This window comes from Bactrocera dorsalis, chromosome 3 (assembly GCF_023373825.1).
Source record: "Bactrocera dorsalis isolate Fly_Bdor chromosome 3, ASM2337382v1, whole genome shotgun sequence".
Lineage (NCBI taxonomy): Eukaryota > Metazoa > Arthropoda > Insecta > Diptera > Tephritidae > Bactrocera > Bactrocera dorsalis.
Genome location: NC_064305.1, coordinates 85085855 through 85230033, shown reverse-complemented (window position 1 = coordinate 85230033; position 144179 = coordinate 85085855). Strand labels below are relative to the sequence as shown.

At 35.2% G+C, this 144179-nt stretch overlaps 1 protein-coding gene across 3 annotated transcripts; it reads right to left on the bottom strand.

Moving 5' to 3' along the window:
* Window positions 1-54034: 54034 nt before the first annotated feature.
* Window positions 54035-135792, bottom strand: LOC105227737 (protein dead ringer). Of its 3 annotated transcripts, none has more exons than XM_019990857.3 (11): window positions 134462-135792; window positions 101043-101347; window positions 100793-100931; window positions 98295-98712; window positions 98012-98112; window positions 82957-83029; window positions 67917-68118; window positions 57736-57883; window positions 57067-57650; window positions 56172-56938; window positions 54035-55793 (listed from the first exon to the last, which is right to left on the bottom strand). In XM_019990857.3, exons 1-11 carry the CDS (start codon window positions 134537-134539, stop codon window positions 55399-55401), a joined length of 3210 nt encoding a protein of 1069 aa, XP_019846416.2. In that variant the 5' UTR covers window positions 134540-135792; the 3' UTR covers window positions 54035-55398. The 3 variants fall into 3 exon arrangements, with proteins under 3 accessions (XP_019846416.2, XP_019846417.2, XP_011205532.2); XM_019990858.3 differs by having other exon boundaries at window positions 56172-56935; XM_011207230.4 differs by having other exon boundaries at window positions 67917-68100.
* Between the last annotated feature and the right edge of the window lie 8387 nt (window positions 135793-144179).

Sequence of the window (144179 nt, the reverse complement as noted above, 5' to 3'; positions counted from 1 at the left end):
TTCAATAATTTCTTTCCCGTTGCTTATCGTCGACAAAACGTTACGCGGAAACAAGAATACAAGAGTGTACCCTGTAGGGAAAAAGAGAGAAAGAAATTTCTGGACGCGATATGTTTTAGACTATATTCACACTGCTCCAAAATATTAGCGTGACTTGTTAAAAAAAAAAAAAAATCCGCAAAAATTCCGAATTAATTTTGAATTATGTTGAGCTCCAAAGAAGATCCGTCATGAGTCATAGCGCACAAATATCCAAAAGGCCATACATTTTTGTACTACTCTAATATTTTCGTATAAGGAATGTACGTACATATGAATATACATGTTTGTATGTACATATATAACCACATGCTCTGGCATGCCATCATATCTTTAATATCGATAAAATATAATTTCCGCTATCCATTAAAGTCACATACTGACAACGCACCGCTCGTCACTTTATGGCTCACAAAAGCACTTACACATACTCATAAATAACACGCATATACACACATGTGTCATATTAATATTTATGGTTCAAAACAATCAATATTCATGGCCATACTTTCAAGCGCATGAAACCATCTTTATAGGTTAGAATTTTCTAGCGTGAACGAAATTTTTATTTTCTAACTGGCATTCTAAGGTTATATGCGTGATGAGGCCAAGGGCAAATAAGATATTAAGGATTTATAATTTTCGTTAACCGTCACATAACGCTTCTGAAGATGCAAGGTGAGGTTAGCTCCGTTCCCACAACAGTCGAGTCTACGTGATCGGAACGGACATGGATTTTTATCTGGATAAGAACTGTGAACTCGGCAGATTTCTGCCGCTACAACAACAACAACTTAAGGTTAAAAATATTTTAATTTCCGACTCCGAAGAAGTTCTTAGATATTTCCACCTCGCTTTCCTCCATACAGCTGCGGCAAAAGGCTGCGCCCGAGCACCTGAGCCAAACGTACAGTGTCCAGTCAGAATACCTACAATTGCGACGATTTGGTAAGAGCACGTAGTTCAGAGAATTTCTAACGGTTTACTCTACGGTTCACCTAAGACTAACTTCATACCGAAAATATCGGTTAATGATTTTCGAACTTCCGGTCGATTTCATACCGTAAATGTTGGTCTGAATATAAGATCTACTCACAAATATAAGTGAACTTATATCAGACATGAAATGACAAAAATTTTAATCATGGGTCCACGAACAACCTCAGTCATCCATATAATAAATTTTAGTTGTATTCGCCAATGTGGTCTGATTGGTTTTATGGGATGTAGATGTCCACTTAAGGGATCTAAGCTGTAGTGATGGGTGACCCAAGTTAGTTTTTCCAATAGCCTTTTTTGACAGATCACGAACTGAAGCCGCTCGACCTCTTCAAGAGACATTACAACGCTCTATGGGCTCTGAAAGTTCCAAAAAGATCTAACGTTTTCAAGCCAAATTTCATTCAGCAGTGAAGCCCATTTCTGGTTCATTAGATATGTTAACTTGCATTTGGGATGGACGAAGGGCAACCTGAAGAGATTGAAGAGCTGTCCTGCATAAAAAAGGTTTGGTGTGGTTTGTGGGCCGGTGAACTCATCGGTACATATTCCTTCAAAAATGATGCCGGGCAGCACATAATCTTCAATGGCGACCTTTATTGCCCCACGATAATCGACTATTGAAATTGAAGTTCGGGATCTCGGCGACATTTGGTTTCATCAAGACAGCGTCACTTCTCACACATCGCATTAGTCAATGGATTTATTAAGAGAACATTCATTGAGCAGATATTTGGACGTTCTGGTTCGGTCGATTAGGCAAAAAGATCGCGTGATATTATACCGTTAGACTTTTTCTTGTAGGGAAACGTAAAGTCTAAAGTCTATGCAGACAATCTCACTTCGATTGCGCACCTCATTCGCCAATTACCAGCCGAAATACTCGAACGAGTCATTGAAAATTTAACTCAACGTATGGACTATGGAGGCGACTATGGACTTGCCAATATTTGAAAGAGATAATCTTCAAAAAATAAATGAAAAAGAATTTTCTTTCCATTGATTAAACATTCCCCATTAAATTTGAAGTTTTTGTGTTTTTTCTTTAAAGAGGTAGTGTACCTCGAAAAGGATCGTTTAGAAAATGTGAACTTGAACTTAATATTTGAAAATAACAAATCACTCGAAGTTTCTTCGAAAATTATTCACTCTACTTCTCGTGAGAAATCTCGATTTCTAGTGAAAGATGTCATGAAAAATTACATAGAAAAAGTCGGACAAACAACACCTGAGGGTAGCTCATAGAAAATCCAGCAATAAATAATAATCAGCAACACATACATATGTACATATACCCATAATACATAACAGTTTCCAAAAGTGAAGCTTTTGCTTCAATAAGCGAACAAAAATATATACTTCCCAACAACAAACTTCGAAGGAGCTGTTATCAAGGCACAGCAGCCCACAACCACTCAACCTCGCAACCAAACTTTTCGCAGCCTAAAAACGAGCATCGATTTGTGTTAGCGCTATTTGTGGCAAGTATTTGATGTTATTGATTTTGTTTGGCCATAAAACCGGAAGAAAACATTTCCGCAGTGAAACGGCGGATTTGTCGAGGCTTTCCTCGACGCCAAAATAGCAACAAAGTAGAGCAATCTTTTGAACACGGTATTAAGAGCGCACTTGGGTGTATATTTATGTATGTATATACATATATACTTCATATACTAGTACTAAGACGCTCACAAATATAAATGTATGTGTTTTTGTACTGCAATAAAACACAAAATAGGTTACTCGGCAACTCACCGCCCTCCACTAATTTTTATTCATGCCAAGAAGTTCACCGCTACATGCCTGCGGACATGCCAAGCCAAGAATACCTACACACACATACATCTACATACTCACTTGCGGAATGCGTGCCCTTAAGCAGCCGAAATGAAGCGCCAAAAATTTTCCCCACTCAACTTTAATTTGAATTTATGGCCTTTACCTAATTAAACCGCCTTCAACGCAATGTCGACCGAACTCACACACAAAAGCACCACTGCATATATACACTTTATATATACTTATGTAGCTATAACTCAAAAGGTTGCAAAAGGGTTTGTCTCTCTGGCCAAGGGAAAGACAGGCGCGCCCAAGTCGGAAGATAATGAACGACACTAAAGAATTTCATAAAGTTTGGGCTCACAAGTTCGAGTTTGGGAAAACTTTCACGCGCTTGATGAATGTTTGCCTTTTATTGTAGTTAATTCTTTTCTTGTTCATGACTTGCGCTTTTTTGCAGGTAATTTTTTGTTATGCGGTTTTATGTGCAGCCCGGGGTCAAGCTAATGTTTACAAAATGGCGTTGGGAGTGAGCTTTATGTCAGTGGAAGCGCGAGAGTTATATAACGGACAAGGTGTTATTAAGAAAATGAATGCCTACACTTAGGCGCGGAAGCAATTAATCCACTTGGCCCGCTAAAGTTGCAGGTGATAAGCAAATCGTGCAGGAATGCTTACAGTTATTAACTTGCAGGCAGTGAGAAGCAAAGAAAGCGTGATAATGGAGATAATACCGAGCTCAGCTTAAGCTGATTTGACATAAAGTTGAGACGATTAAAGCATCAAAACAGGAAAACGTATTATTTTATTTTAAATCAGGCTGAGCATTAATCCACTGGTTGGTTTGAAGAGTGAAAAAATATATTAATTTTCTTTAAGTAATCTTATAAGTCCTGTCGAGTTCTGTCTAATAATACCTTCCTTCAAGGCGCCTCTGCTAATCAATGGACAGAGAAAGAGAGCACTATATTCCAGTTACCTTTATCTTCTTCTTTATTGACGTAGACAGCCTTTACTCGGATATAGAGGAGTTTACAACAGCGCTTTCCTTCCTTTTCGCTGCTTGGCTCTAATTGGATATTCCAAGTCCTTCACCACCTGTTCTTTCCAACGGAGTGAAGGTCTTCCTCTTAAAACCCTTTCCCCCAACCACACGGAAAAAGTAATGAAATAACAGTCAGGTCTACGTATCCGGAATGTACCTGTCAACTCGGCAAAATTCTGCCGCTACAGCAACAACAACAGCAATGAAATGAGGCATACCCAATATATATAAATTCTGTATCTGGAATCAAAATTTGATCAACTTCAAAAAAGAAAGCAATATTCCTTCAGTTTCAAGTAGAAGGAACAGTCTATGTTAGTTCGAAATTTCTATGCATGTATTTTCATCAAGAAGAGTTATTTACGTGATCTTTCAGCTGAGGGTATGAGATGAGCTAGTACAAAGTATTATTCTATGTATTTTTCTCCTCATTTAGGCTATGAGAGAAGATTAGCCTTGTTCTACAACTTCTTACTGAATAAGAAAGATCTGATACTCGGGTTTATTGGAAATATATTAGATTCCCTTACAAAATAATGTATAATTATAAGCACTTACAGGGTTGCTATGACTTGGTAGACATATGTACATATCTTAAGCGGAGCGAAACAGACGCGAATCAACACATTCCTAGATTTATTTTGCAAAAAACTGTTGCTGCTTCTGACTAATATTTTTTGTGTGCTAAACTTCTCCTCCTTGCTATCCTTCACCACTTTATCTCTAGTTAAACTCATTCAAATACCGAGTTGCAGAAAAGTTAGAAATGCATGAGCTCATTAATTAATTTGCTTACAAAATACTAAGTCAAACTTTACTACGACTATAGATGTTATACCCAGAACAGCGTAAACAAGATTTGCCACGTGGTGTGTAATACCAGAAGGATACATCGCATATGCTATAAAGTATATAGGCGAATTAGAACCCCAGTTTTTAAGATATCGATCTGAAATTCTGCACACGTCCTTTCGTCTTAAAAAGTTGCTTATTTGTCTGAAACGCCGATATCGGACTACTATGTATAACATATAGCTGCTATACAAACTGACCGATTAAAATTAAGTTCTTGTATGAAAAACTTTTTAAGTTAACGAGATATCACAACGAAAACCCGTATGGGCAATTTTTTAGAGCAACGCTGTAATCTCCAAACAAATATTGGAGATCGGACCCCTATAGCATATAGCTGCCATACAAACTCACCGCTAAAATCAAGTTCTTCTATGGAAAACTCTTTAAGTTAACGAGATAGCTTCACGAAATCTGGTACGAATTTGTTTTCTAGTCAATACTACAATCCGCGAATATATGGTTCAGATCGGTTCACTGTAGCATATAGCTGTCATATAAAATGAGCGTTCCAAAACAAGTTTATGTATGAAAAACTTTTTATTTGAACAGATATCGCCTCAAAATTGAACACATAATATTTCAGAAAGCAAAGCAGCAAGCTCTGATTATATTGTCTGGATCGGTATATTTTAACATATAGCTGTCATACAAACTTAACCTTCAAAATCATGTTCTTCTATGAAAAACTTTTTAATTTGAAAAGAAAGCTACACCAAATTTGGCATGACTAATTATTCCAGACAAGATAACAAAATCTGAAAAAAAATTGTTCAAATCGGGCTACTATACCACATAGCTGCCATACAAACTCACCGATCAAAATCAAGATAAAGATATTTTTATACACTCTTCTAATAAAATAAATGCTCTTGTGAAGGGTATTACAGCCTCGGTTAGCCGAAGCAGCCGTTGCTTCTTGTTCTTGATTTTTTATACTCTCGCAACAAAGTTGCTAAAGAGAGTATTATAGTTTTGTTCACATAACGGTTGTTTGTAAGTCCTAAAACTAAAAGAGTCAGATATAGGGTTATATATACCAAAGTGATCAGGGTGACGAGTAGAGGTGAAATCCGGATGTCTGTCTGTCCGTCCGTCCGTCTGTCCGTCCGTCTGTGCAAGCTGTAACTTAAGTAAAAATTGAGATATCATGATGAAACTTGGTACACGTATTTCTTGGCTCCATAAGAAGGTCAAGTTCGAAGATGGGCAAAATCGGTCCACTGCAACGCTCACAAAATGGCGAAAACCGAAAATCTATAAAGTGTCATAACTAAGCCATAAATGGAGATATTAAAGTGAAATTTGGCACAAAGGATCGCATTAGGGAGGAGCATATTTGGAAGTAATTTTTTTGGAAAAGTGGGCGTGGCCCCGCCCCCTACTAAGTTTTTTGTACATATCTCAGAAACTACTATAGCTATGTCAACCAAACTCTATAGAGCCGTTTCCTTCAGGCATTTCCATAGACAGTTCAAAAATGGAAGAAATCGGATAATAACCACGCCCACCTCCCATACAAAGGTTATGTTGAAAATCACTAAAAGTGCGTTAACCGACTAACAAAAAACGTCAGAAACACAAAATTTTACGAAAAAAATGGCAGAAGGAAGCTACACCCAGGCTTTTTTTAAAAGGTAAAAATGGGCGTGGCGTCGCTCACTTATGGACCAAAAACCATAACTCAGGAACTACTCGACCGATTTCAATGAAATTCGGTATATAATATTTTCCTAACACCCTGATGACATGTACGAAATATGGTCGAAATCGGTTCACAACCACGCCTTCTTCCAATATAACGCTCTTTTGAATTCCATCTGATGCCTTCTCTGTATAATATATACATTAGAAACCAATGATCATAGCGGAATAAAACTTTACTCAAATACGGTATGTGAGCTGAGGTATCCCTTGTGGAAAAATTGTTGTGATCGGACTATAACTTTTCAAGGTCCCTGATATCGAACACGAAGAACTCAGTGCCCAACCTAACCTAACCTAATTTTTCACCGAAAATATCGGTAAATCTCTCAGAATTTGATTCTAATTAATTTTACAGCAAAATAAAAAAATATGTAAACGACGGATAATGAAATCTCGATTATCACTTTATCGTGCGAGAGTATAAAATGTTCGGTGACACCCGAACTTAGCCCTTCCTTACTTGTTTTCTACTGTTATTATGCCAGATCGTTACTCCCCCACTCATCAAGTCTGTTAATTTGCATGCAACAAATTAATTAAAACTACTTAAATGTATGAAATGAGTAAAATAAGAGGCGATTTGTTTACATAAGCAATTTAAAATGTAGAAACCAAAACATATGTATACACATATTCACATATATACGTATATACGTACTTATATGCGTTCAAACCGCTTGACAGATGTCGAATTTGCATATTGATGAGCCGAAATGCCAAAACAGCTACAGAAAATTATTAGCAACGCCACAACATACACGGCACTAATTACTCGAATAACAAAGCAAAAGCAGAAAAGCAATAAACGAGCAACAATTGAAAAGCAAGTATGAAAACCAAATTCATGTGTGAGGCAATGTGAATAACAAGTCTTTGTGTGTGTATGAGTGTTTTTATGACTAAAAGTCAATATCGAGACAAGTGAAGCTGAGCAGTTTTAATTGCTCGACAATAAATTTATTAATAAATTGCATAATTCACACGAAAACCACAAAAATTCAGCTATTAAATGCGACCACGCGCCATAATTGAGCATTCAGCATTGATTTCAGGCGCGCACACACACACGCACATACACTAGCATACACACAAGTGCCGAGCAAGCGCGCAAACAACCGCAAAATGGCAAATAATAATTAATATTTAGCTAATAAAATGGTGCGTAAACTTTAGTAATGAAAACAACAAAAACAATATAACAAAACAAATAAATTGCCTGTTGAAATAAAAACGCATGACTTGCGGCGAGTAGTGAGAGCAAACAACAATAAAGCAACTAAAACAAGAAAAAACTTTAACTTCGGCTGCAGCGAAGCTATAATACCCCACACAGGTGTAATTTAATGGCTTAAAGGGGTATAAAAAGATATTTTTCGGGTTTTTGATGAGCCAGTTTGTATGGCAGCTATATGATATAGTAGTTCGATCTGAACAATTTGCTTGGAGATTTTAGGGTTGTCTTGGATAACAATTCATACCAAATGTCATGAAGATATCTTATCAAATAAAAAAGTTTTTCATACAAGCACTTGTTTATAAACAGTCAGTTTATATGGCAGCTATATGCTATAGTGGTCCGATCTGAATAATTTTTTCGGAGATTTTAGCATTTGTTCATATAATAATCCATACCAAATTTGGAGGAAATGTCTTGCCAAATAAAAATTTTTTCCATACAAGCACTGGAGTTTGATCGTTCAGTTTATATGGCAGCTATATGCTTTAGTAGTCCGATGTCGATGGCTCCTACAAATAAGCAGCTTCTTAAGCAGAGCAAAACGTGTGCAAAATTTCAGCTCGAAATCTCATAAACTGATGGACTTACATATGACAAATTTCATGGCAAACTTCAAATATCCCGTACAGGGTATAACAAAATATTTATTGAGCAACAAAAATTATTTGAGGTCATGCCTGTTGCTTGAAAATTTTTGTTTTTATTTTTATTTCTTTTTTTTTATAAAATAATTGAGCTGTAAAATGCGCAGCGCGACCCCGGTGACAAGAACAATAAAAGCAATAAAACAATAATGCGTACAAAAGCAACAATGACACTAAGAAAAAACAAAAACAAATAAAACGTAAAACAACAATAAAAACACAAATAATAAATTGTTGTGTTTTTGATAGCCAGTCAGTAGTCGTGTGACGCCGGCAACAACAGCAACAGTCGCGATGACTGTTGACGCGTTACCAGCCGTTGTGACGTCACGTCAGACATACAAAATGCGAATAAATGAATGATGGGAGAATTAATAAAGAAATGGAAATAAAAATAAAAAGGAAAAGAAATAAATTAAATATGACAAGAACAAATTAACGGCGCAAGCAATCACTTGCTACTACCCAGCAACAAGTATATTAGCAAAAAACGAAAATTGTAAATTCATACAACAACAAAAACAATATGACAGATATGTAGAGTCTTAAAATGTTATCATAGACTGCTGCTAAGCAATTTGCTTAATAGGAATGAAGCGAAAATTTGTAGCGCCCAGACAATTATGCGACTACAATAAATACATTAGGGTAGGTCGAAAAAAACTGGTAATCTTTTTTCGTTGGATGGCGTAAAAATGTGTGTCTGAAATGACGAAAAATAATTTAAATAAATAAAAATACGAATAGTTTTTTCTTTGGTGTTTTGATGCATTTTTACAGATTTTTTTTTAGTGAAAATGACATATTTTCCTTATAAGGAATTTAACGATCTACAAAAAGACCTAAAATAATATTTTTCCAGTCGACTTGTTCAAAAATTATTAGAAGTCAAAACTCAATCTTAAAATGTAAAAAATACTTTTTAAAATTTTTTTAGATAATTTGCTGAAGCTATTTGCGAGCGCCCACTCGAAGTGTCTTTACCAGATTTGTAATTTACTATTTATATGGAGTACATTCCAAAGAGACTTCAAGCATAATATTTCACTAAAACTTCTCGAATTTTCTTTTTTTGGAACTAGTTACAATTTTGTCAATATGTAACTAGTTGGTAACTAGTGACGCAAATTTGAAAAAGCTCTCAATTAAATTGTTCCTCAAAACTTCTCGAATTTGTGTAATCTCTATTTTTGTAACTAGTCCCGAATTTGTCAATATGTAACTAGTTGGTACCTAGTGACGCAAAAACTTGCACAATGAAATTTTGAATCTGTTTGCATCGTAATAAGTTTTAAAGTGGTTATAAAATGTAGAAATGATAGTCTAGTTCGTCAGAATAATGCTTTTTAATCTGATTGTAGCGTAACTACTTTTAAAGTGTTTACTATATGTGGAAATGATAGCCAAAAAGGCCCAAAATTTTGTGTAAAAATACGTTGTTTCAAATTGACAATTAGTTCTTGTGATAACTTCTAAAAGAGAATTTTCTTTAAGGTTTCTAATATTATAATACTTCTCGAATATAATTACTATTGTCTACATTAATTATGCTTTAAATCTCATTACTCTCGTGCTGGTACAAGTTCACTTCGATACATACTCGTGGTCTTCAGCTACTACTGGGGTAAAGTAGATAAACGTAAAGACTTTGGCTCCTGGAACTGAAAAATATTTATGCAAATGCAATGCCTTGACGCTAAATATTTGACACTTCCACGGAATGGGTCATCATTTATGCCATTGATGTAATGACAGGAAAATAAATGATGAAGAAATAAAGAAAACGCGGCGAGCGTATAAAAAGCAAACGTTGAACTTTGGCGCGAAGTTGTGGCGCTAAAACGGATAAAGAACAAAGAAAATATAAAATGCAATGATTCACCATAAAGTTGAGGTTAGTCATAAATAATAGAGGCGAGCAGACGCAAAAAGTCTGATTTCTTTTTATAAAGCGTAGTTCAGACAATAAAGAAGAAAAAGAGTTCAGGCTGTAATGGAATACAGTGAGCTCAACAGGTTACCAAATAGATTGATTTTTCGAATGTTGCTATACTTAAGAGAATACCGAGATTATAAAACAGACATACACTTAATAGAAGATTGTTTCCTGGTTAGTGATGTCAGCTCAGTTGTTCAGGGTAAGTATTTTATAACAATTTTTGAAGGTATAAATTTTGAGAACATCCTCCTTTCTTAATATACTCCCTCCAATGCCTACTAAAAACCTAAAGACCTATATAATATTGACTGGCAAAATATCCTAGTAGAACTTTTTTAATGTTCTGGGTGTGAACCAAACTAAACTTAGCAAAGACCTGTACCGTGAACTTGATAAGACTCTGACGTGAGTTTATGTATACATATAACGTTAAAAATCTACCAAAAGACGCACCAAAATCAGCCGAAACCGAAATATCCAAAATTTGCTGAAGGCCATTCCCATCCAAGTCTTATAAGTAGCATATAGAAAGTTTTATTAATCATTGTCGTACTTTTTATTGGCTCAGAAGGTTATAAGCGAAATCCAAACCTGTATTATCGAGTTCCCGATAGTAGGGTCTACGTAACCGGAATGATCTTGTTTTTTTTTCCAGCCAGGACTTTCCAGCCGGCAGTATTTATGCAAATTACTTAAGGAATGTATTCTGCCGCTATAGGAACAACATACATATATATTAAAAGCAATGAATTTTTGTCAGACCAGATTAAATGTAACCAGATAAAAAGCCAAAATATTGCATTTGAGGTCACGGAAAAACGATCTTCCGAAATGAAAAAAGTAAGAAAAAATTTTTTGTAGTCACAATTTTGGAAATCACGAAATAACCAAAAAGTATTTACTTCGATTTGAAATATTTACATACATACATACATCCATAGATACATATCTATATACATACATATACGTACATATCTATAGTATGTAAACTATGTGGTTGCTCACCCCAATCAAATATTATGGAATATTATCTAAATGCAAACAAAATTTTATCAATTTAATGTATGTTTGTTCCACTTAAAAGTGATATTACGGAATTCACTGAAAGTTTTCTCTTATCTCAACGCCCAGGCACTCGTAGTTTAGTCGCCTTAAACGTTTCTAAAGCAAATTGAGCATGAAGTGTAGTCGGCCGATTATGACTGAAGCCTAAAATTAGATAAAAATAAATACACTTTACAAATCACACACACATACGCGCACACACTGACATGAGTAGGTATTTAATAGTCAATAATGAGTAAATTGTTAATTTATTATGTAAAGAGACTTTAAATTAAAAGAAACTCGCTTTGTGCGTTGTTAGATACTTTCTAATAAATTCATATTGGTTTTGCGCATAATTTGGGCGCTTAATGAGGAAAAAATTCCTATTTAAGCAGCACTTAGTGGGTAAATAAAAGTATTTATTCGCATTTATTGTGGCGCTTAAGAGCTTTGAACCGTAAATTTTTAATAAAAACACGGCCCGGTAAGCGCTGAATGAGCGCTGAATGAATGCTTACTGTGGCTTACTTTAAATAGTAAAACTTAAAATATTATTTGTTAAAGCCGTGAGTACTTTGTGGAGGTGGTTTAGTCAATTAGTACATTTATGCCTATGGAAAACATATATGTATGTTTGGCATTAAAGCGATTACGATGGCATTACTTAAAAGTTTAAATTTCGTTTAAAAAAATCAGTGCTTAATCCAGCTTATTTCACGATTAGAACCATAAAACAAATTGGATAAAAATACCTTACGGAGCATGCAATACGTTGTACTGAACAAGTTTTTACTTAGCATTAATTAAAAAATAACTAATTCTTTTTAAGTGGCAACTCCATGCATACAAAGCTACATATATAAATTTCTAATTGTAAGCATGATATACTTGTAAAATAGTTGGAAATAACCACCAAGAGATTTTTCTCTAAGTGCTGTTTCATTACAAAATATGTTTTGCTAACAGGTGGCAACTCCATTCTGCAAAAAAATTTCAATAATGCAACATTAATTTAAAGAAATCAAATTTTCAAATTTTTGCAAATTTCAGTAAAATTCCATAGCAGGGTTGCCACATATTTAAAAAAAAAATATTCGGAAGATAGGTACTTTTGGATTTGAATGAGATAGAAATAACCAGCAAAAGATTTTTCTCTAAGTACTGTTTCATTAAAAAACATATTTCGCTATTAGGTGGCAACTCCATTTTGCAAAAAAATCCATTAATGTAACATTAAATTGAGGAAATATTAAATTATTTTGCGAATTTCGGTAAAATATCCTAAAAGGGTTGCCACCTATTTTAAAAAGATATTAGCATGTTGCAAGCTTTTGGATATACTAAAATAATAAACGGTTCAACTATTATACACTTGTAAAATTCTTTTTTTTTTGAATAATTTTCCAGGAAATATATCTTTTAAAGCAGAAGGTGGCAACTTTTCTACATGGCAAAAGTAAAGATCAATATTTTACATAATATATAGATTTTATAAATGATTCGTTTTTCAATATTTTACCAAGCAACGAAAAACTTTGCAGAATCCATAGAAATATACAATTTATATTAATTTTGAAAAAAAGACGCAGTGATCTTTTTCACGGTTAGTTCGAAGATCAGGGGCAAGATTTGATGGAGGGTTTCCTAACGAGAGCACTGAAATTAGATTCAGGCTATCAGACTACTGTAGCTGTCTTCAAGCAAAAGTGTTTGCCATCAAGGCAACCGTAGATGTACAAGTATTGCGTCGAAGTGCAGTCTCTTTCAGGGAGTTGAGTATTCACTTCGAGAACAGAGAGGTAATACTGGCCTTGAGCTTGCTGGCAGTGCACTAAAATTTAATCAATAAATATTGAATCCCATTAGCAATAGCCTTATGTTACTTTGTTTTCAGACAGCTTTGGAACCCGGATCATAGAGTAATCGCTGGAAATTGCAAAGCTAATGAGCTCGCAAAAAGCTTTACTACAAACTCATTAGAGTAAAAATGAGCCGGTGCTCCGCTGACCTCTCACATTCTCCGTGGAGCTCTTCTGAGATCAGTAATCATTGATTAACAACTAGCGTCAGATCCGTCTGAGCCAAAGTGGACCGTAAGAGATCCATTCGATTACTAAATGATAAGCGATAAGAACTATACGAGTATACTCTTCTACTGCTACACATTGAGTGTGGCTAAACATTTTGGAGGACGCAAATTGTTAAAGCTGCATGGAGGAAAGTGCAATGGGAAGAAGAAGGCACTTTCTACTCCTCTGTCCAACTTTCAACACACTAAGGTTCATGCATCTTGGTAGTCATACTTTTTATGAACTGCACAATTGAGTGGAATAAAGGGTGATTTTTTAAGAGCTTGATAACTTTTTTTTAAAAAAAAACGCATAAAATTTGCAAAATCTCATCGGTTCTTTATTTGAAACGTTAGATTGGTTCATGACATTTACTTTTTGAAGATAATTTCATTTAAATGTTGACCGCGGCTGCGTCTTAGGTGGTCCATTCGGAAAGTCCAATTTTGGGCAACTTTTTCGAGCATTTCGGCCGGAATAGCCCGAATTTCTTCGGAAATGTTGTCTTCCAAAGCTGGAATAGTTGCTGGCTTATTTCTGTAGACTTTAGACTTGACGTAGCCCCACAAAAAATAGTCTAAAGGCGTTAAATCGCATGATCTTGGTGGCCAACTTACGGGTCCATTTCTTGAGATGAATTGTTGTCCGAAGTTTTCCCTCAAAATGGCCATAGAATCGCGAGCTGTGTGGCATGTAGCGCCATCTTGTTGAAACCACATGTCAACCAAGTTCAGTTCTTCCATTTTTGGCAACAAAAAGTTTGTTAGCATCGAACGATAGCGATCGCCATTCACCGTAACGTTGCGTCCAACAGCATCTTTGAAAAAATACGGTCCAATGATTCCACCAGCGTACAAACCACACCAAACAGTGCATTTTTCGGGATGCATGGGCAGTTCTTGAACGGCTTCTGGTTGCTCTTCACCCCAAATGCGGCAATTTTGCTTATTTACGTAGCCATTCAACCAGAAATGAGCCTCATCGCTGAACAAAATTTGTCGATAAAACACATTTCGAACCGAACACTGATTTTGGTAATAAAATTCAATGATTTGCAAGCGTTGCTCGTTAGTAAGTCTATTCATGATGAAATGTCAAAGCATACTGAGCATCTTTCTCTTTGACACCATGTCTGAAATCCCACGTGATCTGTCAAATACTAATGCATGAAAATCCTAACCTCAAAAAAATCACCCGTTAGTTTTTGGGAGCCTTAATGCATTTGTGACAGGCTCAAGGCGCATTGTCGTTATGCGACGATGTTTTTTTATCCTTACTTAGGACCCTTTTAATATATTTCAAGCAGAGGCCTTTGTTTGGAAAATCCTTGGAGATGGTGGACAGCCAAATAGCAATCAATACAATCACCTTCTTTTTCATATCGGGCAGAAGTGTCTTGGAAAACAAGGCAGCAGTGGAGGAACAACCGCCTTTACTTCTACTGTATGTCTGGACATAAAGGTATCAAATGTAATGAGATTGTGGACAAGAAAGGCAAGACTACTGCTCATTGACTAGATCACATGTTTTCAAGCCAAATTTTGTTCATCGATTAGGTCTATTTCTGGTCCAATGTCTATGTAAGCAAGTAAAATTTCCGCATTTGGAACGAAAAGCAATCTGAAGAGTTTCAAGGGCTGCCATTTCATATCGAAAAAAACGGTTGGGTGTGGCTTGTGAGCCGGTGGTATCATCGGCCTATATTTCTTCAAAAATGATGCCGATGAGAACGTAACCGTCAATGGCGATCATTATTGCGAGATGACAACCGACAACATGATGGCTGAAACTGAAGCTCGTGATCTCGGCGACACTTAGTTTCAACAAGATGGCGCCACTTCCCGCACATCGCATCAATCAATCGATTTATAAGTGAGCAATTAATTTCACGTTTTCAGTCGTTCGATTGGCCACCAAAATCGTGTGATACAATACCGTTAGACTTTTTCCTGTCGGGATATGTAAAGTTTAAAATCTATGCCGACAATGCCGCTTCGATTCAGACCTTGGAGCAAAACATCGCGCGTGTCTTTCGCCAGTTACCAGTCGGAAAGCTCAAAGGAGTCATCGAAAATTTGACTCAACAAATGAACCATCTGAGACGTAGTCGCGGCCAACATTTCAAAGAGATAATCTTCAAAAAATAAATAGCAAAGGATGCTATTTCGAATAATAATAAACATTTCCCATTAAACTTGAAGTTTCTGTGTTTTTTCTTTAGAAAAGAAGGGAGCATAGAAATGGATCACCCTTTATAACTGCTTCTTACACATATTTTTAGCTGATAGTACTAGAAGAGGTGCAAATTAGGAGGAACAGATTCAGATAAAAGGAAACAACTGCAATCACCAAGATTTAATTGTAAGTTTACTGAAAAAAATTAAGTCAAAACTAAAATAAAAATTTAGAAAATCAAAAACGAAAAAACACAGTACCTTGAATGCGTGAGAACAACTTAAAAAGCTAAATACAGCTATAACAAATACAGCAACAAACAAATAATGAATAAAATTCAAAAAAATAGAAAGAACAGCAAACTGATTCGCTTGTTCGTTTCAGCGAAACAAACGAAAAAAAAAATGAAAAAAGGTGTGTAAAACACAAAAATCATAGCATTTCAGAACACGACAAATGAAGCAAAATACAACAGCAACAACAATGCTTTGAAACATTTATTGCAAAATGCGAGAAAAAGTGAAGCGATTTTTCGATTTTTTTTTTTGGTAAAATGTTTTGTTAGCATTTTTCTGCAAAAAAGGAAAATAATGTAAAGCGATAAAACACACACGCACGCACTGCACATATCAACAACAGCAGCAATAATTGCAAAATCGCTGGCAGCAACAAGTACAACAAACGCAACGCAATCGAAATTAGCAACATAAATGAAATCTGTATGTCTTCATATTGTATATGTGAGTGCCTGTGTTTGGCAGTGCATGACAGAAGCAGTGAGGTAATGAAGTGCGAACTAAAGGCAGCAAAAGTAAATCGAATAAAAAAGCAAAAAAATCGACTGCAAGCACAAAGAAGTGAAGAAAAGCGACAAAAGAACGAAACACAATTGACTCTAAACGTAAATGAACTCGAAACCGCAACAACAAAACGCATAAGCGATGCCAACCTGAGCGCGAGAGCACCAGTGAGCCGGATACGAGCAGATATAAAGATACAAGATAGTAGAAATACTTTGGAAAGCCGCCACAGTTGCCAGACAGGTGAAAAGGAATGCAGCCGAAAGGTGGATAAGAGAGGCACAACAAAACTACACGTGCAGCGGACAAACAGCTGAGCATTTGATATGGACAGTAAACGATCGTCGAAAAGAACATACTTCCTAGTAATTAGTTCTATTTTTTGATACCGCTTATATCTCTGCTAAATCACACATTCTTCGCATGAAAGCGCCGCGCACCAAGCACATGTGACAACGTCAATGGAAATGAAAAGAAAATTGAATTGAAGGCGAAAACAGAACAGTAAGTAATTTTGAAATCAAAACAACAATCACCAGCACCCAATCAAAGCCGCTCTGACGCTAAATGCTACAAGCGGCACAACAACAATGGCAACAAGGCATAATGTCGTCGAATTGTGACGACAAAGCGGTGCTGCTTCATACATATGTATATAACATACACAAATGTACATAGCATATTAGGGTGGGTCAAAAAAAAATTTTTTTTTGCTCTTTTGCTTGAAAAAATAAGAAACCGTTATCTTGAGCAATAATCAATGCCACATTTCGTGAATAAAATAAAAATTTGCATAAGAAACTTCATTTTGATAATTCAGTTTGTATGGCAGCTTTGTGCTATAGTAGTTTGATCTGAATATTTTCTTCGGAAATTATACCGTTGGCTTAGATATTAACTCAAGCTAAATTTGGTGAAGATATCTCGTCAATTAAAAAAGTTTTCAATACAAGGAAATGATTTTGATTGTTCAGTTTGTATAGCAGCTATATGCCATAATGCTCCGATATTGGTGATACCGACAAATGAGTAATATCTTAGTGAGGCAGGGACATGTGTAAAATTCAGATCGGTAGCTCAAAAACTGAGGGAATTTAATGTTTACAAAAAAAGGTTAATTTTTTCTGATTTTTTTTTATGTGACTGGTTCAGGTCGAACTCCTACGTCCTACATTATTTTACCGCTAACTAAGCAAAAAAAAATTTAAAAAAATAATATTTTTTTTTTTTTGCCCACCCTAATGTATATGTACATATGATAAACTCATATAGCATACTCAAAGTGCACATATATATGCTTGTATGTGTGTTTATGTCAATTGTTTACGTTTATTATATCTACGAGATACACGTACTTAAATATTTATACACCACTCACTGTTGATTTTTTTTTTCCTTTTTTTTTAACTCGGCCGCGCTAAAATTGCTTGCACAGATTACGCACGCTTCAATTTCGTAAGTCCACAAATGCTGACAACTACTATATAGCATGTAGGTGCCAACAACAACAGTAACATACAACTAAGCAAAATTTTAAAACTAAAAATATTAAATTAAAAAATTTTAAGAATCAAACAGAGCGAACAATTGGCTTGCACCACGACGTAGTAGGTGCCCTTTCTACTCGTGTTAATGATGGGGAAGTATTTCGCCAAATTATGGCAGATTAATTTTAAAATTAATTATATTTTTATTTTATTTTGCCAACTCATGTGGCATGTGGGTCTATATATTGTAAACTTGAAAATATTTACAAAGGTTTGCTTACGTAGAAGACTCTTTGAGCTAGTGGTATATAGCGTATTTGGTTCTCGAAATATTTTACAGTGTTTTCTATAAAGATTGCGTTATAGTAAATAATCTCTCCAAATTATAGAGAAATATGATGACTTTTTGATAGGAAAATCAACAGCTGCTCGGAAATGAACCAAAATATAAAGCGAAGTTCCATCAAAAGACACTCAAGTTTTATATGGAAATATTTCACTATCTACTAGATATCCCGCATTATATATACATATACTATATCCGAAAGACTACTATATACCAGCTCAAAATTTTATCCGTGGTGACTAAAAAAGGATCATCCACTGCTACAGTGATTCCGATCTTCTCAGCGGGTGAAACAATGAATTACGGTCGAAAACAAAAATTGGCCATTTCAGATGATCCTTCCGTTGAGCCAAATTATCGATGACCCGCTCGAACATTTCGGCTGGTAACTGACAAATGACAAGCATGATGTTTTGCTCCAAGGCCAGAAACGAAGCGGGATTGTTCGCATAGGCTTAAAACGTTACATATCCCCTCAAGAAAAAGTCTAAGGCAGTGATATCAGACGATCTTGGTGCCCGATCGACCGGCCCAAAGCGTGAAATTATCTGTTCACCGAAGTGTTCTGTCAATAAACAAAATTTGGCTCGAAAACGTCGGGTCTCCTTGGAACTTCTCAAAAGCCCATAGAGCTTGAGAAAGTCCAGCGACTTCAGTTCCCGACTTGAAATTCCCCAAGTCGTTCCCTACGTCAGTCCGATTTGGTGCGAACGGCGCTGAATCGACTCTCCACGATCTTCATATATGTATGTACACTCTGAGGTACGGCTTCTATATTTTCTTCAGTCGTGCTGGACGTGGTATATTCTATCGAATATTATCCAATAATGAATGCTCGGTCTTTGATCTCACGTTATATGATTTTCAAAGCTATATCTTATCGAGATATGAGAAAAAATCAGTAGTTCTTATCAAAGTAGCAAATGCACATCTTAGAAAATCTGGTGAAAGAACATTCGTCAAGAGAACCGACAGACTGAAACAGTTTTCTTAGTGGATTCATTTAATTGCAGGAAAAATCTAAGCTATTATGAAATAGGCCTGTTACCAGCCTTCGACTCTTGGAGATATTAAAAACCTAATCAGCAATTCTTTAAGCTTTAGCTTTCCGATTATTCATTCATCTCTTTGTATAAAGCAGTTCATTCACACCGACTATCCCACCTCACAGAATCCAGCACCGTTTGCATTTAGTGGCTTCTTCTTATTTTCTAACCTACAGATCGCTTTGGCATATGTGTAACCTCTGCATAATATTACTCAAACTGTGCGACGCTCGGCGGGTTGCTTACAGCTGTTTTGTGTCTAACATTTCGCAGTTATTGCATTAACCTGATTTCTACTCGTTTTTTACTCTTTCTTTTTGCATTCTACACGCTGCTGTTTGCTTTTGTATGTTCATTCATTTCTTCACCGTTGAATAATTGCAATCGTGCATGTTCGTACAAACTTACATACTCGTAAGTGCAAACTTGGTTTCGTTCAACTCGCATCATATGACCCCCATTTCGTGTCATCGTGTGTGTGGCGCGCCGCTTGAGTCGTAGAATGTGCGCTTAAAAAGGCGTTCAGAATTTTTGTGACTTGAGTGATAAATGGCTGCTTTTCAGCTGACTATGTATGTATGTATATTTTAATTTGCTATTTTATGAATGAGTTCTAACATTGAGGACCACCTGCTGTAATGAACATCTTGTGAGATCGTCGTATTTAAATTTAAATATTTTAGTTTGAAGAGAAAGCTGTAGATTGGACAGATTAGTGGAGGAGGATTGTTTAAAGGTAATACAGATATATTCTACTATTTAAAGTTAAATAAGCTATATTTAAATATTTTCGCTTGCGTATTTACTGTTAATGAAACTCAGGATCGTTCCTTGTTAAAAAGGAAATATAAATATTAAAATTAGAAAATGTTCTCCAAAGAATTGAATTTACAAGGATTTGAATTGATTTAGTCATGTCCCTCTGTCGGGCTGTGGTCTGTCGGTCTTTTTCACTCAAAGAAACTGCTCATTTGTCGAAGCCACCGATATCACATTACTATAGAGTATAGCTGCCATACAAATTTACGAATTTTCGAAATCAAGTTCTTGTCTGGACCACTTTTTTATTTGACGATATATCTTCACGAAATTTAGCTTAGATTATGGACCAAGGTTCATTGCTTTAATCTCTACATAGAGTTCAGATCGAACCACTATACTATGTAGCTGTCATCTAAACTGGCCGATCAAAATCAGGCTAGAGATATTTGTATACCCTTTTATGCTATATGGAATTCGCCGTAAAAGGTATTAATAGTATGGTGCATCCGAAGTTATCGTTTCTTCACATAACAATTATTACGGCATTAAACTCAGTGTTGCATTACACGTGATTACGCTATTAATTACTTAATATTTCGATATTTTTCCACTCACCTGTCTGATAGCCGCTATAATTGAGTACATTTAATACAAAATTGTGCAATCCAGCAATTAATTGTAGTTATATTTCTGCATAAATTCGAAGAACTCACTTATTTATGCACTTAAATATATAAATATTTTATTCAGGGGATTTATTTATTTTTTCCTGTATTTTATAAACATTTTTTAGGGGGTTTCTTTTATTTAAATTTTTTTTTGTGCATTTAGGATATATTTTTATTTATTATGTGTATTTAAAATTGAATTTTTTCACTTCTTTTGTTTAATTTTTAGCACAAAAATTTATTTTTTTTTGATATGAAGATCACACAAATTTTTATTTAACGTTTTTAGGTTAAATTTCCTAAAGAAGATTAAACACAGATTTTTATTAACCGATTTTATTTTCAAAAGCCGATTTTTACTTTTATTTCATTTATAACCTTATACAATTTTTTTTCATTTGTTTAAGTGGAATTGCCTTCAAAATTTAGAATTTTTTAACTTATAAAAGCTGACCAAAGATAAAAAAAATTCCATTACTTTAAAAATTGAGAATTTTTGCATTTTTTTATTAAATTTTGAAAGTTTTTTGGTAACGAAAGAAAGTTTTGCTAATTTTCTAAGAGTTCTATTATTTTTGATTGAAGCCGTTCTATATTTTATAACAATTTCTAGAATTTCTTTAAACAAAATATCAAATTTTCGAAAATTGAAATTTTTTCTTTTGATTTTTGGAAATTTTTTGGTATAAACGGTTTAGAGGAATATAAACTAAAAACAAATAAAAATTGAACTTTTTTCCTTTTTAATTTCTGTTCTGATTCAGTTAATGCTTGCTATTAAATTGAAAAAAAAAAATTAAAGAAAACTGATTTTAAAATAAAAAAATTTAAAACTTTTTATAAAAATTTAAATTAAGCAAAATTAATTTTAAAATAATAGAAGTTTTAAAATTTTTATTTTGGTTAAACAATTTTTTTTTTATTTTTTTTATTAAAATATAAAAATTTAAATTAAACACAATTAATTTTAAAATAAAAAAAAAATAAAAATTTGTATTGTGGTTAAAAAATATTTTATTTTATTAAAATATAGGAATTTAAATTAAAGAAAATTAATTTTAAAATAAAAAAATTCAAAATTTTTATTTTTGTTAAAAAAATATTTTTTGATTAAAATATAAAAATTTAAATTAAGTAAAATTCATTTTGAAATAAAAGAAATTTCAACATTTTTGTCTTGCTTAAACAATATGTTTTTTTACAAAAATTTAAATTAAGGAAAATTAATATTAAAATAAAAAAAAATATTTTTTTTGATTTAATACAAAAATTTAAATTAAGGTAAATAAATTTCAAAATTTTTTCTTGCTTAAGCAATATTTTTTTGATTAAAATATAAAAATTTAAATTAAGAAAAATTAAATTTAAAATAAAATAAATTTAAAAATTTTTTTCTTGTTTAAACAATATTTTTTTTTTTATTAAAATGTAAGAATTTAAATTAAGGAAAATGAATTTTAAAATAAAAAAAATTTCAAAATTTTTATTTTGGTTAAAACATATTTTTTTGATTAAAATATAAAAACTATTTTATTCAACATTTCTATTAAAAAATATGTTTACATATTGTGCTTTCAGCTTATTTTATTTATTTAATTTATTTTTTTTTTAATATTCTATTCTCAAAATCTCCGCTTGCATTCGGATTGATTCTTAATTGAGAATTTCTGATTTAATTCAAGTTGAAAGCAATCAAACACAGATTTTTATTCACTTTTTTCCCCTCGGATCACTTATTACACATCACATAACGAGTATGAGAGCCGAGCATGCATCTAAGAGCGCGAGAGAGCCAAATATCGCGCGCTTGTGTGCGCCAATGTTTTACTCTTTCTACAGAAGTACACAATGCCGATTGTGGCTCGCAAGCAAAAGATCAAAAAATAGTATCTTAAAAAATATATTTTTCTAGCGGCACAAGCGTTGTATGCTCATATGATTATTTGTGTATGTGTGTGCGTATTTTTGTTGTTTCTTATACAGCAAAGCGGCTGGTATTTTTAAAAAAATTTTGTTTAGTTATTTAGCGTTTTATTTGACGGAAGTTTTCGGCTTCTGTTGTTTTTTCCGAAGCAAAATTAATTACTAAGCGGTTGTTTGGGCCAAAGCGCACAGTGTGCGTGAAAAGTATGCAACACATAGCACTATTTAATTATTTTTGCAACTAAATTTAGTTCCTAGTTAAAATTTTTTTTTTTGGAAAATTTTTTTTAAGATTTTTTTTTAATTTTAGAAAATTTGTGTTTTTAATTTGTTTTCAATTTTTTTTAAAAAAAAACTTTCGAATAATTCAACTAGAAACGCTTTTACGCGCTCAGCGTTGTTGCTGCTGTTACCGCTGCCGCTAACAAAGTCACACCAAAAACAAAAAATAAGAAGATAAAGAAACAATAAGAAGAAGAGCAAACAATTACACAAAACCAAATAAGAATTTTCTATAGGCAGAAGCATCAATACTCTCACACTCACGCACATACATATAGCACATTCATAGTTATACATATATGTATGTATGTGGGTGTCAGAACACATGAGTGTTGCCAACAAAGAGCCAACAAAAAAAAATAAATGCTCACAGACACAAGCACGCCTAGCGGCTTTGCTTACAGCAACAGCAACAACAACAATAATGATATTAATAAAATAAACAAATGCGCGAGTTAAACGCGCCAACAACAACAACAACAGCCGCCGCAAACGAAGCGTTAGCGGCACTGAGCTGTGCGCTTTACAGCCACTTTCAGGTGACGGCGCGACACTGAGCTCCGCTCCATTAGCACTGCATTGCACCGGCTACGACGCGCTGGGTGGCACGTCGCGGGACGATGGTGGGACGACGTGCGCGTATTGGCTTTGTTACAAAACCGCAGTTACAACGAACGCTATGTCTCAACACACACGCACACATGCACACGAGTGTACGACAGTGGCACGCTCAGGTATGCAAAGGCGGCGGCGGCGCTGTGTGTATGTATGTATATCTACCTGTCAGCTTGTAATTTACTATGCAACGTTGATTACATTGACTACTTTTGCTTGGCTTTGGCGATACCCCTCTACACCACAGCCGCTTCGTAGATACTTGTGATGGTACGTGATTTTTGCCTTGTGCTGTTCGTTGGTGCGTTGAAGGCGGACGCGTTGCGGGTGTGTTTACGAGCCCGAAAAGGGCTTTGGGCGAGGACGGAATGTCAGTGGAATCAGAAAAATTTATAAATTCTCTGAAATCGCACGTTTACCGCTAGAATCTGGCGTAGTTACCGTGACTTGGGCGTAAACAAGCGGGATTTTGAAGGGCCTCGCAGGAATTCGAAGTTTAGCACGGAATGCTGAAAAGTAGAGCTTGCCATAGAAGCGTAAAACTTTGGGTTAGGGTTGAGGGCTGAAGACTTGGGCTCGGCGGAAGGCTTGAGCGTAGTACTTTGGGTTAGGGTTGGGGTCAGCTTACAACTGCAACATGCTTTCGCTATCTTGAGGGCACGGGATCTTTCTGTCCACCATAAATGCGAGTTATCTTTTTCTAATTGTGAATTTAGTGTTTAACAACTGAGTAAATATACTCGTAAGATAAATAATCTCACCAATCCCAAGTTGACACTATAAAACTGGAGTGCTGATTGTAAATACAACCCAGTGAAAGAAAGAGTGGGGAGATTGAGGAGGAGGATCCGAGCTCGGAGTTCACAGAATGGTTTGCATAAATTTTTTGCAGATATTTTTCTACCCAACAATTAACTACAATCATACCCGTCCCCGGTTATCTTTCTGATACCCTGACAGATGCTATTGTTCTGAAGATATTCTAAGCATACTAGGTTTATTATAGTTTTTCCAAAGTGTTGTGCTCTTCAAATAAGATATTATCGATGAGAACTGCCTTGTTCTCAAAACCACTTCCCAAATCTCTTTCTAAATAAAATCTGAAAAATTACAAATTTCTCTCGAAAACCACTTAAAAACTTTTGAAAACACTTGGCAAACACCTTACAAATTTATTGAAAGGATCGATAAGATTATACCTGTCGTTTCCCGGATACTGGCGTCCACGTTTCATAAAAAGACCAGGTATCCTTCGTTATATTCTCCAAAAAAGTTACACTTCGAACGCATAACCAAAACTATTTTAAGAATTTTTGAAACAACAATCATACTCTAGAAACCTGCTCGAGGAACTATAATCTAGGCAAGCTAGGGAATAGTTAAATGAACCTTGCCCAGAAGTTAATAGCTGATTTCTTTAAACTTTTCAGTTGTTACAAAGATCATCAGGAACAACTCGGAATATTTACGATTTAAGAATCATTATCGTTCTAAACACCGGGACTTAGAGAAACAGCACCAAGACATGATGTTAGAAAAATATGTTTAGGGTTGAACTACAACGGAACGGACGAGGTTTTAGAATAGTCATGATGTGTCCGAGGCCCTTGGGTTAGGAAAAAGTTATAGTATTATAGTTTTCCATAAATACTGGCTGGCCTGTATTCGAGTATCGTAGACCGCATACAAATAGAGGAAATCTGGAACCAATCATATCAAAAGCTAAGGTTTTTTCACGGACTTTCTTTGAGTTGCAATTCGAAACCCAGACATAGACGAAGGGAGACTCTTCTTTTTCAAATTATGAACTTCATATAATCAGCTCTGCATAGCATGACGTCGGCGCTTCCAACACTTGTTTTGAATTTTTTTCTGATTCCTCTCGTTCCAGGCCAATAAAAATATTTATAAATCAATTAAAATCAAAGATATCAAAGGGAGAGCGAATCAAGTTGTCCAGATTTCACACATAAGATAATTGAAACAGCACCTTCTTTCTTAAATTGTATAAACTTAAAAGAATTACGGTAACTTGTCGTTTATTTGGAGATTAGTCAGCGCAATTATACCCCCCCACCACACAATGCCAAACGGACTTGGACACCCTCGCTTTTCTCTTAGCATTCCGCCACTAATTTACGCGCTTCGCCACAAAACTAAAGATTAACCTAGGTCGTGAAAAGCAAAACAACAACAACAAACACTACTAATGGCTTAAGCCAATGAAAGAACCGACACTATCGCCCTCGGTAGCAGCTTCCATGGCGAAATTAACACAATTACCGTAATTCAGCTGAAAACTCTGCTCACTTTTATTGGCCGAGCTTGTACCGCGCGCTCGTAACGCGCACATTAACAAGGGATATCGCCGATAAGCACTTCTTTGTTAAATATAGAGGCACGCACAGCGGACCGGACTGAACGCGCTGATAAAACGTGACAGGCTAATGGAACGCTAATGTCGTCTACGCCCCGTCAGCGAGGCGTGAAATATTAACCGAGAAGCGTTTGTTTTCGCTATGGTCATGGCTTCATGACTTCAGAAACTCTGTTTGCTGTAGTGGTTTTTGTTGGATGTGTAAGTATTGGCGTTAGAGCTGCAAGTGCAACGCGCCCCCCACGCGGCTCAAGCACAACTCAGCGGCGTACACGCAAATCCGCAAACGCAAGACAATTTGTCACGCCGCGCTTGGGTATCTGCAGCCGTCTTCGATGAACGTCCGCCGTCTGTCGGTCAGTCTATTTATTTGCACGCTTGCTGATACCTTTGCTATTTGCCCGTTGCGCGGCGAGTAAATTAGCTTTGTCTTTGCACTTCGGGTCGTCGTTCTTTCTTTATTACATGCCTTCTTTCTTTGATCGCTTGCTGGCTTCTGCTTGTTTCTTGCCAGTTTAGCTTCACTACACTTCACTTGGATTTACTTTTCAATATATACATCTATATTTTTTTGATTTTCTTTCTGCTTTGCTTTGTTTCGTGTTTGTGCGTTCTCGAGCTAAAGAAGCGCGCGCGAGCCCGCTCTCGAAGCGTTCGAAATGTGTTGTGGATATCTTTTATCGTTTCGCCGCGATACGTGTATCTTTAAATTCTGTCAGAACGCAACTGAACTCAAAGTGTGCGGATAATTCGCACACAACCAACGCTGGAGCTCATTGCCAACCGACGTCCGCAACTATTAGCAGCCAGCTCTGCTTGTTTGCTCTGCGCGTCGTGCTCTTCGTGGTCGACGTTGGCGCTAACGACGATGTGAACGGTCGCATTGATTGTTGGCATAGAACGACGGAGCGCAGCAATGGAGTTGCCATATTAATGGTATTGGTTTCTTTATATTGAATTTGATAATCGTTTAGTTTGTATGGTAGCTATATGCTATATTGATCCAAACTGAACAATTTGTTTGGAGAATGTATCGTTGTCTTATACAATAATCCGTGTCAAATTTCTTGTAGATATCTCGTCAAGCAAAAAAGTGCTCCATACAAGCTATTGATTCCGATCGTTCAGTTTGTATGGCAGCTATGCGATATAGTGATCCGATAACGGCGGTTCTGACAAATAAGTAGCTTCTTGGGGAGAAAAATATGTGTGCAAGATTTCAGATCAATATCTCAAAAACGACAGACAGAAGGAAATGCCTAAATTGGCTCGCCCGCTCCCTCTCTTCGTATATAAAGTATACATATATACTCTTTAATGTCTCCTCAGTTTCGTGCTGGATATTACTAACTAATTGGCAAACTCAATATACCCTGCTCAGGTTATAATAACATATACACATAAATATTTAAAATAAGAGACAGAAATCAAAAAAATATGTATCTCGAACAAATGGTGTGCATCCAAAACTTGCGTAAAGGAAGAATTCATTTCCAAAATATTTCGTATAGACAATTTCTATATCTCTCTCAAAATATTCCACTCCTAAATATCCATCAAAAACCACACTCTGGCAGCGCCACTTATTGACGAAGCCGAGTGTAAAGTTGTTGCTGCTAACGAGTTGGAGGTTGCTGTTGGGTATTCTGGCGCGATGCTCTCACCTTGCTAACCAACAGCGCTCACCCACAAGCAGCCCGCTGCTACATAGTACACGCAAGCACATACACACAGCTACCTTACATGCCGGTGTCTCTCACGCAGCCGGTGCTTGGCTACTCAACTGCAGCTTGTTGCTTGGCGCTGTATCTTAAAGATATACAATTTACACTTCAACCACGCCGCCATAAGCAACACACACTCTGTTGTAAGCCAAAAACACCACTTTGATTTTGCACTCTCTCACGCGTCGCTTGAGAGCAGCGCAGCTTTGAAGGTAAATATTGCTGAGGTGAAATGTTTAGCAACATCTGTGTGGCAACAATTTCTTAGAATTTCTGTTTTGTTTGAAAGTAGTGGGGATACAAAATACAAAAATACAAAAAAAAAATTTAAAACTATAAAAAATAATTATGTTATATTAAAGTAAATGCTATTAAATGTTAAAACTATATATTTACTGAAATATAAATGACTTAAAATGACATCTAAGCATATTTTGCCGACTTGTTGATGCTTTGCAGCTTCTTCGAAGGATAGTAACATATGCAAAAGCGGAAAGTTAGAATACGTAGAAGTGAGAATTGCATAAAAAAAATTATTTAGCATAAGTTGAACAAGTTTTTTTCTTTTTTTAATCAGAAGAATTTATCTGTTTTTTCTGGAATTATTTGATAGCCTTGAAATCGGCAAATTTTTGCTTTTCTGGGCAAATCTACCACAATAATGTATTTATATATATTGTAAGATATTTTGGCAATCATAAGGCCTATTCACATTTTGAAAAAATCCGAAATTTGGACTTTAATTTTTTTTATTAAAAATCGAGTTTTTTTTCGAAAATAAGTCGATATAAGGAGAAACAATAAATATTTTAAATAAAAAACGGTATGTTTGTGACATAAAAAGCTAAGTTTACAGCAAATTTGGTAGAAGAAAAAAATAAAAAAACTTACTAACTGGATTATGTGAATTTTTATCATAAATTTTGAGGTTATGTGACATTTTTGTGTAAGCAAAAGTTATAGATCTTTTCTTTACCTACAACATTGCCATATAACATTTTTCTAAAAAGGCTGGCAGTTTTCCAGAAATCGAAATTAACCATTCTTAACTCCTAAAAATTCTGGCACACCCAGCACTCCCTCTCGGTTTCCCCACCTTAGATCGCCCAAAAACCATTTTTCCTTAAATTTTTGCTATTTTATTTTTCGTATCCGGTGGGTTTCAACTTGCTATGAATTTCTTTCATTTTTATCATTTTCAGTCTTCTGCACCAATATTTCATTTGAATGCAATAAACCCTTTTTCATGTTACTCATACGCCCTAACTGCCGGTAGTAAAATCCTAGCAGTAGTAAGTAATGTGAATAATTGTCTGTATATTCATATGTAGCGACAATAAAAGTTAAATGACATTTTAAAATAACATGACATAATTCTAAAAATATTTCGAAAGCAGCTTGGCGCTGAAATGTTTACAAAATTAGAATAGCTCATATTAATTAAGTTGGAGCAGATAAAATTATGGCATTGCCAACTGTCACATTAACTTGTATAAACAACATTGAGGTCAGCGCTGCAAGCATTTGCTGATGACAACCAAATAGAGTGGTAGTTGGATATGACAATGAAAATTTTGAGAATAATATTATAAATTAATTAAAAGAAAATTGTAGAAATATATACATAAATTAAATAATTAAATTAAATATAATAAAGCTTTTATTACTTGATAATGGTACGAAAAAGGCATATGGGCAGAAAATCTAAAAAATAAGGATTTTTTACACTGGCCTCGTATAATAAATTTTTAAATAATTTCTATAATATATATAAAAAAAAATTTTTTGAGAAAATTTGCGTAATAAACTCAATTTTAACTTATAAATAAGAGCTTTATTTGCCAAATCACAATTATATTTATATATACAGGGTTCTAAATAATGCGTTAAGGAGCCCGAAAATTTTAGTTAAAAATAATTTACAGATATTAATTCCCAAATTTAGTTTAGTTAATTTAGTTTTTTAATTAATTTCATTTTTTTAATTTAATTTTAACTTCATTTAATTTTTTAAATACAATTTTTTAATTCATTTAATTTTAATTTTGAATTTCTAATAACAACATATTTTAAATATAGTTTTTATATAATTATTTTTTTTTTTAATTTAATTATAATTTTTTAATTAATTAAATTTTAATTTCATTTAATTTTTAATATAATTTTAATATAATTTTTGACTAATTAAAATTTATAACAGAATTAAAAATTTAATTTATTTAATTTAAATAAAATTTTTAAATTAATTAAAATTCAATTTATTTTTAATTGTTTACTTAATATAATTTTAATTTCATTTAAGTTTTAAAACATAATTTTTTAACTAATTTAATTTTAATATTCAAATTTTAATCGCAACAACAGAATTAAAAATTCAATTTTAATTTAATTTCATTTTTGAAATATAATTTTTAATTAATTTAATTTTTAATTTTTAATCGCATTATCAAAATAAAAAAAAGTTAGTTTTAACTTATTTTAGTTTAAATAATTAATTTAATTTAATTTTTTAATTAGTTTAATTTTAATTTAATTTAATTTTTAAAATATAATTTTAAATTAATATCATTTTAATTTATTTTAATTTTTAAAATATAATTAGTTAATTAATTTAATTTTAATTTTTAATCACAAACAAAAGGTTTCAAATTAAAAATTGAATCCCAAAATCGGAATTAAAAATTGAAGATATTATTTTTTGACCAAATTTTTTTTCCTAAAAAATTCTTAATCCTATATATTGCATATACATATGTATGTACATGAATTTTTATCAAAAATTTAAAATCGCCAAAAACACATTTTCACAGTTCATTGCTTGCATTATTTCAATAAACTGCGTTGATTGCGTTTGAAAAAAAACTACAAAAAAAATTTTTTTTCAATGCACTGTTCAAGTGCAGTTGGCACGCAATCAGCGAAGCAGACGACGTAGAATCATTGAAAAATATAATTGAAATGAAAAAGATAAAAAAATCTTTGAATTTGCATGCAAAACTCAATGCGGTGCGCTGAACTCTGCGTTGCCTTAACTTTATATAATTTTTTTCGGATAAAAATAACGCTCCTGCAACCGAAAATAGCCATAGAAATAGAGTCACGCATATTTAACAGCGAAGCGCTATTTTGTCAGAAGTATATAAGAATCTAACTCAACGCATTTGTATTAAATTAAGCTAGCTGACACTCTCTCCCTAAAATATAATTGCTCCCAGTTGCTTAGTTTCCATCTACTGAACTCTTCTTCACACACTTCACTAAAAGTACATTGCCATTAATTACCGTTAAACAAGTGAAAACATTTCACATGCTTTAAGTAAATATATTTATACGTGATTTACTCTTTTTTGCACATTGCTTTAATTGCCATCATTAACTCCGCTGACTGCACGACACGCTCTCGTTTACTATGAGCGCTCATACCCTGCAAGAAAAAATTTCAACTTCGGTTGCGACGATGAATTAATAAAAAAATCCTCGCAAGAACTTGTTTATGAGCGATCGGTTTGTATGGCAGCTATATGCTATAGTGGTTCGATATCGACAGGTCGGACAAATTAGGTGCTTTGTTGAGTGAAAAGTTGTGTGGAAAATTTCAAATCGATATTTAAAAAAATGAGAGACCAGTTCCACGGAATCGTTGGGCTCCGCAAATTTGATAAGGTGGGAAAAGGGCACCCTAACTCCAATTTCATAGGGCTGGGAACAAAAGCATTCCAGCAGAAACAGCTTGGAGAGAAGCTCGTTATCTCCCTTAACCGGATACCAGCCTCGCTGTGTCAATGTTCAGTACGGAGTTTAGTGTTCTGATACATCTGGAGCTACATCATCTGCATTTCATATCAGTGCGGCATAGTTTAAGACCGGTCGGCCGATGGCCTTCTATGTTGCCAACAACGTTCCCTTGTCTTTTCCCCATGACCTGCCAACTAGCGACTTGAATATTTTCTTGCGGCTCTATACTTTGGCAATTATCGCGGTTATTTGAGGAGTGAAATATCACAAACTGTCGAATGATACACTTAAAATCTTAGGATCAATTCCCAAGACAACTGGTTCTACGTTATGGGAATTTCTTCTTCTTCTTCTTAATTGGCGTAGACACCGCTTATGCGATTATAGCCGAGTCAACAACAGCGCGCCAGTCGTTTCTTCTTTTCGCTACGTGGCGCCAATTGGATATTCCAAGCGAGGCCAGGTCCTTCTCCACTTGGTCCTTCCAACGGAGTGGAGGTCTTCCTCTTCCTCTGCTTCCCGCGGCGGGTACTGCGTCGAATACTTTCAGAGCTGGAGTGTTTTCGTCCATCCGAACAACATGACCTAGCCAGCGTAGCCGCTGTCTTTTAATTCGCTGAACTATGTCAATGTCGTCGTATATCTCGTACAGCTCATCGTTCCATCGAATGCGATATTCGCCGTGGCCAACGCGCAAAGGACCATAAATCTTTCGCAGAACTTTTCTCTCGAAAACTCGCAACGTCGACTCATCTGTTGTTGACATCGTCCAGGCCTCTGCACCATATAGCAGGACGGGAATTATGAGTGACTTATAGAGTTTAGTTTTTGTTTGTCGAGAGAGGACTTTGCTTCTCAATTGCCTACTTAGTCCAAAGTAGCACCTGTTGGCAAGAGTTATCCTGCGTTGGATTTCTAGGCTGACGTTGTTGGTGGTGTTTACGCTGGTTCCAAGATAGACGAAATTATCTACAACTTCAAAGTTATGACTGTCAACAGTGACGTGAGTGCCAAGTCGCGAGTGCGACGACTGTTGGGAATTTACTCGAACTTTATCCACCCAAAGGCTGTTATTTCAGCGATCTATCGCAGTTGGATCGGTTAGTTTTAAGTTAAGATTGTTCTGCTGTCCTCTTAAGTTCTGACATTCGACTTACAGGTGTGAACCACGTGCGACTAAGGCAGGTCACTTGGTCATTTGTAGTTGCGAAGTCTTTTTTGCGCAGAGCGGTCTGTTTAAAAGCTGGATCTCAAAGAAGTTGAACGTGTGGTGATTGTGAAAGTACTTATTGGTCTTGCCCTATTCATGCGGACAGCTAAACTCGTTCCCGGCAACAACTATCAAAGTAGTATGGAAGAGGGAGAAGAGGGCATAATGGAAAAAACTAGTCTACGCGTTTCCTTGAAACATTTTGGTAGCCACAAAATCGGCAAATTAAACGGTGGTATGTCTGAAAGTATGCGCTCCAAGTGTTTAAGTCTTGACCTCTCAAACGGGGGATAGTCAAAAGGAAGTGTTGTGTTGTTTCTACCTCATCTTCTTCCAAACAGCTTCTTCAAACGGCGTCTGGTAAGATTCCCAACTTTACAGCATGGACGCCAATAGGGCAATGGCCTGTTAAAACCTCCACAACTAGAGAGAAGCTCGCCTTACTGAAGCAAGCAAATTACTAGATCTCCTGCGATCAATCTTGGGCCAAAAGGCTTTTGCAACAACGTAAGTACAGATAGTTGCCCAGCCTCGCGGAAGTCCAGCTATTCAGTAGTAGAACACAAGAAGATGTGAGAGCACCGACCCGCTCCCATTCTACCGATAGCGGTTCTAGGATGCCATTCCTTGCAAGCTCATCAGCTTTACAATTTCCTGCAATTCGCGTGAAGCCTGGCATGGGTGCCAGTCACCAGTATCACAAAGATACTCGATGCTATTGATCGCGAGGTTAGGCACTCCTCGACCTCCAACCATGAAGGCACTGTAAACGAGTTCAAGGCTGGTATCGCCGCTCTGCTATCTGATTGAATGGTCACTTCTCTAAAGGAGTCTACACTCCGGAGCAGCAGGTCTACTGCTCCCTTAATGACTGCGGTTTGGAAGATACTAAAATAGTCATGAAGTCTGAACCTGGAGTTGATAGAGAGCTCCTGCAAGTAAAGCCCTCCACCAACATTCCCCCCAAGCTTAGACACATTCGTAAAGAAGCTCACTGCCAATCTATTCTTATTATTCTCATCCATAGCTATCCATCCATAGTCGGGTATATGGGCATAGAGGGAGCTTGGTTCTTACTTGTCAAATAGTTAGGTTACGAGTATTCTACCAAATATTTTAGAGGCCTTCACTTATTCGAATCGGTCAGCGTTTCCTGGTGGATCATGTGAAATTATAATTTTTTGGGTGAATGCATGAATGCCTTTGGTCTGTGTTTGTTTTACAGTTTTTTGCATGTTGAGCGCTGCTTTTATTGTTGTGTGCTGTGCTAAAAATGCAACAGATATGCATATATATATGTGTGTGTCGGGCTTTCATTAATTCGGCCATACTAACAGCGTGTGTGTGTGAGTGAGCGCGACGGCGTTGTTAATTCACCGCTAAATCTCGCACAACTACTTAACTAATGTTGCAATTTTTTTGATGAGATACTTTGCACGTACTACTTAACTAATTGGTCATGCATGCAGCAGCATTGTTGGAATTTCTATGAGAATGCGCTCAACTGCGTGTGCATGTAGACAAACCGTCATACATACACACAATACAAACAAACTGATATGCTTTGTGAACTTGCTTGTATACATACATATATAAATTGGTTCGGTCTTTCGCGTGCAACACCAAACAAACAGCCGTACATACATATAAATAGTAGGTTTTTATCTGCTCCTTATCATTTCGACTTTGAGCAACACTGGCATTATTAATAACGAAAAAGTAATAATATATTCCGTGCATATATTGGCATTTTGCTACATGCAAAGGTTAAGCGATCATTTGTTTGTAGGTGGTGGTAGCAACAACAAAGCAGCAGCGTTTAATTTGGCATTCATTTAACGCCAATAATAAATAATTGTAAAATATAAATATTTTTGTCATACCAATAAAAACCTTGTCTGATGGCGGCACATGGTTGCGCACATATGTATATACATAAAAACACTTAGAGTAATGAACTTTTAAGGCAATTTTAGCATATCAAATTTTGGTAAATACAATACTTCAAGGCTCCTAAGGGCTACAAGACAGCAAAGTAAAGTCAAGTAAAATAATCCGCCGATCTCAATATGCTTACGTTTCTAGATAAATAATAATAAAGAAAGCCTCTAAGCGCTAATTACGGTTAACATATAGGTGTTGCATTTCGAGATTCTCCACTTTTTTAAAGACTACATGTGTTTCATAACTTCTTCTTCTTCTTTGATGCCGTAGACACCGCTTACGCGGTTAACGCCGAGTTTGCAACACCTTCTCCACTTGGTCTTTGCAGCGGAATGATGGTCTTACACTTCCACCGCTTCTCTCGGCGAGTATTGCATCGAATACTCTTAGAGTTGGAGTCATTCGAACGACATGACCTAGCGAGCGCAACCGCTGTCTCTTAGTTCACTGAACTATGTTAATGTCATCGTATACCTCATACAGATCATTGTTCCATCGAATGCAATATACACCGTGGCCAATGCGCAAAGGACCATAAATCTTCCGCAGAATCTTTCTCTCGGAAACTCATAACGTCGACTCGTCAGCTGTTGTCATCCGCCATACCTTTGTAACATATAGCAGGACGGTAATGATGAGGGATTTGTAGAGTGTGGTCTTTGTTCGCCGAGAGTTGCCATTTGCCTGCTCAGTCCGAAAGAGCACCTGTTGGGAAGAGTTATTCTGATTTGGATTCTGAGGCCTTTGTTGTTGGTGTCAGTGCTGGTTCCAAGATAGACGAAAATATAGACTTTACATATCCCCACAGGAAAAAGTCTAACGGTGTGATATCACACGCCGACAATCGATTCCATCGGTTGATGCGATTTATGGGAAGTAGCGCCATTTTGTTGAAACCAACTGTCGCCTAGATCACGAGCTTCAATTTCAGGCATCAAATAGTCGGTTATCGTGGCAACGGTTATGTTCTCACCGGCATCATTTTAAGAAAAAATATGGACCGTTGATTCCACTTTCTGAAGTTCTCCACTTCTTCTACTGAATCCTTAAAAACTTAGAAGATTTCAATGCAAAGCGTATCCCTGCTGGCTCTTTTTCTGCTCACATAACGAAGATGGATGAAGCCCCTCGAGAAGAGTGAACTTTTTTACAAATGGGTCCCAACTCAGTTTTCCGTAAGGAGCGTTGTCTCAAGCATAGTTTTACGCTACCAGAGCAAAATAGCGTTTCTTTAGGCAGAGATGGCCAGCATTAATTAGTAGTAAGTAAAAGTATTGCTTCGTGGTGCAGCCTCTTTCAGGGTGGTAAGCATTCATTTCGACAGCAGAGTGGCAATACAAGCGTTGAGCTCCCCCACTGTGCCGTCTCAAAGTAAGTCAAAGGGTGTCTGTGCTCATTATCAATAGCTTCAAGTAACTTTATTATCAGACTTGCCTGTGTTCCTAGTTATAGCGAAACCGGCTCGAAATGATGCCCTCGCAAGAAAGGGTATCTTCCAATTTCATCGTTTTGCGAAAGAGTTGTGTCTTCGTTGTGCTCTTGCGCCTATCGCAATCTCTGAACTTCGCGTGAGCTTAGCATGTGATAGTCACCAAATAACTTCTGGGTGACTGCAGGAAGCTTTTGGTCTAGTGGGGATTGCAGGAGAACCAGTAAACTCTTATTGCACAACTGGCTGATCAAAATAATATAAATATATTATATTTTTTATGCTATAAGAAGTGACCACATGAAGGGTATTATAATATTGGTGATTTTTTTCTTGTTTCTCTGTTACCCACCACAACAACTCGTCACTTTCTCCCACAGCAGCCAATTTGTTTCCAAAACTGTTTGGTTGAATTTAATTTCTGTATTAAAATTCTTTGTACTGAAACTTGCGAATTTTTTCAAAGAATACCAGATTTGTATTATTGTTTTTATTGTTATTTTTGTTTCTTTCAACACATTCGTCTAGTCGGCTATAAATTCGATTCAACATCTGTCCGTGGAAACATTTTAATTTTTGTTTTTAGCATTCAGATCGTTAAAATCCGCAAATCAACAATGCAAACGCACGCACACAAGGACAAGAAATTCACACACACACACATACACACCCAGGCGTGTATTTGTGGTTGCAAAGAGCAAGTTTTTTGCGATTTTCTATATTTTTGCCAAGCTCGTCCATATGCCAGTTGTTATTGCTGTTGTTATTATTGTTGTAGTTGTTATTATGCCACAAATGCACGGCGAATCGGCTAATTTATGGCTTTATTTGTCCAAATGTTGATCAGCAAGCATAAAACTGAACCGAATACATTGTACGGGTAGATTTACGAGCACGTCGCTTTATTATGTGCTAAAAAGTAGTGTAACCTCCAGCGGTGAAGGTGTTCGCTTGGAGGATAATTGCGTGTAAACAGCCTGTTATTTAATGAGCGCAAAGGAAAATTTTGCGCAAATTTAGAATTCCTATGAATATATGCGAAGACGCTTAAGTTTGTGCGAAATTTATTTCTAAAAAATAAATTAAAAAAATTAAAAAAATAAAATTAAAAAAAAATAAAAAAAAAATAAAAAAAAATTGAATGTATATTACAAACGACCCACTGTGCAGCGCCGACTGTTTCAACAAAAATATTTTGGTTTGTTGTTGACAGTTGTGTTTGCCAAATTTCATTTCAACCAGCTGGCACATACATATAAAATATTAATACTACATAACATTGTAGATACATATGTCATATATATATGTACGTCCGTCTGTATCCAGTGATTTGTCTGAATTTATTTACAAAAGTATTTTGTCGACTTGTCTTACTTAATGTCTTTCATTTCAGGGCTTTCTTAAATTAATTTTGTAGACTTTCGCTACTAAACTTCTCAGATGTGGTTTTTGTTGTTATTTTAAGTTTTCATTGCATTTCATAAGATTTATATTGTTTGCGTGACGTCATCGGCGGTCGGCATTTTAGTCACAATTACTAAAGACTTTACGACTTTTTCATTCCTATAAAAATATATATAGACTTCAGCATCTCTATTTTTATACATTCGCACATCAGCAGCGCACAGACACATATCTTAAGCTATTTTCTGTTCAAAAAATATTTTTTTAATAGCAGAGATTATACAAGGCAATAAAGAGTCATTTAAATTTTTTTATGAGAATTTTGGTTTTCAATTATTATTTCATTGTCATTCATTAACCAACTTCATCATTAGCTTCAAGGACACATTTTTAATGCATTTCGTTTTGTATTTATACAACAAACAACTCAGAAAAACATGTTTATATGTCAAATGTTGCAGCAACATCTCTCGAAAATGTTGCGCAACAAATCAATATTGCTCAGCCATGGAAAAATGTTGTGGAGCAAGCCAAATTCCAACAACAACGACTGGCACATTCAAGTTCACTACAAACCAACACATATGCTATGAGCCTTCGGCACACACATACACCAACACATACGCAGCCACCAACTGTTGCTTTTGCGTATGTACAAACGTTGCAAGCAGCAGCTAAGCAAAACAAAGCGGCCCGGGAGGCATATTTCGCGCTTCTATGCACTTGTTGCTCTTGCCACTGCATACGCAGCGCCAACTTTACAATAATCCGGGACATGTGCAGCAATAAATAAAGTATGACTGTGTGTGTGTGCACTCGCATGTTAGCTGAATAGACAATGTTTAAATCCAGCCTGCTGGTCAATAGCTACTTGTATTTACCAATACTCGCATTTGTAGGGCTAAGCGCTTGCTTCCAGGCAAGGACACATACACATAGCTAGGTATATATCAAGGATAAGGGATATTTAATGCGAGCAAAATTGCAGGGAATAATAAAACTGGAAAAGCTGCTGCAGTCTTCAGCTCAGTCGGACTTTAAAATTTCATTTTGTGGTCAGCAATTTCAAGCTGCGATTTATTTAATGGAATCATAAACATATATACAGAGAAAATAATAAGAAAAGTGAACTTCAGCTTCACCGAAGTTATAATAACTTTCGTAAATGAAATTCTTATGACATAAAGGGCATAAAAAGACCTTCTTCTTGATTTTTATCGCTCTGTTTGTGTGGAAACTATATGCTATAGGTGTCTGATATCGGCGGTTTTGACAAATGAGCATCTTCTTGGAGAAAAAAGAACGTATATATAATTTCAGATCGACATCTTAAAAACTCAGGGACTACTTCGCGTATATACAGCCATACGAACATGGCTAAATCGACTCATTGAGGTGATCATTTGTATATGATATATATTCTATGGAATTTCCAACGTTTCCTTATGATTTTGCCTCGGAAGACGAAGAATGACCTAGGCGGCTAAGAAGATGAGAACTAGAAACATTACTCGATGCAGATTGTGGTCAAACACTAGAAAAAGCCGGGGTGTCACTTGAATTCTAGCGAAGAGACATTGAAAGATGGTTTGGCATGTCAGAAATGAGGCTTAAAGGCTGCAAAAGAAGCAGCTTTTGAATCGGCTTATGACTGGTGTTGAAAAATGGATTCATTACGACAACCCTAAACGTAAAAAATTATATATGAAACCTACTCTGTATTTGGTGGGATTAGTAGGAAGTTATGAATTATGAGCTTATACAAGTAAAACCGGATGACACCATTAATGAGGAAACCTACCGATAGATTAGGTTAGATGGCTGATCTCTCAGCATTGTGGGTGGACCACTCATAGACTGTTAGTACAGCCCTTTATGATGTCAAAAAATCTGTTTTGGTCTTTTATTTCCATTTCAGGTATGGAAATAATTCTATCTCATCTTCTTCCAAACAGCTGATGCAGTTGGCTTCTGGTAAGATACTCAATCTTACTGCAATAATTCCAATCAGATAATGTCTAGTTAGAACTCCTACAACCATTGCATAGCGGACCTTGCTGAAAACAGGTTCCTTAAATCTGTTGAGATTTGGCTGGGTCCAGCTATATGGTGCAGAGGCTTGGACGATGACAAAAACTGATGAGCCGACATCGCGAGCTTTCGAGAGAAAAGTTCTGCGAAAGATTTATGGTCCTTTGCGCGTTGGCCGCGGGAATAGCGCATTCGATGGAACGATGAGCTGTACGAGATATACGACGACTTTGTCACATGTAGTTCAGCGAATGAAAAGATAGCGGCAGCGCTGGCTAAGAAGTGTCGTCCGAATGATTGAAACCACTCTAGTTCTGAAAGTATTCGATGCAGTACCCGCCTGGGGAAACCATAGGAATATGAAGACCTACACCTCTTTGGAAAGATCACATGGAGAAGGACCTGGCTACACTTGGAATCTCTAATTGGCACCAAACAGCTGCTGAAAATCGACCAGCGCTTGCTGATCTGAGGCCCAACAATCCAGTAGGGACCCACACGAAGCTAACAGAGGTCCTACCTTAGCAAACTGATCAGCCTCACAGTTTTCCAAGACATTCGACATTCACATAGCAACTCATCGAATTGAAACGAGTGATTGCCGAACAACGCCCAGAATTTACAGCTAGACACGAAACAATATCAACGCTTGACCTCGGTAAAAGCTGTTTGGAAAACAGCGACTAGAGAGTTTTACCTCATCTGTATTATAGCTCAGATTTTGACTACCATATGTTCCGGTCGACGCAGAACGACCTAACGGGAATACCATTCACATTAGAACAAGATGTCAAAAATATCACAATTCTTTGAAGGGCTCCGGCTTGACGGTTCTTTTCCGATGGCATCCAAAGATCAAATGAAAAAGTCCTCAGCCTTACAGTTTTCTATTTTTTCTTATTATCAGAATAATTGAAATCTCGCTTCCAACTATCTCAATAAATTTCATAGATTCTTCTCTTATGATACTATTTTTTTTATCTTCCCATTACAATTAAGAGCTCGCATTTGGAGAGCCTTTCTTAGAGGTGTCTAAGAAGATATTTTCCAGAGTACGAAGCAAAAAAATTTTAATTTTTTGATCCGCCCTTATATATACAGGTACATATGTATGTATATCAGTAAGTGTATTCGATACAAAAACGATTTATTTTTCAAATATTCTTAACTGGACGTTGCCATTTAAATTTAAGAGTCAGCTTAGTTCGTATTATTGAGAACATAAAATGTCTTCGACGTATAAAGAAGGTAGACGGACCCTTGTGTCTACCGTCTTTTGCTGCTACCAAACCGAATATTAATTCAAGGACTTATTTTCCACACACTAACACACATTCATTTGGTAAAATACTGTTTATTATTGCTTATATTTCCAAAACTGGCAATTTCGGAGCAACATGCAGACTTGCTAAGCAAAAATTCCACACAAGCACTCACACTCACATACAGAGTACATACTTGCATACCTTAGATACACCATACATTGCCATTTAATTATACTTGTAATGAAATTCCATCTGCCTCATCAATGTCAGGCTCATTATGGCCTTGAACATGCCAAATAGCCGGTTGTGCCCCATAAATGTAACGGTACCTGGTTGTAGATACGTTTGTATGTATGTACAGAAGCTGCGTTCATCTGATAAGCTGACTATGGCAACGCAGGGGATTGTGTGTGTAGCATTGTGTGACCGTTAGAGGGCTCACAACAGACCAGTTCGAAAGCCATGCATGCGAACTTGTGGCTTCGCACTCCATTAATACCATCATTTGGTTTTCCCCCTTTCAACATGTGGACAGTTGCAAGCTTTAGGGTTATTAACAGTTTGCCCAATAAGCAATGAGTCGAGGTTAGGGGTGGACGGGATTGAAATATACTAAATACGGAAGTGTCTATTAAATTTGGAGAATTTTGTATTGTTTGTTGATAGCATAAAATAGTATACAGATATCTCTTGAGAAAACAGTACTCCCCGGTGACTTGTGGTCCATAGTGGATACTAATTCAGTTCTGTTTCGGTTTCTAAATTCTGACTTTTCACACAGTTACTCCGATCTCGGATTGATTGCAAAGGGTATGCTTCGTCTTCGCGTAAAAATTAAAGGAACCGTGGCTCAGAAAGCTTCTGAAACTTGCTTTAGGCTTTCTATAACAATAATAAGCTAGTATAATCTAATTAAAATAAGAATTATCTCTCTTATTTTTCAACTTCAAGCTATTTTCATTTCATAAAGCTCCACAAAGTTTGCTACATACCAAGAACCACTTCATGAGTTACGAATGTCATCCCCGTTTCTGGACTATTTGTTGGCTTAATTTCGCTCACTGGCTTAAACAAGTAAAACTCCCACTTGCACGGCGCGTCATCCCTATTTAGCGCTGGTAACCTCAAGGGAATTGTTCAAGTCGCCAAGGCCGCGCACCATAATGGTTACCATTGTTATTGGTTCCGCGTCATACAAAGGCGCCTCTTCCACTCACCTTGAGTTCGCACTTAGTTTGCGTGTAAATCCTTGCGCTCATACCCGATTCAACGGTACATACAATGCTCTTTTGTGAGCGTCCTTTCGAATGTCGCTAAGCTAAACGATTGAAGGGGTACTGGTGGATGTTTTGACTGAGAAACAATGAACATATGAGAGGATTTAGTAGTTAATGAAGTATGTATGGTGATAGATATTAGCTAAAGGAAGCGAGTACATGTGATAATATGCCATTCAACCGTCACATTAGTATGCCTTCTCCTTCAAGTGATACTCCGAGCTATTTCGCAATTCGGTCTAGGTTTTAGATCCATTTAGCTCACTCGTTGGGAAATTAATTTCTAATAAATTTTTAGTCATTCCATTGCACTGATAAAAGCTTCTTCTTCTCACAAATATAGATTATTCAAAAGCCCAGAATCTTTCTACAGCTTTCTACTCGAAAAACTGCAATACTTTAAACCAAAATAAAATCGTAAACCATCTCTTCTTCATTCAAATGTGAGGTCGATCAATATTCATATGTCTGCGGTCCTTCAAATTGCTGTTATCCTTCTCTCAGTTTGATGACATACAATTTGTTCCACTTAAAGTCGATGTTACTCGTAACTCTACTAACACAAACACAGTTAATATACATACATTCATACCTATACTCGTGCATAATTATGCTTATAAACACCAATTTCTACGTAAATATTTGTCATTAGCTCGTCTTGGCCTCTCGTCGAACGCAGTTAATGAACTTTCGCATCATTTAATGGGTCTTCACATTTTAAATAATTATTAAAGCACTCGCATAATAGGAAATTAATTTCGCTCATAAAGTAAATGAGCTGCTTTGCAACGCTTTTAATAAAGTCTCGCATATACATACATATACGAGTATATGTACGAGCAGCGCATAAACAAATTTCGTTTATTGACAAAAGCCAACAAAAAGCATTTCATTATAATTTCTATTGTGTGCTTATGTGTATCTGTGTGGGTGGCCAAAAGTGAGGCATAAATTTGCATTTGCCAATTAGTATTCATTTATTCCGCACTTTTTGCTTTCATTAGTATCCAGCTCCATAGTTGTGGCATAATTTAGAGGTATTAAAGGAACTTTTTGAAAATATGAATGAACTTATTTGTTTCCAAGTACTTATATTATATATTAATTATTCTTATTTAGTGACTTCAATAACAAGAGATACAAAAAGTATGATAAAATGCTGTGCTTGTCAACAGACGTCTGAGTTTAAGGTTATATTCGCTTCAGAGAGAAGAGTAGATTGTTTGAACAGAACTTCACATAGAACTAATTGAGACGATGGTATGCGAGGTTTGTACAAAAATGTAACGCCAACTTTGTATTTCTTAAGAAAGTGTTTATTTATTCACGGATATATATTTTGTTTCCTTCAAAGTAATCAACCCCAGATAGTTATATGTACATATATCACTTCTGCCATCGTTTTTTCCAAACTTCAAACTTAAAACAGTCATTTTTATGAAATTATAAAGATCATCCTTCGATGCAGTTTTCATCTCCTCAATTGTAGCGTAGTATTGTCCTTTCATGAGTCTCTTTAAATTTGGGAACAAAAAAATGCGTTGAGGCTAATCGACTTTGCCGGGACCCGAAATGTGGTTATCTGTAGTACTAGATTGCAGCATAAGAAGATTCATCAAGCTACCTGGCAGTCTCCGGATCGAAAAACCACCAACCAGATCGATCATGTTGTGACAGACGGAAGACCCCACAAACTGCGCCAACTACCGTGGGATAAGTCTCCTCAGCATCGCAAATAAGGTTCTATCGAGCGTATTGTGTAAAAGACTAAAGAACACCGTCAGCAAACTGATTGGACCTTATCAGTGTGGCTTTAGGCCTGGAAAATCAACAACTGACCTGATATTCTCCATTCTCTCTTTGCCAACAGGTTCTACCTTGGACTGAGTAGGCAATTGAGAACTAAAGTAATCTCTCGGCGAAAAAAGATCAAACTTTAAAAGTCACTCATCATCTCCGTCCTGCTATTTGGTTCAAACTTCGGGGTGACCAGACTCATATCCAAATCATTGGTTCATATTCTTGAAGACCAATTGTCGAAATAACGAAAATTGTCAAACCGTCTTGCAAGTACTGTATCGATTGTCCCGGAGCTAACACAAAACCCGTTCCATTTCAGAATGGCTGCTGATGATGTAAAATGGATCACTTACAACAACTTCAAGTGAAAAACGGTGGTGATTGAATTGTAGCGATTCTCACAAGCCAGAGTTGTGTGTCAGGAAGAGTTATGTGATGTGCTAGGTGTGAATGGTAGCAAAAGATCTACTATAACCTGATACCCTACCATCATTAATTAAGCTTAAACTCTCTTAAATAATTTCTTTAAGATTACTTAATTTTTTAATAATGTTTTATTATTTAATTTTTTTTCAAAATGAGAACTCCCACATACAATATTAGCTACTCATTCCAATCCTGCTCTCCTTACGAATGAGCGCAGACAAATCTACAAAGCGCAGCTGATACATCATTACCCGAGATTATCTCCAGTTAATATTGCCTTGTTCTATTCATGTCTAATACCCCTACTTTTTCCATTAATGAAGTCAGCAGATCAAAGCTTTTATGCCACAAACTGCTCTTGGCAAATAAATGAGAAGCAAATAGACCAAAGCGAAGCCCCGCGGCGCTTAAAAATGGGTGTAAATGTAATAAAACGCAAAATGGATTTTAAATGTGGCGGCTAAATTTGATGTTTGTGGGCTGACAGACAACAAGAAATAAACACGATTTAATAATTCTTCATGCCAAAAGCCTAAAGCGAAGTTTGAGCGCTGTGCATGGAGAGAAATGTAAGTAATTGTGTTGTAGTTAGGTATATTTGATTCTTGTTACTTGTTGTATTTGTATTTATAGGGAAAATACAAAGCAGAGAGATGCAAATATATAATTGCCTTCACGTTGCCATGTTTGTTATGGGCGTAATAAATTAGAAAGAAAATTTACTTAAAACTACTGGCAACCTTTGAATTCTCATTTCTTCAGCATCTGCTTTTGCTGATAACTAGATTTTTTAACTGTAATTTTACTTTTACTTTTACTTTAACATTTTACACTGAACATATACCCTATTTGACCCATGAGATTGTACACCTAAAACATCAGAGATCCTGTAAGGTATGGATGAGCGTGACAAGCTGAATCGCTTTCATCCATCTCTCTAGCCGTCTGTATATAGGGGATTTAGTCCCTTGGTTTTTAAGATATCAATCTGAAATTTTGCACACGTCTTTTTCTTCGCAAGAAGCTGCTTATTTGTTGGAATTGCAAATATCGGACCAGTGCAGGATATAGCTGTCATACAGGTTGACAGATCTTGTATGGAAAACTTTTTTATTTGTTAAGATATCTTTGCGAAATTCGGCAAGGATTAATATCCAAGACATCGCTGTAATCTTCGAAGGAATTGTATAGATGAGACCACTATAGCATATAGCTGTCATACAAACTGATCCATCAAAATTAAGTTCTTGTATGAAGAACTTTTTCGGTTTGTGAGATATCTTCACAAAATTTGGCGTAGATTATTATTCATGTAAAAGCTATAATATCTGAACAAAGTTTTTAGATCGGACTAATATAGCATATAGCTATCATAGAAACTAACCGGTCAAAATTAAATCCTTATATGGAAAGTTCATTTATTTTATGAGATATCGTCTCGAAATTTGACAAAAATTATTTTCGAAGACAATGCCACAAATTCTGAAGATATTGTTATATATCGGAATAATATAGCATATAGCTGTCATATACACTAACCGATCAAAATTAAGTTCTTGTATGGCGATTTTTTTTATTTTATGGGGTATCTGCACGAAATTTGACAAAGATTATTACCTAAGATAATGCTATAATATCTGAGCTATATTTTTCAGATCGGATCACTATAGCATATAGCTGCCATACAAACTGATCCATCAAAATTAAGTCTTTGTATGGAGAAATTTTTTAGTTTGAGAGATATCTTCACGAAATTTGGCGTGAATCGTTTTCGAAAGCAAAGCTGCAATCTTCGAAAATATTGTTCAGATCGAACAAATATAGCATATAGCTGCCATACAAACTAACCGCTCAAAATCAATTTTTTGCAAGAAATTTTATTGTTGAAGGGTATTTTAGCTTTGGTGAAGTCGAAATTAACATTTTTTACTTCTTTATTATTCAGCAATAAATACTTATTTCTTCATTACATATTTTCTTCGGTATTTTTCCATTATTATACATCAATTTATTCACTAACGTTGACTTCAAACTGAAATTTATTTTATTTCATGCCAAAATATTGCTTCCTCTTTAATTATACACTTGCATACAAACGCATTTACACACATTCGCCCTCCTCGCCCTTCGTTTATATACATTGAAATATATGTTGCACACTATTGTTGCGGGCTCCTTGTGACAAGGCAAATATTTTGTTGTCATTTACGCTTACGAGCAGACTGTAAATAAATGTTTAAGAAAACACATTGTGGTCGCGGGTTACAAACAAAGTTCAAACGACGGAAGTCTTCATAACACACACACACATAACCACACTAATGTTATTATGTTATTGCCACAACCACTTTGCTTCTTCGTTCTTTCAGCTCATATTGCTTACGTATGTAGCATAACCTCACTTATGCGACAACCAGTGACAACGACATACAGACACACCCGTTTGCTTCCTTTGTTTTCCGTCTCTTGATATGCAGACATCGGCTTTGTTTTCATTCAATATATTTTCGCTTGTGTTGACTTTTATTGCTCTCGCTGTTTGTCATCCATCGTTGGCCGTGTTATAAATTTCAATTTGAATCCCTCAAAATCTAAGTGTCATTTTATGTTGCCATCTTTGATGGAAAAGTTTTATGTTTTCATTGAATTTCGCTTTTAATGGCGTAATGTCAATTATTTTGCATATCTGCGGATGTTATATGTATCTGTATGTTAAAGATAAACTATTGAAGCTGATAATGAACTGAGCGGTTACACTTTTGAAGGCCTTAACTCTAATAACTGTAATTTTTAACATGTAAGGTTCTTCCAAATTTTAGTACTGTAGCTAGTACAAAATTACGTATACGAGATGGTGCACATTTTGACTTACGTTTGAATCCAAGTGAAGGAAAATATTAAATCAACCATTAAACACGCCAATTAGAACAAATATTCAGTTTTTTTTAACATTTTGATCTAAAATCGCAAGATTTTTTTTATCATCTGATCAAAATTGACCCGGACTGGTACATTTAAACTATATGCGCCAACAGAATCGAAAAAGTTGTTTTTCCTTTATTCTTTCGTCTGAAGTTTGATCTACTTGTATATATGTCATTTAGTGTGTGTTTGGCATCTGTTTGCTTAGGATACGATTCTAAGTCTTTTGGGGAGTCTACTGTAGCACGAACACAAGTTACAAGTGGCGCAAAGCCTTGAAAAAGTGTAAATAGTGCTTGAATATCGTCGTGTTTGCACGAGAGTGATAGCAGAGGATCGCAAAATTTTTTATAAATCGACTCAAAACGTTTTGGTTAAAGTTTTGGTTAAAGTTCTGAGTGAAGTTTTGGGTATCAGACGTTTCAACGCTACACTCGCACGAAAAGACCTGACTCTTTGACATGGTAGCTGAGGATTCTATTTACGTTGAACGTATCATTACTGGCGACGAGGCTTATGTTAGGTTTATAAATATGACATTTGTCCAACAATCAAGCAAGTGATGTCTAAAAATGAGTCCAAATCACAAAGGCCAAAATGTGCTGAAGGCATTGAAGAGCATCTCAGCCGAGGTCTATAAGTCATCCTCAATAATAAAGTGTTGTATTCAAATAAAATAAAAAGTAAAAATGTACTTTTCTTATTAGTCCGGTTCAAATTTGATAATATGGTAAAACTGATGACGCTGAAGACCTTGAAAGCCCTCCCAGCCGAGTTCTAAAAGCTTATTTTGAAGATGATAATAAAGAATTGTATTAAAATACGTAAACATTTATTTTTTATAAATCCGGTTCAAATTTGATCTTACCATATGATCAAATTTGAACCGGATTTATAAACTTTTAATGCCCAGGCTTAAAGAGCTGGCTCATATGTAAAGCATTCGCGTTTTAAGAGCTTTCAAACGTAATGTAAGTGTTGGTTAGAAATACATTGCGGCTCCCTCATATAGCTACTTTATAGAGTGAATTAGAATTTAAAAATTTTGTGTGAAAATTTCGATTAATAAGGATTTTTGTTAAATTTTTCTTCTTCTTCATTCGCGTAGACACCACTTGCGCGGTTATTGCCAAGTTTTCAATAGCGCGAGGCTATTTTGAACTTTTTATTGGGGACTTGACGGGTCCCAAATCCAACGCACAACCCTGGGAAGGGATGATTCGCCTTATTTTACTCAATTTATCTCGCCTTCAAACTGATATTTTTCGGCTTCTCAGAAATACTTGGTCTAAGACCGGAAGACATGAGCTGCTTGAGCTATATGTATGTCAAAGAATCGTTACAGGTCACTCCCAAATGAATGGGGCTCAGAGAACTTTCCTCACTTGCTTGAACTTCTACATATGGCTTCATCCTACCAAAATTCCTTAAGTTACTATAGAAATTTGGGTGAAAGTTTATATTTTTATAAAGTATAAATAACTCAAAACTCCCAGCATCATTGATATATTGCACAATTTCAGCCACAGCTAAGAGAAAGAAAATATGCAGCAAAGACCAGAGCACCAATTATAATAATAATGTGTTCTGATGCCTCTCTAAATATAATCTGCTACTTTTGCCACAAAAAATTTCCAGACATTTACCCACAGGCGGCAAGCAGCTACGTAAGGAACTCCTACCTACATGTTGCACATATGAATTTTAATATCCACTTGCAACAATATCAGTTTACTTACGCAGTTGTTGACAGACAATTGAGCAAAATTTGTATAAACACAAGACAAGATGCGAGCAACTGATAAATAAATCAAACAATACCGTTAAAGTGACAGAATGACGACAGGATGCAACATTACAAGTAGCACTTAAATCGAAGCATGTGCCACATGAACAGCAAGCTTAGCAAGTTGCAACTATTTAAGTACACACACACACACACACGCACATAGTTGTGTCTTCAAACAGCGCAAAACTCCCGGTTGCAAAGGCCAACAACGACCTTCTCGCCAGCCAGTGTCACACACAACGCACATTCCTTGTCCTTGGGCAGCTGTTGCGCCACAAGAGGTGAACATCATAAAACTGTCATTGCAACAAACTTAATGCGATAATATTTTTACACATAGCGCACTCTGCTTCTTTCTCTGTTTCGTTTTTTTTTTTGTTTTTCCCCTCCAAAGCCAATAAGTTAACTACAAATTGCCACAATTTGTTGCCTCACACGACTGAATTGAATTTTACTACCTGGCAAGCGAAGAGATGCGTTGAAATGCAGCAACAAAAAACACCAGCAACGACAAGTGTCCCCATGCAAGGCCAACGGGCTGGCAGTCTGGCTGAGTGACTCCCCGTCTGGTTGGATGGCTGCCAGATTGCTGGGCTGCCATGACATCCGCAAGCAACACCAGGCACACGGTGCACACAGATGGCAGTGTTTCGCCGGTGTGTCAGCAGGTGCAACAAGGCCAATAGGCAACATGCTGTCTGTCCGTTGTACGTACAGTTAAATGATAATGTCAGCAGGTGAGGTGAGCTCTGCAACAAGCATACCGGAACTGTACATATGTCGCCAGGCAGTGCGGCTGCAGTGCAGGCAGGTTGCATGGTTGCGCGGTTGGTTGAAAGTGGCAAGTTTGAGGCTTTAACTTTGTTGTGTGCCAAAGTGACAAGCGCTTAAGTTAGTTTGCCGCCAAAGAGATGTAATCAAAGTAAAAAATTTAAAGAAATTGCGAAAGTGTCTAAGTGGAAAATATTTTTTTTTGTGCTGTAAGCAATATTTTATATGTGAACACAAGGTGTATTTGAAGAACTTGGTAGGCATTTCTACTATTTGAGGATACAGCGGAAAAAATTGTGATTTTGGTTTGGCAGACGAATAACGTCCTAGGCGTTTGCAAGCAGTCAAGCAGTCCTTATAAAATGCTTAAAAACGGCCGAATATATGAATCGAAGGCAAGAGGCGTTGAATGAAAAATGGATCCGATAACCCCTAACGAACGGAATATAAACTGACGCGGTCAAGTCCGGACCACGATGAGGAATGCCGTGTTGTGTTGGAGAGAAAACAGACTGTTTACCTTGCAAGGCTATAATCGTCCACAACACTTCCGAAATGGGAAAGATATGGAGTGTTGAAGAGGGAAGCGAGACGCATTTGTAGGCAAACAAAGAGCTTGACAAGTTGACGGACAGAAGTAATGCTCGAAAATTCTACAACAAGATGCGGCGACTAACAAAGTTTTAAGACCTAGTGACTGTTGCCCAGAGCATGCTGAAATTAAAATTTCTCCAGCCTGAACCCGATTCTTCAATCGATGACGATGAAGCAGATGTTCCATTGCCCGACCGTGAAGCCAAAACTTGGATAACGCCCGTGAAAAGAGGATCAACACATACACCACCACGCCGATTTTAAAGCTGCGCTTGACAGTACAAAAAGGAGCTCTCTGAATGTATGTAAAGTGAAGTAGAGCGATATCAAAAGCTGCGTCAGGATCGGGAAGGGCCTCTCTGAGCCGTTCGAGACCAAACGAAGTTTCAGACAAGGCGACACCCTTTCGACTTCTTCAATCTGCTGCTGAAGAAAACAATTCGAGCCGCAGAACAGAATAGAGAAGGTACTATCTTCTACAAGAGTGTACAACTGCTGGCGTACGCCGATGACATTAATATATAATATGTATATACTCTTCTTTTGTGAAAATGATTTTTTTACACAAATAGAAACCACACGTCACCCGCAATACATATATGTATGTATGTGGATACCACACAAAACATTAAGCAAGCTACATTCCAATAGCTAGCGGAAAAGAAGTACCAACCGTCAATACAACAACAATAGCAAGCGGAAAAAGTTAGAGAAGTAAAGGCTATTCCTGTTCAATACATGTCCAGTTTATCAGAGACACAAACCACGAATGATGTTCCGATTACAGCGCCAACATTGCAAGCGGTTGGGACGAAGTTATAGCAAGCTCAGCGTACATTCACGATTTCTGGAAACTATGCAATAAAATGCAAATATATGTACATATATAAACATAATTTTTAAAATTTATCGCTTAATTGGTGAGTCAATTCATCTTAAGCTAGCTGCAATTTCAAATCTTTCTCAACCAACCGTTCTAATTTGAAAGTTTAGCCAATAACAAAACCGTGGTATCTTGGCGCGCCATCTGCTGGTGAAGTTCGTATCTGTGTTTCTTGCTTTTTCTTTCTGTTTGTCGTAGGAAGTTCCGTTAGTCAGTCGTGTTTTAGTTGTAGCCGGTTACAGTTGAAGTGTTCGTTGTTCGGCAGCGGCAATAAAAGCAATATTTTGCATTTAATAAGAAAATATGTGAAGAAATAGATTAAAAAAGATTGTTTAGCGAAAATATGTAATAAAATGGCCGAGATATATATAATTTCATTGAAGATGTTATGTGCAAAAGGGTCAAATGATTGGCTGTAGCAACTGAAAGTGTAAAGTTTGTTTAAATAAAAGTGTGAAATTATCCAAAAAATATGTTTTTCCTTAATAAGGTGTCCTATAATAATGCAATAAAGTTAAATTTGTGTGTGCAGTGTTATAAGTATGCAAATAATTGTATTTTCTCAAATTTTTTAAAGCAGTGACATTTCAAGATGGCCGCTCGTCTTAGGAAATTATCTGCTCTGCTCAACAAAAGTTGTATAAATCGCAATTAAGCAAATCACGAGCAGCCATATTGAACACACATGCTTGTTGTTGGCCGGAATGCACGCAGTGATTAAAACGGGTGAGTCAAATGTTAAATTTAAATTATTTTAACAGAAATGTTAAGCTAAGTAACGAATGTGCCAAGAAGGATGATTGTAATAAATTTTTATGTAGAAAATTCCTGAATTAAAACGGTTAATTTGTGTAGTTATTTTGTTGGTGAATAAGTGGTTCATGTCATCCTAATATGGTGATATTTATATCCTGAACAGGGTATATTAAGTTGCCACGAAGTTTGTAACACCCAGAAGGAAAAGTCGGAGATCCTATAAAGCAGGGATGGGCACATTAGCCCTCAGTGGCATTTTGCCCGTGCGGGCACGAGTGCACATTTTGAGGGCTAGGTGAGGGGATCGTCGCGGGCAAACATGAAGAGGGAAGTGAGAGCAACGTTTTACCACTCCATATTTACAAATGAGAGCAACGTATTTTCCACCACCATTGACTGATCTATCACATGTACAGTGGTGTGAACAAAATAGAAACAACCATAAGGTGTTGTGAAGTTTTAAAATATGCTGTTTTCTTATTAAATAAAATTGTTTTTAGATACATAACATAACATATATATATTTTTTCCTTACAGTGATTAAAATTTCCCACCATGCAAAGGTAAATAAAAACAAATTTTAATGCGAAACTCTAAACTCTGCAAATTATGTTTACCCCTTTTTGTTCACACAACTGTACAATTCCGATATGAAGTAAACTTCCACCCTTAAATTTGTGTACAATGTCAGTATTGCCGCAACCACTCTGCGATGAACATCAAGTTACGGAGGAATGTAATTCATTTTTTTCGCAATTTTTCTCAATTTGTTATGCCCTTCTCTCCGTAAAGTGATATTCCCCTCATCTAGCCCCCGTGCGCACTTTGCTAACTTTGCGGGCTAAAAATGTGGCCATCCCTGCTATAAAGTATATACATACATATTTAAATTATCAGTATGTTGAGCTTCAAATAATGCATTTTGAGCTGCACGAAGTTAAGAGAGAATTTAATATTTTTTTTGTATATGCTTTGAAAAACCTGAAAGCTCACAAAAGCTCAAAATGCATTTTCGAGCTGCACGAAGTTTACAAAAAATTTAAATTTTTTATTATTTTTGGATAAGTTCTGAAAAACCTGAAAGCTCACAAAAGCTCAAAATGCATTTTCGAGCTGCACAAAGTTAGCAGAAAATTTGAAATTTTTATATTTTTTATTTTTGGTTAAAACCTATCCTATTTTTGGATAAGTTCTGAAAAACCTGAAAGCTCACAAAAGCTTCAAATGCATTTTATGCTGCACAAAGTTAATAAGACATTTAAAAATTTAGTATTTTTTTTGTTTTTGAATATATTTTGATGAAAAGCTTGAAAGCACATAAAAGCTTTAAATGCATTTTCGAGCTGCACGAAGTTAACAAGTGATTTAAAAATTTAATATTTTTTATTTTTGAATGTTTTGATGAAAAGCTTGAAAGCTCACAAAAGCTTTAAATGCATTTTCGAGCTGCACGAAGTTAGCAACAAATTTGAAAATTTTGTAGTTTTTATTTTTGGATAGGTTTTAAAAAGCTTGAAAGCTCACAAAAGCTTCACATGCATTTTATGCTGCACAAAGTTAATAAGACATTTAAAAATTTAGTATTTGTTTTTGAATATGTTTTGATGAAAAGCTTGAAAATTCACAAAAGCTTTAAATACATTTTCGAGCAGCACAAAGTTAGCAGAAAATTTGAAAATTTAATATCTTTTTATTTTTGAATAAGTTTTGATGAAAAGCCTGAAAGCTCACAAAAGCTTTAAATACATTTTCGAACTGCACGAAGTTAACAAAAACTTTTGCTTAGTACCAAAAATTTCCAAAGAAGATACACTTGCGGTTTTCAGTAGTTTTCAAGCTGCTTGTAAGCTTTCAAAGCTTTGAAGCAAATCCCAAATATTCTTCCAAAGCAAGTAATCTTTTAAGCAAAAAAAATGTATGACAACAACAAAAAATTGGAAATTAATAAAAAAAAGTCAAAACATGTTTGCTAATATATTATTACTTTATTTTTAAATAATATACGTAGATAATCATAGTAACTTATGTATGTGTATGTTTCTAGCATTTATAAATATTATTCACCTTTTAGCACAGCGGGAATGAACATGTTCTTATTGAAAATAAATTAACTGCAAATAAACTTGCTATTTTTGTAATGAAATTCATTTTCTATACTTCAAAGCGGTGGCAGTCGCTTTTATCATAAATACATATGTGTGTATGTACTATATGTGATGAAATCTTAGGGGTAGAGTTGTTTTTTTTTAGTGTTCTTTTTATTGCTTAAGCTTAGTTCTAACCTACAATTATTTATTGTATGCATATTTGTTGTGTTCACATGCACTTTCTTAACTCTTAGCTTAGATTTATTTATGGTAATAGGTTATACTAATAGGTAGTAATTACATTTAGTATTATTTTCTTTTATAAATAAAAACCAAAACAATGTGAAAAAAATCAAATTATTAAAATAAGCGTTTTCAAAGTCATACAAAAATAACAAAAAAACTTCTTAAATATTATTATTAAATATTAATTATTATTATTATATTTTTTAGAAACTTTAAGGATGCTTTAATTTACAGTAACATGTTCTACGAGTAGCTAAGTTCTCAGAGTTTATAATTCAATTATTTTCTAAGCTTAAGTTAATTAGTGCTCAATTATCGAAGCAATTTTTTGCTTTCTTCAAGACTTCAGTGGTATTTTTATAAGTAGGTTTATGAATGTACATATGTATGTTTAAAAAATGATATCCTTTGGTATTCTTTTTTATAGTTTATGCGCGTACGCGGGTCATTTCTTTGCTTTATTTGAATGAAATGCTATTTAACGATTTTTCAATTATATATATATAACATATTTTCATATAAAGAAGTTCTGCTTACAGTTAAGTTCAACTCTTATTTGCAGCCATTTGGCGACTTCGCTATTTACATTTGCTGTTTAGACATGAATCTGGTAGCTACTAAAGCTTTAACTTTCAACGAAACGCTTAATTAAGCTTTAGGCATAACGAAAGCTTCCAAGCGCTTTAGTTTGACAAGGCTGAACGCCTAAGAAAGTCTTGTTTTGGATCTGTTATTGCTGTGAGAATTACAAAGATACGGCTTCGTGTTCTTATTCTAAATTTGGGGGTTTCTAGGAATTGGTGCTGCAGCACCTTCAACCAACAGTACTAATATACTATATATCTGCATTTTTTGCTTATAACGAACTTATCACTCACTTGCGCAATGCTGTAATTACAATTATAATATGCGTCTTTATAATTTAATAAATCTTAGCCTAAACATTTAACTTATGCGTCTAGTTTATTTTCATAGTTTTGTAGTTTTCCACGTTTAGCCGGCACTCCGCCTCTAGCTGGCAAGCGAAGTGCATGTAGTGGATATTTTGGAATTAATTTTGCTCCGCAGCTGCTCAGTAGTGTGCACTGCAGCGCTACAAGCAGACATAAACAGTTCCCTTTAGATCTATTTCTGCTTCAGTTTCAGTTTCTAAACCTGTTTCTGTTTCCAATCCTGTTTCAACTTCTGTTTTCTTTTCAGTTTCTGTTTCTACTCAATTCTCAACTTAGCACTCACGTTCAAGGTACTCTACAAACTTGTTTTTTGTCTAAGACGCTGACATAACGGCATCATTTACGTTACTGTCATTGAGTGCACTCTTATTGGTGATGACCGACAAACCGTTGCCATCATTTTTGCTCATGTTTCTGGGCGTAGTTTCATCGTTGCTTGTTGTGCTGGCTAAATCGGCCATGTCTTCATCTTCGATGTCACCATCTGCGCCGCTGGTACCGCTGCCGCTCACATTTTTAGCTTCCTCTGCTGTCGCATCCACCGATTCATTGTTTTCGTTGGCTTCGTTTGTCTTTTGCTGAGGGTCTGCTCTTGAGGGTGATGCGTCATTGGAATTGTTAGCGGTATTGGCAATGAGCACACCCGAGTAATTCACGCCATTCAATTCGAGATTGACGACCAGCTGTTGTTCGCCATTAGCGTTGGTGCCTTTGTGGTAGAGAGAAAGAAAGAAAAGTTGTTATAAGATTTTTTTAAAAATTATTTTACAAAACTTTGAAATTATAAATTTTAGTTTTCTTTAAAAAGAAATTGAGAAAGCTCCAAAAGCTAGGAGGGAAACAAAAAAGCTACGGAAATTGTGTGCCTGTAAGCTTTATCTAAAGCTTCAAAAGACATGTGTGCCTGAGAGCTTTATCTAAAGCTTCAAAAGATATGTGCTCCTAAGAGCTTTTGCTAAAGCTTCAAAAGACATGTGAGCTTCCAAAAGCTTCGTAGAGACAAAAGCTCCGCTTTATGAAATCTATTTCTTCTAATATCAGTAAACATACTATATACAATAATTTTTCAAAATTTTTCTGTACTCACCGTTACGTGACACACGGAATTGCATGCCCGAAAGCAGATTCAAAGCATCTTCGACGCCACCTAAACTGGGGCTATTCGATTGGGCACGCCCGGCGCCGCTACTGCTACAATCCATGGCCGTTGAACCACCATTGTTTTGCTGATTCGGCAGGTGTTTCTTCTTTGTGGATACCGGTGATATGTGACCGCTGGCATTGTCACCACAAGCATTGTTGCCATTGCTGGTGTCAGCACCAACGCCACCGGTCGAGGCCGCACTAGTCGAGGGAGAATTTTCAAGGGCTGAATCGTCAGACTTGTCCTGATTGCCGCTGGCATTCTTGACGAGATGTTGATGATGCGGCATTTGTAGGCCGTGTGGCAAGTGGTGAAGTTGCTGCAGATGATGATGCAGATGCTGATGATGGTGACCATTTAACGCGGGGCGATTGGACTCTACATCTTGTGCCATGGAGTTGTGGGCTGCGTTGTGCGTATCGGCGTCATCATCGCCATCCTCACCGTCCTCACCATCGGAGTCTTGTGGCAGATGATTATTGCTGTTGTTGTTTTGTTGATGGAAATTGGCGGCAGCTGCGGCTGCTGCCGCGGCCATACTCGAAGGTAGATAGAAACCAGCTGGAAAATTGAGGGCGCTACGTTTCACCGGTGGCGATTGATTGTGGAAATCGTCGCGATCGCACGGTTCAGGCGATTGTTCGTGCTCGCGCTCGCGTTTGATGTTGTTAATGTTTGGCGGTGAGTCGGAAAGGTTGAGAGCCTCACTGCTAGAAAAAGTGCGGAAAAGCAAATATTGTGCTTAGTATGGTTTCAAACCGAAATAACGGAAAGTAATGTGTTGCACAGTTGAGTCGCACAGATGGCGCGCTGACTATTAAATGCTTCAAATACTCACTTTTGTTCGTTTAAGTTTGGCACGCCCATTGCGTTTACTCCGGCGATAATCCCCGCTCCACTTCCCTGTGGTGAGGCGTTCATCGATACTGGCGGGCTGGTGTTGTTGTGATACATTTGCCAAAGCGCGACGCGTGAAATGTCCAAAGCGTTCATCGCCTCATGAGCTGGGGCCTCTGGACTTGCTGAACGTTGACGCTGTTGTTGCTTGAGATGTGCACCATTGCTAGTGCTAGGCGCACCAAGACGCGCTAAAGCCGCTGCATCGCCACCCACAACACCAGCCACATTGCCACCAGCGGCCGCTGCTGCCGCCGCCACCGCCGCCGCAGCAGCAGCGTTGCTATGTTGTTCCTTCTTCACCTGCATCAATTTAATATATTCCACCATGCGCTGCTCCAATTCGTGCGACACCAAGTTCGGCATTTGACCTATTTGACCGAAGGAGGGCGCCATCAATCTGTGGTGTGCGGCGGCGGCTGCAGCCGCTGCTTGCACTTGTTGATTGTTGGCGGCGTGTGTGACCAGCGCCAAAGGCGACATTTGTTGTATGCCACCGGGCAACTGTGGACGTCCAATTTGTGGCTGCATTTGCGGAAGAGAGGAAACGTGGAGAAGAGAGACGTTTAGTGTTTGGAAGAAATATGAAAATTGTTATTGCTTTACTCACCATTTGCAATTGAGCATGCATAGCCTCGTATTGGCCATAGCTGGAGCGACGACCCTCGCGTCGATTGCCGTCAATGGCCGCCTGCAGCTCGACAGGTGTACTCAGATTCTTCTTGTCGCATTCGTAGGGGTAAAGATATTTCATATATCTGTAAGTGGAAAGAGAGCGATTGTGGGATTTAGTTGATTATTAAACAAATTTTATAAAAAATTTGACTGTGACGAAAAATATCTAACTTTCGGAACCTAAAAAAAGTCCTCGCACTCGCGACTTGGGTGCCACGTCACTGTTGACAGTCATAACTTCGTAGTCGTATGTAGATAATTCGTAAATAAAAGGCAAAAGAAGATTTGTAAGACTCTTACGCTGTCTCTTTAATAAAAAAAAGGTTCCCCACACCTACTAAATGACTCAGCTAATTGTTTGATGCAATGACAAATAAAAACCTCAATCAAATATTCTACCGTTCATAATAAGACTTAAGCAAAAATTTGCATTACTTTCATGTACGCCGACACCTTCACCGAACAAAAACTTCACCGACACATTAATTGAGATAAACAAATAGAATACATACGAATATTTGATGCATGAACCTTGTCATCATCCTGCCAGCAAGAAATGCCAACATCATGATCACCCTCGGAGACGAATGATTATCATCTAGGTACGATCATTGCGCGCCGTTGGACCTAAATCAACAAAACATTTCAATTGTTGCACTTATCCAGCGACTGCAAGCCGAAGCAGCGACAGTGCAGTGTGGGAAAGAGAGAAGCGAACAGCGCGGAAGAGTTAGAAATAATAAGACAAACTTGAGTGACGTGACAAAATGCAAATGCGAAATCTCCAAATGAGTAAACACGACAACGATCGACCGATCGAAGGCAAGCGGAGACGACAAGAGACACTGCCGCCGCCGTCGAAGTATGCGGCAGCAAGCGTTGCCGGTTGTATAAAAGTAATGTTTATTAAATATTTAAATAAGTACGAGCACTACTAACGCAATCGAACGCGCCTGACTCAGTGATGAAATGAGGAATTACGATGATCATTTGCTGCGCCTGCGAACGTTGATCGTCGCACATCGAACGTTGGTCGTTGACGTTTTGTTGACGAGAGTGGCGGCTGATTGCAGAAAGAGTTGTTGTGGCAGCCTTTGATTGTGTTAATTAAATTAAAAGAACGCTAATGGAAGCCAACACAAATATGAGCGCATAAGGAAAAACAAAGTGAAAAGAAGACGTGTGGAATAGTGTTTGCGGCAGTGTCGGCTTTAGTAGGCAGGAGGCGACGCAGCCGGCAAATGCGGCGCTCCGTTGAGCTATGGCATAGTCAGGAGGTAATATGCAAATGAAATAAATGCCTGCAACAGCGGCGGCGAGCGAACGGTGTGTTGACAGGTGTTTATACAAAGGACAAAGACGTAGACGTCGGTTGGAACAATGATCAGGTCCATATCTCTTCAAGAAGCTGATCTTTTGTCAGAAGCACTGATATCAGAGCAAACTAACCGATCGGAATCAGATGGAAAACTTTTTTAGTTGACGAGATATCTCTATGAAATTTGGCATGGATTATTTTCGAAGACAAATCTCCGAACAAATTTTTCAGGTCGGTCAACTAAAGTTAATGCCCGATATTGCTTGTTATTATAGATGGAGGTTTCTTTACTGAGTCATAACAAATCCTTGAGTCAACCTAATTTTGGGGTTCTGAGACAATATTACTATTGTGAACTGAAAATAACTTCCGCCGCCCATGTCTAAACGGCAACTTTATGTTGTCGGCATCTCAAGCAACTTGTCTCAAATGAAGGTAAATATGTGTGTATGTATGTATATATTTGCATAGGAATGTATGCATGTGTGTGTTTTCATTTGCCGACATCGACTGGTGGTAATTGCACCATTACCGATTCAGGTGTTTACCCACATCAAATGTCTGCCCATGCACCAGCAACATCTGTACGTTCACAGCGAATACATAGGCATATTGACTTTCACACACACACGCACACTCAGGCACATTTTAATGCAAATAAAACGCAGCTATGCAGGCTGATCAATGGTGCTAATAAATGATGTTATTGTTGTTGTCGCCATATGTTAGTATTGTTGTTGTAGAAATGCTTGTTGTTGTAGTTATTGTTTTTGTTGTTTTAGTTGTTGATTTGTTGTTTTAGTTCTTGTTTTTGTAGTTAGTGTTTTGTTGTTGTAGACATTGTTTGTAGTTATTGTTGTTGTAACCATTATTGTTGTTGCCGTTTTTGCAGTTGTTGTTGTTGTTGCTGCATATTGCGGAACTTTAGTTGTTTTAGCAGTTGCCAGTCAAATTAAAATTTTCAACAGACATAGCGAACAACAACAACTACTACAATAATAAAATAATTAGCATTTAAAATAGTAATCATTACCATCATAATGCCAATGGTAATTTGGAGTTGGCCGAAGCAGCTGAAGTGCCATAAAGTACTAATGAGACGCTGCTGCATAGAGGTACATACATATGTACGCACTTACATACATATTAACCATAGAGCGCCTAGCACCATAACCTCCATCGTCCTCCGGCTAGCCAGCAGTGTTTATATAAGAAATCTTCCTGTCTACGCCACCATATCAACTCAGCTGAGTACATACACATGTACAGACTAACTAAATAGTCGAGCACTTGAACCCTTCTTGCACTTGGCAACACAAAAATACACACATACATGCATATGTACATGTATGTAAATTTGTACCAGGCCCTAACTCTTCGGCCGCCTGTTGCTTCCTTTCCATTTCGATTTCATATTTGCACGGCAATTCAAGTGAAACATCCATCTGTCCGGAGTGCACAAAACAACAATAACAACAACACAGGTGCTGATCCGAGGCTATGCAAGGATACTTGCCGGCTATTTGCTGGCTATCAACGACGCGCAGATCATTGATCATTCAAGCCCAACGCTCCACACGCCATAGTCATGGCTAATTGTTGGCTTAAACGCGCTCAATCTGACTCTAACTCTGACTTTTCTTATGCCCGACGACGCTTTGCTCTTACTCCTTGTTTTTCTTTTTATAAGCCCTTTGTGTAGCTTAACTCTTATTGCCTGTTTGTTTTAGTTTCCCAGCGTGTTGTTGTTTTAACAACAAACAGTTCGCGTCTTTGCTTGTAACATCAGCACGCAATGTCCGTTACATTTGCATAAAAATGAGAGTATGCGGCTGAGTGTTTGTGTGTGTGTGAGTATATGTGCGTGTTTGAGAAACCATCTTAATTGTTTACTGTTGACTGATTTCTGTAGTGTTTATTAATTAAATGCAAAATATGGCATCCACTGGCCGGAACTCTTGAGTTCAGCGCAGCCGACAAGGCAGCGGGGTAGAGTTGAAAGCGAGCACTCTTAAGGTGCAATCTGCATTAGCAATAGCCTTAAAAATGAGCAAGGAGACGACTATAAAATCCATTGCGGCATATTCACTTGATTTGCGAAGAACTTGGTATAGCGTAACCTCACTTTCTACATAATAACGTAAATAAAGACAAGAAAACATGCTAACTTCGGCTGCGGCGAGCTATAATACCCTTCACAGTTGCATTTCGTATAGCATGATAGGGTATAAGAAGAACTTTAACTTGCTTTTGATCAGTCGGTAATCCAGTCTAAGCAATAGCCTTGGGAAATAATTCATTAAAATTTCGTGTGGGTTTCTTCTCAAATAAAAATTTGTCCATACAAGGACTTGATATTAATCGGTGAATTTGGTATGAAAAATAGAGAGGAAAAATAAAAAGTAAAAAAATATAAAAAAAAATATAAAAAAAAATATAAAAATTGAAAAAATATATATAAAATTAAAAAATATATATGAAAATTAAAAAAAAAATATGAAAATTATAAAAAATATGAAAATTAAAAAAAATATATAAAAATTAAAAAATATAGAAAAATTAAAAAAAATGTATATATAAAAATATAAAAATTAAAAAAAATATATAAAAAAAAATGTAAAAATAACATATAAAAAAAAAAAATAATTTAAAAAAATCTATAAAATAAAAAAATATATAAAATAAAAAAATTAAAAGTTAGAAAAAAAACGTTCAAAAAAATTCTCCCAGGAAAACCCAGATAAGAAATACGAAAAAATTAAAAAAAAAAAAATCATTCTCATGTTTTTCTCATTCTTCTGATACTAAAATATTTTGTTCAGAAAAGAAAAATGGCATTAATATTTTTCTATTTTATTGTCGGAAAAATATTAGTCAAAAATCGTTTGGGAAGAAATTAATTTCAACGCAAAAAATAAAGGTAAAAACAATGTAAATAACAACAAAATGTAAACACAAAAAAAAAACGAAAAATAAGAATAAAAACTGTGCCTTAAAAGGAAAAGAGGAAGAAAAACGAAGGAAAGAATTAATTTCTGCGAGAAAGTTCATTGCAAAATTGAGTAAAAATCTAAACTTAATACAAAATTAGTTCAACGAATCAACCGAGTGAACAACAGAAATAAAATAAAAGTAAAACACAGAAAAGAAGGAATGAAAAATAGTAATAAAATGAAAGGAAACACAAAAGAAAGGAATGAAAAAGAACGAAAAAGGCAAACAAAGTAAAAGAAACCATCAAAAAATCGTGAAAAAAGTCGCTTTAAAAGGAAAGTTATCACGTAACGAGAGTTCATTCAATGATCATGTAAGGAAAAAAATATAAAAAAATGAATCACCGAACGTTTTTTGCTCCACAAGCTCCTCAAGTGTTAAAAATATAACATTATACTTGCGCCAATACTTAACTGCTGCCATTCAAAAGATATGAAAAGGAATTAAAGTTTTTATGAAGCGCTTATTGACAGTGGAAATTTTGATGCGTGCCATAAATTGCGCAATAATTCATAAAAAATACACTATAATTTCACATAAATGCTATAATTTCGAGTTTGCATTGAACTCGTTTTTCTCCACAGCGAAATTATGCAGGCCAAGTAAGTGGCGCTTGTGCCAGAGCTTTTTGGCGATATGCAAATACTTGCGAAGAAAAAATTTCAAATTTCAAAAAAAAATTAAAAAAAAAAAAAGATAAAAAATTTCGATGTCGAATTCCATTAAGTGGAGTCACACAAACATACATACATACAATTATTTTGAAACGAAAATAATTTAATATACTCACCCAAATGAGGTATTATTAAAAACAATTTTTTTATTTGAAAAAAAAAAATATAAAATTTCGGAATAAATAAAAAAAAAATAAAAAAAAAAATAAAAAAATTAAAAAAAAATAAAAAAAAATTAAAAAAAAAAATTAAAGAAAAAAAAATTAAAAAAAAATTGAAAAAAAATTGAAAAAATTAAAAAAAAAAACAAAAAAAAACTAAAAAAAACTAAAAAAAACTAAAAAAAACTAAAAAAAAATTGAAAAAATTAAAAAAAAAAACTAAAAAAAAAAATTTTGAAAAAAAATTGAATAAATGCTTGAAAAATATAAAGTGAAAAAAATGTAAAAGCATTTTTGGCGGTAAGAAATATTTTTTGAAATTTTTTATATCAAAAACTGAAACTAAAAATTTAAAAATTTTTTCGATTCCAATTTAGTAGAGGCACACATACAATTATTTTGAAACGAAACGCTTGCAGACGTTAAATCTCCAAGCTAATTTAATTTTTCATTAATTAGCGATTTTTATATGTTCGCCGTCGCGCTCTCAGATTTCAACAATTAGTACAGTAGCATTGATACAGTACGATTGATTGTTTTTGTTGCCGCTACAGTTTCTCCATTAGTGAATAGTGAAGAAGATCTTGTTTATTATGGCTGGTATCGAAAATTGGCAGAATATTTAACAACTTGAAGGTGTGTGTGCCTCCTGCAAGTTGTGTATGAATTAATAGAGTGGGCGTGTTATTTCTCACGCGTCTCCTGTGATGAGCGGCACAAAATGGATCAAACAATTATCTGTTATGTTGTATGTATGTATGTAAATGGTCATAATAATGGCGTAAAGGGCTACTTTAAAAATGCAAAAACAATTTGCATAAGGAAAAAATATATAAGAAGTTTATATGTATTAATAATAGAGTACGTGAGTGAATTTATATGTATACCATAAGTTACTTATACCCATGAGCTTTATATCTAACAAACGGGTCTGAAGACCGGTATGGCTGAGTTAGATAAGATTTCAAACAGTTTTTGGCGGCAGAATGAATTTCGAAATTTTATTTCGAAATCAGCAATTCGAGGTCAGCACTTCAGAGTGATTTTCGAAAATTTATTTCGAAAATTTGTTTCGAAGTCAGCAATTCAGAATGATTTCAACAATTTATTTCGAAGTCAGCACTTCAGAATGATTATCGAAAATTTATTTCGAAATCAGCATTTCGGAATGATTTTCGAAATTTTATTTCGAAAATTTGTTTCGAAATCAGCACTTCAGAATGATTTTCAAAAATTTATTTCGAAATCAGCAATTCATTTTGGAAAACTTTGGATTCCAATGATCCCATAGGCAATATACAAAAGCACCTCCGAAAATAGGTGAGAAATAATTTTTTTACCTAAAATATCTAAAATCAAAAAACCAAGAAAAATGTATTCTTATAGCTGAACACAGGTATGATCGAAAGACTAGTAAAAATTTCGATTTTTGTTAAAATGGCGGTTTCCTTGAATAAGCTAATTTTTTGTAAAACAAATTTAGACCTCCGAGTAGCTTTAAAAATCGAAGTTATTAACAAAAATAATATTCCTTCGAACATTACTTGTCAAACCACTCTTCAATAAAAAGCTTTTAGAAAAATATTTTATGTTTGTGAAATTTTTCTCACCGCCAGCTAACCATCTGAAGTTCCTACATACTTACATGTCAAGCCCACATATTTGTGGCGCAAATGAGCGACTTTTTATGCGACGCAATAATTTAAGTAAAAATTGAAATTTAATTAAAGCCTCGCAGCCATTAACGGAAGGCAGCCGCACCAAAAACCGCAGAGCAGCAGCCATAAATGAGTAAATGTATTACAAATAAATTTTATGTGAGGCGTTGCCAGGCGAAAAACTTAAATAACAATAAAATGAAATATGAAAAGAGACGCAAAAAAAAAACAAAAACAAAAATAAAAACAAAAAAAAAATAAAACCAAAAATAAAAACAAAACCAAAAAAAGGAAAGAAAATAGCGAAATGCAGTAAAAAGCCAAAAAAAAAAAGCAGAAAGCAACAAATGCAATTATATTAAAATATTTTATTTGTATCTCCAACCGTTTAGCAGTGTATTTCTGTGTGCAACTGCGCTCGTGTGCCGAGTAAGTGTTACTCGCATTCATTTTCGTGTGCTTTTTATGCACTCCTGTGGTGCTTTATGGCTGTCAAAAGCTTTCGCCTCAATGCTCTGCTTGAGTGTGTGTGCATAGTTTTTGCACTCACTGTCTACATGGCTGGGCATTCATAGACGAAATGTTATTGTTGCTTATACATATTATCATTTTGCTTGCAACAGCGCAAGAGACATTAATGCGAATGGCAACAAATAAAGCCAATATTTTTATGATCTGTTATTAGCAATTGTAAATTATTGCAAGAGTACTAAAAAATCGCCACACAGTGTCTGCTGTTGGCAATGCATATGTTGTGGTTGTTTGTTGTATGCAGACGCAGAAAGTTGCTTTAAAGGGCTGCGAGAAAGGTGTTTAAGTAGTATAGGGGAATATGTGCTTATGTAAATTATAGTATATGTATGTATGCACATATGCACTTACATATATGCAACTGAAATATGCTCAAATCAGGTGTAAATAATTTTTTTCATCGTACGAAAACTAAATTTCTCTAACAAACTGACGCCTGCCATACACATTTGTGGTGATTTATTTGAGAAAAAACTCTAAACAAGCAAAAACGTTAACTTTAGTTACAACAAAACTATAATACCCTTCCTAAATAGTGAACTCTCCATACAAAAAGTTGATTTTGATCGATCAGTTTGTATGACAGCTATATGTTATAGTGACCCGATCTGAACAATTTGTTCGCAGATTGTACCGTTACCTTAAATAATTATTCATGCGAAACTTCGTGAAAAAATCTCATCAAATAAAAAGGTTTTCCATACAAGCACTTGATTTTGATCGATCCGTTTGTAGGGCAGCTATATGTTATACAAGTCCGATTTGAAAAATTTATTCACAGTTTATAGCGATGCTTTGGACAAATCTTCATGCCAAATTTCATGAAGATGTCTCATCTAATAAAAAAGTTTTCCATACAAATACTTGATTCCGATCGGTCAGTTTGTATGGCAGCTGTATGCTATAGTAGCCCGATTTTAAAATTTTGTTCACTGTTTATAGCGATGCTTTGGACAAATCTTCATGCCAATTTCATAAAGATATCTCATCTAATAAAAAAGTTTTCCATACAAATACTTGATTCCGATCGGTCAGTTTGTATGGCAGCTGTATGCTATAGTAGTCCGATTTTAAAATTTTATTCACAGTTTATAGCGATGCTTTGGACAAATCTTCATGCCAAATTTCATGAAGATATCTCATCTAATAAAAAAGTTTTCCATACTTGATTCCGATCGGTCAGTTTGTATGACAGCTATAAGCTATAGTAGTCCTATTTAAAAAATTTATTCACAGTTTATAGCGATGCCTTGAACAATAGTCTATGCCAAATTTCATGGAGATATCTCTTTAAATAAAAAAGTTTGCCATACAAGAACCTCAACTTGATCGTTAAGTTTGTATGGCAGCTATAAGCTACAGTGCTCCGATATCGGCGAATTTCAGATCAATAGCTCAAAAACTGAGTTACATACGCTTAATATACAAGTAGATCAGATCACTTATACATTTTATAGTTTATAGGGTCCCCGACGTTTTTTACTGGATGGCAAACTTAATATACCCTGTTTAGGGTATAAAAATTACCAGACTGCAAGTAACGGTTACACGTTGCAAATACCTGCCTGCGGCCACCCTGACGTTCACGCATAAAAATATATCTACAATCACAAACACACATGTATCTTTGTAGGTGTGTGCCGTTAAAGCGAAGCTTAAATTTCAAAAATTTTAATTATAAACTACGCCAGCCACTTTGTTGCATGCCACAATGTGTGTAAGTCATTTTAAGCGAGACATAACTTATTCTATAATTTGTTATTGCCGCTGCTGCTGCTGCTGCTGACGACTGAATGACGGTTGTTGGACTGCTGGCTGCACGTCTTCTCACGGCCAGACATGCAGTTAGTTAGTTGGTTAGTTATTTCGCCAGTTAGCAAGAAGCCACAAATGTCTTTTGTGGCAATAAAGAAAATGCCAAAATAAAAAGTTTAAAATAAAATAGAAAATAAATAAAATGCAATAAAAATCGCTGCAGCAAAGCTTTATTTTTGCATGTACATTTGCGGTTGCAAGCATTTGTGGCATGCAACTGCATAATGGTTTTTCTTGTACGAGTTGTTGTTGTGGAAAAGGGCGCAACCGAACGTTTGCCACATAAAATATGTCATCAACTCGACATTAATGCAACAACACGGGCCAACAAGACGCTGCGCTCAGTGCTGCCAATGTGGCCATAACACACACAAACATACAAACATGCATACATATATTCATAAGTATGTACTTGCATAGGTATTGCTATTTGTTAGGTTTTGGCTCGTCTGGCTGTTTTTTCACACATTTATTTGCGCGAAAATTCAGACACACGCGTTGCAAATCTTTTATGCCCGTTGATTGCACCTTTGCGAAAAACAACAAAACCCAGAAAGAGTTACCTTTGTTAACACTTTAATCGTTTCTTTAGTCTTTTACAACAAATTCAACTGGTAAATGAGCAAAAAGTCTGGTTGCTTTAGCTTATTGCCGAAATTTATTCGAAAAATTTTCATTTTTTTGGCATATTTTTCTAATCCCTTCCAGTACCGACACTTTTTACTAAGCTCAAACTTGAGTTTCATCCGAAACTACGAGCGTTTTTATTAGTCTTCTGTCTTTCGAGATCACAAAATCCGTTAACTCATCACAAAAGTAAGCTTCGACCAACTTCTGTCTTTCGAGATCACAAAATTTAACACACAATCTAATCATATGACCTTCAGCTACTTTAGCATAGAACTATTTTTTTTTTATGGAAAATAACTCTCAATTTCTTTAAAAATTCTTCATTATCTACTTACTGTGTTCTCAATGTGAATGCGGCACTTGTTATGCTTGAGGGCAAATGTAGACCTTTAATGATTTCCTGCCACAATTTCTTGTTGATGACATCAACAAGACCGCCACGCGCTATAACCAAATTATATAGCTCATATAAGTCCAAAACGGATTTTGCCATTATCGGTAAACGATTGATGGGTGTGCCTGAAAATGAAAGAAAGCCTACATTTTAGAGGTAAATAAAATAAATTAAATTAAAAAAATATATATGATAAAGTGATGAATGTTTATAGAAATTATTTACAATTAGAGATAGAATTGTATTATAACGGTATTCATATTTTTATAGTTATAATAATTACAGATTTTAGGAAATGATGGTATTGTTGGACTCTTACATATTTATTTGTTTGTAAAGAATTACACATATTTCTGCGATCTCAAGTTCTTAATAGTCATTAACTGCTTCCGAAAAAATTTAATGATCGTTGAAACATTGAAGATCAAAATAAAGTTCTTGTTTAGAAAACTTTTTTATTTGAAATGATATTTTCACGAAACTTGGCATGAATTATTTTCCAAGACAATGCAACAATCTCCGAAGAAATTGTTCAGATCAGACTACCATAGCATATAGCTGCCATACAAACTGAACGATCAAAAAAAAGAGCTTGTATGAAAAACTTTTTTATTTGCAATGATATCTTCACTAAACTTGGCATGAATATTTGTTCAAGACAACGCTACAATCTCTGAACAATTTTTTCAGATCAGGCTACTATGGCATATAGCTGCCATACAAACTTAACGATCAAAATCTAGCATTTGTATGAAAAACTTTTTTATTTGATGAGATATCTTCACTAAACTTGGCATGAATATTTGTTCAAGACAACGCTACAATCTCTGAACAATTTTTTCAGATCGGACCACTATAACATATAACCGTCATACAAACTGAACGAACAAAATCATTACTTCTTTGGAATTTATTCAATTTTTTAAAAGTATTAAAACTTCGGGCCAACCGAAGTTAACGTTTCATCATGTTTTTTCATAGTGAATTATCTCTACCCGAAAATAACCTTAAAATGTATTAATAATGGCTTTTAGCAGCTTTTCATAAACTCGTTGAGAATTGCCAGCACTAGTAGCGGTGACAAAGAAAAAATTGTTACTCAAATTTGAACTTTCTCATTTATACGTATTTGTGATTGCGAATATTGAATTTCCTTAAATAAATATTTGTTTACATTATTTACAGTTATTTCACTGATAAGTAATTAAGATAATTTTCTAAAAGCAAATATTTACACAGACTACAAATCAAACACATATGTACATATTTACCTAAGAAAAAAGTGAGAAGTGATAATGGAAAATAGAAATATGCTGTTATTTAAACGGTAAGCATACTTTGTTGTTGCAATAAAAAACAACAAATGCTATAAAAAATTTATAGCAAAGCACAATGCACACACACATGCATACTATATATACATGGATACAGTAATCGTAAATAGTATATTGTATATAGCTAATAAGTAGCGTAGCTAATGGCAAGTACACAAAAAAGCAACAAAAACAACACATGAATGAAAAAAGCAATAGAAACCAATAAAAATCTCAAACAACACAAGCAGACAAATGGAAAAACGATTTTTAATTGCTGGCAATCAATTTAATTACAGTTCAATTATCATCGAATGATCATACGTATAACAACAATAACAATAACAGCAATAAGTAGCCATGGCAATAGCGCAGCAATGCTCCGAATCACACACACATTCAGCTCAAAAAACTACAAGGAAATTAAAAAATAAAAACGATTTAGCAGCGAATGATCAAGTTTAAGCAAATGATCGGACGGACATGCAGCAAATCGGGCTAACTGAATGGCTGACTGACGTTAAGCGAACGTCAACAGCTTTATTACCAACACTCGAGCACAAAACTTTTAAGCATTTGTATAATATGAGCGCATACGAATCAATCCGATCGCAGCTAACGAACGGCAAGTGATCATCTTGATAGTGTTGATGATGATGAGGAGGAAGATGCTCCGGCACAGCGGAACTTATCGCCGCGTAATTGCTGGAAACGAAAGTGTTAAATGCTCAACTAAGCAGAACAACAACAAAATCAATAAAATAGATTTATCGGCAAAGCAAAAACAAAGTGGCAATCACAGATGTCTAACAGAGAACTAGACAAAGGCGCGGGGAATCGTCGGCTCACACAAATAATCAATTCAATGCACACATTCAATTTGCGGCTGCTGCAATCGTTTTATAACGAGCATTATTAGGCTGTGTGGCAGTAGGAGAAGACGACTAGCGGCAATCAGGCGTGGATGAAAGCGATCGTTCGGCGATGCAATGATGCGTGTGCGCTGAAGTGTTGCCAATATTTTGTACTAATTATGGCGCAAGCCCATTTAGTTTTCAAATAAGTAGTTAAGCGTGTGAAAGGTAAATTACTTGTGTAGCGATCGCGTTGATCGTGAAGAAAAAAAACAGAACGTGAACTTTGGCTGTACGGTAGTTATAATACCCTTCACAGGTGCATATTTATAGCAATAATTCCCTTCACAAGAGCATTTTTTATAACATTAAGAGTATAAAAAAGACCTTTAACTTCTTTTTGATCGATCAGTTTGTAAGGCAGCTATATGTTATAGTGGTCCGATCTGAAAAAATTTTCTCGCAGTTTATAGCGTTGCCTTGGAAAATAATATCAGCGGAATTTAGTGAGGATATCTTGTCAAATAAAAAAGTTTTCCATACAAGAACTTGATTTTGATTGATCAATTTGTACGACAGCTATATGCTACAGTGGTCGGATATCGGCGATTTCGTCAAATGAGTAGCTTCTTGCGGAGAAAATAACTTTAGCAAAATTTCGAATCGATATCTCAAAAACTGAGGGACTTGTACGCATATACACTGTGTGTGACGCTGATCTTATAGGCTTATAGGCTTCGACATTTCCTGCAGAGTATTGCAAACTTTGTGGTAAACGTAATATACCATCTTCATGAGAAAGTGATCTTAACTCATTCTCATCTTCATAATTTCTCTTCACTTCACTTGCCTCGCGCCAAATGTTGCAATCGATCACACCTACACCCGGCAGCTATATATTTATGTGATTCCAATACAGGTAAATAAACACCCACAAATGAAATGAAATTAAAAGCGATCAGTTAATGAACATAAAATTCAGTTTAATAAAAAAGCAATTTGTACATTTTCGTATACTTTTTTGCCTTAACTCAAAATATACACGATCGATTGGCTTTTTTACGACTTCGCTCGCAAAGGAATCAATCAAACTACAAATGATCGACATGTTGATTGAATGAAAACGTTGTTGTGTTGCGCTATGTTGTTATACATATTGCGTTAATGCGTAAACACGAGCGAAAAAAATGCGCCTGCAGGCGATGACGAACAGCGGGCTGATCGATCAGTGCGGATCCGTTGTGAAGTATACGAAATCAAATAAAAATTGGAAAATAATGTTGAGAAATAAAAAGTGAGAAATTACCAAATGATTGTTGCTGCGAACGCATACTAACACACACAAATACGCATACCTTGCATGCAATTAGAAGGAGCTAAAGATGCGCAGAGGCTAAACGATCGCAGTGATCGAATGATCGTTGCAATAAAAACTGAGAAATTACCAAATGATTGCGCCTACAAACAGACATAACAACTTGTAGCTGCATACAAGCGCATCTGCATAGCGAAGAGAAGGCGGTAGAGGCGGCTAAGTGATCGAGTGATCGTTGCAGAAGATCATTTGCCTTAGCACGCGAGCAATCAAAAGAGCGAGTGCGATTTAATGATGCTTACAAAGCTGCCAACAGCAGAATTTATCAAAAAAGTGTATGTTGGCTGTTGAAAAAATTAATTGCATGCCACAGAGGTGGACAGAAAGTGCGCCAAATAAAATTTTAATGAATGCAATCTTAAAAAAAAAAATATAAACGATTACAAACTATTTGCTGGCACACATCATTTGTCAGAAAATGTAAAACGAACAAGAAAAAAGATCAGTACGCTGTCATACCCTGCATAAATACCAAAATTTCCTTACATGAACTTGATTTTGAGCGTTCAGTTTGTATGGTAGCTATATGCTATAGTGGTCCGATCTGAAACATTTTCTCGAATATTTTACAGTTATCTTCGAAAATAATTCATACCAAATTTCCTGAAGATATCTTTCCAAACCAAAAAGTTTTCCATACAAGAACCTCAATTTGATCGGTCACTTTGTATGACAGCTATACACCACAGTAGACCGATCTGAAAAATTTCTTTGGAGATTATAGCGTTGCTTTGGAGAATTTCACATGCCAAATTTCGTGAACATATCTTTTCAAATGAAAAAGTTTGCCATACAACAACTGGGTTTGGCTTGATCAGTTTATATGACAGCTATATGCTATAGTGGCCCGATCTGAACAATTTGTTCAGAGATTTTACTGTTCTCTTCGAAAGTAATCCATACAAAATTTCTTGACGATATCTTTTCAAATAAAAAAAATTTTCATACAAGAACCTCTACTTGATCGGCCAGTTTGTATATCCTATAGTCATCCGATATAGCCGATTTCGACAAATGAGCAGCTCTTTGGAGAGAAAAGAGCTTGTACAAAATTTCAGATCGAAAACTCAAAAACTAAGGGACTATTATATAGAGACGGCTAGATAGACGGACCCCGATCGACCCAGCCCGCCATGCGGATCATTTATACATCGTTTTTATATGGTCTTCGAAGTTTCTAGGGGATTTTTACAAACTGCGTGGCAAACTTAATATACCTGGTTCAAGGTATAAATATACAATCAAATGCAGAGCAACGTCATTGGCGCCGCATCAGCGCTAAAGATCGCTGACGCCTCATATCACTCATTATATGAGGGCAATATGCATTTTTGTGGCAAAGTGTGGCGGTTAAATATACAAAAATAACATAAATGTAATGTAGCTATAAAATTATTTAAAAATGCATTAAAAATCACTAACACACACAAACATACTTGCATATACATATGTACATGCGAGCAGCGAGCGTGTGGAGTGAGTGGCAAGCGCTGCAATATGACAATAAGACGTTGTGTGGCGCTCAGACAGTAGACGACACAAAAATAATAACAACAAACAGGGGTGGGTTGGAAAGTAAGTGACAGACAAATGCGCTGACTGAGTGGCAAACACACGACAGGCAATCAAATGACAACAAAAAAGTGCCAACAACATATCAAAATAGCGACAACAACAACAGCAATTGCAGTGAAGGAGGCAAAAGTAAGCCAAATAAGTGGTAATGATGACTAACAGTATTCGAAGCCGCACTGGCAGTCGCAGGCAGTTGCATGGATGCCCATCAGCAGTCTCATTATCACTAATAACAACACAATCAGCATACGCGAAGTGTCGTCTCCTCGAATAATACATACATACATACATACATGTACATAAGTATCCCTCGATTGCAGTCGGCCAGCAGGAATGTGACTCCATCAGCAGTCAGTCAGTCAGTAAAAAAAATGCTCCGACGCAGACTGCAACTATTCTGGTTGCTTTTCTCAGGTATCCAGTATGTTGTTGTTGTGCTCGATTAAGTTATGTTTGTCTGTCCGTATATCGTAAATAGGCTCATTCATTCACACTTGAGCAAAAAATAATAATTGAAAATCACTTTATATGGAAAATTTTGCTGTGTAATGTTGTGGCAACGCCAGCTGAAGCACCTTCATTGCCCCATTTTACTTTGTCAGCCAGCAAATTGATCATCGAAATTATGTTAATTAGATATTAATTAATTCATGCGTTTGCTTTTTATTTATTTAGTGTATAAATGATGCTCGAAGTTGAATTGTTGATCCAGATTGAGTTGATAGCGAGAAATTGTGCTTTGTAATAGCGCTTATAAATTCATACAAATGTATGTACATATGTATGTTACCATATGTATGTAAGTGTGGGTAAAAGACACACTGAGCGTCAAACAGCGAAGACAGGAGATGAAATTTGTATTAGTAATTTTTTGTTTAAATAATTTTACTGAATTTTAATTAACTTTATTCAATTGCAAGATTAATTTTCTAATTTTTTTATTAGGTTAATTAATTTTCTTAATTATATTTTTTTATAAATGAATGTTTTTTCAAATTAATATTTTTGATAGTTATGTATTTTAATTGAGTAATATTTTTAATTAATTTTTAATTATTCCTTAAAAAAAATGAAAGCGAAAACAAGTAAGAAAAATTAAAAAATTAACTAATTTTAATTCAACGTTATTTAATTTCAAGATTATTTTCTTACTTCTTTTTAAAAATTATTAATTTTTTTTAATTACAATTTTTATAATTAAATTTTTTTAATTAATATTTCTTTTAATTAAGTATTTTTTTAATTATATATTTAATTATAAGTTAGAAGGGTTAAATTCTTTCTATTAAAAAAATTAATGAATTTAAATTAAGCTTTATTTCAAGATTATTATTTTTTTATTTTTTAATTAGTTAATTGATTTGTCATAATTATTATCTTTATAATTTTATTTTGTAATTCTTATTTAGACAAAATTTTGCTATTTTGGTTAATTTTTTCAAGGTTTTTTAAATCGTTTTTTTTAAATACTTTTTTATTTGTTTTTTTTTGTCATATTTCTTCATTTAATTTTTATGTAAATATGTATGTATGTATGTCTTTAAATTATGTACATATATTTATTAATTATATTTTTGAATTAAGTCTTACTTTAAAATTTATCGTAAATATGTATCTGTGTAGGTAAAGTTAAACCAAGAAGGGCTGATCCATTTTTATTCAATTAATAATTCATAATTGTTATTAATTTTTTTTAATTTTAATTAATTAATTATTGTGTGATTATTTTACATTTGAAATTTAAATTTACTTAATTTTTTTCATTAAACAAATATTTACCATATATTTTAACACATTTTTGTATTTATTAAGAGAAAGGTTTAAAATTTTTATTATTATTAATTTATTAATATTTTTTAATTATGTTAGTTGAAAAATATGTAATATTTATGTAAGTATGAAATATTGCAGTATTTCTTAATAATTTTTATTTTGCAATAACAAATTTTCGCAAATTTCTGAATTAAATTTAATTTATTATATTTTTTTAAAAAATTTTGTTTATTTAAATTTAATTATTTTTTACACTTTAATTTATATATTTATTTAATTTAATTTTTTTATGATTTCATTCATATTATTTTTATATTGTAATATACAACTTGTATGATATTTTCAATACATTTAATATTTATTGAAAATATAAATTTTTTAATCAAAATTTGTATAATTTTTTTGAATAATTTTAATTAAATACGACTAATTTTTTTGGAAAATATTAACTTTTTATAGTTTTTTAACTTAACTTTAAATTGTAATTTTTTTTTATAATTATACATTTTTTTATTGTAACTATTTTTTTTTTGAAATATTAATTTTTTATAGCTTTTTAATTTAACTTTAAATTATCATTTTTGGTATAATTTTAAATTTTTTTTTTTGGAATTTTGTATGATTTTTATTTATAACTTTTTGTATTTTTTTAATTGTTTAAATAATTTTATTTCATATATTTTGATATTTTTTTTTATTTTATTTTTTTTTTATTTTATTTTTTTTATTTTTTTTAATTTTTTTTTTAATTTTTTTTCAATTTTTTTTTTTTAATTTTAATTTTTATATTATTGAATTCAATTTTGTATTACTATTTGTAATAATTTTTATTTTTTTTGGTAATTTCTGCTTATTTTATGATATTTTTCCCTCAGCATCCTGACAGATTTAATTTCGTTATTTGACCGCATGAAATCATGTTATGTTAATAGCTACAGGTGTAGCTACATTCATAAAACATAACTAAACGCAAACATAATTACACGCATACATATATATGTAGATATGCATGTACACACATATCTACACATAAAAGCACGCTGATTTGGCCAAGTGCCGTCAAAAAGTGTAACACACTTGGCGAAATATAGTATGTAAATAAGTTTTAATAATAAAGTTTATCGCTTTTGTTCTCACTTTGCGTGCTTACAAAGCGGCTACACGCATACAAACACACACAAACGCTTATATTAATGCATATGGGAAGCTGCCGCGGCGCAGCTACATACATACATATATTTCTGCTACTCTTATTAATATCTTTAAAACTGTTAATGTTGTTGTTTTCGCTGTTGTATTTACTGTCGCCATTAATGTTGTTGTTATGCTTGTGGTTAAGAGCGTTTAATATCCGTACGAAAAACATTAACGTTTTCGATTAATGCCGATGCCGATGAGCATATTTACATGCACTTGGACACGCTTGCACACACACACACTCGCATAAATATATGTATGATATACACAGGGTAGTGGCGAAAAGTCACCCAATCCATCCATGCAACCGTCCTCTTCTTCTTACGAGCAGTCAGTCAACTACTCGCTGGTCCGTCTCGTCCGTCGAATGTCGAATGCGATTTTTTATCGACTGTGACGGTGTGCAAACACATAAAATTCCGCATTTAAATTCCCGACTGACAGACATGACGTGCCACAAAATGACGCATACATGCCTGGAACATAAGTGTGTGTGTGTGATTGGTTGCAAATGCAGAAATTTATGTTGCTTACATTATAGCGCTGAAGTTGCGCCTCCTTATCAGGTGAGTGCGCTGCGAAGACACAAATACATTCATATATACACATACATACACACATATACATTAGCGCATCCAACTGTTTTCTGGCCTCTGCTGGTGCTTATACCACCTATGTGTGTGTTGTTGTTGTTGCTGCCGTTGCGCAAGTCGCCAATCAAGCAACCCACCCGGCCGGCCAACCAACTCAAGTCAACTCAAGCGAAGTGAAAAAACGACCATAACAACAAAAATCGAAAACAAATCGCGACGACAGCCGAAACATTAAATGGCAAACATTAAAACGCTAAACACCGTTGAATGGTCGCATGCTCCACCTTGTTCCCCACAAGCACACAAACTCACACACAGACGTATGTACATACACATGGACACACGCATGGACGCGTTGCGGCAAGTCCTTTGGGCAGCTGGCGCACTCCGCCGCAGCTGGGCGACCAAACATGCACTGGCTGTTATTTACCACCAAGTGTTGTTGTTGTTGTTATTGACTTCGGTTTACAGCTTGGTCTTGGTCTAGCGCTGCTGCCTGCCTCCTCGAGTGCCACCCAACCCCCCATCACTGATACTCAGTCAGTTGATAGGCGCTGGACAGCCGTTGGCCGCGAGCACACCTGTGTACGCCGGCTTGTCTGTGTGTGTGTGTGTGTGTTGGTGGGCATGTGCGTGTGACTAATACGTGAGCGTAAAACGTAACCAAATGCCATTTTTGCGATATTAATGAAATAAATGCCCTGGCGCGCGTACCGTTGGTCTGACCCGCCTTCGGTCTCCAAACCCTCAGCGATGCATTATGGCGGCTGAAGCGCTAGCCAATATGCAGTTATGCACTTGTATGTATGTACTTAGGTACATGCGGGTAAATTCATTAGCAATATAATATTTCTAGGTTTCGATTTATTTGTTGCTGTTTTTGTTTTTTCTTTTCATAATTTGTTTAGTCGCCCTTTCTTGTCTTGTTCTTCTTCTTCTAGTTCTTGACTTGTTTTGCACATTTACACGTGTCTGTGTGTAAGCACATGTAACTTTGCGAACATTGTTGTTGTTGTTTTTTATTATAACATACAGCACAGTAAGTAATTGTATGTAGTTGTTGTTATTATTATATTGTGCTTGCTGTTGTTGCAGTCATAGTGCTTGTTGACGTTGTCGTTGGCTTTTGCAGTGTAAACACAAACAAATTAAATGCATTCTTCAAAATTGCTGTTACATACATACACATGCACTGATATATTTATGAAAATGCATATTTATGCATGTATGTGTATGCATGTGTATATTTGTAAGCACGTGAAAATTGTAATGCGAAAAAGTGCATAACAAACATAGACAAAAGCGAAGTGCAGACAAAAATAGAAAAGTGCTAAGATATTAAATAAACACACATATATACATACATTAGTACTTAAGTACATACATACGTACATGTATTAAAATTGTAATGAAATATTTTTATTTTGCTTTTGGCTGCTATGACTTGCTTTGTTGCTGTCTGCAGTGTCAAGTTAAATGTTTTCTTGTCGTTTTACAATTGAATGGAAGGTGGGCTTAAGTTTGGTGGAAACAGCATGTACAGTAATGTGCAAAATAAAGGCAACCATGAGTAGTTTAGTGAAATTTCTCTTAATTATAAGGATATACAAACTATTTGGTAGACGAATAAAATTAAAAAATCAAAAAAATTAATAAAAAAAAAATTAAAAAATAAATAAATTAAAAAAAAAATAATTAAAAAAAAAATAAAAAAAATTATAAAAAAAATAATAAAAAAAATAATAAAAAAAATAAATAAAAAAACAAATAAAAAAATTTAAATTATGTAAAAATAATTCCAAATAAACATTAGTTAAAACATTCAAAAAAAAAGTAAAAAAAAAATAGAAAACAATTAAAAAATAAAATTTTATATAAAAATAACTTAAAAAAAACTAGTTAAAAAAATAAACAAATTAAAAAAAAACTAAAATATAAAATAAAATTGTATGTAAAAATAATTCAAAAAATTCATTACAAAAACTACAATGATTGTTTAAAAAGAAATATATACATAAAAAAGGTTAAAAAAGAAAGAAAACAATTAAAAAATAAAATTTTATATAAAAATAATTTAAAAAAAATAAACAAATTTAAATAAAATGAAAAATTAAAAATAATTAAAAAAAAATAAGAATAGTTAAAAAAAAATAAAATATAAAATAAAATTGTATGTAAAAATTGTTCAAAAAATTCATTACAAAAACTACAATGATTGTTTAAAAAAAATATATATAAAAATTAATAAAAGAACTAAAAAAAATTTAATAAAATAAAAAAAATTAATAAAAGAACTAAAAAAGTAAAATAAAAAGAATTAAAATACAAATTCGTAAAACATAAAAAAAGAAACAATAAAAAATATTTCTAAATTCAAACAAAATGTGAAAATTATAGAAAAAATTAAGAAACAAAAACATAAAAAATAATCAATAATAAATAAGAAAAAAATAACAAAAAAAGATATATATGTACATATATATTTATAAAAATATTTAAAAAGTTAAAAAAATTAGAAAAAAATAAATTTTTAAAAAGGAAAAAAAAATAAAATAAAAAATAATACTAATTTATGTTAATGCTCTGAAATATTAAATAAAAAACCAACACACAAAAAAATTTTAACTTCCAACAAAAATATTGCTAAAATTTCGCACACTGCTGTACATATAATTATTTTTTGCTCTATTCTAACGCCCCTGCTGGCGTGAGTGCATTGACTAAATGACGGAAACCTAAACCTGCTCAGTGGCCGTGTGCAGCGGACGCACTTGTAGGCTTTCATTTACGATGTGCGATATTGTTTTTGTTTTTTTTTTTTTGGTTTGAAGAAACTATGAATGTCGCGTCGCCGGTGAAAAATAATATTTTAATATTACTTGTATATTTATAAATGCATATGCATGCACATACATACATATATTGCTAGTTGTATGGTCTTATGTGCGCTTATATTGCGGAGACAAGCTATAAAATATGGCAGCAAAATTTATATATTGAAGGAGGAACTGACGAGACTGTAAGACATTATTAAATTAGTTGAGTGAGGTTGTTGCTTGTGCTTGAGACATGTGTTGGCAAAGTGTACTTACATAAATGTGCGCTTGTAAGTTGAATAGGTATTTTTTAATTGAATTAATTTTATTTATGTGACAAAATGCATTCAATATAGTGAGAAATAAGTAATTACGTAAGAAAATAGTATTAAAAATAAATTAATTAAATTTGAAAATAATGTAAAGGTTATGTTCGGCTGAATACATCCCTGTATACACCTCAGCCACATCCTTGCTCTATGGCACATACTACATGTGAACATAAACATAGATTACAGCCCTACACATATTAACAGAATACAAATATGTTCGAAATAAAATTTTTCATTTCACTTTTTTCGGTTTTGACATGACAACTTAATGGATTTTAATCTGTCACAAGTTCAGTGACGGCAACTTGACGTTATTGTGACGCCTTGAAAGCAAGGAGCACAACGCCGCGTTAGTGACTAAGTATATGGAACCCGCCACATCCGTCAAACTAGTAAATAGAAAATCAAAAAGACACCCAACTACTTGCGCCAATATGTATGTAGATAGTTGATGCTGGAGACGTTAGGGAGCAGTCAATCCGACATACTTTCACAGCCATTGAAAAGTGTGACGTGGAAAATTCGCTCCGCCGATTGCCATACGAAACTGAAGATACACAACAACAGCAACAATAAGAAATCCTTTACAAATGCGGGAGGGTGCTAAGCAGTTCGAGTAGCGCGAAGCGAGTGGGGGAGCGTGGAGCGGCTAAATGAGTGCCAGACAGTCAGTCGGAATGCCGTGACTAGAAGAAAGATCGGCAGCCTGCTGTTGTTGCTGGCGCATAGCCGTACAATTTGCGTTGATTGATTATGAGCGCGAGAATTCACAGGAAAATTTCACTAAAATAACAAACAAGCGCGATACACGCATACACACACACACAAGCACCAAGTCAGGCTGGATGTGTCTGTTGCACACTGTATCGCATGAAACAAAATCAATTTGATATTTTCAGAAAATAGAAATAATTAAAGGAAAATCATCAACGCTGCCGTGTGTGGTTTTTAATTGAAATATGTCAATCACTGGTTGAGAGTGGAAGCGTCTAAACTTTTTTCGTATGCTTAGCAGTATATTTTATGTAATTGCATGGGTGATATTGCGGTCAGCAGATGAAGTAATTATATTTTTTGAATTGAATTTGAAATAAGTGAGACATTTCTTTTTTTTTTGATTTGACATTGAAAATAATTTTTTCATGCTAATAATTAAATAAAAAAACTATTTAAAAAAAATTAAAAAAAATATTTAAAAAAAACTAAATTAAAAAATTAATTAAAATAAAAATATCGGTCTATTTTGCCTATTGGTGTAAATTAGCTAACCAAACAAAAAATATTACATTTTTTTTTAGAAAATTTGGGGATATTTTATGCTAACAGGAACTCTTAATTATGAATCAATAAGATCCTCGTAAATAGACAAGGCGCTTTGAGATTTCCACAACTTTGTTGAGGAGCCTAAAATCATGTCCAGCCAAATCGACAGTTTCGCTTAAGCCTATTTCTAGCGAAAGTGGGACAGTGGAATAGAAGTGTCCAACTCGCCTTCCTCCAAACAAACTCATCAAATTGACTTAGTATGTTATTAAAAACATTTTTTTTCATTATTTCTGTTGTTATTATTATATTATTTTTGTTGTTATTATTATATTATTTTTTTATGATTGGTTTATACTTTTTATTATTATTCTAACCTTTTTTTAATTATTTTTCTCTTTCGTGATTGTTTTTTATATTATTTTTATTTTTTTAGAAATAAAATAACAAATTTTCATTCATCTTTTTGATTAATAGAAAGTTATGTTATTGCATTTTCCAATATTTTTTTTAATTATTTGGTTAAAAAAAATTAAAAAAGACAACTATGAGGAAGCAAATTTAATTTTTATTTATTTAAAAGGTAATTGCATATTTTTAATTTTAACGCATTTTCAATTTTTTATAAATAAATTTCTATAAACATTTTTTTACAATATTTTTTTTTTTGTATTGTTATTTTATTTATTTCATTTTTATTATTATTTATTAATAATTGTTATAAATCTTCCACTAGAGTTTAAATTATTTGTTTAATAAATAAAATATTATTTTACTTTTGAATTTTCAATTTTATTTCAAATTTTCGAATATTTTGTATTTTTCAATTTTTTATGTTTTGTTTTTATTTTTAACCTTATAATTAATTTTGACTAATTTTTGAATTTAAAGATTTCGTTTTATTTTTTTTTTTTTAATTTTATCCAATTATAAATCAAGTTTTCATTTTAATTAACTAAAATCTTATTTTATTTTGAATTTTGGAGTTTTTTGTATTTTTAAATTTTAGTTTTTCGTATTTTGGATTTTTGTTAAATATTTTTTTAATTAATGTACAAATTTTACAAATATAAATAAGTTTTTATTTAAAAATATTAAGTTAAGTTTAAAAGTTTTTATATTTTTTTAATTTTTTTTTTTTATTTTTTATACCCATAATTGCATAAAATTCATTTCTTTCTACGAATTTGTTAATATTTTTTAACTTTTTGGATTTTATTTGTAATTATTTTCAATAAAAAACGAAAATTTAATTTTTCAAATTGTTTAATTTATTTCTTATGTTTTTATTTATTTTTTTTATTTTATTTTTATTTTTTTATTTATTTATTTTTTTTTTAATTTATTTTATTTTTTCTTTATTTTATTTCTTATATTTTTTATGTTTTCACGAATTTTTAGTATTTCTAAATTTTTGACGTTTCTTTTCAACAATATTCTCATAATTGAATCAATTTTTGATCTTATATTTTAACTTTTTTCTTATATTTTATTTTAATGCGTTTTCAAATTTTTTAGAATTATATTTTTTTAATTTTATTCAATTATGTGTTCATTTCTGATTTCCAAAAAAGTATTCCTAAATATATTTAAATATTACTGATTTCTGGTACATCATTTGTGAGCTCATATGGGATCAGATTACTATGCTACGAATGGATCGCAAACCTCATTTGCATAAAATTGTATGCATACATCCCTTATATTTGATATTTTAATTTATATTTTGTGCATAATTTCAATTTTTCTAATCAATACTTCTTTTTAAATATTTTTTTGTTAATTTTCCATTGTTTGCTAAAATCAATAGCGCCTAATTAACATAACTTATAATACATTGTAATAACGTAAACCAGATTAATATCGAACGAATATGTAATCAGTACTCACCTCTCTTTTGCATGAATGAAAATAAGTCATCCAGAAATTCTTTTCTTTTCGGATCATCGTTGATCTCGTAAAGCTGCAAATAGAAAAAGAAACAGAAAGAAAAGCAGTGAATTATAAATGACTTGTATTGTGCAAGGACAGATTATAAAAAGGCTGTAAAAAATGTAGCAATCAACAAAAGCAAATGAAGACAAGGCAAAAACAAGCGTTAAATATCATCTTGACCGCAAAGGTCAAAATTAGCACATCAAGAGGGGGCACAGCACAATGAACCCTATTTGGCACCGCAAAATACCGCAGAGGCGCACACTCACCGCCAATGTAACACCTTAACGAGCCGTTAGAATATCATAGGTGTGTGTATATCTTTATAAAACAGGCTTATATTCTTAAATATGTGCATAAAAAGGTGCCTCAAGCGCGCAGGGGGTACAAATGTTGCTTGCTACCCCTATTTGATCGCGCCACAAGTTGCAAGTAATCACCTAAAACAACAATAACAACAATGTTCACGCCTTTTTTGGCTTGTGCTGTCAGCCAGCAAACTCGACAAGCGAATTTTCATTAAAAAAATGTTTATGCCAGAATCCCTTGTCTCGTGCACCTAAACAGCCGCCACACCTGAGGTGTTGCTTACAACCGACCAGCCAGCCACTCCGTCAACCCCAATAGCAACAAAAACAAGAAAATATGAAAGTAAATGTGGTGATAATGTGCAACGAGTGGAAAAAGGTTCCAACAACAATACTATTAAACAAGAACAACAATGTGAAAGCGCACGTGACCTTCCTTATCTCGAATCCAATTGCGCTTGTGTGTTCTTCGCCGCTCATATAAACTCCCCTGTATATCCTAAGCATCCCTGCAGGAGCGCAAGCCTTGGTAACGGATTGGACAACTTTTTTTTTTTGATATTTTCCGCCATAATAGGCAAGCGCCCCTCACCTATGTATGTGTTAGCCTTTCATTCATTGTTTTTTTTTTTCAATTTTTTTCCTTTGTTTAACGTTTCCAATGTCCTTTGGGGTAGCCGGCACACCTATCTCCTTTTCATATATGTGTGTATATTTGTAGTCTATGATTGCCCAATATTGTGATAGAATTTGAAGTGGCAGAAAAAAATGTGCGAACACACAAAAGTTTGTTGATTGCTGCACACAAGCGTTTGTTGTTGCATTGTTTGTATGTTTTGTTATATTTCATAGATGTGCCGGAGCATATCGTGTGTTGGAGGGGTCCAATATACTTTGTATAGACATGTAATAGCTACCGAAATGTCGGCATTCAAGTAGTAATAATCTTGTAATCATTATTAGCTTGACATTTTTTGGGGCAAAAGAGGCGTTATAAATTACAAGCGCCTAATTAGTGAGAAGAGCTAAAGAGTGTTAGAGGAAACCCAGAGTAATGACTGTTGGAGTATAAGTGTAAGAATCGAGGGGACAAAATAGAATTTCGAAAGTTTGAAAGGGGTTGATAAATTTAAAGAGTAAAATAAAGGTATTACCTAACGGCATATAGGAATTAGGAAATAAGATAAAAAAAGAAGTGATTAACGTTTTGAAATATATTTTTTTGGATATAAAGACTTCTGCATTAAAAAAACAAGAAACTTCTACATATCGTCACTTAAAATGCAAAATAGCATAACATCACTTTTAATAAGTTTACAGGCGAAGTAAAAACGATATAATAGAAGTCATTAATATTGAAACAAAATAAAGTTTTTTTTTCGAAGAAATCATATGGTATATGGCCTTGCCAAAAGCCGGCGGCAGCTAAATTGAATAGCTAATAACTAGAGATATTTCTTTGTATATTTATCAGTGGAAGTTTGCCGACGGTGCTACGTATGTATACTATATTTGCCAGCAAGCAATAAAATATTGCGCAATAAGTTTAGAAAAAAATTATAATTATGTACATATGTATATACAATTATATTTTATTATTATAAAATATATTTTAAAAAAATATTGCGCAATATTTTAAATAAAATGTTCAAAAAAGTGTATAATTATATAAGATAATTATAATTATATTTTAGTATAATATTTAACATTTTTTGAAAATTTATTGTGCAATATTTTATTGCAGTGATATTTATGGTACAAAATATTGTACAAAAAAATTTAAAAACGAAATATATAATTACATACATATGTATGTAAATACATACAATTATATTTTACTATTATAATATACATATGTATATTAAAAAAAAAGATATTGCGCAATATTTTAAATAAAATATATATGCATATTTGCATTTGCAGTAATTTTTAGCTATCTTAGTGAGAGTAAGAAGAAATATAATTTCGGCCTCCATACATTTTTCGTTGATATTCTGTTATCCATATCCATTACCTTCATATTTTATTAACTAATACAGCATATGACCCTATAAATGAGACCATAGAAGCAGAAAGCGCAACATTTTTTTTATTTTTCAGGTTTTCGTGCAATTTAATTTACAAAACTCTTTCAGAAAAACATAGATTTGTACTTCTAACTTTCGAAACAATGAGTTTTGAAACATAAATAAGTTAATTTTCTGAAGAAAAATATCAATATAAACATTTATTTTATAATTATTTAATATTATTTTATGAAACTTAAAATTATTTATTTTATGAGCGATTTTAGTACATCCTAAGGCATATCTATACATACAATGGTGTGTAACTGTATTTTTGTGTTTTAATAATTCTTCTTCTAATAATCTAATAATTCCTTCTGCTTCGTTCTTCATCTTTTCATACACAGGTACTAGCACGCATACAGACACACCTTATGAAAAACAAGACTACCTACAAAGTTCAAGGACAGTAAGGTAAGTCAAGAATAGAAAAATTGTCGGAAGAGTAAAAGTCGAATGAATATTATTTTCAAACTGATAAAAATGTGAATAAACTTGATTTTTTTTTATAAATTTCTATACATATATGTTGTTATATTTTAAGACTTAATTTTCGTTTGGTAAAACTAGTAGTGAATTTTTAAACCTGAAATCGTGAATTTAAACCAAAATCGGCCAAAAGTCTAAATATTGCACTCAATGTTTAAGGCATCGATTTTGTAAAGCTAGTACTGAAGTTTTTAGACCTAAATAATTAAATCACCGAATTTAAGCCCAAAAATTAAAGGTTTACATGTTGCATTCCAGGGTTAAGGCATTGTTTGCCTGTGCTTTTCCATATACGAATGCCCAGCTTTGTTGCTTTCATGAAAAACAGTTACCTCTCAGCTTTGATTTGCTTGTTTTGTGAATCCGTTTTATTTACTTATTCCTTATAATTTGGATTAAAGTTACAATTTTACGAATTTGCATTTATATAAATTTTGCAAAATTTTATTTAAGTGGATTTTAATTTTAATTATAAAAATTCTTCGAAAAATTATTTTAATTACAATTATAAAAATTTTACAAAATAGATTTTAATTATGAAATCACAAAATTTTATTAAAAAATTTTACAATAATTTAATTATAATGATTAAAAAAAAAATATTTTAATTTTAATTTGGAAAATTAATCAAATTTTTATTTCAAAAATTTACTTTAATTTTAGTTATAAAATTTTTGCAAATTAATTATTATAATTATGAAAATTATTTTAATTATATTAATTATAATTATGAAATTTTTTAATTTTGATTTAAATTTGGAAAATTTCAATAATAAAAAAATTATAAAAATTTGATTACAAGAATTGTATAACATTTTATTGCTACAGAATTATTTTATTTAAAATTATAAAAAAATTTAATTAAAAAATTAAAATACTTGGTCCGCTATAAAATTTACCTCTTGTATTTGATCCTCTGAAATCAGCATTTTGTTGGGTTTCATAAACTTTGCTTTACACTGCTGAACACATACACAAACAAGCACGCTCTACTGCCGTTAGACGCTTGATAAATTGTTTTTTATAATTATTTTTTTCTAAATTTTCCTTTTAAAATTATTTTTCACAAAATTGTTTTTCTTTTTTTTTTATATATTCGCAAAATTGTTTTATTCTTGGTTTATAAACTTTTTAATTTTTGTGTACTAATAGTTTGTCACTTTGAAACACTCACATTTACTATAATTAAATTATTTATTTTTAATGTCAATTAACACTGCACAAAAGTTATTTGAAAATTCTGTCTATTAATCACTTGAATTTACAAGATTTGTCTTAATTTTCTATAAATGTACTTATCATTTAATATTATGAACACATCAACACACACACCAATAAAAACCGAGGAAGCCACAACGCACGAAGTGATCGCCTCGATTTCCACTTTCCGACTGTCCGTGCTACCGTGTAAAATCTATCAAATCGAATTAAAGCGACAAATTGATGAGTTTTGATATAGACACGAAATCACCCGAGTGATTGCGATGACGATGCTGCGATATCAAAGGTCGTCAATCAACTGAATGCACTGCAAGATGCACATTATAAAATAACAATCATAAACGCACACAGCCACGCACACCAGCAGGCAGAAGACAAACACAATGACGGCAATAAATCCACATACACACACACACACGTACGAAAAGGAGATGCAAAGAAGGCAGGCAAGCAGGCAGATCGATAGAGCGCGCAGACCATTCATCCAAATATCTAAGTGAGGGACATCAAACGCCGAAAAGGTTGAATGGATGCACAAACAAACACACACATGCATATTTATGCTTATATAAAAATATATAGAAACGGTAAAGAGCGACACTTCTGGAAAATGACCTGATAATGCGGCATGCATAAGCAATAAAAATGAAGGAAGGCCAGCAGCGCACAGCCCACGGCAAAGGCGGCCACCGCAATGCAGCCGCAGCTGACGTACGCAGCGACTGCGACAGCGACGCCAAAGATGCCGAAGAAATCAAGCAATGAAGGAAACCTGTTTGCATCACAAGCAATTGCGTGCGTGTGTATATGTGCGTGATGACCGCGGGAGAGGCGCAGACACACAGTGAGAGCTGCGACCGCTGCTGCTCTTCAATTCGAATTATTCGATTTTAATTGTGCGAACGAGTGCATACATGTACATATGTATATGTGTGTTTGTGTGTTATTAGTTTATTTGTGGGTAAACGAGCAGCATGTGAGCCAATTCGTGCGATGATACAATATAAGGGTAATAAAATCGAGCGATAGACCAATCAAAATGCGCTGCGATAGAGAGTAGCTCACATACATACATACATATTTATATATCCATACACATATTTGTATATATAAAACTAAATTTGTGTGGCATATAAAGACCGTTGCGGACCATCTTACAGACAATCTTAGGCCCCGTTTGATTTGATTCTTCAGCTACCTAGCCGAAGTAGCACGGCAAGCTGGCGTGTGTGAGTGAGACAGCGCTAAATAAACGATCGGCTGACAATCTCTAAATAGATATGATCTCTAAATACAAATATGCCTGTATAAATGCATATGTATGTACATATTTATATAAAACACACATACACATAACAAATACACACATTTATTCTAAGCTGCTGTTCAAATTAATATTCTAATTCCTGGAAGTGGCAATCATAGTCGACAAGACAATACTGTCTTCTAGGCGGAAACAAAATTACTCCTACACACACACATGCAGCACGCAAATACATGCCGTTACACAAAATGTTAATTTCTATGCACTTTATGACCATTGCCTCACTACGTACTCACATAAACACTTATACTAACAACACACACACATGTTTTTTCTGTATATTTGGGTTTTAGCACAACAACCTAAGGGTCCGACAATCTCAGCTTAGCACAACTCAACTTGAGATTAATTTATTGCTGACCCAAGGCACCAAACCCCGCAAAGGACGCGTCAAGACAATGTGCAATGCCAGGCTACTTGGCCCAAGCAAACAATGCACTACCAAAAATATCAATTTCATTGCAATTGCAATAACAATAACCTATAAATATGTATATACCATATCTTACATATATTAAAATCTGCTTATTTATACAAATGTATGTATGTATGTATGTCTACATCTAAGTAACAACTCACACTCACTTCGCTGCGTATGCCTTCAAGGCTTCAAAAATGCATTGCGCTGCCTTATTCTTGTTGCATATTATGCACACATAAATACATACAGACATTTAGGTATATGCATATAATTATAACTAACTAACGAACTAAGTCCTACAATGCCACTCGTCACCACTAATCTCTGATTTCACAGTTTTTTTCCATTCGCCTTATTTTTGCCATATTCATTGTAGGTCCTTCTTCATTTCCTTTGCTCGACTATTGTTTGGCAACCTTTAAATTCATATTTTCGACGCCGAAATTGTTGTCTGTAAAAATAATCACTATATTTTGTTGTTGTTGTAATGTTGTTAGTATGTCTTTTGGCGAGCGATTTAACTAGTTTGTACTATATGGTAGCCAGAAAGGACAAAAGCATACACACACTCTTAAATATCTAGTATAAATAGGGGTTCTAAATTGATTTTCGCCTTTTGTTTTCATTCCATGAATATTTTATAAAACGAAATGAAACTTTTTTCTTACAATAATAGTCAAGAATAAACAAAATAGAAAACAATTTAGACAGGCCTTGTTAGAAGCAGCGACTAGCCAACAGTCATACCGAGAGAAATAAAGTACTATGACCACACATTGGTGGACTATATTTCAGTGCCTTGCATGAAGTTGATATGAAACAAGTAAGGAAGGGCTAAGTTCAGGCGTAACCGCACATTTCATACGCTTGCAACTTGCAAGGATTAAAGCCAGGGAAATATATTAAGATGTAAAGCGTCAATCAGAGTATCGGAATAAAAGCATATTTATATATACATTTACTATATATAACTCATACACCGACCGATAAATGCGACATAAGGTTAGTTAGAAAAACGAAAATCGTTATATGCAGTATATAGGAGTTACCCTAAATCGAACCGATTTTATCTATTAACTATCGTATTATCATGCCACATACTAAAAGAATATTCCCTGGGATTTATTAAGGTACCTCACATACAATCACCACTCAAATGAAGCAAGGTCGGTCAGACGGATGTTCAAAAATCCTGATAATAGTTATATGGGGGTAGTTCAGGTTTTCACTCAATTGTATATATTTTAGGCACAGAGATATACTTTTATGAGTAAAATATGCCCTTTCATTTTTATTGTGATAACTCAAATATTGGTCGATATATCCAACATAAAGTCACCTAGAAGTTGGAAAGTCTTTATATTAGATATATGGAGGCTCAGGGAAGTATTGACGCGATTCAACCAATTTTTGATACACAAAGTTACTATTGTCAGGAAAGGATTCTCTTTGAGTTTCAATTGTATATCTTAAACATTGACCGATTTTTTCGGTAAAAAGTCAACTTATATCTATATTCGGTACCTATCGACTGGAACAATTTTTGTTGAATTTGGATAATTTTTGGTCATAAAGTGGCATACTTTAAAGGAATTATTCGTGCAAAATTTTATACCGTTATATTTATTGCTTCTTGATTTATGTACTCAGGAAGGTGAAAGAACCAAAAGGAATTTAAAATTGTGTTATATGGGAAGTAGGCGTGGTTGTGGATGTCTTCACACTGTAACATGCAAATGTCAAAAGAATGCCACTTCCCAAGTATGGTTGAAATCGGTCGAGCGGGTTTCGAGATATGAGTTTTCACCATGTTGAAATAGTTTTTTAGATCCATCAAAAGATCATTTTATTCTTTCACTATCTTTGATGAAGCTATAAGAAACTTTAGCAATATCAAAGCTGCTTAGATATCTGTATATATTCCTTTTTGTGAGCACATTCCTTATCAAAACAAGAAGGTTTCTATATTATCTGTGATCTCCGCTTGGAAGACACTGCAGTAGTCTGGTAGTGAGAAGACGATTCTGGGGTTTAAGTTTACAGAAAAGAAGCACCTCCCACTCGTTTATGTGGTTTGGAACTATACGTATAGTTAGTAATTCCTGTATCCCTGTCCACCTTACCCCTTTCCCACGCTTCTCTGTAAGGTAAAGCAATATTGTGGATTGGAGACCCCATTTAAATTAAATTTTCCGTGGTGGTTTTGGTTTGGGTATAAACGGGAACTTAATAAGTATCCTATAGTGCCTCTTAATAACGACTTTTAATAGGAAGGATACACTCAGGATCACCCATATATATATACATACATATGTATGTGCTTATGTTCTATATTTACGGCCAGCGCTGACTTAAAATAATTTTCTTTTAATTTATATATTGAAACCGACAGTACATATGCAACTATAGTCAAGTAACTGACTGCTTTAACACATTGCCTCAACTCGAATTTCAAAAAATATGATTCTGAAGTGGCCGCAACTAATTAATTAGTTTCCGAAATTTATCTGAATCTGCACTTCATGTAGATATCCTATAAAAATATTGAAATATTACATAACGGGTGATTTTTTTGAGGTTAGGATTTTCATGCATTAGTATTTGACAGATCACGTGGGATTTCAGACATGGTGTCAAAGAGAAAGATGCTCAGTATGCTTTGACATTTCATCATGAATAGACTTACTAACGAGCAACGCTTGCAAATCATTGAATTTTATAACCAAAATCAGTGTTCGGTTCGAAATGTGTTTCGCGCTTTAATTTTGTTCAGCGATGAGGCTCATTTCTGGTTGAATGGCTACGTAAATAAGCAAAATTGCCGCATTTGGGGTGAAGAGCAACCAGAAGCCGTTCAAGAACTGCCCATGCATCCCGAAAAATGCACTGTTTGGTGTGGTTTGTACGCTGGTGGAATCATTGGACCGTATTTTTTCAAAGATGCTGTTGGACGCAACGTTACGGTGAATGGCGATCGCTATCGTTCGATGCTAACAAACTTTTTGTTGCCAAAAATGGAAGAACTGAACTTGGTTGACATGTGGTTTCAACAAGATGGCGCTACATGCCACACAGCTCGCGATTCTATGGCCATTTTGAGGGAAAACTTCGGACAACAATTCATCTCAAGAAATGGACCCGTAAGTTGGCCACCAAGATCATGCGATTTAACGCCTTTAGACTATTTTTTGTGGGGCTACGTCAAGTCTAAAGTCTACAGAAATAAGCCAGCAACTATTCCAGCTTTGGAAGACAACATTTCCGAAGAAATTCGGGCTATTCCGGCCGAAATGCTCGAAAAAGTTGCCCAAAATTGGACTTTCCGAATGGACCACCTAAGACGCAGCCGCGGTCAACATTTAAATGAAATTATCTTCAAAAAGTAAATGTCATGAACCAATCTAACGTTTCAAATAAAGAACCGATGAGATTTTGCAAATTTTATGCGTTTTTTTTTTTTAAAAAGTTATCAAGCTCTTAAAAAATCACCCTTTATAAAGTAATTTGTTTTTTTTTTTTGAGTTTATGTTTCTTATTAAGAATCGTAGTCGACATGTGTGATACATATGACAACACTTCACTCTGCAGTTTTTGAAATTTTATAAATTTTTCGACTTTCTAACGCCTTAGGTGGTCAGATAAGAGAAAGTAAATGTGGTACGAAAAATTTGCTCCACATTATGAGACCTACATATGTACATACATACATACATACATATTTCGAATAAAAAAAATTGGCTGTAGTTACAATTTCAAATAATTGGCAGCCACATGAGCGTAGTAAAAAAAATTTAAAAATTATATTTTTTTTTTATATTTTTAGTGCTAGAGGTAATATTATTAAAAATGAAAAATTGAAAAAATTATATTAAAAAAAAATACAAATAAAAAATATTTTAAATTTAATTTTCTCTCATGAGTCTTCGTCGTTTAAACGCTTATTAGTCATCCTCCACGCCAGCTCGTATAAGATTATGCGCTGTGGCATGCACTTTTGCATATATTAATATCCGCGCTACAGCAACACTAACAACAACATATATAAATGTGCAATAAACCGTCTGGATGTCAACATTCAAATATTTTTGGTTTTCAATTTTTTTCTTTTTGAAAATTTTCGCAGAATTTTCGCGCTCGCATCGCAAGCATAATTGAGATAATTGCCAGCGGTTACAAATTTTCGCAAACATTAATATTTTTATGTGTTCCGCACGGCAACGCACAGTCTGCTTGCAACAGCAATGCAAATGTCTATATGTACATATGTGGGTGTGTGTGAGTGTTGGAAAACAAATGACTTATCAATCAAACTATTTTTAAGCAAATTATTGTCGGCATTTCCTGCCTTTACCCCAAAAATGTTCGGCTGCCACTCAAAAAAGCGGCCCAGAAGTGTCGCTGGCATCACTTGCAGCAGCGAAATGTGCACAAATGCAATTGTATGCATGTACACATGTATGTAAGTATGTGTATGGGTGTATGAGTGCATTGCATTGGTGCTTAGTGTGCTCGCTTATAAATATCTATAACGAAATTGCCGCTGTCTGCCACATTGTCTGTTGTCCGCTTTGTTGTTTGTGGGCTCTACCGCTGTGCCTTTGCGCCTCTGTTGCTGCTGTTTGTGTCTGCTCACTGTTGCCGAACGCCGCACATTCACTTCATGTTGCCCGCCATATTTGCCACCATTTTTCGTATCGCAACAATTCGTTTTTTATATTTTTTGTTGTTGTTGCTTTTTTTGCAAAAACTTTTTTTGTTCGACTGCTGCTGCTGCTTCTTCAGCAATCGCGCCTTGGCGAGTTTTCCGCTTCAGCAGTCGCGGCATGTGTGTTTGTGTGCGCGAAAATGTGCTGCTGAAGAAGTGAGTTATTTTTGGTTGCCGCCTTCCTCAGGCGCGCACATATTTACCGCCAATAAGGGTGGGTATTTAGATTTTTTATTTCACTGTTTTTATTATTGGTGAGCGATAAGATAAAGGCATGCCGTTGCGGTTGCAGAAATGAGAAATATGTAGCAATGGATGGCAACAACAACAATTTATGGAATAACTCGAATATTGGTGGTATGTATTTTATAGTTATGTTCGGAATGTGCATATGATTACTTCTTAAGAAGTTTCAAAATCTTAATTGTTTAGTGAACTTTTCACAACTTTGGTTTCTTTATAAAGCCGAAATATATACATAATTGCTCAATTATGAAGCCGTTTTCTCAATCCATGATTGAAATTATCCTTAACCTAAAAATTTCATTCGAAGGTGACAACTATCTGACAATATTTAACAAACTATTGGTTAGTCGAAAAAGTCTTTTCGTATTTTGTCAATAGTTGTCGTTGCAGTCGTATATCTCCTCACATTGTTTCATACCATATAGTGACGGAAAGGTGAGCCTTATTTAACCAAGAAACGTTGAAAAAAGTTACAGCTGTTCAAAAATGAGTGAAAATAAAGAAGAAATTCGCTATATTTTGAAATTTTTATATAAAAAAGGATAGAATGCCTCGTAAGCCACCAATGAAATTTGTGAAGTTTACGGAAACGATGCTGTATCAGTTCGTGTAGCACAGCAATGGTTCGCATTTAAAAAAGGCTGGCTACAAAATGAAGCTCGATGTTTAGGTACCACAGGAATTGTCTGTGAACAATTTAATTGACCGAATCAACATCTGCGATTCTTAGGTGAAAGGAAATGAAATCGAACCATTTGTGAAGAGATCGTAACAGGAGACGAAAAGTGAATCAAAAACGACAATAATGAGTGATCCAAACGTGGTGAAGCTCAACAAATGGACGCAAAGCTTGGCTGGGAAGTTTTGATGCATCCACCATATAGCCCTGACCTTGCACCACCGAAATATTGAAATATTCATAATTTCTCGAAAGCATTGAACAGTTATGTAAACGAACGAAAAACGACTTTTTAAGTCCTGCGACAAAAAATCCGTTAAAAATATGATTAACCAATGAAAATTTCGCCAGCTCAAAGAATACACGCCAATAAAAACAAGTTTCTCTAAAAACTATCAAATTACAACATTAGTTTTCTCACAGCATTTAGTAAAATATTGATTCCAACTCAATGCACAGGATAATTTCATAGCAATTTTTTAGCCCAAAATCTTAGAGAAATCATAGGAAAACTTACAACCGGTTCAACTGCAGACAGCGATTTTCAAGTAGTTCTTTAATGTCCAGTATGCACACATTTATGCGACCAACAGCTGCTTGTTGATATTTACATATGTTTGTATGTATGCCTGTATGAAATTTCTCTTATCTTACGCGACACTAAAGGGATGCTGCACTGGGACCGGATATGCGCGCCGGGTGGTGTCAACATATGTTTCGCGCCTGGCAAAGGGCAACATCTCAAGTGGACATTTATTGAGAAATGATGCTTCAGAAGGATCGGCCTTATAGCAAAATCATGTTAAACGCACATTAATTACCGAATTTGAGTGTCGACGAAGAAGAAGATTCGGAGCTAATTTAGGTGGCAATAAATTGAGCGCACATTTTTCAGCGGCGCATTAATGATGGGAAATCAATCAGGTTTTGCAGCAGCCGCAGAGCGGAGAGCGTGAGGAGACCGTTCAATGAAATCTTCAAGCTGTCTGTGTTTCCACGTGGTGGAAAAATCAACGGTTGCGGAAAAGCGTACGAGTTTAAATAAAGTGTGCTGATTGCAAGCCACCCACACACACATACTTATAACACAAACGTACATACATACATACATACATAATATTGTAAATTGCATTTACCCACACGCTCAATTAAATTGCCTATTGATGAGTTGCTATTAATCACCAACGCATTTAATGTTTGCACCGAGCTTAATTAAGCAATCAATGTAGCGTGTGCTCATCCTCACAGCCACACATGCCCACCAACACCCACTTACACCCACATTTAGTCATTAGACTACAATTTGCGGCTTCGGTGTTGCAATTGTCATGCTCGGTTGTTATATCTAGCGTTAAGGAAGGGGGCCAATGCGGTTCGCCTCAAGCGTTGGTTGGGCTTTTAATTGAACGCCACTCAGCTAGCTTGCTCATGGGCGTGTGAGAACTTGAACAGATTTTTAACATTAAACTCCTATAAATAAGCGATCAGATGAGAGAGCGGACGCGAGATGGTGAATGTAGTTTCTGTGTAAGAGTGCATTACATGTCAAGCGGTGTACATTAAAGTGCGAAGTTAGCAAAGTTAATATAAATATCAAATCCCGTTTTTCGGAAATTTGAAAAAGCGATTTCGGGATTCGGAAATTTTTTATTAAACATTTTTATCTAAACGCTATGTATTCGGTTTTTAAGGAAATGGTATTTTTAAAGTTAGTTCTAGAGATCCCGAAAACAATATTTTGGGGTCCCGAAAATTTTTTGATATTTAAAGTATTTTCCAAAAGCTTCGTATTCTTTTTTCACAGAAAATATATTTCGGGATCCCGAAAATTTTTATTTAATTCTTTTTTAACTTTTTTTAGATATTAAGATTTTTTTCCAAAAGCTTTTTATTCTTTTTTCACAGATAATATACTTCGGGATCCCGATTACTTTTCAAATTTTATATCTAAACGTAACGCAAACGGGATCACGAAATTAATTACATGATTTCCAACACTCTTGTTAGTTTAGAATCCCGAATTACAACATTATCAATTTTTTAATCATATTAATTATGGCACAAAACGTGCAAACGGGATCCCGAAATTCTATATTCTGCTTGCTCACAAATTGGAATTTTTGACGTGTTTTGCACAGAGGAAGTGTTAAAAAAATTTCAGTTTACCAGGTAGTACTGGTACATAATACCCATGATTCAATCTACCTTGTATTACTGATACATAGCACCCATGATTCGGGATCCCGAATTACAGAGTAATCTCTTAATTTATTTTTTTTCTCGTACATATTAATTTATTATGGCGCAAAACATGCAATTTATGTTCGGGAACAAGCATACATTTAAAACGGGATCCCGAAATTCGATATTTTCAATTCGGGATCCCGAAATTGAGCAAACGCAAAACTATTAATTTGTTGTTGCTGTAAGAGGTTAATTTGTAGCTCACGGCATTGTCTTTTAGTTCACTCGTTTGTTAGTTCGTGCGATTACCGTTGCGCCCGAATGGTATATTTTATTTGCCATAAACACAAATTCGTTACACACAGCAACGACTAGTCATACATAAGTACATACATATTTACTAAGTACATATGTGTATATATCTTATATAGCATATATGACAGTGTAAGCCTACTCATATGAAATCTACATACTTTCTGGTCCTGCAGCAACATTCATCTCGTGCATTTTCGTATGCTTAACTCGCTTGTGCGATATATAGTATACTGCGTATACTGCGCCGCGATACGAGATCCAACCAGTTTGTGCCTACTCTTTTAGAATGTATAATATGTATTTGCATATGTCTGTATATTTGCGACCTCTGTATATTTTTACTCAGACTCATTTTAGTTAGCCGCTACTCGGTCTTAAGCTATTAGATACTATTTTATTTGGTTGCACTTTTGTACTGCTTCGGCATTGTTCGTCTAATAGGCCTATAGATGTATGTATGTATGTATACCACATGTCCATATCTATGTATGGTAAATGAGTTGGTCGTGCTTGTAGGTGGATTAAGTGGATTATCGGTTACACCGAGTTTGGTTAGCCTTTTCCGTTATCGCTGTGGTTGGTATTAGTACAGACACTAGTGGGTCTTACATTTACTTGTATGCTCGTATAGTATTATATATGTATGTATGTATGTGCTGTCTCGGTGTGGTTAGTAACGGCTTCACCTTTGCCATTATCCTTTCACATAATCCGTTCATATTGCACCGAAGGTTATAAGCTACTGTGCAATTTTGCACGGTCCAATCAAGTGGGCAGCTGCTTTTGAAGGTGCAAATAATTGGCATTTCATTTTTCAATTCTTGGAATACTGTTAGTTTTGTAGATATAACAGAAAAATTTAAATATTTTTTAGATTTTGAGCCTAAAATAATTATATGAACTATTGTGTTCAGCGTACATCTAAGTATGTCCCGCAGAGTATATGGACCCTAGACTAGTTTAAAAAAAATCAGTTTCCTTTGAATTGACCGCTACTGTTTTAATACTTTTTTTTGATATAAATATTACACTTTTCGAAAAAAAGTACTCACCTGTCGAACTTGCTTGTATTGCTCTTCGAAGCTCCAGGCATTATTTTGCTGCGAAGAATTGGAAGCTTCGCTGGATGTGGAAGAATTTGAGGCGGGGTTAACTAAAATCATTAATACAATAAAAAGAAACATGTAAAAGTGAGTTTTAAAATAGTCGAAAAAGTTTTTTTAATTAAAGTTTTGAATACAAATTTTTTAATTATTAAATTTTATTTTTTTTTTAATTAAATTTTAGAATTACAAATTTTTTTAAATTATTATAATTAAATTTTTAACTACTCACCGTCCTTCGAGCTCGGCGCCGTTGGTGAGGTGAATGAGAAGCCGCCATTACCGCTACTTGCACCGCCAACACCACCACCACCAACGCCACCGACACCACTGCCCATACCGGGGCCGTTACCGCCGCTACCGTTAGCGCCACCAAGCAAACCGTTGCCACCATTCGTCAAACACGACGCTCCACTCACGCCCACATTATTGCCACCAGTGTGTTGTGAATTTTGTGAATTGCCATTGGCAACGCCAATGCTGCCACCAATACCGCTGCTACCGCCCCCCGCTTGTGCGGCTAGGCTCTGTGCACGATGCTCGAACTGGGCTATCGATGTGGGCGGCAGTGAGAATGCGGGATTTAAGCTGCTGGGTAATAGATTTTGCCCAAAGGCAGCCGCATGCGCAGCAGCCGCGTAATCTTGTTCCTGAGCAATGAAAGAGAGAGAACGTTAGTTACATTATTTGTGTGGGTGTCCAAAGTCAAAGTCGGTTATGGGTATAGGTGATAGGAATTAATAATTTCGATTAGATTGATATCGAACCATCTATTTCTTGGGTATTCAGGCCTTATATAGAGTGGACGTCAAGAGAATGTCATCATTTTCATTGATTCTTTTACTCCAAACTAGTTGCCCTTTATTCGGGAAAGCATTACCTAAAGGCTTAACTGAGACCTTCGAAAAAGAATACCCTTACGCTTGAAATTCTATGAAACTTATACCGCTGCGAGATTCTTCTGAACTCCGAGTAAATCGTGAGGGATCCTCTGTACTACACGCTCTTAGCAGAATCAATCTCGATGCACTTGTAGATGCTCTGAATGGACACTAGGTTAGGTTAGGTTAGATGGCTGATCAAAGATCGCACGTGGAGGCCATAGAATAGAAGAACTTCTGTCTTCGAACTTATAAATTAGCAACACGCTTAGCCAATAAAAAGTGCACGGACGTTTAATTTCAGCTCGATGGGATGTCTGATTTCGTCGAGCACTTGCGTTTCCCCATTCTCCATTGAAAATGAGGTGTTTTAGGTTTGATTCAACCCCAAGACCGTCCACTGCAGTTACGACTGCTTCCGGCAGGACGTTATCGAAAGCTCCTTCAATATATAGGAAGGTCCCAACAGCAAACTCCTTAAACCTAATGGCTTCTTCAAGCCATGACACGATAGTATGCAGGACAGTATCTGCTGATTTGCCTTTACCATCGCCTGGGAATGCGCCCCTTAAGTACCAGTCCATCAGTCTCTGCAGAGATATTAGTAAAAAGGAGATGAGGCTGTCGGACCACTAATCAATAAGTGAACATCCGGTGCGATTGGTTGTCTTGTCGGTCGCTTTCTTGCCAAAGCAGTCTGGAGGAAGGCAAGGTGGGCACATCTAGATACTTTCTTTCCTATTGCCCAACCATTGCCAGGCTGAGATTGAAATATCTCGGTAGACATATCTTCGGCGTTGGTCAGCAATCAAAAAATGTGGGGTTGCGAAAGCCGTATGGTCTAGAGTGGAACATAAAAGGTCCATGGAATTACTCGATCTTAACAAAGTTCACATTTCCGCAATAAAAGGTGTCACAACTGGGTATTTTTCCATTGGCACTGTCATGGTGGAGCAGCATGGCATCAAAGTATTAGAGAGGAAGATTAGTGGGAAATATCTTGATAATTTCTCCTCCACTGTCCAGCTTTTGCCAAACTAAAGTTGAACATCTCGGTTGTCATGCTTGGCCTCACGAAGAAACCTTTTTACCTAATCTATCATAAATTTTGTGAACCTAGCGAAGTCTAGGATCTAGAGATCCATTTTTCATAGATCGTGAGTGCCATAAAAGGCCAAGTGAGATGCAGCAGACATTTTTTGAAGGCGCCAGTTTACTAAGATTGTGTTTGTGTCCCGTAATTTCGGGATTTTCAAAAAGAGATTTCGGTATCCCTAAATTTCTTACAAGCGACAGTTTGATGTGAGGGTATGTGTTAGAGTGCCCTTACTCGATCCCGAAATTGCAGAATCTTAAAACTTCGACTTCGGGATCCCAAAATGTTTGCTTTTTTTTTGTAAAGCAACACTTTAAATCGATTTTTGTGTTTGCATTTACTGGATCCCGCAATTTCGGGATTTCCAAAATGCGTTTTCGGGATCCCGAAATTTTTATAAAGTGTCAGTGTAATGACAGTGTTTTTTTATGTGAACATTTACAGAGTCCCAGGATTTCGGGATTTTCAAAAGGCTGAGATGATCAACCCTGCGACCCAAACTAACCAGTATGATGTGAATGAGATCAAAGTCAAGATTAAGTTAATTGACAATCTAGATTAGAAGCACAAAAAGAGATTAAACTCTCCCAAAATTTGTTTAAGGGATCTTAAGTTTTTTGAATACATGACAAAGGATTTCTGTGATCGCGAAAGAATGAAAGGAAAACGTAATTTTGAGCAAAAAATTTGAACAAAATTTGAATTTGATTTTAGGTTATGTGTATAAGATTTCTTTTTCACCATTAGACTCACCTTGAAATCACGAACTTGCATCTTTAACTTCTCCAGGACATCGTTGTGTGGTAGATTTGGAATGCCATGTAGACCGCTGATGCCCATGAAATTGCTGAGCGCATTTAGCGGATGATTTGTGGGGAACTGGTGATGATGACTGAAAATACAACAACAACAAAGCGGGAAAACAAGGAAAATTATTTTATATTAACAACAAAGTCAAGAGCAAAGGATAATTTCTGCTAGAATTCGCACTTAATTAATTTACCTCATTTGAAGATCACCGTGATGATCGGGACTGCGCACACCCATACCACTGCCAACACCAAGACTGACACTGCCGGCGTTGCCACCAAAACTCATATCACCAACAAATGTATTGTTGCTGTGACTGTTGTTATTGTTATTGCTATTATGATTATTGTTATGAATATTTCTGTTTTTGTTGTTGCTGTTGCTGCTATGTTGGCGTTTCAATGTTGCGACATTCAAGCGTGTTGCACGAATTACATGATGATCGGCATCGATAGAATCACAATCGCGTATATCATCATCGGATGCGACGTCACGAGACTGTAAATAAAAATGCGGAGAAAATAAATAATGAGAAGAAGAAGAGGAAGAGGAAGCAGCAGCCAAAGAGTTAAGAACAAATGGCATAAAGTGATTATTAAATTGATTGCAATCATTTGGTGCAACATGAAAACACATTAAGACTAGACGCACACACACACAGGCATACACACACGCATACACAGGCTACGAAGCGCATACATAAAACACGCGCAGAAACATTTCTAGCAGCAAAACAAATGAAGCACTTAGAACGACAAACAAATCGAACGACACTCTGGAAGCAGTCAGCGTCAGCGGTGGTGAAGAGCAGACTGGGGTTGTGGCAGCATAGAGCACCAGCGCACACTGAGGTCGCGTAGATTCCAGCTAACGATCGATCAACATTTGCAACCCACTGCGACAAGTCGAGTGCAGTTGTTATGTTCAACATTTAGCATTCTACATGCAACATGCCACAGCAATGAGACGGCAGGCGACAAGCAACAGGCTATGTGGCATATGAACGCTGTGCTCAAGCGTCACTTTAGCAAAATACACATTTCTTATTACACTTTAACGCAAATTATTCTGTTTGCCACATTTTTTTGTATTCTTTCATTCTTCCACTATTCACTTCCTTCCACATGCATTTGCGGCATAATCGAATTCAAACGTGATTTTTGCATAAATTGCCAACAATTTTAGATTGTCGCGCAGCCGCATCATTATAATCGTCATCAACAAGACTGAACGGTCAACGGATCTTAAAAATTGACTGCAGAACATTGCTGTGCTCTTGTTGCTGTCGCTGTTGTGTTGCATTGGTAGACCATTAATGAGTTATGATCGACATGCTAGCACTCTTTGCTTTTTTTGTTAGCGACAGTTTAATAAGATGGTTGTATTTGTGTTTGCATTTCCTGGATCCCGAAATTTGTGGATTTTCAAAAATCGATTTCGGCATGCCGAAATTCCTAGAAAGCGCCAGTTTACTGAGAGGGTTTGCATTTATTGGATCCCGAAATTTCGGGATTTTCAGGAAACGATTCCGGGATCCCGATATGTTTTGAAAGCGACATTTTAAAGAGATTTTTTTGTGGGCAATCCGAATTTTTGTGATTTTCAAAAAGCGATTTCGGGATCCCGAAATTTTTTAAAGCGCCAGTGTACTGAGAGTGTCGTATTTGTGTTTGTATTTACTGGATCCCGTAATTTCGAGATTTTCAAAAAGCGGTTTCGGGATCCCGAAATTTTTTAAAATCAACAGTTCAGTGTGAACGTCTTCTTTTTGCGCATTTAAGGAATTCCGAAATTTGGGGATTTTCAAATAGCAGTTTCGGGATCCAGAAAATATTACAAAATTTTTTTATTGTTCTATTTTTTTATCTTATTAAAATTGTTCAGTTTTATGGTGTCTTATGTGTATATAAATAAAAAAAAATATCTCGAAATTCGTTTGTTAAATTTCATAATTTAGCTTCAATTTAAAATAAGTTTATTTAAGTATTTCAAAGTATTTTTACACAAAATTTGTTGCATTATAACTATTTTTAAATTTCATTTTCGAGTTATAACCCCAAAATTAAAAATCTAAATCTCACGACCGTTTCGATAACACTGACTTTTGATCACTCTTTTTAAGTTTTTGACATTTATACAAAATATTTATTATATAATATAATTTTAGCACTCGTCTGCATTGCAATATTTGGTCTAGGGGAATCGCGCCATAAGTAACAGCGCCTAATGAGTTCGCCTTTTCTTACTCGACTCTTTTGCGAAGTCTGTTTATTATTAGTTTCTTCATATTTCAAGAACTTGTGCCAAATTCATTTAGCGTTCGTTGAACTCGCAAAGGCGATGCCTAAATATTGCTTGGTTACAACATACTAAATTTGTATAAATACATGATGTATGATGTATAATGTCACACGCACTGTTTCCCTTCGTCACTCAAATATGCATACAAATGTACATATGTATGTATATGTACATATGCATATGATATACATATGTATCAAACATATATGCTAAGCATTTTCGACTTTTAAAATCATAATGGAAAATACGTACATACGTACGTCTTTCGTAGGTTTCCAGAAACTTAAAGATTGCAGAAACACGTAATTTGTATTGAAACCTCTCATAATTAGCAAAAACATTGTCTCTGTTTTTCTTATATCGAGAGAAAGATTTTTCATGGAAGATGCCGTATAAAACAAATACTTTCTGTTTACAACCAACAAAAAATAGCTAAATTATAGAAGAAAGAAATTATAGACAGATCAGCTTCAATATCAGATTCATGCTGTACATGATATCTATTCGAGATCCTATGTTCTCCACATAGGATCCATGTTTAAAGCCACAAGTTGCTTACACCGAATTCGCACCGAACACGTTTATCCAGGATATTTGTTTCATGACAATAAGCAAAATATACATATAATAGCAATAGTCTGTTCTCGAGCCTCAGCCCACTTCTACTTTCTTTCCTGCAAATACTTGGTTATACTTTGAGGTCGGCTATGTATCGATTTTGCTGTTGGTTTCGATGAGCAAAAGTTAAAGCCTGACAAAAAAACGTTTCTAAAATAAGTATACCTTGAAAAGGGTATATGTATTTCATTTGCCACGTGAAGTGAAATGCCATATTCAATATATTTATGCATTGTAAAAAAAGTACCCAGAATCGAGTGGTACAATGCCTTCAAAGATGGTCGAGAGATCGTTGAAGATATGACTTTCTGAACGAAAATATTAAAAAAGTGAAGGATATGGTTTTTGTAAATCGTGTGGCAAGTATTAGAGAGATGGCAAGTGAGCTCGACATCGACTCGTCCCGATAAAGCTCAATTTTTTTTCAAAAAGAGTACCGTAAACCGGTCTCTTTGGACATGCTTGATCCTATGAATTCCGATCCCACATTCATGGAAAACATTATAACTGCCGATAAGACATGGGTTTATGAGTTCTGCATGCAAACAAGTCAAGAATCATCGGAAAAAAACGAGCCGAAATCAAAAAACCAGAGGCACAACGGTCAATAAGGAGTTCTATTTTGCCACGGTATTGATTTGGCTCCGTGTGATTTTTCTTGTTCCCTAAATTGTCGCTCCGTGGAACCTTTTTTCAGTCGAACGAAGAGATAAGATTTGAGGTAAGGAAGAGGAAGGAGAGAGGCCGGGAAAAAAGTTGTATGGCAAAATTGTAGCTAATATAAAGATCTAAAGATCTTGTATTTACACCTTTTTCACTTAACCTCAAAATTTATGTTAAAAAAAACGAATATCAAAGTATTTTTTTCGTAATTTTTTATATCTTTCGTTTCCAATAGAAAAAATTAAAACAAATTTAAAAATCCCAGTTTGCATTTACTCATTACTATATTTTTTTTACATAATTAACGATATAAAAATCTAATAACCAAAAATGTAATAAAAATTGTAAGTGTGTCAAGAATAAATTTTTCAACTGCGCAAAAAATTCAATTGCACCCAGCTCAGATTCAGCTATAAACAATCATTTCACATAAACACACATATGTACCATCAAATAGTGGGTATGATGAATTAACACCAAAATACCAACACTTTTAATGCAAAAAATACTTTCGACCCAAAAAAGCTGCAAAGTTTGCATTTTTTAAGCTGAAATCAATTAAATCAATAGAGTTGAAATATAAATCATCAATCGTTAGTTCATTTGGCATGCAGCCGCAGACAAGTGCCATGCACAATGGCAGAGATTTGCAACACCAGTGCTGCGCCAAAGCAACAACAGCAACGGCTAAGACATGGAAATGCCAAGCAGCAAATTAGCTAGACAACAACAACAATCGGACTAGGGCTAACAAAGCTGGCTACAAGCCGACAGCCAAGCGAACAATCAACTTATTAGCTTAATGCCGCCACCTTCCACGCTCACGGCAGCAGCGTCAGCGTCTGAGGCGGCGGCTGCAATAAACTTCCTACTAATCAATGTTGGCTGCTTGATGAGCCAAGCTGCCCAACTACACGTTCATATACATACATATAGATAGCTGTATATGTAAAGCGTTGCAATGCCAGACAAGCAGCGGCTCTAGCGCTTAGGATTTAGGTTTACGGAATCTCGATCGTTGCGCTCGGTAATACTCGTCTGCGATGGCGACGGCGACGTCTGCTTATTACAACTGTTATTATGTATGAGTATATATATCTATGTATGTATACATGTGAAGTCATTTATGTGTAAGTGTTGCACATATGTTGCAATGTGTTGATAGTTCAAATTTGTTGATCACATCGCAACCACTTAGCATCTCCACCCATCCTTTCGGCAGTGTCTGGTATCCACTAAGTATAAATACATATCTAGATATACATACATACATACATATATGGTAGTTTGGTGATGTGTATGTATATATGAGTGTAAGTAAATTTTTACAGACATAATAGTGGAACCATATGGAAATGTGTGAAGTTGGAACGATCAGAGCGCGCACAATGATACCTAATCGATGACCCAGTAAACCAAAAATGAAAGGATATTGGTACATTGATCTCAAACAGAGCTAGACAGGTATCAAATTGTAATGGGTAATCGATTTCGAGGTTCCCCACTTAACAAAAACACAACATGAAATCTTCAAATTTAATCTGGAATGTTTATTATCATTCGAAAGAATTTTTATTTTTGTAAGATTATCTCTTTCAAATGTTGTCCGCGGCTACGTCTCAGACGGTCCAACTGTTGAGTCCAATTTTCGATTACTCGTTCGAGCATTTCGACTGGTCACGGGGATTGACACGCGTAATGTTTTGCTCCAAGGACTGAATCGAAGCGGAATTGTCCGCAGAGACTTTAGACTTTACATATCCCAACAGGAAAAAGTCTAACGGTATGGTATCATACGATCTTGATGGCTAATCGAGCGACCCAACAGGTGAAGTTATCTGCTCACCGAAGTGTTCTCTCAATAAATAAATTGATTAATGCGATGTGTGGAAAGTGTCGCCGTCTTGTTGAAACCCAATGTCGCCGAGATCACGAGCTTCAATTTCAAGCATCAAATTGTTGGTTTTCACATTGACGGTTACGTTCTCACCGGCTTCATTTTTGATCCATCGGACCACAAACCACACCAAATCGTTGTTTTTTCAGGATGAAATAATAGTTCGTGAAACTCTTCAGCTTGCTCTTCGTCCCAAATGCGGAAAATTTTGCTTGTTTTCTTGAGCCAGAAATGGGCATCATCGCTGAAAAAAATTTGGTTCGAAAACGTCGGATCTTCTTGGAACTTTTCTAGAGTCTCTAGAGCGAAGAGATGTGTCTTGGGAAGGTCAAGCGGATTCAGTTCTTATCTTCGGTGCAGTCGAAGTTAACAAGCTCTTTTTATTAAAATATTTTATTTCGCATTATCCTTTCGGCTCACTTGGTTGCCACAGCATGTTGCAAGTTGTTGCGCCTGCGCTGTCTGTGTGTACCTTGTTGGTCGACAAGTTGGTTGACCAGTTGACCAGTCGACATGCTTGCCGTAGTTATATTACTCACAATGTTGTTGTTATTGCGCTTTATGTTGCTGTCGTTGTTATTACTGTTAATGTTGATGTTGTTGTTGTATTGCAATGTTTTTATTTTCGCCGTTTATGCTTGAAGTGCAGAGAGGTGCAAATTAAGCGCAACTGTGACTATTGCAAATTGGGAATTTTCAATTTAAATACGAAAAATGCATACGCGAAATATCCAGCGAACAAGCGGGCAACAACAACAACAGCAGCAATGGCAAGCGACGGTTAGCCCATTAATGGCATTTGGCATTTAGAGCCTGTTGGTCAGATCAACACCGCCTTTTGCCGCATGGCTAGCAATATGACAACAACAATAACAATAATGTCGGCCAGCAGCTGCGTCGATTCATGCTCGGCTTTGTTGCAACCACACACACACTAATACATACAGCACATGTGTTAAATACCAATAATAGCGAACAAGCAAGCGAGCCTCTGACTAACCGACCGAACGGTCAGCCGATGGATATCGTCACCTTCCGTCGTCGTGCCATGTGCTTTACCGGCTGCTCGCCCGATTGATTGCAACTCTGCGGCTTTTGAATATTTTTCGAATATTCCAACGAATGCTTTGAAGTTTCGCGCGAATTTTGCTGCAACGAACGTTTATGCGAACTAAAGCAGACAAAGTATTGAACAGCAGCAACAACAACAACTGGCAACAAGTAGCAGCAGCCAAGCGTTAACTACCGTTCACACATTGCGCCGATCGTGAAGAACAAGTGCAACAGCGTTCTGGTGACGGCTGAATGCCAGTCTAGCTGACCGCTTGACTGGTTGACTGATCATCCAGCGCGCGGTTGTTTCATTTCGGCCAGCCCAGTGGCTTTTGGCTCTTCCCCGACTGTTGGTGGTGGCATAAGCTAGCCCTTGAACTGGCCAAGATTATTAGCACGAAATTCTGCGCGCCACGATGTAAGAGCGAAACCAGACGTATTGTGACGACAATGGCGAATTGCCCTTCAAAAAATAACAAAAACAAAGAACAACAACATAAAGAATAGCTGTATGATACATCTAAGAAAAAATTTATCAGAAGGAGTTTGAGTGCTCAACTGATTAGCTGCTTAGCAACAGTTGAGCTGATGCTGAAAGTCATGCAGAGGAAGACTGAAATTGAGTTCCAAATGATAGCAATAAAATATTTTAATTATTTCAAACAAAAAAATGCAAATTGTATGTACTTTTTTTAATTCCTAATATCTAAACGAGTCCTACTTGAATTATATAATTACACAAATATTTTTATTATTTTCCTTATATGTAGAACTCACAGCTTTTAGTGAATCTTGAAAGACATAAAAACTGATCAATCGAAATCTAGTTTTTGTACGGAAAACTTTTTTACTTGAAGAGATATCTTTACCAAATTTGGAACAGATTAGTCTTCAAGGAAACGCTATAACCTCCGAAGAAATCGTTCATTTTCGACGACGATAGCATATAGCTACCATAGACCCTGAACGGTCAAAATCATGTCCTTGTATGGAAAAAATTCTGATTTGAGAAGATATCTTTATGAAAGTTGGCATGGATTATTATACAAGGCAGCATTACAACCTGCGGAGAAATTGTTCAGATCGAAGCACTATAACATATAGCTCCCATACAAACTGAACGGCCAAAATCATGTCCTTGTATAGAAAACTTTTTTATTTCAGGAGATATCGTCACGAAATTTTACCTGAATAATTATCCAAGACAATGCTACAATATCCAAAGAAATTGTTCAGATCGAACGACTATAGCATAAAGCTGCCATAAAAACTGCACAATCAAGCTCAAGTTCTTGTATGGTAAACTTTCTTATTTGACAAGATATCATCACGAAATTCGGTATGGCAGCTTGACCAAGTGAAATCTATAATCTCCTGAAAAACTTTTCAGATCGAACGACTATAGCATATAGCTGCCATAGAAACTGAACGAAGAAAACCATGTCGTTATATGGAAAACTTTTTTATTTCAAGAGATATCTGCACGAAAGTTGGTATGATTGAATTTCGAAGGCAACGGTACAATATCCCAAGAAATTATTTAGATCGGACCACAATAGCATATAGCTGCCATATAAATTGATCGATCAAAATACAGTACTTGTCTATACAACTTTTTTATTTGACGAGCTATCATTACGAAAATCGGTATGGGTAATTGTCCAAGGCAACGCTATAGCTTCCAAACAAACTTTTTAGATCGGACTACTATAGCATATAGCTGTCATACAAACTCACCACTCGGAGCAAGTTCATGTATAGAGTCTTTTGTATTTGGATACCTTTTCCAAAGCTTCCGTGGAACTGAAGTTTTGTTTTTTTTCATGTTTATATATCGCATGGTTCTAAATTACATATTTTTTGGAAATATGAGCCTACTATTTGTTAAATATTTATCAAAACTTTCAACTATAAAAAATAATACTTTTGACACTTTGTGACGACTACCTTCTTAAAAATTAATACATTTAAGGAAAAGAAATCATTTTCAGTTCCTTTAAAAATTCAGTTGTTTATATTTTCAAGATAAGTAGTTATTATAGTGGAACTAGCCACTAGAAATCACCGTGAGTAATTGCCATCAATATTTTTATGGTCACAAAAATCACATAAAATCAAGCAAATCAGAAACGGAAATTTATAACGGTTTTTTAACACACCACATTAAATTACAATAAATTTTTTTTATATAATTTCTATAAAATCAAGCGATTGTGTGACTGGAGCCGGAAAATCACATTGATTTATTTACACACACACTTAATAGAAAGTGCAAACAAGCACATATACTCTCGATCATACATATGTACTTATATGTATGTAAATATACATACATACCTACATATGTACATATGTACATACAAATCAACATTTGATTTTATCGCAATTCAATTATTAACATCGTGGAACAATTCTAACCTACAAACTGACACATAAATTGCAATAATGTAATGCATTGCAGCTACAAGCCGTACAAATGTTAAAAACACATACAAACACGAACATTTACATATGTATGTCCGCATGTATACAACTAAGTAATTGCACTGCGACAACGTGCATACATTGCTTCTTCTTTCTTTTATTTTAATTTATTAAGCAACATTATATTTTCCAACAAATAAAACTAAAAATACTTCGGCACTCACCTCGGCGCCTGTTGATGCATGTGTGTGTGTGCATCTGTGCCGCTCGCAACGTGAAAAATTTAATTTACATGAAACTTTAATTATCATTTGTGCCAAAAGCGTTGCGATAAAGCACACACACACATACAAATATTTATTGCTACCTACATGGCGCATTCACACACACACATGCCCACCAACCGTCAATTGCTGGTGTATGTGTGAGGTGCATTTCGTTTTGGGGCCATGCGCTGGCCGACGGCGCTGCTCATGAGTACGAAGTGTGGAGGCGATAAGGCAACGCGCTTTAATGACTTTTAATATTAATGAAAATTTATTTAAATTTTATCGACAAATTCGTACTACATGTGTTATGTGTATATAACTACATACATATGTACGTTTATTTATATATACATACATATGCACCTGTGGGCACAACAACTGCATGCAAGTAAATACTAACAACCAAAATCTACTGTCAGCGAATTTGTCGCCACATTTTTCCTACAGGGTCTTTACTAATCGCCCACAAATTATATTGCAGTATAAAAATTCATATTTTTATATGCGTGTGTGTGTTCGTAGTTGCTCGCCCATTGCTGCTTTGACATTTTATCACCGAAATGCACGCCGGCATAAATAAAATAATTTACTATTTTGTACTAATTACAAAAAATGTGTTGCATAAAAGTTTAATAGTGTTGCGAAAGTGTCGTTGCATTTTTCTTTATTTTATTTTAAACGGAAAATCCATTATGATTTTGAAATTTAGACGCAATTTCCTTTGCTAATTGCTCGAACATTTTTATTTCGAAAATTATATTATCGAAATTTTAGTGGATTTTTGAGCTTTCGCTGTAGTTACATATTTCTTATATTAACTGATCAGGTCCGAGCGGACTGAAAAATAGTATGTATTTGGATTTCTCAAATCATATTTTTATTTTTTTTTTTAATTCAAAAGTGATGATACTTTATGCTTCGGTAATTTTTTTTCAAAATTTTATCTTTTAAAACGCTCGGTTGAACATTTGGAGGATAGAAGATGGAGCCATGTGTTGAAGTTCACGCATGTGAAGAAAGTTCTCTTGGGAGTGGCCAGAAACGATTGTTACATATGGTCAAGCAGCTCATGACTTCCGGCCTTAGACCAAGTATCCTCTGGATAGCCAAAAAAACATCTGTTTGAAGACCAGCTAAGGTGAGAATCATTCCTACCCAGGATTATGCGCAATTTCTTTTTCATGTTGGAAAGATATATGCAAGTCGTCCAGCTGTGCTCGCTATTCGTTGAATAGTTGAAAGTTTCGAGCGTACTATTTCTTTATATAAAGTTGCAAGTGTCAATAAGACAAAGAACTGTTCACAGTAAAGAAAATATTGCTGCCGTTCAGGCAAGCGTTGCTGGAGACCGTAATTTAACGATTTCAAGACGTTCTCAAGATTTGGACTTGCCGTCAGACCACAGTAAACGTCATGAATTTGCTGATTCTGCCTTGGAACAACCTAAAAACGATAACGGTTTTCTTAAGAAAAATTATCTACTGTGAGGCTCACGTTCAGCTGAGTAGTGGGGTAAATAAACAAAACTGTCGATTCTGTTGCAAAGAAAATACACAAATCATGAACAACCATTATATTCACCTAAATTGACAGTTTTGTATGGCTTTTGTTCTGGTGATATCATCGGTCCATCGGTTTTTCGAAATGAAGCCGGTGCCACCGTTACTGTTAATGGAATGGCGGCATAGATCGATGATAACCAAATTTTTATGGCCGCAACTGAAAGCAGTTGATCTTGACAACAGCTGTTTCCAAGAAGACGAGACTACGTGCCACACAGCACTTGCAGCAAGCAAATTATTGCAAGAAAAGTTTGAAGATTCGATTATTTCAAGAAACTGTGTCATTGAATGGCCGCCAAGATGTTGTGATTTAACTACATTAGACTACTTCTTGTGGTGTTATTTGAAGTCACTTGGGTGTAGTAATAAACAAGACGTTCTTCAAACTTTATAAGGGTAAGGATTATTGAACGTGCCATTCATGACATAAGACTTGATTTAGTGGAAAAAGTACTCGAAAATCGGGTCCATCAAATGTTTCTGCAAAAAAAGTCGTGAAGGCCAGTTGAATGATGTTATTCTTAAAACTTAGTAGTATCGATTGTACGTAGGCTGCTATATATATTTCTGGCCTAACAATGAAAATAGGAATATTTACCAACGAAAATAGTTTTATTGTTTTTCAAAATATTCTCCATCAAGATTTATACACGTTTGCATGCGCTCAAACCAATTTTCGAAGCACTTTTTACACTCCGATTGAGACACCTCAAAACATGGATTTTGAATGCTTCAACAGCATCTTCTGGCGACGAAAATCGTTGACCACGCTTTTTTTTCTTAATGTGTGGGAATAAAAAGAAGTCATTGGGTGCCAAGTCAGGGCTGTACGGCGGATGACCCATCAATTCGACGTTTTGGCCGGTCAAAAAGGCGTTGGTTTGAGCCGATGTGTGAGAACTCGCATTGTCATGGTGCACAATGATTCGTCTTCTCTTGTCCGTTTTTCGAATTTCTCCGAAGACTTCAGGCAAACAAATGGTGGTGTACCGCTCAGAATTGACCGTCCTACGTTGCTCAAGCGGAACAGTCGCCACATGACCAGTTTTGCAGAAGAAACAGGCGACCATTTGCTTCGAAGTGCTTCTTCCACGAACAACTTTCGTTGGATTTGGCTCGTCTTGGAAGACCCACACGGTCGATTGCTGTTTTGTTTCGGGCTCATACGCATTGATCCATGATTCGTCACCTGTGACAATCTTATAAACGTCTTTTGAAGCACCGCGATCGTATTTTTTAAGCATTTCTTTATACCAATCCACACGAGCCTTTTTTGAGCGATTGTCAAATTGTAAAAACCCGTCAAAAATCAAGATCATGTTGACAGTGTTGTTCGATTATCGAGGTATGACACTCCTCGAATTCTTTCTAACATTCTTCGTGAGTTTTTTGCCAAATTTTCAACCAATATCACGCCCCAACCACAGTATTCGCTTTTGTTCCGTGTGAGTTCTGGCTTTTCTGCAAACTCAAACTACCACTTCTGGGATACCGTTTTGAGTCAATTGAAGTTACTAAACGTAAATCGCTGCGCGCGTTGAGGGTTATTCGGGAAATTGACTTTAACAACTGTTTCGAATATTGGAAACATCATTGGCTTGGCTTTGAGGGTGACGACATAGCTTTTGAGGAGCAAATTAAGAATTTTAGAATTATGAACTAAGTCTTACTAGTTTTTGCCCATAGTAGTATAGTTATATAGTTATATGCAATAAAAATTTGTAAGTTTTATTACTCATCCAACTAATATAATAAATCAGTCTGTAATCACTGGATAAATTGCATTTTCCACGAAAAACTACAAATTTCCGAACAAAGTGCGATATTGAAACCCGAGAAAGTGCACATAAAATTTTGAAAATCAATTCTCACAACATACTATATGCATATGAACGCATTGAACGCATAATTGTCATGGCATTGCTCACTATGAAGTGTAATTAAATACAATACGCAAGAAAAAAGTACGAGCAACGCAATAGAGGCGATAATAAATCCAGAAAAAGGAAATTCCATATAAAACCCTTGAAACATTGTCCGTATTATAAGCGGGGAAAATCACTTACTACCGAAAATAGCAGCAATCTCTGTGTGTATAATGAAAAGGATTTCGTGAAGGTACGGTACTTTAGTGACACGACAAAGGCAATGCGCAGGCGCAGGCCGCCAACGCGTTAATACGAGATTGAGCGCGACCAATTTAGCGGCAGCCGACAAATTTAGACGGAAGACAAATTTATATATGCGGCTGTTTTCAATTTAGGTACTAAAAGTTGTTGTTTGTTCAATGTCCTATCAGCGCCTTCTAGATGCCTTCCAGATCTTTCACTATGCCGTTTCTTGTCTCGTGTTAATCTTTGCATAAAAGTAGCTGGAGAATCAACCACATTGCAAGAATGTTACTTTATCTACTTAGTTACTTATAAATACATGCAAACACACATAAATATGTGTATGCGTCGCCATTTTGCTTTGGCCGCCTGTCGGACTGCGCGTCAGCCTGCCTTCGACAAAGGACAATCAAATGCCGATTTCTCTTCATTATTCATGCAAATGAAAATAGTTTGATTGTTCACGCAGGCGCAACGTGCCAACAGGATCATCGCATTATGCACGAAGGATAGAGATTATATACCGCTGACGACACTAACACACATACACACACTTACATCCATACAAACACACATATATTCAGCCATTCAGATATGCATTTATATGCAATGTAGGTATGTATTATATATAGTTACTGTTAGTATCTGTGCATATTATTACACTGCGAAGGATCATTTGATTTTCCTAGAAACACAACAACATTTTACAACAATAATAATAACCGTACTAGCGCATTAAATGTGTGTCTTTCCGCTTTTAGCCGCAAGGATCAACTACAGACGCACTTAAACATATGTATGTGTGTGCGTGTGTGCAGGGTATAACAAGCAGCAGATATCGCAAACTGGGCCTGACACATCGGCCTTTGTTTGGCGGCATTGTTGTGAGGCATATCGAAAACAGATTGAGTTCTTCAACTTATTTTATGGTTATATCTGCTTGTTTTTGTTGTTGTTGCCATTGTTGGTTTAATGTGCGTTGGATTAGTCGTAAATTTTCACAAAAATAATAATATGCTCAAGTATTTTATGGGCATTTGAAATGTTGTATGGAAATTTTTTGAATATCTAAAAGACAAAAACAAAAAAAACAAAAAAACTAAATAAAATGTGTACACATTATTGCATGTGTCTCCTTGGTTCACATATTTAAGATATAACATGTGCGATTAGAAAATGTGGGCAATACCCAAATCTAAGTAGCTGTAAGAAAGTTCTTATTACAAGGCTCTATGCCAGGCAATCAACCAGTGCGTTATTAACAAAAACAATAACAGGTATGGTACTTTAACGCTGCTGAAATCCTGGTTTAATAAAAATAAAAAAAATTAAATTAAATTAAAAAAAAATAAAATAAATTAAAAAAAAAAATAAAATAAAAAAAAATTAAATTAAAAAAATTAAAAAAAATAAAAAAAAATTAAAAAAATAAAAATAAATTTAAAAAATTAAAAAAATAAAAATAATATTTTTTAAAATTTAAAAAAATTAAAAAAAAATTAAAAAAAATAAAAAAAATTAATTTAAAAAATTTAAAAAAGAGACAAAAAAAGTTAAAAAAATATATGAAAATGAAAATATTTATTTGAATATTTTTTTAATTAAACAAATAATAATTAATTAAAAAAAATTAAGGAAAAATTAATTTCGTCGTCTTTACTTTATTGGTATTAAAACTTAGTAAATACTAAAAAAAAATTAGTTTATGTTTTTTTTTAGTTTAACAGCCATAAGATAATGTTTAATGACTGTAGGATATTTTAAAAAGCATATCTATTTTCATCGCTTTAAAAATAAAAAATTTTGGGAGTGTTTTTAAAGAAAACTACCATATTTTTTTTAATTTCGAACATATGAAATTTTTTTATTATTTCTTTATGCTTATCATAGACCGATATATAAATCTGCCGACTTTCAAAAAAAACTATTTTGCTTGTGCTATATCGACTTAGAATATTATCCAGCAAATAGTTTTGAAGTTATGGGCGTATTTATAAACAAATTTTATCTTAGATCGGTTTCCAAAACTCGAAACGGGCTTTGCGGAATGCTGTTTTCAAATATGATGAGAAAATTGCAGCGAAACAGCTTGGCCGATCGTCTTGAAATTTTTACACGACCTTCTTGGATATACTTGTCAGATAATTATCGAAAAATCAAGATATTGACAAAAATTTCAGAATTTTCTGAAAGTGAAAATTTAAAAAAATTACTTTTTTTGGGAAGCCACCATTTTGTTACAAATCCAAATTTTAACTAGTCCTTCCACCGCACAACGATGGTTTCAACGTCCATCGTCGAAAATTGCGATAAAATCGCTGAATTGGTCGAAAGAGACCGGCATGATAGCAGCCGTAGCATCGGTCAAGAGCTGGGCATGAATCATCAAACCGTTATAAACCATTTGAAGAAGCTTGGAGTCCCTAAGAAGCTCGATATATGGGTGCCACACGATTTGACGCAAAAAAACATCTTTAACCGTATCGACGCATGTGAATCGCTTTTGAATCGCAACAAAATCGACTCGTTTTTGAAGCGTATGATGACTGGCGATGAAAAGGGTCACTTACGATAACGTAAGGCGCAAACGATCGTGGTCGAAAAGCGGTGAAGCGGCCCAGACGGTGGCCAAGCCTGGATTGACGGCCAGGAAGGTTCTTCTGTGTGTTTGGTGGGATTGGCAGGGAATAATCCACTATGAGCTGCTCCCCTATGGCCAAACGCTCAATTCGGACCTGTACTGCCAACAACTGGACCGTTTGAAAGCAGCACTCATGCAGAAGAGGCCATCTTTGATCAACAGAGGCCGAATTGTCTTCCAACGCCAGGCCACACACACATCTTTAGCGACGCGCCAGAAGCTCCGGGAGCTCGGATGGGAGGTTGTTTTGCATCCACCGTATAGTCCGGATCTCGCACCAAGTGATTACCACCTGTTTCTGTCCACGGCGAACGCGCTTGGTAATCTGAAGTTGGCCACAAGAGAGTCCTGTGAAAATTGGCTCTCCGAGTTTTTTGCCAATAGGGAAGCGAGCTTCTATGAGAGGGGCATTATGAAGTTGGCATCTCGTTGGGAACGCGTCATCGAACAAAACGGCGCATATTTGACTTGAATCGCCAAACCAATTTTATGAACAATTGAAAATTCAATAAAAAAATATCGCAAGACTTTTTTGACAACCTAATATTTTTCTGAAATGAAAAATTAGATGAAGCTTTCTCTCCTTTCCAACACTATATGAAAACACACAATGTGATTGGTAGCCCTGGAGATATACGACTGCAACGACATCTATTGAAAAAATACGAAAAGGCGTTTTTGACTACCCAATATTATTCCACATTTTCAGAAGGACACAGCCGTAAATGTTAAAATATCATGATTTAAAGAAAATATATGTACATATATGTACATGAACCCTGTAGAAACATGAATGAATGGACCGAAATAATTTAGCTTAAAAATCAAAGAAATAAAGTAAAAACCCAATATTCAAAAATGCTAAAAATTCTAAAGATCTTTACACAATACAACGGAATTTTGCATTTTTCCTGCTGGTATGCTATTGAGAGAACTACTATACATATATAGGAACATGTTTGGAATACTCACTGGTTACAGTCTGGTGGCTGAACATGCCAGCACAATAAGACCGACAGATCGAGAATAATGCAGAAAATGTCAAGAACGAGGCATCAGAGAAACAATGGAGCATTTTGCAAAAACATTTGTAAGTCCCTCGGTATGAAACATTGAAAGAGGTAACGTTAGTGAGGCCCAAAAGTCTGTTGAAAATCGCTAAAGCGCAGACATCCTCAAAAATAACTGCTCCTCATGGACTTTGTTATGATACTCCGCTATTGCAAAGGACCAAAACTGTTCTGTACATGACTCATTAGCCTACTAGACTAACGTAACCTTATAAAATGAACTATGGACTGGTTGCACGATCAAATGAATTATTATTATGAGGACGGAAATCAAATTTTAAAACTTTTACGCTCTACTTATGCATATGTATGTATAAATAAATATGGTCATAAATATATAAATATGGTTTAAATATGTTTATATTTATGTATACCTATGTATGTAGATATAAATAAATGAAGTAAAATAATTGCAGTGTTCACATCATCCGCTCTTTCCGGATGCACCCCACAGTGTTGCTTTTGGGGACGGCGTCAGAGCGCGAAATTTTCTGCAAACGACTAATTAAATACATATATACTATATGTATGTATCCGCACACATCCGTAATGCTCTTTGTACAATCTGAATATTCATTTGAAATCACACATGCTAAGTTCAAATAAAATGAAACATACACACAAAGAAAAAAATTTTAAAATCTGGTATTTCTTTTCACGAAATTTGCATAAACTCGTTTGAATATACATATAATACTAATACTAATAAACTTGCATATCGTTTGTCTACGCAAAAAATAAGAAATAAAAAAATATTTATAATTTGCGAAAACACAATTCAAACAGACATATGTACATATGTATATATGATACATATTTCTATGCGAGTACTCCCAAATCAAACAATGGCTGCACTGCAAATGTGCAAAGTGCCAGACCGCGCGCTATAACGCCGCGTATAAGCGCCTGCGATTAGTTTAACCCCAAAGGCAATGGAGCGGAAAAAGAGTGAAACAATTGCGAAGAGCAAAAAGAAAATAAAAACAAACCAAAAGAGCCGCCAGAAACTGCAATGGCGAGCGCTTTCAGGCCGCAACAAAAAAAAGATACATATGGATATGTATGTAAGTATGCGTGTTTTAAGATACGATACACCCATATGGAAACATACATATTCATATATGCGACTAAATTGCAAATATGTGCAGTCAATATAAAATTTACATATTTTTTATGCTCATATGTATGCATTTACATACAGACATTCATATACATACATACATACATACAAATACATACATACAAATGTATCCATTTACGAATATTGATATGCTCGCGGCTTTATAAAAATTATGTGCAACCAACAGTTACCAAACCGCTTATGCCGCTCACCACATCAGCGCTTTTAAACGCGGAAACCGGTCAGCTTAAGCCATGAGGCCCCCCTCCGGTGCGCTGTGTGCGTAACGCTCGAGGCAACAGTGTTGACACTCGCCACACAGCGTCGCTCTACTTTTAATCCAAACTTACGAGTTGTCACATACATACATATTTATATACATAATATGCGTATGTATGTTTGCATGTGTGTATGCATATTAGATACCTATAAATGTATAATGGCTTTTATCATCGTTTGCTGCCGCCATTTTTAACACTCTTCTATCTGCGTTCATAACGGTAACATTAATGGCGGTTTGTTATAGTGCCGGCATTCCTAAGCGACCTCCATAGCATACATTTTTCGATGGCTGCAAGCTGTTAGTGGCTTAATTGGTGTAGAAGAGTTATATTGAAGATTTTTTAGGGACTGTTCAGCTGGTGGTGGCTGTTTTTGATTGTGTCGGAGGTGAGGTAGAAAATATCAAGAACGGTAGAAAATAGTTAGAAATATTATTTTAGCTTTAGAGATTGAATTTCACCTAGTCGAACTTTTTTTTTCGTTTTGCTGAACCGTTTTCTTTGGAGTTATTTGAGCTGAAGCTATACACTACTTTAAGAAGGTTCGGATACGTCTTGAGAAACGTAGGTAGGCTAAAACTTCCTCACCGAACCTTCCTAAAGTCATATTCCGACCAGAAGCCAAAAGTATTTTTTCCAATACTAGCTTTTCTACAACCCATTATTCAGAATGAAGCAAGACTGAATGAATAGTTCTTAAATAAAAATTGAATATTCAGATTATCTTCAGTCATCTTCCGACCTTTAAATGTTTACTGGTAATAAGCATAATAACCAGAAACATCAATAATATTCACAGACACAGTGAAACCAATTAACAAGGCAGGTCTAACTATCCGAACGTTAGTTAACCTTCAAAACGTCTTTGACATAATTTTGAAAGGGACTAATCCAATATTTATACCCAGATTTTCAAATATTCATATTTTCTGCCCCCATAATTTGGCCCCTAGAAATTTGAATATTTAAGCCAAAGTTGAAAATCAGTTCAAATCAGTTGAAAAATATAAATGTAGCCTTCGGACGCTGTATTAACCCTCTGAGAAATTAATACTCTGATGACCAATTCTAGGATTCTTCATTTTTGCTTACTATTTGGTTGGTTGGTTGAAAATGCGTCTTAATTTGGAGCATTGGGAACCGTGAAATATGTCCAGTCTCATACGACTGAAGGCTGGGCATTCGCATAGATAATGATTCATCCTCCGCCCATTCTCTGCATTCCGCCGACTCGTTTTTCTGTTTTCTGAAGGTAGTGCTTTTGATAACCCCTACAACATTACTAAGCTCTCTTTTGCCTAGAAATAGGAGCTGCTTTGTCTATCCACCGTTAACACTACCTCTAAGTAACTTTATGGTATGCCCTGAGTTGCTTGTGTTCCAAGACCTGAGGTGTTCCACTAGGGTCCACCTCTTCAATCAACCCTTAAAAAAGCCGAATGACCTGGAGCAATTTAGAGGAATTGTGTCTGCTGCTGCCCCCGAGCGTTCCAACTCATCTGTTTTTTCATTTCCTTCAATTCCTTTATGACCGGTTAACCAGATGTTGTCTGTTTGCCTAACCGAATGCTATGAGACTTGGTATTAACGCAACGACTTGCCTTAATTGCCGCTTGGCTATGCACTGGAAGGTGTATGGACTGGCTGGTTAGAGCAGAGGCCCACTTGGCACCTTTTGTTATGTTCATAATACGTCCAGAAAGACTGAACTGTAGTCAAATAGTTTTGAGGCTGTGTTTAGATTGCTTCAGAAGTAGTCGGTACCTCTTCCTATTTCACTCTTTGATCCGTTGGTGAATATATGTATAGATTTCGTCGTTGAAACTGTCGATCACAGAACCATTGATTAATTATTCTCAACTGTGGAATGAAAAAATTGTGTTTACTTCCTCATGGGTCTCCCTTACTCAGTCGAATAGACAATTTAGGTCGAGTTCGTTAACGAGATCGGGCATGCTACCATGCTGACCAATTAGAAAACACATTTAGAGTGTTGGTAAAACTGCGTTATTTCAAATTTACTAACTGATGGGAACTTAAACTGCAGTTTTCGTATTATCGGAAGATAGTCCCGGAATTTTGCACGACGGCAACGGCTCAGTTTTGAGATATCGATTTGAAATTTTGCACACGTCCTTCTTTCCCCAAAAATTGCACATTGGTCGGACCTGCCGATATAGGATTAATATACCATACAGCTACCATACCAACTGACCAAACAAAATCTAAAGTTCTTTATATACAATTATGTATGTACAGTGTGCGACAAAACTAAAGCACGGATTCTACCTTATCGGTATTTAACTCAATAAAATCATAAAGTAGGCATTGAATGATGTTTTATTGAGTTGTATTATTAGTTCATGTATTCTTCCTTTAAAATTAGTAAAAATTAAACAAATTAACTTATTCAAAAAATATCTAAAATTCTATATATGAAAATCTCAAAAAATCTGGTGCGACAAAACTAAAGCACATAACTAAGAATTCACATTAATTGTTTGTCTAACGGTCTGTAATGATCAGAAAATATTGTATATGTGTAGTTATTAGCTAAATAGAAAAATATTAGTGCATATTCAGTTGCAGTTCGTTATTAATACGTTTGGTTGTATGTTAAAGTGAAAGATATATCAATGGCTCGAAATTACTATTCTGTTAATTTTAGAGAAAAAATTGTTAGTTATTTTAAGAAAAGAGAATCGGCTATGACTATAGCAAAACAGTTTGGAATAAATCATCCTATTGTTTCCCGAACATTAAGCCGATTTCGCAAATCAGGCTCTTCAGTTACAGTGCATAGAGGTAGAAGGCCGCGGAAAACAACCGAAAGAGATGATAAGGCAGTCACTCGGGCAATAAAAAAATACCATGTTATATCGGCAACATCTATTGTAAGACAATTACGGTTAAACATATTATACAGATCCATACGACGTCGAGCTGTCCATGGGGGATTTTCATGCTACCTGTAGCAAGTTAGTGCAAAAACGCCGTATATTTCTTTAAAGAACAGACTGGTGCGACTGGAATTTGTGAGGAAGGTCGTAAATTGGACGATTACCAAATGGCAAACTGTACTTTTTTCTGTCGAATCTAAGTTTATTATGAAAGATTCGGTTGGGCTGAAGCTGATAGGCAGACTGAAGGAATAACGCCTAAATTCACGTTATACGACAGGCACAGTGAAACACGGTGGAGACAATGTACTAGTGTGGGGTTGTTTTTCAGGAAATGGAATAGGGCCAATTCAGCATATAATTAGTATAATAGACAAATTTAAGCATAAAAATATTTTTCAGAATATTATACTACCGCATGCTGCAAAAGAAATGCCTTTCAAATGGAGTGATCAACAAGACAACGAACAGAAACGCACTGCTTTTTATGTAAAACAGTGGTTTATTGATAACATGATTGAGGTTTCGAAGTGACCCGCATAATCACCAGATCTCAATCCCATAGAGAACCAATGGGAAATTGTGGATCGAAAAATCAGACGTAAGAATTGTAAAAATAAGGACGCTTTATTCAGACAAGTAAAGGAAGCATGGAAAAGCATTTCATGTGTCACATCAAATAAATTAATTACGTCCATTCCTAGCCGATGTGCAGCTATATTGAAAAATAAGGGATACACAACCAAAAATAGAAAGATAAAATTTTTTCAATCATAAAATCATTTCGTGCTTTAGTTTTGTCGCACCAGATTTTTGGAATTTTTCATATATGGAATTTTATATTTTTTGTTAATAAGTTAATATGTTTAATTTTTACTAATTTTAAAAGAAGAATACATGAGCTAATAACACAACTCAATAAAACATCATTCAATGCCTACTTTATGATTTTATTCAGTTAAATACCGATAAGGTAGAATCCGTGCTTTAGTTTTGTCGCACACTGTATATCCAATAAAAAATGAACCTGTGAAGGGTATTATACGTACATACAGTTTCCATACAACTTAAGGGTGAGTGTTTTTAGACGAACAGCAAAACAACAACGAAATTTCAAAAGTCAAAATTTCTTTCGATAAAATCTCAACAACTTTGTCCGATTTAATGCGGGAACACTTAAACTCCAACACAACGCAACAAAACACACACACATTTACAATGATATTTATGCAATAGCCAAATAATGCCGAAAAAGAGGACGCACGAAGCATTTGAGCATTGGCTTGGTAGCACAAATGTGACGGCAGACACGCAGCACGTGTTGCTATTTCCGTTTTGCAAAAACGACAATGGAAGTGACGAGACGGGGCAATAGCAAGTCAGTGGCGCAAAGAAGAATCTGTGAATGGGAAGCGAAATGTGCGGCAAAACGAGAAATACACACACACACAAGAAATTGGAGAAATGGCACAAGGCACATAGTAAACTTATACATATGTACATAGATACTAGATCACAAAAACAAATATATTTATAATGTTTTTCAGCGTATTGTAAGCCCTAGGGGTCAGCAGAAAAATATGCTAATTATAAATATAAAATGTGGCTAATTAAATTTGTTATAAACAAGGCTATTACGAAGCGTTGAACGCAAAACAAGTAACTAAAAATATAAATAAATGTAGATAAGTAAGCAGATGAGTGATAAATTAGAGAAATAAATGGTCTAATGAGCAAAGAGACGAATAACCAGCAAATGACAAAGCGATCAACGCGCTATAAACCGTTTTAAGACAATTCAATGGACAAAAGAGCGTTAAAAATTACAAAAATACACATATTCATACATAAATACACACATAGAGATATGATGGTTACAAACAACCAAACAACCGACATTCTGCCATATTATCGAGCTAAAATATAAAATCTGCATATTTTCGAATTTATAAATCTTAATATGCTGCCACAGGGCAACAACCACTTATCACACAGTCCAAACATCATCAACCATTAACGCCAAGCACTCTGCTATTCGCAGCGCTAGCTGTCAAATGCCGCTACTAAGCACCAGTTCCCCCACTGCCTAGCACTTCTCACTGCATTACATAGACTTCTGCTCCCTCGTCGCATGCCTACTTTACCACATATCATTTACTTAATTAAATTAGCAGCCATTTGAATGCGCACATTCTCAATTCTCATTGATCGACACGATCGACACGATCACCATGATCGCATTGATCGTCAGCCGCTGATCGGCGTTCAACGCTCGCTACGCCATGTGATTAAATCTAAATTATAGCTGTGTGGCATCAAATTTTCATCATCAATTTATAGTGGCACTTCATTAGCACCGAGTTTGCGCCGAAGTTGTTACTGTAAAGGCAATAGAACCAAACAATCGCCGAAACGAGGCGCACGCCCATATTATAACTTGTATGAAAATGATTTTAATTCCAAAAACTTTGATTTTCTCTGATTTCTCGCAATTTAAAAGTCATTCAATTTACAGTCAATTTTATGGAAGTGTAAAGGGTCCCATTTATTAACCGAAGGGCATATAAGTTTTAATTAAATTGGTGGTTTCGTGGTTAATGCGGGTTGCCAGTGGGATTATTAAATTATGTGTGAGAATTATAAGCGAAAATTTTTGCAAATCATATGAGGGTAAATGTACTCTCATCAAGTAATAATATAAATAGATATTTGATAACTATAGTTAATTGAGTGAGAGTATTAATCAAGTGGCGAATTAACACTGAACTTGAGGGGATAATTTTAATTTTATAAGCCCTGAAGAGTGGCAAACCAGCGTTTTTAATTAAGAAAGCCGACTATGATTAAGTCATTTTATTTTTTCACTTTTGAGTGTTTTTATTATCATAAAGTTTATGTTAAAATATGGATTTATGCACAGTTTGGGTGGTCTAAAAAGTTTTACGAAGTTTTGAGACAACTCTCACGCGTCTTGAGCTTTGCTTAATGAACTTTTATGCAAAAAACTAAAAATGTTTAATAATATAAAGGGGTCCGTCATAACTATGTATGTGTTTACCTGCCATTCTTCGAACAGTGAGTTCGTTTTCCAATTAAATTTATAAATATGTGAGTGTTTGTCGTCAGCAGGAAATCTTCAGCGTACAATACCGTCTGATCCAATTTGACCCGGACTGATCCATTTAAATTGTTTTTTCCTAGATTGTTTTAAATTTTGTATGCTCGTGTGAAGCTTGATCTCCATATGTCAGTTATTGTTAGTTTAACAGCTATTTGTCAACAACGTTTATTGGGCGATTTTTCCCCACGAGGAACGTTTTTTCTGGAAATTTTGTGTTTCCAATGCAATCAATTCTGTGGAATCGTTGAAAATGTTGCAGAAATGTTTTGGAGAGTCACCGTTAGCGCGAACACAAGTATAAACTGGTTTAAAGCATACAGTGAAGGTCGTGAAATCACCAAAAATTTCTCACATGCCATCCACGACGATACACCTCTGTTATTGACGATCAATACTAGACTCGTACCAAAGAATATATACATACCTTTGTGAAAACCACATCGATTAGAGATGACAAAAGTGATGCTGGAGAACCTACTTATCTGAGAACCCTACATTCATTAAACTCTTTATCGCCGTCGACGAGATTTGGGTTAATGAACATGACTTCGAAACTGTCTAACAATCTATCGAATGACGACCCAAAAAAGAACCAAAACAGAAAAAGCCAAAACTCGGTGAAGACACTAAGGACTATCTGAGCCGAGGTTCATAACAAGTGTAGGGAATTTTGGATGAAACGTTGACATGCTTATATTGATTTAGAGGCTAATTTGAAGGCGATAATAAAGATTTGTATTAAAATACGTGAATTTTTTTTTCAGTCCGGATCAATTTTGATCAGATGGTATTTCTGATATTCAATCCATCTGAAGCTTAAAATTTTCACCCCAACACCTTTACGACTATTTCAAAACAAATATTTATATAGTGGTCTGCTGTTGATGTTATCTGGTCAACACGAGTTGACATCCCAAAAGTTTTTGCACCCTTCAGATACGAGTATTTAATTTCTGTAGCACGATATCAGAGATCTGTGTGTCTGACTACTGATATTTTCAGAAATTAAGTAATGGAAAGGGAATACCACGTTTTAAGATCTTTTGTTTTAACTTAGTCAGTCTGTAATATACCAAGTCTTTAATTGGTATGACAGTTTCAGAAATTATTCTTTACAAAATTCATTTTTTGTTTTATATCGAAAATAGACTGAGCCAAAATACGCTTGTTGTGAGCTTAAGACAGTCAAATGCTTTACTGATAAGTCTTCTCGGTTCATGAAGAAAAGTTTTCAATTACTTTTGCAGTGACTTTCAAACTACAGTTTTTGCTCTATAGCAGTATTAATTTAATGGCGTGTTGTTCTCTAAGAAACTCTATCTTCCAAATGAGATTGAATAGTTGTTAACAGCTCAGCATTTGCAGCTTTGTTCTTATTTTAAGAAACTTCAGATTAATGCTTTATGGATTTAGTTTCTGTAGTATTCTCGTCGCAAGAGCTGATCTGAACGATTTCTCAGACCACTTGATGTTCTTATTCACCGTTTATTCTCACCTATCTACTTTTTTAATGCTTCTTTCGCGATCAACTTATTTATGTACCTTTCCAACTGGCTTTTTTCAAGTCATATATGTATATTCGTTCATATTTAAATCAATACATAAATCACTGGGAAATCTAAACAAGCTACTAAATGCACTTGTAATAATTTCTTTATAAGATTTTCACACTCTCCCAGTGAGCAAACAAAATACGGGGTTCCCATGCTTACTGCTTTATCAAAGTTATTACACAAACACTTTTTGTAGCTTCTCAACAAGCATTAAAAACAGTATTGATCAAACAAAATAGTGAATTCACGCAAGCTTGAGCTTCTTAAAAAGCTAAATCTTACTTTTAACAATAAAAATACAAAGTAAATATATTTTGAGGGAATAAAAAAGTTAAAACTCTCTATTTGCATATTGAAAAAGCCTAAAATAAAATGCCGCGGGAAATTGAAGATACATATCTACATAATAAAATTAGCTACGAAATAACGAGTATGTACACAAACAATTAACAACAACAATGCAATTGTCTATTTGGTGATTTCTTTTTATTAAACTTACTTTTTCATTTAAAGAGAGAGCAATTTCTCTTTGTTGGTATTTATACCCTGAACTAAACATGAGAAATTAGCAATCAGTTTTTGAGATATCAAACTGAAATTTTGCAGACGTGCTTTTCTCACCAAGGAGCTACTCATTTGTTAAAACCACCGATATCGGGCTACTATAGCATATAGCTGCCATAGAAACTGATCGATACAAATTTAGTTTTTGTTCGAAAAACTTTTTTATGTGAGAAGATATCTTTACAAAATTTTATACAGATTATTTACCAACATAACTTTACAATCACCGAACATATTTTTCAAATCAGACCACTACAACTTATAGCTGTCATACAAATTGACCGTTCCAAGTCCAGTTGTTGTATGGAAAACTTGTTTATTTGACAAGATATTTTCATGAAATTTAACACAGATTATTTTCCGAAGCAATTCTGCAGTTTCCAAACATATAGCTCAGATCAGACCACTATAGCCAACAGCTGTCCTACAAAATTGAGTTCTTTAATTAAAGCTTTTTTCTTTGAGAAGGGTATTATAGCTTCGATGCAACCGCAGTAACGGTTTTTTCTTGTTTGTCTGTAAACAAATGTAAATAAATGTGACAACAAGTGCGCTTTACCTCAGGCCTAACCCGAAGCTTAAAACAGACATATCCAATTATAACGCTAAAACAACAACACTTCATGTAAACCGCTAATTTTTAAATAAAACCCATTGATTTTTGATTTGAGTGAAATTTTGTTGCCACCTGCTTAACAAGTGCTGTTAGAAATAATAACAGTACAGCACCTAGTTAACTAATTTGGGCTTCGAAGCTTCTTCAATGGTCAACGGCTCGCAATGAGCAACGATCGGCTACGAAATATGTATCTTATTATTGTTATTGTTGTTGGTAGAAGTTGAAAACAATAGCAGCAATGTCAAGCAACTCAAATAATACAACAACAGTTTCTACAACAACAACTAAGTGCACAACAACAACAATATCTATATCAACAGCAGTGTCTACAATAACAACAATGACAACAAATATTCTTGCAGCAACAACAAGAACACTAACAACCAACATACTCGCACCAACAACAAACATAAATGTCAAAATAGAATATCTTCAATCCACACCAAGAAAGCTGTTAACCCGCTCAAAGCGCGAAGTGATGAAGTGACGAATGAAGCGACATACCATACTATGAAGGTATGCCATTTAATATTCATTTAGCTCACTAACAAATAATGTAAATATTTAAACAATTAATTCACATATGCGATCAAAAAACAAGTGTGATTTTAAATTAAAAGAAATCTTGGAAATTGGACAGACAAAACGGCGCAGAGCAAACAAGGTGCGGACGCACACACACACACACACAAAGCGAAACAGCGTTCTTGTGCCGTGTGACAGGAAGGCACAGTCAAATTGACACCAAGCAGGTCCCACAGCATGCAACGCTGTGTGAACTTGACTGCCGCGCAGACTCCATCACTCTACCACTTACCCCGCCGGCGAACTTGCCTATTGGCTCCAAAGTGAGGAGCGCAAAAGGCAGCTCCTCATCGGCGCGTTGCTGTGTTGATATTAAAGGGTTGCAAGAATTAATTCACGCTATGAATGCAACAGAGAATTTATGAATTCATCTCATAACTCGAGTTAAGCGCCGACGCTGAGTTGGAATTATGTGAATGCAGATACAGAGAAGACATTGTGAGTTGCTGTTTATCGCTAGCAGGTAGACTCAGCTCATTCATCTCATAAACAAACCCAACTCACACTCATATCATCAACCAGCAGTGAATGCAAAGCGTTAGCGTTCGCTTAGTAGTGGAATAGTGTGTGATCGTCACTTATTGTTATGTGAATTCATTGTTTCTCTCATTCTTTTAACAGAACAGTGTGCACCCATAGTGTTCAGCTAAGCAAGCAAATAGAGAAGATAAACGGAAGGGTTTTCCCCAGAACATGTTTGCCTGCATTGTACTGGCCGTAGACGCTTAACCGAGACAGTTTATTAAATATTTAAATTCGTCATTTGTTTTGTGTATACTGTGACTGGAAATGAACGCGAATGTAACTAATAAAAATGTGATACTTTGGAACTAAAAGTTGTATGTATTTTGTGATTTAAAAAGAGTTTTTTTTTTCAATTGTTCCAAAGGACAGGTTTTAGTTCTAAAATATTTTTATTTTTTATAATATTTTGTTGAATCTATTAATCCCTAAATAAACTTCATGAAAAATTGCAATAATTTTGAATATTGGAAACATGTTTTTATCCACATTCATATGCAATTATCTATGCGTATTTACATACATACTTCTTTCTAGTCGTGCAACTAGAATAACTCGAATTAACAGTTGTTAATTCACACGAACATCATTCACTCATCCAACATCCTTCTTGCACAGAATTAATTCACACCAACAGAATGAAATGCTTTGGTAGACCAATTCTACAAAGAGTGGGTCGTTACTTGTGAGAGTGCTATGAGTTGAGCGAACTCGTTGTTGTTCTCACTAATGAGACTCGGTCCTTATTTTACCCAAACATGAGAATTCATTTTTACGTTGTGTGAGTGAGTGCAAGTTGAAGTTTTTGGACAGTGACTCAAAGTTTGTTTTTTGCGTATTCATGCAGCCCTTTAGTTGATATCACAAACTCTTCGCGCAACTGAAAAAATATAATTCATTGTTGTCGGCATCACACTGAAGGCATTGTATTCCCGCAACGGTTTATTTACATGCTAACAAATATATTCACTCACCTGCTAGTGTATGTATGTATGTATGTGCGAATGTGTGTATTTTCATTTTTCGATATTGACTTAATAATATGACGAGTTTTTGATTTCTCACATTTACCTGCGCGCCGCTGTGGACGTTTTTCTTTATGACTTCGCAGCGAGCAGCACTTAGTCATTGGCGCGCTTTAATTGAATATAAATATGTGTGTGTACAAATTTACATACACCGAATTATTTACATAAATGCGACTATATAACTGTGTACATAAGTACATTTCAAATCCGTTGACGTGTTTTCGATTTTATAGCCCAACTCTTGCCCCACCAACAAGAAGGGGGCAGGAAAGCGCGCGGTCAGGCAAGCAAATCGAAATTAATGAGAAAAGTTAATTGAATTTATTTATCGTCATAATTCACACCGACGCCAAAAATGCCTGTTATATAGTTTATTGATATTATTATTTATTGCTTATTTTCAGCTGATTGCATGCTTCTCAATAAAACGTTAGTGAGTCAACTTTTATTTTAATTGAATGATTATGATCCGCGGCAGCTTGTTTCCAAGTGCATATGGACATCAGATGAGTTAGACGGGGCTTGTTTTTTAAGTGAAGATGTTTCTGCTATATTTAAGTGATGTCATTTACAAATTTTCAACACCTTAAGCAAGGATTTGATCCACTGACAGCTAAGAAAAAACACGATTTTTTATGACGAGTTGTACAAGCCTTTAAAGACGGTCGAGAGATCGTTGAAGACATGCCTCATTCTTGACGACAATCGACCTATTTAACTGATGAAAATATTAATAAGGTAAAGAATATGGTGCTTGAAAATCGTCAGGCAAGTTCTAGAGAGATGGCAAGGAAGCTCGCCAGTCCGTTCGAATGATTTTGGGTTTAAAAGGCGCTTTTACCCGACTCGTCTCGACAAAATTTTTTCAAAAAGAGTACCTTAAACAAATCTCTTTGGACTTTTTGATAGTGCGAATTCCGATCACACAATCGTGATAACTGCCAATGAGGAATGAGTTTGAGTTTGACATGCAAACAAGCCAGCAATCGTCAAGATGGAGAGAAAAACTGGCCGAAACCAAAAAAGCCACACCAAAGTCGCTCAAAAATCGTGGTGAAGTTCATTGCTTTTTCAATATTCGTAGGTTGATGCATCATAAACTTGTTCTGGAGGGAAAGACGGTCAATAAGGTGTTATATTTGGCCTTATTCAGGCGAACATTCATCGAAAACGGCCGGAATTATGAATATATGAATTAATGCACCATCGCATCGAGCCACGATTGTGGCCTAATTCTAAGAAAAAAATGCAATGAATGCCCTCGATAAATAACCTTATTCAACAGATTTCGATCCGTGTAATTTTTCTTGTTCCCCAACCTGAAATTGCCGCTCCGTGGAACCCGTTTTCGAAAAGATAAAACTAAATTCCCTGAAGGAGCTGAAGGTTATCCCAAAAAAGTACTTATTAAAAGTGTTCCGAGGACTGGAAAAATCGTTGACATCGTATGTATGTAATAATATGGTGGGGATTACTTTATTATTATTATATATGGACAAGGATCCATATATAGGCGGTTTCGCAAAAAAAATTGTCTTAGGAACCTGCCCTTAAGAGTGGCTAAAATAACCGAAACTATTGTCAAAATCTTATTTCTTTGACCATTACCTTACAAATATATCTAAGAAGGTAGTGTAAAAATTTCAAGTCGACCAGCCTTTCGAGAAAAACTTGTCTTTAAGATTTCGAGTGCTGATTCCGCTTAGTTATAAAAGTCTTACAAACACTCTTATATCTCCTAAAGTATTTGCCGACAGTAGTGGGAACGAAAAGGTCTCAAGTTCGTCGAATTATATCCTGGAAACCCCAGTCAACATAAATGTACATAAGCCTAAATGCTCGAAAACGAATCAACTACACTCAGAATATAATAAAAATGTGACGGACTACTCCGTTTTGAATTTTTAAGACCCGAAATACTATATATACCCTATGTCCGAAACATGAGTCTCTAAACAACCTATCGTTCTAATTTATAGACAATGGCCGAAGTAAAACGAAAAAGAATATACCACGAAAGGAGTTCCTCCCAATACATAAGCAGTGTCGAGAGGCGCAGAAATAAGACCGCACATAAAATAAATATCTTCTAAGTAACCTTAGAAACGCCTCCACCTCCGACACCCAAATACACATATTCTTTAGTTTGACCATTAAATGTTTAATTTCCAAAATATCTCTGAACAAATTTTTGTTTGTTTTTTGGATAACAATTTATCTTTTTTCTTCAAAATTTTTTTATATAATTCTTATACTATTCTACTAAAATAATTATGATAAATCAAAAGCCGGATTTTAAAAAAATCACTTAAAATTAATCAAAAGTGGTCAAACAACAAAGATATACACATACACAAACATATATTTTATATTGTCTCTTTATGACATAAGCATTTTGATTTATGCATTAACATTTAATCAAATTAATGATCGAACACAAATCTATTACCCGTGAGCTGATTATTAAAATCATTGCATGCTTGACTATAAGACTATAAAGACTTTTTTCATTAATTTCAGCACTAAACTGATGTATTCGACGTGGTCATAAAGCTTTGCTTTTATATAAACAAAATAAAATAAATAAATATTGTACACAGGGTGATTCGAAAGGGGTGCTGCAAAGTTTATAGCATAATATACTCGTATATAAATGTATGTATGTAGATGTATAGCAGTGTAAAGACTAATGTACTTATAGATTCTCGAATAAAACTTCATAGGAATTATACTGATTTGTATGCTTAGTGGCGTTTTTGGAACACTCTTTACATCCTAGCAATGTTAGAAGTACACATATGAGAGATTTAAGAATGATTGTAATTATATGAAATTTGTGTTAAACTGCGTTCAGACATGGCAATTCCAATATACAAAATATTTTTTGATGCTATCTAAGATAAGATGTACAGAAAGATTATGGTAATGGCAAGAATAAGATATGCAAAATGTCCCGCCAAACAAAAAATTATGCAAAATATGTACATATTTATCCTAAACAGTGGAAACTTATTAAAATTAAACCTATTTAAATTCTTTCAGATAAATACAGGGCACACATGAAATTATATGAAAATCAAGTAAGTTTTCTATAACAACTATTTGGACGGCAGTTTTAATTTTTAGTAGCAATAACTAACAAGTTCTTTCAGCGAAGAGAGTCCTGCATGTAATCAGGATGTTCTTTATTATAATAAAATATCACCAGTCCGGCTAATATTTGATCAAACAACACTAACATTTTTTGCATCGACATATTTATGAACGTTTTCGGCTTTAAGGATTTTTCAGTAATAAAAATATCACCAGTCCGGGTCATATTTGATCAGATAATACTACAATTTTTGGAATCTATTTGTATTTTGTATTTGGCTTTAAGGATATTTCAGTGACAATAATTTTGTGAGCCACATACAAATTTTGAATGATCGCAAAAACTGTTTTATCACGAAATTCTGGTTTATACAGTAGATTACGACTAACCAATACAGGGTTTTGCCATTTTGCAAACAATCTTTCAGTTGTCATGGTGGAATTTTCAATTACTTTTTATCTAAATAACACATTTCACTATCTAAACCAATACACGGCATAGTTCCAGCGATCTCAAACACTCATCTCTACGATTTTCAATTACATAAGGGGATCAATTTCGTTGCAATTGAAGAATCATCAGTATATGTCGGACAAACAGCGATTGCTTTCAGTTTTTTTGGAGGGATATGAAATCCAAAAGAACTGTTTGCTTCTATAAAGTTCCTGACAAAAGTTTACGTATTTCGTATCGTTTACCTTAAAACTATTAGTGATATAATCAGACTTCAATGTAGCTGAATTCTTGAACTACACTACATGGTTTCTTAATTCTACATTTTTACATATTTTACATTATATCCTCACTCAAGTCAGTGTTAGCTATATCTTGGCAACATGGCGCTTTCGTGAAAAAACCAAACAATCTACTAACTACTAGTTGACGATTATGGCTGAATTTGTACATATAGAGTCCATTTGCGGCTACGGAGATTTGTCAACATTTTTATACACTGAAATAGCTTGCGAGGAAGTTTTTAATATCCACAAAGAGACGTGGTCTCTCTGTTCATCTGTATATACGAGAACTTATCCCTCAGTTTTGTAGATATCGATCTGAAACCTTGCACACGTGCTTCTCACTCTTAGAAGCCGCTCATTTACCGAAACCGCCGATATCGGACTACTATAACATATGGTCGCCAAACAAACTGATCGATGAAAACAAGTTCTTGTGTGGAAACATTTTGTGATAACATATCTTCACGAAATTTAACACAGAATATTTTCCAATGCAACACTACAAACCCTGAACTTTTTGTTCAGACCGGACTACTATATCATATGGCTGACATACAAACTGCTCAATTAAAATCAAATCCTTGTATGGAAAACTTTTTTATTTGAAGAGGTATCTTCACAAAATTTGGCATAAATTATGGTTCAAGGCAACGAAGCAATCGTCGAACGTATGTATGTTTCAGATCAGATCATAATCTCATATAGCAGCCATAAAAGCTGACCTCTTTATACGATAAAAAATACACATATCAAGCTATAATACTTCGATGCTGCGGAAGCTAAAATTTTTCCTTGTTTATATAAAAATTACCACACACAAACACAACTCACACCACCTAACAAACAATTTTCATAGTTTTTGGTTGCGCCACTTACCAAATCTTCGCCTAAATCTGGATCACGTTCACTTTGATTCGAACGACGGCCAGTACAATCCATATTATACAATTGCATTTATTAAAGAAACAATTTTTTCACTCGCTTCTTATTTTGCCACAAGTTTCACGTTTTACACAAAATTTGTCACAATAAATAAAATACGCGTATTTCCACACATACACTCACACATAAACACAGTTTTGCGAGGAATATTTCAAGCTTAAATCACTTTATTTGAGCAGCTGTTCAATTAGTTGTTGTTGCTTTGTAAGATTTTGCACGCACTCGAAACCGCCTGCAAGCTGCTGTTGTTGTTTATCAATTTGTTGTTGTTTTTATAAAATCTTCAATATTGGCAAATTTATTTTTGGAAAATTGCATAAGTCAAAAAGATAGAAACATCATTTGCGTGTGTTACACAACAACAACATTACACAATCCCGCACACCGAAACCATTAATATATACATATGTATGTATGTATGTCTGTTTGCCTTGCAGTAACGCACAGCGTTCTTATTTTAATGTCCAGCGCCTGTTGATCAGGTGTTTACAAGAAAAATGACAAATAAGTTCACGATGTACCGTTAAAAATGTTCCGCAGCGCTTATGAAAACAATGCAGCTGCGCTAACGCTGACGTCACAGCCACCGACGCAGACAAAACTGCCGTTGTCAAAGCTGCTGGCGCACGTTGGTTTTTTTATATTGTTGCTGTTGTAGTTGTAATTTGCATTCGGTATGAGGTTTCTTTGCAATAGGTGTTGTTGTTAAAGTAAATTGTAAGTATTTTTCGCCTTATTTTGTAAAATTGTTATTAACCTTGTTACTTTTTTTAACAAAATACCTTTTTTAAAACTCGCCTGAAGTTTACTAATTGGCACTGCCAAGTCTTCTACAATTTGATGCACTTTTCATATAAAATGATTTGCACTCGTTTTTGTTTGTTTGTCACCTATTCTTGTTTATGTGTGTTTATGCATACAAGCACTGCACCGTTACTTGTTTTTACTATGCCTTTTTGTGTTTCTCCGTATAAATTTCACACACTTTGCTGTTGTTATTGTTTAATATTTCTTTTTTTCTTATAATTTTTCACTCTTCTCCGCTAAGTTTGCATAACATTGTTTCATAAATTTATGAATTTATTGTAATTAGTAATTTTATTAACTTTTCTCGCCTGTGTGTTGCACAATTATTCACTAAATTGCCACTCTAGCGCCTTCACGCAATCGAATTCCAATATAAACGGCAAATTGGCAGAAAACTCGCTGAAGCAAAAAATAAACAGTATTGTGGTTCTTTGAGCGACAACGATCCAGACACGAATGAGTACGACCAACAAAACAACCAGCTAAGCGGAGCAACGCAGAGGTAGCGCGCAGCCACAGCAGAGCAGCAAATTGGTAGAGCGTCGATGAAATATACCCACTTTAACAACAACACGGGCAGCAACACTTCGCTGTTACGATTCAAATCAACGTGATGCAGAGGCGCTGACGACAGCGTCGGCGGCGAGCATCGGCGACGCGCTAAAAACTCGATTCGAATTGGAATTGAGAGCGCCGCATGCGGATACACGCGCCAATTGAATGCGAAAACCAACAAGAAAAAGGCGCAAACATACATACATACATATACATATGTATATGAATATGTAGTGTGCGGCAAACAGCAGTAAAATGATAGCAATAAACGAAACCGCCACCCAGAAAAGGAGAAAAAAGTGGCGCGCTGCCGCGTCGGTAGATTGCTGGGGGCCGCGGTTGGCTGCAATAATTGATCAAAATGTTGATTGCCGCCAGCAATAAGCGTTGATAAACACGTATGCATGAAAGAGAGCATGCACGAGAGAGCGAGAGAGTGCGCGCCTAGCTTGCGCGCGCCTAATCAAGAAAATAGCAAACAAAAACAAGAAGGTGTACCAATATCAATTCATATGTAAGTATGTATGTAAGTATATATTTGAAATTTTCACCTATTTGCTGCGCTCGCAGTGTGCCAATGCCAATCAGTCCGGCGCGTTGCGCTATGGAACACAATTTGTTCCTATGCGTTTGCACCAGAGAACGTATAATTTATAAATGTACGTTCTCTGCTTGCACGCGCTCTTGCGCTCAGAAACTTTTTATGCGCTCTCCAGTGTTTCGTTACCGTTTCACTTTTCCAATCATTCGCTGGTTTCGTCTTATTAGATTTCTGCTGCTCTTTATTTGTGCGCTATGCGCCTCGTGCCATCAACACTAATATAATAACAACAACAACATGTGGATATCATAACAATATTCAGTCGAAAAAAGGCAATTATTAAGGGGGTTTTTATTGCGCTTTGTTGGTATATGCCGTGCTGTAGCGCAACCAATCCGCGTGCAGCAAACACAACGGCGCTCATTCGCCCTTTCACCGCGCCACAGAGCATGGCTATATAACAATCATTAAAACAACTACAAGCTAGGGATGCTCGATGAACATCGATGTTCGATGATCATCGATGTTGAAAGCAAAAACATCGATGTTTTAATATCGATGTTGCCATACGAAAAATATCGCAACATCGATGTTAACGGAATCAATCATCGATGTCAACTTACGGCCTCACGCACGACACGGACGTCCACCAAACCAACCAACTTGGGAAACAAATTATGTCTTCTATGAACGCAGCCACAAATCAAATTTTTTAGTTGTGAACTTCACAAACTGATTTGTGGCTGCGTTCACAATGTGAACGCGTCATTCCGGTCGTTCCCTTCATTCGTTCGTTCTTCGTGATTCGTCTTGCACATTTACGCTCACTCCCACTTCTATTTGTTTGTTAATAAAAAATTGTGTTGTGCGTACCTATTTAAATTTACTGATTTGTTCGTATTCTACTGGTGTTGTGCATATATATATTTATATTACATGGAATACAACAATATGTAAGTTTTTAATGATTGAATTCTATCTAAATATTGAATTCATCTGTTTGCTTTTTGCGCATGCTAAAGGAAATTATTCTTTTTAAGGTTATAAATGCATATAAATTATAAATGAATAGAATTAAAAATGCCGCCAAAAAGTCGCTTCTGGGAATTTTTTGAAAAACTTGAAAATAACGAAGCCAGATTAATCTAAAATTTTTAAATTCAATTTCAGCTTTTATATTTTTATAAGATATTTGACAATCATATACTTACTTCCCCATTAAACTGTGAAATTTAATATTTTATTTTTAAAGTTGTAATAACATTTATTTATAATTTGTACTTCATGTTTTTAAAGATATGAATGAATTTAAAATGAAATATGCGGTACGATTATTTAAAAATACAAGTATAACATCGAGAAAAACGTTTAAAATAAGTCGTAAATGTGCTATGCACACTGGCTGTGGCTTAATAAATTTCGAATTTATATATTGTGTTTTATTTCTTTGTCAATTATTAATGTAAAAATTATCGATGGATCCAACATCGATGGATCCAACATCGATGTTCGGTTTTTGATAAATATCGAACATCGATGTTGAGCTTTCGATTATGACATCGATGTCAACATCGATGTTTTTTGAATATCGATCATCCCTACTACAAGCACGAATATATTTTATTACTGTTGTTGTATTGCTTGTTGGCTCTTCTTTCAATTATATTTTCATTGCTATTGGAGCGCTTGCCATGAGCTTGGCGCTGCGCGTTCTACGTGACGCGCCGCACCGCGTCGCTCGTCTTCGTTCCGCTCGTTGTTTGTAGTGTGTGCGCGGCAGTCGTCGGGTGACTTGGCCGCGTGGTTGGTTGTTTTGCTGGCTGCTGCTACTGTAGCTATTGCTGTTGACTTTGTTGTTGCCATTTGCCTGGCAGGTGGTAGTGGAATTACAATCGTATCGTTTCAATATAAAATGTGCGCTCTCCCAGCTGTGGCGCGCATACATATTCTGCATACGATACATTGCAGCAGCTCGGCGTTGATATCGTGCCGGCCCATTCGTGTGTTCAAAGTGGGGCGCGTTAGTACCGCTATTCCGCTCTAGCACCAGCGGTGTATGTGCGTGTGTGCGCCACGTTGGTAATCATCGTTAATGCTGTCGTCTACGTCGTAGCCGTCGTTATATGGCTGGCATTGCCATCGTTTCAATCAGAATGTAATCACACACTATGCGCAAATGTTCGCGTGTGTGTGTGTGTGTGGCGTTGTGTGCGCTCGCCTTTTTATATATTTTTTATATTTATTTCTCATTTACCTTATTCGTAAATTTATATTAAAATACGCCCTTTCACATTTTTTTTTCTGCTGGCGCTCGCGCTCGCCGTGGTCCTCATCAGTAGGGGCGTGTTCAATTCGTTTTGTGGTGGTTGTTGTTATTGCTTGTTTTCTCAGGCATTTTATTTTACCTTTGTTTTTGTTATTGTTGCGCTTGTTGTTGATTGAAATTTACTCCATATTTGCGCGCATGTATCGCTCGTAACATTTGCGATTACACACAATTTCGCAAACAAACGCGCGGTTTTTCTGTGTGTGTGTGCAGCGCTTCTGATTCGCTTTTCGTGCTTTAATTCACATATAATTTAGTTTCGCCCGTCATGTAATTGCATTTGTATTTGTAGTACAGAGTAACTAATTAAATTTACCACGCCCCTGATTTTAGCTATTTAAAAAGTTTCCTTTTACTGCCCATAATTCGCGTGAATAAAATGGAAATGGCTGTTTTGCATTAAATGGCCGTTATATAAATGGCTGTTTGTTTAGAAATTGAAATAATTAAATAAGGCATTGCGAATTTGCGAATTTGTGTAACACAAAACAGCAATGCGAAAGTGGCATTAAACAAAATGGCGTAGTAAACTAAAAACAAAATATAAATTATATTTGCACTAATTGGAAATTATTTTATGGCGCTCGTGCAAAATATTAAAAATTTACTTCGTTGTTTTTGTATTAGAAGTACAAAATTGAATTCAACATTATGCGCCGAGATATCTACTACTATGAGCATAGTAATAGTAAAACTTTGTTCATTAATTTATTTTTCCAAATCTACTTATGTCGTCCCCCTTAAAGTAGATTGGTACCAAGGATGTATTGTACCAATACACTTGTGGCAACGATTTTTTGACGAAAAGTTTCACGAAAATGACGCATAACACTCCATTAGTATTCCTTGTTGACAATTAGGACGACCAGAAGGCATTCGGATTGCACCACACCTCGATAATCGAAGAAAACTGTAAACATACCCTTAATTTTTGTCCCGCTTTGACATGGTATTTTTCGGCTTCTGCTCGCCTTTGCCACGATATTAAACCGATTATTATTAGGGTAAGATTGTTAAGTTGTTAGATTATTATATTATTACTAGCTGACCCCGCAGCCGTTGTCCTGCGTGAAATTATGTGCTTTGAAATGAAAAGAAATTTGAAATGAAAATTCATATTGTGATGATATCATTTAATTGAGATTTTTCTAAATTTTTTTCAATGTAACGCAGCTTGATAAACAACATTTTTTGGTTTCTGTCCCGGTGCGTTAATGTACAGAGAAGATGGTTTTCCAACTCGTGTGCACGCCACTTATATCTGGCCGTGTGAAAAACATAGCATTTTCAAATTTATGCCACCCACTATGCGACTATCCTGTTGATCGTCATCTCAAATTCAATTTTCACTGGAAACGGAATACATTTGAGCTGAAATGGCAAATCGTTAGAACTCAAAGGAATTCGTACAATCAAGCATTCTGCGCCCTTGTTTTCGATGGGTGCTTCACAATCAGTCGGGTTTCATTACACAGTTTCGGTGCATGAAGATTGCGAAACATAATAATGACAGGTCCAACTTTGAGACGCACAGGATGCGGTGGCATACCAAGCCTCTCCAAAGAATTTAGAAATTTCACTGGATAATTGACGGCGTCGTCGTCATTGTCAAGATGATCGATTGATTTGTATGAACGCAAGTCTCCCGGAATTTGACTTTGAATCTTCCAGTTTAAGTCATCAACATCGGTATTTTTGGCAGCTAACATTGCGCGTGCACTTAAGGAATCGTAGTTACGATAATTTGGCCAATGTCCGAACATTCGTGATGAGTTCATCTTTCGTGAATTGATAAAGGGAAGATGGAATTGATATCGAACCACCGGAAGTATCAACCGTTATTGTACCATTTCCAATTTTTAGCGAAGACGATGTAAAATGTCTTTGACAATCTTTATATCGAAAAGTATGCGAACTTCATTTTCATTCCAGTGATTAACGTGTTCCAGCATTTGTAATTGCTGGCTTACTTCTCCAAAACTTTCACATATTCCCATATACCATTCACAGTAAACAATGACTCAAATAAAGTTGAACCGCGTACCTTAATCAATAGCAACCGAAGGTAGAAACAATCGTTGTTTTTCGGGTGGATTGTGTAAATTCGTCCTAATGCATTAGTTAATAAGACACCTGGATGTCAATCTACTGGTTGGCCTTGCTTTCTGCGTAACTATTTCTTCGACGATGCATCCCAATTATAATATCAAAGTATTTCCGAATGTCCTTGCAAATGGATCACTGACGAAAGTTGTGCTTCCTTTGGTCACGTATTTCCAAACGTATTTTATCGATTTCACCAAACTGCAATACTAAACACTGATATGAGTTTTGAATGTGAATTAGACAATAATGGTGAATACAGTACGATCCATGTGTTGTCAACTTCGATATTCACTCTTCTAAGTTGAATGCTGAACGTTCTGTTATCTGGTGAGCGACGCCGATAGAGTTGATATCTACCATTTCTAGTTTGTGCTTCCGAAAGAAAAGCAGAGTGAATAGTGTTTCGTGCATTTATTGTCAGACATACAAACCGAAGTGGGATTGTAATGTCCGCAAGTCCATGAATCATATTATGGTGTAACCATCATCCAAAGAAGAATGTGTGCATGCAAAATAGAGGTTTTTGCCACTCAACAAAGTACATCTCATCCAACAGCACCACATATACGTTGCTTCAAGATAAAGACAATCAAACATCGTAACTGTTGTAGGAAAAGTCGTGCTGTAACATCGTGACGATCACTTGCTGATTGACCGCGAATTATAATTCCGAACGTATGTCTCCGCATCCTGGGAGTACTTCTTGCCTTGCCTTGCCTTGGCCTGCCATACTTTGTTGGCAAAAAGAACACCGACCGATATTAGGTCGACCTCTTGGTGGCTTCGTAACAAATTTCAATCTGCAATTGACCTCTTTGTGTGAAACACACGTAAAGTTTTCACTGAATAATTTTCAATAATTTTTCTTTTGAATAGACGAAAAAAAAAGCAAGCGACCGAAATTGAACGAATCAAATAATTTACAAATCAAAATATTGAAAAACAAAATAAACAAAAATTGAAAAAAAAATGTGTATGGAAAAAATTTACTTTTTAGAAATGTCCAATTTTCCGACTTTTCCTCATAATGATATATATCCAACGATATCGCCTTTTACTTTGGCATCGTTTTGTTTCATACACGTTTACGCCAATTTAAGGTTTGAATATTGGATACTGCGATGGTAGCGCCATCTATCGATCAAACATTACAAAATTAAAAATTGATTAAAAATGAAAAAATAATTTAAAAAACATTTTCCAGTGGACCAAATTGTAAACATAAACCTTTCCCGAATCTCCATGAACGTACAGACAAAATTTCATCAAAATCGGCCCATCCGTTTAGGAGCAATCTCAAGGCAAACACACGGTCAGAAGATTTATATATATAAAGATATCAAATAGAGTAGTCTTTATACAGTTTAATTTCACGGAAAAAGAAAAAATTCACAAAACAAAGCGATGTGTGCCAAGTTTCGAACATCTTTCGAGAACTTCATCTGCAATGGCTTCAATGTCATGTTGTGTGTGCAGCAACGCCAGGCCGATCAATCTATCTTGAAGCATGTTCGTCCTCAGCCACGTTTTTATACGGTAAAGTATCGAAAAAGAGCGTTCAGAGTTCACATTCGTCACAAGAAGTATGCATAATATGCGAAGAATTATGGATATAGGTCTACATCACAGTTGCCCAGCTTTTCCAATGCCTTAGTCGGTAACTTGCTGTCTTTCGACTTTTGCTTTTGCCCCCAAAAGCATTGTCAGTGATCAAGTTAACCTTTGAGCTTCAAACGTCACACGACGTTGTCATTATCCAAAAGGCATTTGAATCTATATTTCAAGCAGTCAATAATATTTTCCATTTCTTTGGTTTTCAAAGCACATACTTTTCGATTATATTGGGTAGTCGAAAAAGTATTTTCGTATTTAGTCAATAGATGTCGTTGTAGTCGTATACTCGTATCTACGGTGCTGCCAATCATATTGTGTCATATCATATAGTGTTGGAAAGGTGAGATTTCAAGCTACATTTAGCCAAAAAAAATAAATAAATTCGTGGAAGTTGAAAAAAAAGGAAGACTTCCCCCATTTCTCCCTCTGAATCCGTCACTGTACATATAGTAGCTATAATGGATCTATCCGATCTATTCGTTTCCTATTTGACTGTTTTAAGGGAAGTTTTTGTTTTAAGGAAAGTTTGTTTTTTCTTTGGATTTTATAACTCCGTGAACAAACCAATATTTAAAATTGTAATGCTCACAGTCTTGCAAGAAATTTTCTGCTCTACAAAAATGGTCCGTATAATTTTTCGATTAAGTTAAGCCTTTAAGAGATATTCATCAAAACAAAAAAAAAATTGAAAACCGTTAGGCGGGGCACGTTTCCGTTATAATTAAGCGCTCATACTTGGAGAGCTTTTCTTAGAGGCGTCTGTTAACCGATTCATCAGAGTACAAAGCGAATAAAAAACATTCCCTTTTTGACGCACTCTATTATATATTTTAATAATTAAAAAATATTGTTCAGAATAAGTAGACACATAAACGCTTATAAATAGCTTGCATTTTAAAATATATTCACACTCAAAACAAATTAAATATAAAATTGGCACAAAAAATATATTTATTTTTTTCGCTCTTAATGAGCGTTTTTTCACACTACTAAGCCACAAAAAAAATAACACGAAATTAGTGAAATCGTCCGATACTTTGCGTTTGTGCTATTTTCATTGAAATTTACCATAATTATTGTTTGAAAACCGAAAAAAAAACAAAAAAAAAATAACAAAAAGTGTTGGCTATTGACTTAACTCTACAAATTTCCTGTCAAATAATGTCGTCAGTATGTACTTAGCATAGCCAAAGGTGTGTGCATTCATTACGTATACTAGGAATTAATATGCCAAACTCTTGCGCGTACAAGCACATACAAAAACATGCATACATAATTACTTATGTATATGGTATATATGTAGACTAACACACTCACGCCTGCTTTTGTAGATTAACAATGAAATTTGAAATAGATATATTTTTAAACTTTAGATTTAAATTTTTGTGGGTTTTTTCAACTCTTCGGTCTAAGAAGGCGGCCGCAAGCAACTACAACAAAAGCTTTTATTGTTCACATCCGTTGTATTGTGTGCGTTGATTTGTTTTTGTACCTATGTACATATGTATATCGTCATTTAATATTTTTGCTGAGAAAAAAATGCGACAAAAAGTAAATAGTTAAGCAAATCTACTAATTTTTATTTAACGACAGACATACATATTTTCATATGTGCATACATAATTTGAACATCAATGGCATGAATGATATGCTTTTGACGCATTTGAGCCAAATAAATAAGCGTGATGATGGGTACACGGGGA

Excerpts from the sequence above, each read along its gene's own strand:
- LOC105227737 (XM_019990857.3), bottom strand. The coding sequence starts at position 134,539 with ATGCAATTGTATAATATGGATTGTACTGGCCGTCGTTCGAATCAAAGT. Across the intron at positions 57,884-67,916 it reads GCATTCACATTGAGAACACA|ATATATGAAATATCTTTACC; the intron begins GTAAGTAGATAA and ends TTCCACTTACAG. Across the intron at positions 55,794-56,171 it reads ATTCCGTGTGTCACGTAACG|GCACCAACGCTAATGGCGAA; the intron begins GTGAGTACAGAA and ends TCTACCACAAAG.